This window comes from Heteronotia binoei, chromosome 15 (genome assembly GCF_032191835.1).
Source record: "Heteronotia binoei isolate CCM8104 ecotype False Entrance Well chromosome 15, APGP_CSIRO_Hbin_v1, whole genome shotgun sequence".
Lineage (NCBI taxonomy): Eukaryota > Metazoa > Chordata > Lepidosauria > Squamata > Gekkonidae > Heteronotia > Heteronotia binoei.
In genome coordinates this window covers 46,961,303-47,105,481 of record NC_083237.1, presented here as the reverse complement: position 1 = coordinate 47,105,481, position 144,179 = coordinate 46,961,303, and positions in this window count along the sequence as shown.

The following is a 144,179-nucleotide window of genomic DNA, read 5'->3' as shown; positions in this document are numbered from 1 at the left end:
CAGGTTTGATTCCCTCCTCCTCCACCACATGAAACCTGCCAGGTGATCATGGGCCACCAACTGTTTTCTCAGAACTCTCAACCCCTCCTACCTCCCAAGATTCCCGTTGTGGGGAGAGGAAGGGATGGCGATCGTAAGCCACTTTGTGATTCCTTAAGGTAGAGAAAAGCAGAGTTATAAAAACCTGCTCCTCTTCTTCATGCTGGTGAGCTGGTGCCAGCCAGAGTAGACAATATTGACCTTGATAGACCAAGAGTCTGATTCGGTATGCGGCTGCTCAGTGTGTGTTTCTTTCACAGTGGCCACAGTGGAGAGCCAGTTTGGTGTAGTGGTTAAGTATGCGGACTGGGAGAACCGGGTTTGATTCCCCACTCCTCCACTTGCACCTGCTGGAATGGCCTTGGGTCAGCCATAGCTCTGGCAGAGGTTGTCCTTGAAAGGGCAGCTGCTGTGAGAGCCTCTCAGCCCCACCCACCTCACAGGGTGTCTGTTGTGGGGGAGGAAGATAAAGGAGATTGTGAGCTGCTCTGAGACTCTGGGTGTTTTCGCACTGACCTTAATCAGCAGCGACGCCCCTCTTCACCGCGCAGGATCGGCGCGGATTTCGCACTAATTGCCGCGGAGCACCCGGAAGAGCCGGAAAGTCCCGCGGCTTTTGCGGCACAAATGGAAACTGGTTTTTGGCGGTTTCCGTTTGCGCCGCAAAAGCCGCGGGACTTTCCGGCTCTTCCGGGTGCTCCGCGGCAATTAGTGCGAAATCCGCGCCGATCCTGCGCGGTGAAGAGGGGCGTCGCTTCTGATTAAGGTCAGTGCGAAAACGCCCTCTGAGTGGAGGGTGGAATATTCATTGTCTTCTTCTTCATCTTCTTCTTCTGATATTTCAAGGAAGACTGCCAACAGGACATGAAGCCACATGGCTGCACATGCCTTCAGCAACCAGAGCCCTTGACCAGTCTTCAGGACTATCAATAAACTCCCATGTATTTGTCTATTCCTCTCCCCCTTTAATGCCAATCTCACTCCACTGTGTGATTCTGCATTTTAACTGAAAAGTAAGAGAAACATCTTCATAGTTTGACAATGAAGAGGACTTCTGGGGCACGAGGGAGCTCCTCCTTGCTTGTGGTCTTCAAGCTGAGGCTGGAGAGCCATCTATGGGGAATGCTGTAGCTTTGGCTTTTCTGCAGTGAGCAGAGAGATTATCTATAACAGGGATCTATAACACATGTGGCTCTTTCACATATAAGCCCCCACTGGCTGGATTGGAAAAGACATTTCTCTCTTTAAATCACTTCGCCAAGTCTGCTTGGAGAATGCGTTTAGATTTAAAGTTGCTCTCTTTCCACCTCTCCTCCCCATCTATTATTCTTCCTGCCTGCCTGCCTTGTCTTGCGGGTCTCAAACATCTTATGTTTATTCTATGTGCCTCTTACATTAAGCAAGTTTGGCCACCCCTGGGTCACTTCTAACTCTAGGATTCTTATCTTGCAATGTAAATGCTATACATTTAGATGAGAACATTTTTGCATTGTTGGGTGATTTTGAGGAGGAGAAGGAGATTGGATTTATACTCCACTCTTCACTCAGAGTCTCAGAGCAGTTTATAATCTCCTTTCCCTTCCCCTCCCCACAACAGGCACCCTGTGAGGTAGGCGGGGCTGAGAAAGCTCTCTGAGAGCTGCTCTTGAGCAGAACAGCTCTGAGAGAGTTACAACCGACCCAAAGTCCCTCCAGCAGCTGCATATGGAGAAGTGGGGAATTAAACCCAGTTCGCCCAGATAACAATCCATGCACTTAACCACTCTACCAAACTAGCTCTCCAGTCTGACAGAGAAATCTGACAGCAAAGGAAATGATAACGGGTGAATATTTGCCAAGTAATCCAAGTATGAACTGTGCACAGATTTAGGCCAGGGCACTGAAACAATTATGCAGGGTTGTGGTCGAAGCTGCCGTCAAGTCACAGCCAGTTTAAATCAACCCCATAGGGTTTTCACGGCAAGAGACGTTCAGAGGTGGTTTGCCACTGCCCACTTCTGCTTCATGACCCCAAACTTTCTCGGTGCTTCTCCCATCCAAGCGCGAATCAGGGTTGACCCTGCTTAGCTTCCAAGATCTGACAAGATCAGGCTAGCCTGGGCTATTCAAGTCAGGGCATGCTCTTGTGTGTATTATGCATCGTGAGACTTTGTGTGTGCCACTTTGTAAAAAAAAAAAAAAAAAAAAAGGACTCACAACAACCAGTGTTTAGGCTGTGGGAATGTTAGGGATTATTGTTAATCCACATGTCAGTGATCAGCAATGTTAAGTTGTTTCAGTAACACAAATAGAAATTCTTAGGCCAGTTCTTCGTTGATCTCATGCTCTGGATTTTGGCATAGTGTAGCTCTTTCACTGTAAAAAATTGCAGGCCCCTGCTCCAGAGAAAGCAAGCAACCCCCTTTGTTCACTGCTGCCATTACTCATAATGTATAATATTTAACATTCATACTGGACAGACTGCTCCAAAGTTAGTCAATAGATTTATTATTGGAGGTCTGTCTGCGTGCCTGCATGTGAGAAAATGCTAAAATCTCACAGCTTCCTTTTCTCCAGGATTTTAAGGTTATATGCTTCAGAGAGGCAGGTTTATGCCTTTAAAGTTTTACAGTTTTTTTATTGAAAAGGACATACAAAACCAGTTATTTGGGGCAGAACTCTTCCAGCCTGAGAAATAGATCTTGCTTACCCCTCAATTAAGATATCCTGGGCTACGTCAAAGGAGACAAAAAGCTTCCACTATTTGTACCCTTTTTTCAGGAACTGGGGAGGGGACTAGAAAGTTCCCTTTTGGAACCAACCAGAAAGCGGAATGCCAATTCAAAAAATTCCACTAAAGGAAACAATGATCTTTTACTTCAGGATCTTTCTGCACACAATTCTAAAAACTGGTAAGGTGCACCATGAGTGTGCTGGGTGAAAAGTGGAAAGGGGGACAGAGTCTTGATGGGCAGTCTTCCACCAATGCCATCACATCATGTCCAATGCAGACCTGGAGTTGAGATCACCATGTTGGTTTCAAACAAATCCTAGTTGGTGATGTCACTTACTGGTTTACACAGGAAGTGATGTGGCAGTGTTGGTGTGACACCAATTTCCCCTCAGCTGAGGAGCAGCAGAAGAAACCAGCACAGGGGTGGGAGGGCTTCCACCAGAGTGGAAGTTTTGACATATCTGGTGCCAAGGCGGAAAGGGGAGAGGTGTCAGACTAGGGTGCTACATTAATGAACTTTCTCCATGCCTGAGATGATAGGAGACTGTGAAATGATGGCCAAAATGCAACATCTGTATCTTGAACCCTACTCCCAGGATTTAAATGTGCCACCATTTATTTATTACTTTATTAAAACATATCCCACTAGGGTTGCCAATTCCCTCTGCCCCTGTAGCAGGGGACTTGTTCCTCGCGCATAGCACAATGACATCACCCAGAAGCGACATCATCATGCCAGGGACGTTGTGCTCAGGATGTTCTAGGATTCACATAGAGTTTTATCACAATTCCTAGAGCATCATACTGGAAATGGTCTAGGATTTGTGGATTACTGTGAGTCCTAGAGTGCCCCCAGTGCAATGACATCACTTCCAGGGGACATTAGCATGCCGGGGACAGTCTGTGCCAATGGGGCTCTTCAGAGGTTGGAAATTTGAGGGAGGGAGTCTGACAAGGTATGGTTTGGAGAGGGAGGGGCCTCAGCATGGTCCAATGCCATACAGTCCAACCTCCAAACCAGCCATTTTCTCCAGGGGATAGGGTGGCCAGACCGTCCCGGTCTCCCGGGACATTCCCGGTTCTGGCCACCCAATCCCGGATCCCGGGCTGCCTATACCGGGACCATTAAAGGCCGAAGCAGCCTGTCACTAATAACACAGGTCGAGATGCAGGACAGGAACCTGGAAGTGACCGACAGGCTGCTTCAGCGTGCCGCTGCACCAGCCCCCTGGGCTCCACAACGATGGGACCGATGCCACAGGGACGGGCTCGAAACACTCTATAACCCCTCAAAAGAACAGCAGTCTAGCTCGCTTCCCCCGAGCCCTGCCGCCATAAGCCTCAAGGGGGCTCATTTTGCGGCATCTCCCGGCGGGAGGGTGGCACCCGCACAGGACACATATCAAATGAAAGAGGGGGCGCAGGGCTATCAGAAACAGCCGGCGGAGGGAGTCGCGAGACCACCCCACTGGGGGATCCACACCCCGAAAGTGATGAAGGTGGCGCAGATAGAGCCAACAGAATAAACAGGACAAAATAAATAGGCTGCATTATGCAGCACAGTTGAGAAAGTGCCTTATCCCATATACTGATGAAGTATATACAGGATTTGAGAACAAAATTGTTTCCGGCAGTGATATTTGGGGGATTTTTGGGGACGTCACAGGAAGTGCTGTGAAGTCACTTCCTGTTTCCGGCAGTGGCACTTGGGGGAAATGATGTCATTTGGGGGAAGTGATGTCACAGGAAGTGATGTCACTTCCCGTTTCCGGCAGGTGACGCGGGGAAATGATGTCACAGGAAGTGATGTCACTTCCTGTTTCCAGCGGTGGCATGACGTCACCGGAAGTGACGTCACTTCCTGTTTCCGGCGGCGCGCGCACTTCGCGCACGCGCACCCCTACCTTCCCCCCCCCCAAAAGTGTCCCTGGCTGGCCTTCAGACATTATGGTCACCCTACCAGGGGAACTGGTTTCTATTGTCTGGAGATCAGTTGTAAAAGAGGGAGATCTCCAGCTACCACCTGGAAGTTTGGCAACAAAAACTAATTACTAGTTCTTCAACACTCTTTATATAGAAAATGATTCCAATAACATTCATAAATGGCAGAGGTCCGTACAAATTCTCACAGGAAGACATGGAACAAGCACAGCGAGGAACAGATGATCCCACTAATCAATTCGACAGGTAAGTATTTATGATGTGCGCCAGTCACGCTTCTCTTATCTCTGGAGGACGTCTTTTCCAACCACTGTCAATAACAACTCCACTTAGGACAGTAGTCCAGCTTGTGGCATCGGTCTCATCGTTGTGGGACCCAGGGGGCCGGCGCAGCGGCCCGCCGAAGCAGCCTGTCACTAATAACACAGGTCGAGATGCAGGACAGGAACCCGGAAGTGACCGACAGGCTGCTTCAGCAGGCCGCTGCACCGGCCCCCTGGGCCCTACAATGATGGGACCGATGCCACAGGGACGGGCTCGAAACACTCTATAACCCCTCAAAAGAACAGCAGTCTAGCTCGCTTCCCCCGAGCCCTGCCGCCATAAGCCTCAAGGGGGCTCATTTTGCGGCATCTCCCGGCGGGAGGGTGGCACCCGCACAGGACACATATCAAATGAAAGAGGGGGCGCAGGGCTATCAGAAACAGCCGGCGGAGGGAGTCGGGAGACCACCCCACTGGGGGATCCGCACCCCGAAAGTGATGAAGGTGGCGCAGATAGAGCCAACAGAGCAAACAGGACAAAATAAATAGGCTGCATTATGCAGCACAGTTGAGAAAGTGCCTTATCCCATATACTGATGAAGTAAATACAGGATCTGAGAACAAAATTGCACCAAAAGACACAAACACAAAGCTCCCTTACACTGAATCAGTGCTTGGGTCCACCAAAGTCAGTATTGTCCACTCCAGTCACAAACACAAAGCTCCCTTACACTGAATCAGTGCTTGGGTCCACCAAAGTCAGTATTGTCACATAAGAACATAAGAGAAGCCATGTTGGATCAGGCCAATGGCCCATCCAGTCCAACACTCTGCATCACATAAGAACATAACAGAAGCCCTGTTGGATCAGGCCAGTGGCCCATCCAGTCCAACACTCTGCATCACATAAGAACATAAGAGAAGCCCTGTTGGATCAGGCCAGTGGCCCATCCAGTCCAACACTCTGCGTCACATAAGAACATAAGAGAAGCCCTGTTGGATCAGGCCAGTGGCCCATCCAGTCCAACACTCTGCGTCACATAAGAACATAACAGAAGCCCTGTTGGATCAGGCCAGTGGCCCATCCAGTCCAACACTCTGAGTCACATAAGAACATAACAGAAGCCCTGTTGGATCAGGCCAGTGGCCCCTCCAGTCCAACACTCTGTGTCACATAAAAATATAAGAGAAGCCCTGTTGCATCAGGCCAGTGGCCCCTCCAGTCCAACACTCTGTGTCACATAAGAACATAACAGAAGCCCTGTTGGATCAGGCCAGTGGCCCCTCCAGTCCAACACTCTGTGTCACATAAGAACATAAGGAGGGAGGGAAGGGAAGGGAAGGGAGGAAGGGAGGAAGGAAGGAAGGAAGGGGGAGGGAGGGAGGGAGGGAAGGAAGGAAGGAAGGGGGGAGGGAGGGAGGGAAGGAAGGGAGGAGGGAGGGAAGGAAGGAAGGGAAGGGAGTGAGGGAAGGAAGGGAGGGAAGGAAGGAAGAAAGGAAGGAAGGGAGGAGGGAGGGAAGGAAGGAAGGAAGGAAGGAAGGAAGGAAGGAAGGAAGGAAGGAAGGAAGGAAGGAAGGAAGGAAGGAAGGGGGAGGGAGGGAGGGAGGGAGGGAAGGAAGGAAGGAAGGAAGAAAGGAAGGGGGAGGGAGGGAGGGAAGGAAGGAAGGAAGGGGGGAGGGAGGGAGGGAGGGAAGGAAGGAAGGGGGGAGGGAGGGAGGGAGGGAGGGAAGGAAGGAAGGAAGAAAGGAAGGAAGGGAGGAGGGAGGGAAGGAAGGAAGGGAAGGGAGTGAAGGAAGGAAGGGAAGGAAGAAAGGAAGGAAGGGAGGAGGGAGGGAAGGAAGGAAGGAAGGAAGGAAGGAAGGAAGGAAGGAAGGAAGGAAGGAAGGAAGGAAGAAAGGAAGGAAGGAAGGGAGGGAGGGAGGAGGGAGGGAAGAAAGGAAGGCTGCCCCCCGCCCCCCCCCGCTTTCGGCCCCCTTACCTGATTCCAGGGCGGCATCCAGCGGCGGCGGCGGGGAGTCCTGCGGCGGCGGCCTCGCGGCGAGGGAGGGAGGGAGCTGCCGGCGCTGGCCTCTGGAGGCCTCCAGGGACCAGCGCCGGGCCTCTCCGCTACCGGCGCTGGCCTCTGGAGGCCTCCAGGGACCAGCACCGGCTGCTCCGCGGCTTCCCTGCGGCCTCCGCTGGTCCCTGGAAGCCCGCCAGGGACCAGCGGAGGCCGCGGGGAGGCCTTCGCTGGCCGGCGCTGGTCCCGGAAGGCCTTCCAGAGGCTCCGGGTCCAGAGTCTCTGGAGGGCCTCCAGGGACCAGCGGAGGCCGCGGGGAGGCCGCGGGGCACCCGGCGCTGGTCCCGGAAGGCCTTCCAGAGCCTCTGGAAGGCCTTCCGGGACCAGCGCCGGCCAGCGAAGGCTTTAATGGTCCCGGTATAGGCAGCCCGGGAGCCGGGATTGGGTGGCCAGAACCGGGAATGTCCCGGGAGACCGGGACGGTCTGGCCACCCTACCCCTATCCATTATTTCTAATGTAGGGAAGGCATTTAAAAAGTATGTGATCCGCTTAAATGTGATGGCCAGAACTTCCTTTGGAGTTCAATTGTGCTTGCCACAACTTTGTTTACGGCTCCACTCCCAATGTCTCCTGGCTCCACCCCCCAAAGTCCCCAGATATTTCTTGAATTGGACTTGGCAACCCTAATATAAAGAGTGTTGAAGAACTGATAACTGGATAAAATACTGTACTTAACTATACATGGAGGCAAAATAGGTTACATATGGATACAAATGGCAAAATAGAAAAACCAAATGGTTTCCATGGTAAACCAGCCTCCAATGAAGATTATAAGAAATATAACATTCGTGTCATAAAGCAGGGGCATCCAATTCATTTGTGATGCGGGCATTTGTGATCTGACATAAATGGAACTTTGTGGGGCTAAGCCATGCATGTCATAAAACGTAATGCCAGGTGGCAGAGATTTAACTTTATAAAAGACACAGATAAACACAAAGGCCGTTTTCCCACTTAGCGTTTGCTCCCCTTATTCCCCGGCGCAATTATCTCCGGATCATTTTTTTCGTTTTCCCACTAGTGACTCTTTGCGGAGTCGCCTTCCCTGAAGCCCCGGCTCAAATCGTTTTCCCACTGGCATCGGCTTGAGTTCGATGCCCTGTCAATCATTTTTTTTTTAAGCGCAAGTCTGGTTGCGTAATGACGTACTAACGTACTAACGTAACATCGAGCTGTTCCCTCCCCTTCATTTCGTGGACAAACCGCATCACGTGTGCTGCTGCTGCTCATGGATTGGCTGCAGCTGTAGAGTCCTCCACAGTCCTTTATGTATTAACAGAAGCATTCCTAGCACTATATCCCCCCCCCCAAATTCTGAATTTGCGAAATATCGCAATAACGAAGAGAGAGAAATCGAGGGGTTTGTGTGTGTGTGTGTGTGGCAGCTTCTTCCCTTCGCTCCCTCCCGGGTGGCGAAGCTGGGATTTCCTCCGCTCTCTTTCTTTCCCCTCCCCGGCTGGCGCTTGCAACGGGGGACCTGACTGATTCCTGCTGCCAGAGCTCCCCCCCCCCCGCCCCATTCTCTCCTTCCCCTTCTGTGGCGGGTGTGAAGAGCGAGCTCCGTCTATTTTCTAACCGAGCGGAATGTAGCCAGGGAGAAGAATGCAGGACTCCAACTTCCCATTTTATACATGGCGATTTTGTGCAGGTCCAGAAATCCTGGTGGCACAGCTGAGGGAGGCATTCCGTTTTTAACACACACACATGAACGCTTTGGCCCGCACCGGCACTAGATTCCCCCCCCCAACAATGGAGAAGCGCCGCCGCCGCCAAATGTCTCTGGGCGGCTGGGCTCCCTTTGCCAAGGCGGCGGCGGCAGCGGGAAGCCGGCGGGGTCAAGCGGGGCGCAAATGGAAGTGAAGTGGGGGGGTTTGAGCTGGGGAGAGTCGAAGCTGCCGGGGCCCCTCCGCCGGCCCGCTGAAACCGCCTCCTTCCCGCTCGCCCTCCCCAAACTAGACCCGAAACGAACTGGCTGGAAAAGGCCTGCTGGGGGGGCTTCCGCGGTCCCCCCACCGGGGCCCCTAAAGGGAGAAGAGGCGGGGGATAACGCAACAGCGAAATAACGCAACTATTCCAGGAGGGGTTTTTTTTTTCCCTTTGTTAATTTCAAAATATCGCTATTACGCAAAACTGTGAAGTTTAAAAAAAAAAAAATGGCCGCGCCGGCACTTCGGGGAAGCGCCGCGAAAGGCTGATGATTGGCCAAGGGGGTGGATGGGGTGGGAGGACGGAAAGGGAGAGGGTGCCGCCCACAAAGCAGTCGATCCGGCGTGGATGGATTTCCCACAGCAAACTCCGCTGAGTGGATCCGGAGTGGATCCGGAGGTTTTCGGAAACTCCGGCAAAATGCTGAAAAACATACTCCGGCGTAAAATCCCTGTAGCGCCGGAGCAAACCGCAGCGCCGGAGCAAGATGTGCGAAATCCAAGAGAAGATCCGGAGGTAAATGGGGCGCTACGACGGAGCAAACGCTAGTGCGAAAACGGCCAAAGATTTTATAAAACTTAAAGTACAAACATGCTTTACAGTCTTGCAATATTTTGTTTAGAATGGAAAGGTGAGGGAATTTGGGATGTGGAAATGCAATTTTGAAAATAAAATATCAAGAAAAAACCACAAGGATCACAGAAGAAATTTAAAATATATACCCAAAATATAAAAATGCTCTGGGTTTAGGGAAACATGAAATGCACACACACACCCCCGCCTACTTAGATTGACATTGACTCTCCAGTGTAAGATGATTGTGGAGGAACGCCATCTTAGTTAATGTTGGTGCTTCGTTGGAAGGGAACATTAAACTACTAAAGCAGGCTTTGGCCTAGCCTCCCTTCATCCCCTCCTCCCTTCCAGAGTTAAGGGGGAAAGCCTCCTAGAGGGGCAGGAAGTTCTTTAGCCTTCCCCTCATTGCCTCCCCCCTTCTGGAGTTAAACCGGCAACTCTAGGGGGGAAAGCCTCCTAGAGGGGCAGGAAGTTCTTTTGTTTTATTTATTTGAGTTAGGCGGGAAAAGGCCAGTTCGTAGCTGGCCCTCAAAGAAAGAGGTTGTGAGTCTGTGGGCTCCTGACTGTGGGAGAGGCCTACTCAAGAGGAGGAGGACCCCAGGCAGTCAGACCAAGTAAGTAATTCACAAGGTAGACCAAGTTTACACCAGGGACGAGAGGATGCGTTTGAATCCACCTTTTATTTGCCCTTCTTGTTGCTGATCAGGTGCTGTGCTAAACTTTTACATGTAACTGTTTTTGTTTTTATTTTTCTTTCTCTTCTTATTAAACATTTTTACTGTTTTGAATGCTGGCAGTCAAACTCTGTACCACATAGATCCCCAACCGCTTAGACCACGCTGCTTTATGAAGGGGGCCCCAGGGAAGGGGGAAGGCATGAAGTTGGATAAGGTGCCAATCCTCCAGGGGTTCCCCGAAGAAGTGCTGTGGTCTCTGTGATACCCAAGTACAGGGTGGCAGAGGACCTTGAGGCCTGGCCTCAGAGCTGGAGAGGGGGATTGGGAGTCCTGTTCCTCTCAATCTGAACCCCTAGACTGAGCAGGTGGTGGCAGCGAGCTCAAGTGGCCGGAGGAGAAATAGCTCCCTCCAGGAGTTGGCGACTCAATAGGGAGTTGACGGGACCGGGTCTGAAGGCAGAATTGGGCCGGTTCCGTCACAATGATGATGATATTGGATTTATATCCTGCCCTCCACTCTGAATCTCAGAGCGGCTCACAATCTCCTTTTTCTTCCTTCCGCACAACAAACACCCTGTATGGTAGGAGGGGCTGAGAGAGCTCTTACAGAAGCTGCCCTTTCAAGGACAACTCTGCAAGACCTATGGCTGACCCAGGGCCATTCCAGCAGCTGCAACTGGAGAAGTAGGGAATCAAACCTGGTTCTCCCAGATAAGAGTCCATGCACTTAACCACTACACCAAACTGGCTGTGGGTTTCCAGGTTAAGTACTCTCTAAACCCCTGTTCTCAGGTCCATTGAGCAAAAACAAGTTGGTTCAAAGCATCAACCCTTTATCTGCAAGGACACAACTCCAGGAAGCAACAGTTTCAGCTGGCCATAAGAACACTGGTAACTGAAACTAAGCTCCGCTTCATTGAAACACATTGCAGCATAGACAAATTTGCAAGGAAAACATGGAATATATTTTTCCATTAAGATCTCTGGGCTCATCTATCTGGGCACAGAGGCCTTAATGGAAAATCCGTTCTGCATTTTCTTTGCAGCTTTGCAAGCCCAGAAGAGTTTCCTGCTGCAGCCTACAAAGACAAGGCAGAAGGATCTGGGAACTTTGGCATTCTCAGAGCTTCAAAGGGTGAGGACAGGAGGGGAAAGTGGGTGGAAAGTGCTGCAGGCCTTATTAAAGCCAAGGGCAGGGTGGTTTTGGCCCATGAGCCAGACATTTGACTCCTCTGCCATAAAGTCTAGGATAAATGGAAGAGTCGGTGCTCAAGAACTTCTCCACTTCCCAAATTCTGCCCTCCCTGGAGACCAAACTTAAATTTCTAGGAACTGTATGATTCCTCAGACTGCCCTTGGGCTGCTTCCATCAGCCCTTCTTTGAGTCCCCCTGTACTGTTAGGCCCCTCCCAGCTTACTAGCTGCCACTGGCCTCTTCTTTGAGCGAATCCATTCGCAGGATGCTGAACACACCACAGTGCAGGGTAAAGCCACTAGAAGTCTGCTTGCATCTGAGTATATAACACAAGTCCAGATTCTGATGGCTTGCCAGAGGGGGAGAGTGTTCAACAGCTGAGGAATTCCAGCAGTTCACCTCTTCGAATGCTTTCTCTGGCTCCATTGTCCTTTTCCACATCCAGACTGCTGAGATTATGAAATTCACTTTTCATTCTGAGTTGCAAAGTGATTGGTATTCTCCAGCTGGGCTAGTAAAAATCTCCTCCAGGCCTCAAGCTCCTTTTTTCTTAACTACTGGGAAAAAAAATGGAAACAGCTTTTTGGAGAGCACAAGGATTATAGACAGGGCTTTTCTTTCTGGGGGAATGCTGCAGAATGGAGTTCCGGAATCTCTCCATGGAAACAAAATTCTCAAAAAAAATGTTTAAAAGTTCATGGGGCGCTCCTGTGTGTTTCTCCTTCATTTCCCTCTTGAGAATTCTGACACCTTTTTCCAGAAAAAAAGGTCCTGGTTAAAGACACAAAGCATTGCTTGTGGTGTTTGCTTCAAGGAATTGGTGTGAATCATCTACACCAGGGTGACCCAACCTTGCTGAGTTTGTGGGCATATCTGGAATTTTCTGGGAAGGTAATATGCACAACCATAAAGCAACTGTCAAGGGAATTTGGGTCAACCACAAAATAGCTGCCATAGGGTTAAGGCCAATCACAAAAAGTTGAGAGGTTCTAAGCTAGGCTTGCCAATACCCAGGTCCCAGCGGGGATTCTTCAGTCAGCTGGCCGGCGGGGGGAAGCCCCGCCCCCAGAGGACCATGTGCTTTTGGAGGCTTCAGATTGAAAGGCTTCCTCTTGGGATGGTGTGTCTGTGTTACTTTGAAGAAGTTGGCAGCAACTCATGAGTAAAGACACCAATCCGTCGCTTCAGAGTTGCCAGAAACAGGGTGGGGGAGGAGGGAAACGTCTGCTGAGCACTTCATTATTCTTCATTATTCCCTATGTGGAGATTGATTCTCATAGGCTATAATGGGGAATTGATCTGGAGGTTTCGGGGGCTCTGGGGAGCTGTTTTTTGAGGTAGAGGCACCAAACTTTCAGTATTATATCTAGTGCCTCTCCCCAAAGTACCCCCCAAGTTTCTAAACGATTGGACCAGGGGGTCCAATTCTATGAGCCCCTAAAGAAGGTGCCCCTATCCTTCGTTATTTCCTATGGAAGGAAGACATTTAAAAAGGTGTGCTGTCCCTTTAAATGTGATGGCCAGAACTCCCTTGGAGTTCAATTATGCTTGTCACACCCTTGTTCCTGGCTCCACCCCAATGTCTCCTGGCTCCACCCCAAAGTCCCCAGATATTTCTTGAATTGGACTTGGCAACCCTATTCTAAGCCAAGTGTTTTCCTCTGATGGGGGCAGCTGTTTCTGGATGGAACATGGTGGGGTGTGGGGTGCTGGTGTCACTGGCATGAGGTCATTTCTGGGAAAAACCTGAAAGTGATGTCACATCTCTCCAGGAATCTCTGGAAACTGAAAGCTATAGAGCTCTGGCAATTCCTGGGGAGGACTGACATCATTTCTTGGTTTCTCCAGGAAGTGATGTCATGCCATCCTCAGCAGTGATTTTAAAAATTTTGTATTTCCCCCAGCTCCAATGGGAACTGGGGATAGGGTATCACCCTGCCTCCACAGGAGGCTGGCAAGGTTACATGCACATAAAATAGTGCCATACTGGTCCAGGTAGCAAAGTACACTGAATAGGTAGTGCGTTTCCATGGTCTACAGGTGCAGACCTTACCTGCTTGAGATCCTTTATTAATGAGATGCTAGAGACTGAATCTGGAACCTTGCTTTCATGTAAAGGCTAAGATCTGCCTCTTGCCTGCTGAATCAGTTCAGCTCACACAGCTGCAAAATGGTGTAGGAGATCCACTAGTCTTCCTGAGTGAGGCATACATGTGTTTGGATGCATGTGCATGCTTTGGATGTCAAGTTGTACATGCGTATGTACACTTGTCTGTGTGTGTACTTGGGATATAATGGCTCTATATGTATTTTTTGTGTGTACAGGCATGGAAAGGCATGCCCAGATACTGATGATGATGACTCACCAAGTTCTACTACATTCTATGCTGATTTCCCCAAATCTCATTAGCTGTCTGATTTGGCCCTGCCCCATGACCCCAATTGCCCAGGCTAGCCATAAGCTAAGCAGGGTTGACCCTGTCTAGTATTTGGATGAGGGACCTCCAAGGAATACCAGGGTTATGTCTCGGAGGCAGGCCATGGCAACCACCTCTGAACGTCTCTTGCCTTGAAAACTCTGTGGGGTCAGTGTTGTGACTTGATGGCACTTTTCCACCCCCACTTTCCCACCACCATCCACAGTCTGCCAAATTTCATAATGACTATGCCCCTGACTGTAATTCTTAGCCCCAACCAGGATACTAGGCTTACAATTAAAACTTGATCCTACTTGCCCCTCTCATTTGAATGATCAAGAAAAGCTAATAAACTCTTTTAGTAAAGATAAAGTCCCCTGTGCAAGCACCAGTTGTTTCTGCCTCTGGGGTGGCATCACATCATGAAATTTGCACAGCAGACTTTTTAGAGAGTGGTTTGCCATTGCCTTCCCCAGTCATCTACACTTTCCCCCCAGCAAGCTGGGTATTCATTTTGCTGACCTCAGAAGGATGGAAGGCTGAGGCAACCTCGAGCCAGCTACCTGAACCCAGCTTCTGCCAGAATCGAACTCAGGTCATGAGCAGAGAGCTTGGACTGTAGTACTGCTGCTTTACCACTCTGCGCCATGGGAACTCTTGGAACCTGATTACAAATAAAAACAGGACATTCAAATGCCATTTATTTAGGACCAGTACAAGCCCTGGCAATTCCATCCAGCTACGTTAGCCACCTGGGTAATTCTATGATATTCCCTTTATAGTCAGTTTATAAAGGCAAGGGTGATTTCCATTTAACTCCCCCCCCCCCCAAAAAAAAATAAACCAACAACCCTGTAATGGTTAGGAAAGCAGAAAGTGTTTGCAATGAACCCCCTCCCAACTCCACATAGAATCATTCCAGACCTGACAAAAACTGCTGGACGGAACTGGCAAACCTGTCAAAGGCAATGGCCTCCACATTTAGTTGTACCCAGATACATGTGTGTGTTTAAGCTACTATCAAGTTGCTGCTGACCTATGGCGACCCCCAGGGCTTTTTTTGTAGCAGGAACTCTTTTGTATATTATGCCACACACCTCTGATGTAGCCAATCCTCCAAGAGCTTACAGTAGGCCTTGTAAGAAGAGCCCTGCAAGCTCTTGGAGGATTGGCTACATCAGGGGGGTGCAGCCTAATATGCAAAGGAGGTCCTGCTCCAAGAAAAGCCCTGGCAGCCCCATAGGGTTTCCCAGGCAAGTGATGGAGCAGCAGTGGTTGGCCATGTACAATTGTGAAAAATACATGCAGTGCCTGTCTGTGGTCAGGCGACAAGGCAGCTGTGTATACCAGGCGAAACATTTTCCCCGTGTGTGTCATTGCCAGCCTCCCAGTATATGTGGCTATTATGTCTAAAAACAGCTTAAGCATGATCTGACTCACATACAAAAATAATCACACGGATCCTGTACAGGGATTGTAGGCATGTTCACTGCGATGCTTTCCTCCGCAAACTCTGTACATTTAGAACAACGAACATGGCAATTGCTCACCCCCATGAATTTCCCCTTTGCTCTAATGAAGCTGATTACAATATGTGTTGTTCTGTTGCATCCTTTACAAGCATTCCTTACAAAACAGACACACATACATAAATGCACCTTCGGGCTGGGATAAGAAGACACACAGATCTGCATTTCCAGTGTCAGATCAATCCCTGTGGTGGCCCCTAGGCAGCTGAAATCTTGGGGGGGGGGGGCCTGGCAAATTATCTCAGAGCACCCGCCCTGCCACCCACAGCCCCCACTGCAGCCTGCAGGCACCTTCTTAAAAGCCCCTTTTATTAAGCTGCATGGGAGAGGCAGAAAGAGGCAAACCTGTCGACAATGCTAGCAGCAGCCGCACCAAGCAAATTGGGCAATGAGCAACTTGTGCACATGCAGGCTGGGAGGGCTGCAAGCAGGGGGGAAACTGGGGTGGTGGAGTGGGAAGCTGGCTGGTGGCCCCTAAAAGTGTGGGGGCCCATAGGCCAGTGCCTACTTGGCCTAGTTGTTAATCCGGCTCTGTGCATTTCTGCTCATGTCAGACAAAGGGAACGTTGACTCTTGAAAGTTTGCACTCTGAAACTCTTGTTGGTCTCAGAGGTGTTACTGGACTCCACTCTAACTGTTCTACTGCAGATCCACTTGGTTACCCTCTGAAACTTTCTTTTACAAGATCTTCCTTGGTGGCCTCCCATCCAAGTACCATCCCTGCTTAGCTTCCCAGATCTGACAAGATTGGGCTATACTGTACCATTCCACATCCTGGATAAATGCATGCATGCGCACAAACCCTGTCCCTGCTCTACGCCTCACATACAAGCTGTCCTTCACCACTTTCTACTGAGGTGAGGGGCTGGATTTGACCCTGCGAACAAGGCTATTCTGTTTCAGGTACCATTATGATAGACCCCTGTATAGACATCACAGTGACACCCCTGTACAGTGTTCGCATGATTATTTCTGTATGTGTGTTGGATCATGCTTAAGCCGTTTTTAGACATCATAGCCACACACATGGGGAGCATGTCTTGCCTGGTATACACAGTTGCCATGCTGTCTGACCGAAGGCACTGCATGTATTTTGCATGTGTGTACATCTTCATATGTGCAATGTCCAGTGAAGCTGCACATACATACAAATAAGCAGGGGTGGAATTCTAGCAGAAGCTCCTTTGCATATTAGGCCACACACCCTTGATGTAGCCAATCCTCCAAGAGCTTAGAAGGCTTTTTTTTTTGTAAACTCTTGGAGGAGTGGCTACATCAGGAGTGTGTGGCCTAATATGCAAAGGAGCTCCTGTTAGAATTCCACCCCTGACTACACCAAATTAACCTCCCCTCCATTCTATCCTCAAAACAGAACTGCAAAGTAGGTTAGAGTGACAGTGTGGGACTGGCCTGAAGTCACCCAGAAAGCTTCTATGCCAAAGCTGGGATTTGAATTTAGGGGCGTTTTCGCACAGGGCTTACCCCGGAGCAACGTCCCTCTTCACCGCGCAGCGTCTGCGCGGATTTCGCACCAACTGCTCCGCAGAACCCGGAAGAGCAGCAAAGTCCCGCGGCTTTTGCGTCGCAAATGTAAACTGGTTTTTGGCGGTTTACATTTGCGATGCAAAAGCCACGGGACTTTGCGGCTCTTCCGGGTTCTGCGGAGCAGTTGGTGCGAAATCCGCACAGACGCTGCGCGGTGAAGAGGGACGTCGCTCCGGGGTAAGCCCTGTGCGAAAACGCCCTAGGTCTTCTACTCCACTGCAGAAGGATAAAAAGACAAGCACCATCTTGGACTTTTCTCTCGGAGGTTCTACCCTCACAGCTCGCAGAGGGAGGAAGGATGAATCGAAGGCTTGTGAAAACAGTATTTCTGACGGGGGGCGGGGTGAGAATGCTGGAAAGGCTCATGAATGGATCTTCCAGCATCTAACACGGTCATCGGTAATCCAAAAGGATCTGACCAGCGATGGAAACCCCACACATTAAACAGACTGGAAGGCCATCCTGAGTGGGCGGAGAGAGACATAAGCTCTCTACAAATTCGATGCAGCGGACGGCAGCCCTGGGGTGTGTTTATTCCCTGCAGAGAAAACTGGAGCAGATATAGGGCATCTGGGATGTGTTAGCTTGATTCCACACTGCAGACACATGGGCTGCATTAAACTGACTCTCTCTCTCTCTCCCCTCCCCACCCCCACTCTCGTGTTCTTTATTTTGTGCTAGGGAAGAAAACTGCCAGTCCCTTCATATCTCTGCACACTTTCCCGTCTTGAAGAGCAGAATGCAGTTTTCCCCAGTTTCTCGGTTTCATCCTTCCTTCCCCTCAACGTTGTGCTTGCGTAAATGCAAATTGCATCAGCAAACCATCAAGCGGGCCCAAGTTTTAAGAGATCTTTCACGAGTCTCAGCAGCAGGGGTGGAATTCTAGCAGGAGCTCCTTTGCATAGTAGGCCACAGACCCCTGATGTAGCCAATCCTCCAAGAGCTAACAAGGCTCCTTTTTGTAAGTTCTTGGAGGACTGGCTACATCGAGAAGGTTGTGGCCTAATATGCAAAGGAGCCCCTGTTAGAATTCTACCCCTGCTCAGCAGCATCCCCCTGTAGAGTTGCTGACCTCCATGTGCCACCTGGAGACCTCCTGCTATTACAAATGATCCCCTGGAGAAAATGTCTACTTCGGAGGTGTCATCATAGACCAATGAGGTACCTCCCCCACAAACCCCACCTTTCCCAGGCTCCACCCCCACAACCTCCAGGTATTTCCCAACCCAGAATAGGCAGCCCTAATTATATCAGAACTCCAGGCAACAGAGATCCGTTCCCCTGGACTAAATACAGGGTCCCCATTTCCCTGCCCCAGCCAGGGTTTCCCCCAATTTTGGGGCCTCCAACCCACCAGTGTGGAGATGACTGGTGGGGATAGCCCTGCCCCTGAAGAGTCCCATCATTGCCCAATGTGCCCGGCAGGATGATATCACCTGGAAGTGACATCATTGTGCCGGGCACGTCACATGGGGGGCACTCTAGTATTTGGGTTAAAAACTCTATGGTGCCCCCCAGTAGCCAGGTAAGATGTGACAGCCCTAAGAAAATAACAACTTTGAAGGGTGGACTTTATGGCATTACACTCCACGAAGGTCCCTCGCCTCTCCAAACCCTGGCCTCCCCAAGCTCCACCCCCAAATCTCCAGGAATTTCCCAACCCAGAGCTGGCAACCTGGAATTCTTTCACTCTGTCTTGTCCTGGCTGCAACAGTGAAAAGAGCATGGGGAAGATCCCGATGCTGGGAAAGACAGAAGGCAAAAGAAGAAGGGGAAGGCAAAAGATGAGATGGCTGGACAGCATTACTTCACTCAAGTTATTTTTATTATTCAAAACAAGTGCGATGCTGATTGGGAACTGATTGAATTAGTATACCTACCACCATTTCATAAAGTGGATGTTTTATGGAATCCTAAACTTATAGCTCAAACGAAAATTACTGATAATATCTTCTTGAAAGCTTTGTTTACTATCTGGCGGAGACAGAATGATAAGTTGGTCACAGACTTGTTTTTATTTACTTCTTTTCACAATCAATTATGGTTCCCCTTAGGCCAAGATGACAATTTTGTTAACTCCTGGCGTAAAACAGGATGCTTTTGATTGATTGATCTGCTTGATAAGAACTTATTCTTAGACAAACTAAAATTAGAAAAAAATTCAGGCTTAAACATTCACTGGTTTCAATACCTACAAATTAAACATATGTTTCATTCATCACTTTTCCAGATAATGCGTACTCGCCCTCTCACTTGTTTTGAAAAGTTGCTGAAGATCCTGAAAGGTGAGTATAAGGGACTTATATCCAAGTTGTATAAAGTCTTGCTTTGAATGGCTGAAACTAAACCAATGGGATATCAGAAAAGTTGGAATGCAGATTGTCATAGACAAATTGACTTTGCTGAATGGAGTATTATTTGGAACCCTTATGATAATAAAACTAATATTTTAAATATTAAATTTTAGTTTGTCAAAATGCTTATGAGGTGGTACTTGCCTCCCATCAGACTTCACAAATTTGTCCCTACTAGTGCACCTATGTACAAAAAAATTGTGGAGAATTAGCTACTTATATACATGCTTGGTGGAACTGTGAACACATTTATAAATGTTGGCAACAAATTCAAACCCAAATAAGACTGATTACCGGCTACCACTTGCCTTTAAAACCAGATGTTTATCTACTACACAATTGGAAAGATCTCTTGCTTAGGAAATGCACTTCCATTTTAATAACTATCCTAATTGCAGCTGCCAGACTTTCTATAGCAGCTAGCTGGGTAAACTCCTCTTCACCTTCTTCAGAAAATTGGTTTCAGAGATTATGGGAACTGTTTATAATTAACAAAATTGCATGTAACTCATTTGAATTATCTTTAGAACGCTATGAGGAGTGTGTTGCATCTGTTTGGTTTCCTTTGATTTCTTATTTAATGGAACGTAATAGTGTGCCTCAGAATTTATTTTACAAGAAACTGATTTATTTTTGATCTTGAACTAATTCTGTTTATTCTGCTATATTGACTGCAAGACTTTGTACTCGTCATTAACATTAGACTGATCATGTCTTTGTAAAACGTACGGACATGTCATCGCTTATTGATAAACATTCAATAGTTTGTTTATTTAAGGGGGAGCATTACTGATGTAACAAACACAAATTTGAGCAGACTTCAGAGGATGGTGGAAGACAGGGAGGCCTGGTGTGACTCGGTCCATGGGGTCGCAAAGAGTTGGAATCGACTGTGCGACCGAACAACATCTTCCTTGCTGGCCAGATGGTCCACAGAGGGGAGAAGCCCCCCCAAAATGGGGGATCCCCTGCTGAAACATGGGGGTGATGGGAACTTTACCGTTGAGCTCCTGCTCCTCCTCAGTCTCCAGCTTCCCCAGGCTCCATCCCCCTCCTCCAATTTCCAGGAATTTCTCAATCTGAATTGGGAACCCTACTGGTCCCAGGGCCAAGGATACAAGGGTCATGCTAACATACCTTTAGGCCCCCTTTTAAAAAAAATATTCTGTGCTTTGGTGGAATCTTCCCTGCCCCACCCCCCTTAGGATCACTTTCCAGGAAAAGAATAATGGCTGCAATGAACTGTACGGAAGTGGCAGCGCAGTCTGTCCTTTTTCTTGTCAATAGCCCTTACTCTAACAAACAAAAAACATCTGTCTCTCTAATTGTCCCTCTCTTCCAATGATTTATTCCCAAAGGCTGCCATTGCACATTCCTATGAATGCAATTAATTGGTCCATTTCAGCTCTTGCAAGAGTCTTTTGAGCCAGTCCAAAACAGGCAATGATCCACTAATTTCCTACTTCGTTCTTTCAGGCTAGGGTTGCCAATCCCTAGTTGGGGGCTGAGGATCCCACCCCCCCGGTGTGCGGGCCCTTCGCCCGCTTCAGGGTCATCAGAAAGGGGGAGGGAAGGAAAGGCACTCCATTCTGGGAACTCCATTATTCCCTGTGGAGACCGATTCCCATAGAGTATAATGAGGAATCAATCCTTGGGCTCTGGGGGGGCTGTTTTTTGAGGTAGAGGCACCAATTTTTCAGTATAGCATCCAGTGCCTTTCCTCAAAACAACTCCTGAATTTCAAAAATATTGGAGCAGGGGGTCAAATTCTATGAGCCCCAAAAGAAGGTGCCCCTATCCTTCATTATTTAAAAGGAGTGTGGTTTCTTTAAATGTGATGGCTAGAACTCCCTTTGGAGTTCAATCAGCCTTGCTCCTGGCTCCACCCCCAATGTCTCCTAGCTCCACCCCCAAAGTCCCCAGATATTTCTTGAATTGGACCTGGCAACCCTATTTCAGGCACTATTTTTACTACAATTTCCATTAAGAGCTTTAGCATATTTTCTTATATAAAGAAAAGGGGGTGGGGGGATGAAATTATCAAGGGATCATCTAAATAATGCCCCCATTCCCGCCCCCTCTCTTGCATCTCATGCTGAATGTGGCCCCACCAAGATCAATAGACTCAAAGATTGGGGATATTCTTCTGCAGACCTGGGGGATACCCCACATTTTCAGGAAATTGCAGTCTTCTTAAAATCAAGCAAGGTTAAATCCCCAGACAGAGGAACCATCTGCAATTGCTCAGTGTAACAGAGTTCCCTTTCAGGTGGTTATGGAGCAGGTGAAGGAGCAGGAGCTGCTGCAGCTAAGCAGGGCAGGTGGCAAAAGAGATGGAACCACACAGCAAGCAGGTGGACAGTCAGATGAGAAGGGAGGAGGAGGAGGAGGGGAGAGTCATAGCAGGTGGTAAGGGCGCAATAGGCAAGGGAGAGGAGGAAGAGAGGGAGACCCACTGTTTTGTGAGTCAGGCAGCTGATGACAGCGGATTTGTAGGCTAGGGTTGCCAGCTCTGGGTTTGGAAATTCCTGGAGATTTGGGGGGGGGGGTGGAGCCTGAGGGGGGTGGCATTTGGGGAGGGACTTCAACGGGGTATAATTGTTGGAGTGAGTGACTCAGCATGCCTGGACATTGCGGTGTGTGTGCTACATGATGATGATGATGATGATGATGATGATGATGATGATACTAGATTTATATCCCACTCTATACTCTGAGTCTCAGAGAGGCTCACAATCTCCTTTACCTCCCCCCCCCACAACAGACATCTTGTGAGGTAGGTGGGGCTGAGAGAGCTCTTACAGCAGCTGTCCTTTCAAGGACAACTCCTAAGAGAGCTATGGCTGACCCAAGGCCATTCCAGCAGGTGTATGTAGAGGAGTGGGGAATCAAATCCAGTTCTCCCAGATAAGAGTCCACGCACTTAACCACTACACCAAACTGGCACTCACTCTAAGCGTGTATAAGTGCTATCTCCTTGGATGGGATGCCTCTGATGCTTCCTCTTTCACTTAGTCCTCCATGGAGGTGCATGTCTCTTCAGGTCTCCCCTGTAGAAACAATGCCCTCATACGCCCATGCACATGATGGCAGACAAGCTGGCCATTAGGGAAAGTACTCTTTCTATTAGGCTTCTTTTCTTTTGACTGCAAGCTGAAGGTGAACTGGATCTACTTGAATAAATGTCTCGGGAGATTTATTTGTTGCACTCAGTATCATGCTTCTCCGACTGGGCAAACTGTGCTATATTAACCAAATATCCCAATAATGATGCCAGAGAGCCCACCTTCCAAAGCAGCCCTTTTCCCCAGGGAAACTGATCTCTGTCATCCGGGGAGAGCTCCAGCTCCCACCTGGAGGATGGCATTGACAACACTACTGTAGGCAGTGGATTGGTGAGCAGGCTGCCTAGTCAGTAGATGGCCCAACAAAAAAGGAATGGACAAAAGCGATGAGATCCTCTCCCTGCTGGACTTGTGGGTCTTCAGCTCGTGAGTGCGTGCAGCCATATAATCATAGCTTTAAAAGCTGTTTTAATTTTTTAAAAACCAAAACTGTTCACCACTAAATGTCTGCTGTACCTGGAAGTCAAGGCAACCTGTGATGATGGACCCCTACTGGGGGCCTGGAAGATATTCAGAGAGGTGGCTGAATAAAACCTGCCCCTGTCCTCCCAGTTGCTGGTATTCCAAGGAGGTCTCCCATCCACATACTTGCCAGAGTTGACCTGCTTAACTTCCAAGATCTGATGAGATCGGGCTTGCCTGGGCTACCAGGGTCAAAGAAACTGTTCACCAGGGCTTTTTTGGTAGAAAAAGCCCAGCAGGAACTCATTTGCATATTAGGTCACACCCCCTGGTGTGTTCCTGTGCGTTCCTGCTAAAAAAAAAAAAGTCCTGCTGTTTACTACCTTGAAGGCTCTGACTGGGTGGGAAGGTGGGATAAAAACATTTTAAATAAATAAAAAATACTGGTGGGGGATCCAGTGGTGGTTGTCTGGGAGGGCGGGAAGGAGATGGCATTCTGCACACACTCAGGGAATTACATGCATCTCAAAACTTGAGCTTTGGCACAGCTTTTTCTACTCTGCTCTGGTTCAGATGAAAACCTTTTCCTGCCTTTCAAGTCCTTTGCACCAGAGCAAGTCAACTGGAATTTTCTCGTTTTGTTTTTGCATATCTGCTGACTGCCTTGTTTCTTCTGAGCTGTCCCATTCAGGAGGAAGTTCGACCACAGACTGCATGCAAGACAACGCCCAGTCTATTATGGTCCCTGCTACCGGGCCACCATACAATCGATCCTCTCTCGTCCCCCTTAATTGTGGCTGGCCTGGTGATACCCAGCAATCAGCCATGCAGGGTTCAGAAGCTATTTCCAGCTCCTAATTGAAATCTTGCTTGCCAGAAGGCCGCAAGGGCCATTAACAGAGACCTAAAAGAAGGCTTTAGGGGAGCCAGGCCCAAGGGGAATGTTACCAAAAAGGACTGCAAATAGAAGGCTCTGGAAACAGGAGCATTATTGAAAGGGAAGGAAGGGGGTGTGTGGCAGAGAAGGAGGGGGGCCAAAGGGAAAAGAGGGAAGACAGATGCAACTGAGCTCAGTTGCGCTAAGTGCCACATTGGTAGGATTTGGGGAGCAAAGTAGAATGTCCAGAGCCCTGTATGGTTCCAGGAGGAGAAAGGTCCCAGTGTGATCAAATATAAGACCTGAGTCACCCACATTCCCTCTTCCTGCTCCTGCTTTTCAAGTGTCTCCAGTGTTGGGGCCAAGTGCATGATGGGAAGAGTTGACAGAGGTCTATAAAATTATGGATGGGGTGGAGAGAGATGACAATGAGAAATTTTTCTCCCTCTCCCAAAATATTAGACCTCGTGGCATCCAGTGAAGGTGATGGGCAGTAGATTCAGGAATGGACAAAGGAAATACTTTTTTACACAGAGAATGATTAACTTGTGGAATTTGCTGGCAGAAGATGTAGTGATGGCTATGGACATAGAAAGGGGATTAGACAGGCTCATGGAGGAGAGGTCTATCAGTGGCTACTAGCCATGGTGACTAAAGGGAACCTCCTAGGGTTGCCAGCTCTGAAACAACTGAAAAATTTGGGGGTAGAGCCTGGGGACACAGGGTTTGGGGAGGGGAGCCACTTCAACTGTGTATAATGCCATGGAGTCCACCTTCCAAAGTGGCCATTTTCTCCAGGTGAAATGATCCCTGTCATCTGGAAATCAGTTGTAATGGTGGAAGATCACCAGCTACCATTTGGAAGCTGGCAAGCCTAGAACTTCCACATTCAGAGGCACTGAACCTGTGAATCCCAGTGCCAGAAGGCAACAGGGGAAGGTCTCGGCCTCTGTGCCCTGTTGCTGGACCTTCAGAGGAACTGATGGGCCCCAGTGTGAGACAGGATGCTGGACTAGATGGACCACTGGTCTCATCCAGCAGGGCTTTTTATGTTCTTTTTTTCTAAGAGGCAGAAGGCTCACAAACCTGAAGCACAAAAGGGAGATTCCTTTTGATCCAGAGGTTGTACAAGGTCTCAATTCCCTGCCTCCCCTCCCCCCCCACCTCTGCCCTCAGCTGTGGATTGGGATGATCTTTATATTGGTATATTTGCAGGTGGACTAATCAATTTTATTGTGGGCTAAAAAACTTTTGTAAGTTTTCTTTTTTGCAGTGTTGGTGGTCACAGCCCCCCACCCCATACATCTCTCACTCAAAACATGGGGGTATATATCCCAAATTCATCCCTGTATTGTAGTCAGTTTCCTCTCATTCCCCAAACTTTGACTGAACTGGGGTAGCAGACATCACATCAGTCTCTGTCTTCTCACACCTATGTGTATGATTACACAACCAGCACTCACGGATCTGTTGCTGCTGTACATTCTAAGCTTGTATTTCAGATAGCTGGTTGGCGATTGGGGAACTCACACTGTAGATTACATTTTAAACTTTATGTGTGCTGTGATAGACTGTGAGCACTTCTATGCCACTCTGGGAACAAGCAGCTTTGCTTAACTGTCATTTAAAAGAGGTTTTATTACAGTCTTAACTAACTTTACTAGAAAATCAACGTGCATCAAAGATACAGGAAATGCATTAGGCATGTGCTAAGCACAACTATGAAAGATGTGCTAACAAGAGTGAGTTGAGATGTTCCAGACAGATATTACAAGACATGTAAAAAGGTGAGAAGAGGAGGTTGGACTTTTACCCTGCCCTTCACTACCAAAAGCAGCCTCAAAGCAGCTTATAATTGCCTTCCTTTCCTCCCCTCACAACAGTCACCTTGTCAGGTAGGCGGGGCTGAGAGAGTTCTGAGAGAACTGTGACTGACCCAAGGTCAACCAGCTGGTTTCCTGTGGAGGAGGAGTGGGGATCAACCCCAGTTCTCCAGATTGGAGCCTGCCATTCTTAACCACTACATGAAACTGGCTCTCAAATGAAAATGAACAGCCTTGAAACACAAGTCTTGAGTGAAAATTGTGTTGGTCTGTAATGTGGTACTGGATTCAAATCAAGCTGTTGTTGGGATTGTACTCCAAGGTGACCTTTTCGTGTTATACTGAGTTGGCCTAGTCAGCTTTTTCACTCAGTCCCATCCAAATCCCCTCCTCCTAAAGCCCCCTTTGCCCATGGCTTTTGCCCAGGCAGGTCTCATAATCCCCAGCACAGTCTTTTTGGGGTAGTCAGAAACAGGGCCAGACAAAAGGTCTTCAGCCCTCTAGGTTAGCCGCAAGTGAGGAGCTCTGCCCCACTGTGGCCAAGTCTCTGTGCCCAGAGCTGCTGCTCCTGAGCTGGGTGAGCCAGGACTCGAGCTGAAGAGAAGGCAGTTTACCAGTTGATGCTATTTACCTCCATGACCCTAAAAACACCTGCCTCCCATTTCTACACTTTAGGTCTCTGTTAAATGTACAGGACATCCATCCGCACTCTAACCACTGACAATCCTAAACGCTAATGAAATGACGGCCTTTGGTGAGAAATGTGAATGGAATCGGAGTTCATTGTGTTCGTACACAGGCTTTTGCTCAGAACCCTTTTTGATGCAGTGGAGGCCTCATTGTCATGGCAACTCCAGCTCTTCCATAGACTGACTAGGCCCCAGTGCATAGGTAAACCATCTATACAGAAAAGCAGATAAGCAAGGGGACAAGTTGAGACAGGGACCCACTCCAGAGCAGGAGACATGTTGAGGCTAGCATCATCCCAGTCAAAAAGGAAGCAGAATGTCTGAAATCTGTAAGAGAAAGCCAGGGTGTAATTTGTTTAAAAAGAACTACTAGGATTCAAGGTTGTTCAGATGCATTAATATATACAGCTGCCTTGCACCAAGTCAGAGATGGGAACCTTAATTAAACAAAAGAAGCCATTTTCTCTCATGCTGTAGGGAAATAAATCCTTCTTCTGAGATGCTGGTTATTGTGAAGTATTATCTAATGTTGGGGGTGGGGGTGTTGTTATTTATGCCAATTATATTAATTAACTCTTCAATTAAAACTCATTGGTGCAAGAGCCCTCAGATTTGTGGGGTCTGTCTTGAGTCTTGCCCCAGTGTGACTGCTGAGTGGAATCAGAGGTGCAAAAGCTGTATCAGGAGTCTGTGGTTCAGCCTCCTCCAATGCATTCTTAAGCTTCAGGTCTGGATATTCAATATGGAAAAACTGATGGGCTTTAGACAACATCTGTGGAGAACATTTTCCACTTCGGCCATATTCTCTCTCCCTCTCATTTTTTTCAAAAGCACAAAAGCCGATGAAGCTGGTGCTGTGGTGAACAGTGAAGCATTCCAAGGAAGAAAGAACAAAATAGAGAAAGATTTCTATGGCTGCCTGTAAGCGGAAAAGAAATATGTGATGAAGAGCAAAAATAGCCCTTTAGAAGAGAAGGAAGGAAAAGATTCAAATCAGCGCCTAGTTTGCTTGGAAATTACACCCGCTGTTTATGAAGTCCTGGAGACGGAGAATAGCTTTCTACTTTTCTTTCCTGAAGTGAAATTCGAAGCAAATTTTGAGGGGAGGGGTGTCCTCCTTAGGCAAAATGTCTGAGGAATTTTGAGGGAAGCCAAAAAGAGTCTAAAAAGGCTGGTAAAATTCCTCATGCTGGGGAAATGGGGGTGGTTTCCACACTTTAAAGTTGTCACTAGATTTTGCCTCTAGTAAATTTCAAAGCAAATTTGGAAGCTCCTAGTCAGTCAAAACATCTTAGGAATTTTGAGGGAAGCCAAGACTTTCAGTGCACTTTTTCAGGGATGGGAATGGTAATGGACATCCTCGAGGAGTGAAGGGACAGCACAGTAGCCCTGTTACAGTGAATGTACAAATAGTATAAAGTGTACATTTGATGCCTGGAAATCAGTTTTAAACTTATCTGTTTAAGTTATATCCTGCCCTACCCCACAAGTGGACTTAAGGCAGGTCAGGACTTTTTTTTTTTTATCAGAAACTCCTTTGCATATTAGGCTACACCCCTCTGATGTAGCCAATCCTCCAAGAGCTTACAGTAGGCCTTGTAAGAAGAGCCTTGTAAGCTCTTAGAGGATTGGCTACATTGGGGGGGGGGGTGTAGCCTAATATGCAAAGGAGTTCCTGCTATGAAAAAAGCCCTGAGGCAGCTCATGACACATTTAAAAACAACAACAACAATAAAACCAATGATACAAAGCAGTGGGAGATCTCCAGCAACCACCTGGAAACTAGCAATCCTAGAACCTCCACAATTAGTGGCACTAAACCTCTGAATCCCAGTGCCAGAAGGCAACATCAGGGGAAGGCCTTGGCCACTATGCCCTGTTGCTGGACCTTCAGAGGAACTGATGGGCTCCAGTGTGAGACAGGATGCTGGGCTAGATGGACCACTGGTCCAGCAGGATTCTTCTTATGTTCTTAAACCATAGAGTTTTAAATGAATGCTAGAGTGCTGCTGATAATATGACGACACCACTTCAAAATAACGCAGGAAATGATGTCCCCATATCACCAGGGATGTCATGACATCACTGGGAGGTGCCAACACAGATAAATCTCCCATCGGTTGCCAGGCTTAGGATGACAACTCTACTTGCATGGTCTAGTTTGCATAGCAGCAGACTATGGTATCTCTAGTATTACCATATTCTGAAAAGCAAAAAGGGGACATATTTCCCAATTGACTTCTTCAAGCAAGTAATCAGTATGACAAATCTCATTTTAAATACCTCTACTATTTAATCTGTAACCATTGCTACTCACTAGGAATATTCCTAGGCTACCAACCCCAAAAGAGGACATTTTCATCCATTTTTTTAAAAAAAGCACAAAAGGTGACATGTCCCCTAAAAAGGCAACATGCCCCCTAAAAATGGGACATCTAGTAACCCTACTAATGGGACGAACTTCTAAACATCCACAGTGAAACAAAGTACAACTATTAAAACACAATAGTCAGGTCTTATATTTTTGTGCGTGTACATGTTTGTATTTTTGTGATCAGTCAGGCCTTAACACCTTGATGTTTATTATAAGAATGTAGGCTTTCTGAAGAGTTTCTTTCCTTCTATCCAGCTCTTTTTTCCTTGCAGAGTAGTTTCCATGCTATGTTCTGTTCCCATTTCTCCCTCACATTTGAATGTAGAAGGGATGCCAGCCTCCAGGTGGTATCTGGGGATCCTCTTGAATTACAGCTTATCACTAAACTATGGACATCAGTTTCCCTGGAGAAAATGGAGGATGGAATCTATGGCATTGGATGCTTTGGAGGGTGAAATCTATGGCACGGTACCCCACTGAGGTCCATGTTCTCTCCAGGCAGTACTGCCAAATCTCCAGGAGTTTCCAAATCAGGATCTGGTAGCCCTAACCTATCTCCCACCAGTGAGCAGGAGGTACCTGGCAGCCTAGAATGCAGAGAACAGCATTTTTAGCATGCCGAGGCTCCAACTGTACACAGTCCTGCAGTTCTGCCATTGGAACTCCCAATGTGCTATCATTTGATTTTTAAAAAGCACTGATTTTAAAAATCAGTGGGGGAGCACTGATACCAACGGGGGAAGGCGGAATTAACTCTCCTCCATTTCCTGATCAAAATTGCCCCTGCTTTAGACCCTAGGAGGGGAATGAGACAAGTACAGTATAGCCCTGTTCCACTGCTACCGTGTATTAAAGCAGCTCAGAAATGTGCCAAGATAGCAAAGAAAAAGAAAAAGAAAAAATGTGTACACATGGGGCTTAAAAATTGCTCTTCCCAATTCCTGATGCCGGCCTCCAGGTGGGAGTTGGGAATTTCCCAGAATTACAGCTGATCTCCAGAATACAGAGATCAGTTCCTCTGGAGAAAATGGATGCTTTGGAGAGTAGACTCTGTGGCACTGTACCCCACTGAGGTTCCTGTCCTCCCAGCCTCCATCCCCAGTTCACCCGGAGTTTCCCAACCTGCAGCTGGCAAAGTTACATCCCCCCACCCGCCCACTGGTGGCCAGAGTGGTCCTACATGATTTTGGGTATGTCTGTTTCCTAGGGTCAAATAACATGTTAGGGATTTCAGCTATAGAACGCAGAGCCCCGAGAATCAAAAATAATAGACTTCTGTATCCAAATGAAAGAAGGCAGATTCTAGGTTTTCTATTTATTCCAAACACATAATGTTGCATTTCCTATATACAACCTGAAGTGCAGAATTCAAGACGCCCTTACTCATCCTCCCTCCCTCCCCCCACCCGACCAACCCAGCAAGGAATGGCTTGGCTTTCCCATGGGTCTAATGAAATCCACGTTGGTATTATATATACAGAGGGAATGCAGGATGGATCTTGCAATGGGGGAGGGCGAATGGCTTCACACTTGGGGTAGGAACGGAGGGGGGAAGCAGCCACATCATTAAAGGAGTCTTGGCAGAAAACGGGGTCCCTTGATTCATAGCAGCTGGGCCAGGCTTGGAGAGAAAACGAGAACTGTTCACCCAGCAGAGGAAAAGCATCAAGAGATGGAGAATGGGACCTTATATACCGTTTGCAACTAGATTTTTTTTTTTGGGGGGGGGGACTTAAAAAGAAGAGAGAGGGGAAAGGTTCACTTCCCTGATTTTTTTTTTTTTTAAAGTAGGGAGGTAACGGTAACTGGGAGAAAATGCGATCATCGGCTTTCATCTCATCACTTTGACCCCATTTCAGGCTAGGAAGAAGAGAATGGAACTCAAATGCCACGTGTCTCAAATGCTGGGAGTTGTGGTCTGGCAGAAAATTGTCAGTGCTGCTGACAGATCAAAAGAACAAGTTGAAATGAAATGAAATAAAGCAAGGCTGTTTTTTCTTCCCGGTGCCTCCCCATTCTTTGCCTTTGGTGACGTGAACTGCCCACAAGGCCATCCTTGCACACATCTGCAACTGATGTGACCATAGTCTATCAGCAAGGCACCAAAAAAAGCATTCAGGCATCTAACAACCCCCCCCCCTTTTTCCCCAGCGTCAGGGCAGTATCACTTCAGATGGCAGGCTTTACATTGACTGAATGTTCCTCCAAAACGAATAAATTCCTCTCCACCTAGAAATCTAGCATGTCAAGGAGAGCATGATTCTCCGGAGATTTAGCTTTCTACAAGCAGGGATCTGTGAGAAACTCACAAGGAAGCTGCCTCATTGCCCTGACTTTTGATACCCACCTCCAGCCACCTTTCTTCACCTTTTCCTCCTCCTTCCACCTCCTCCTCCCTTTCTACATCCTATTTCTTCTCCCTTCTTCATTCCCAGCTCTGGTCCATATGTCCCCCTTGCCTTCCCACTGCCCATTTTTTCCTCAATCTGGTCTCCCTGCCTCTCCACCCCCTCCCACACCACTTTGTCTGCCTGTTCATCCCCCTCACCACCACCCTTACTCCCTGCCACCCTCCACTGTCTATTCTGTGAGCCCTCCACTCACCAGCAAGGCTTTTTCTTCTTCAACCCTGCACACCACTCTCCCCTCCCGTGTTTCTCTGGCCTCAACACTGTGACCCCACCCCCTTCTGATTTAGTGTAGTGGTTAAGAGTGGCAGACTCTAATCTGGAGAACCAGGTTTGGTTCCCCATTTCTCCTCCACATGCAACGAGCTGGGTGACCTTGGGTCAGTCCAAGCTCTCTCAGAGCTCTCTCAGCCTCATCTATCTCATAGGGTGCCTGGAGAGGAAGAGAAAGTGATTGTAAACTGCTCTGAACCTCTAGGACCCAGTTTGGTGTAGTGGTTGTGTGCAGACTCTTATCTGGGAGAACCGGGTTTGATTCCCCACTCTTTCACCTGCATCTGCTGGAATGGCCTTGGGTCAGCCATAGGTCTCATCAGGGCTTTTTTGTAGCAGGAACTCCTTTGCATATTAGGCTACACCCCCCTGATGTAGCCAATTCTCCAAGAGCTTACAGGGCTCTTCTAACTGGGCCTCTTGGAGGACTGGCTACATCAGGGGGGTGTAGCCTAATATGCAAAGGAGTTCCTGCTACAAAAAAAGCCCTGGCTCTCGTAAGAGTTGTCCTTGAAGAAGAAGAATTAAAGATTTATACCCCACCCTTCTCTCTGAATCAGACTCAGAGCGGCTTACAATCTCCTATATCTTCTCCCCCCACAACAGACACCCTATGAGGTGGGTGGGGCTGAGAGAGCTCTCAGAGCAGCTGCCCTTTCAAGGACAACCTCTGCCAGAGCTATGGCTAACCCAAGGTTATCCCAGCAGCTGCAAGTGGAGAAAGAGCAGCTGCTGTAAGAGCTCTCTCAGCCCCACCTACCTCACAGGGTGTCTGTTGTCGGGGAAGGAGATAAAGGAAATTGTAAGCCGCTCTGAAACTCTGATTAAGAAAAAAGGTGGGGTATAAATCTGTGGTTTTCTTCTGGTAGTGAAGAGTGGGGTATAAAACCAACTCCTCCTCCTCCTTCCATTACTCACCTGTAGTGCTGTTGCCTCCATCATGAGGCAGCAGCTCCAACAGAGAAGTATTGTTTTTGAACATGCAGACAAACTCTCCTTTATATAGGGGGTTAACACCTATTTCTCTCCAGTTTTAGTTTTCTGCATATCTGGGAGGTTCCCCCATGTTTGCTGGAAAAGTTCCGCTGTCTATATGGCCCTAATCCATGGATTTAAGCATCCCCATAGATTTAAGTATCCCAGGACCGGATCGACATGTTTTTGAGGGGCAGCAAAATTAAAAAAATGACACCCCCTTAGGGGCCATTCTATCTTATGGTCCCATAGAATACAATGGACTCCATACCCAATTTGGTGTTCCCCTCCATTGGCGCCTAGGGCAAGCACCCCCCTCTGCCCCCCCCCCCCAGATCCAGCCTTGAAGTATCCCCATGTTGATTATTAGATATATTGACAAAAAGGTAAACCAAATTGTAAGTTATTTATGTATTTGGTCCAGTTTTATCCTGCCCTTCCTCTGAAGAGTTCAGGTGGAATGCATCATTCCCATCTCCTCTGATTTATCCTTACAACAATCCTGTTGGATAGGTTGGACTGAGAGTCTGGGAGTGGCCCAAGGTCACCCAGCAAGCTTCCATGGCAGAGTGGGGAACTGAACCTGGCTCTCTCAGATCCTAGTCTGATACACCACACTGGTTCTAGGAGCATCCCCTTGTCTGATTCCCCCTCCTGCAGTCTGGAATGCAGACTAATGCTCTCATGATACACAACTGTGTGTTATGTGTAACCCTATGGTCATTTTAAAGGTCTTCTCCTGTTCCAGTTTGTAGCCCTCAGAGCTGTGATCTGTATGGGGAGACCAGTGTTGGGGACAGCTCTTTAAATTCTTCCCCTTGTTATATCTTCCTTTTGAAAATTTTCTCCCTGATCTAGCTGATCTCAAAGGTTGCCCTCTACAAGGGGGGGGAATTGACCTTTAAAATGGCTGCAGAACAATACAGAAGGCATCGTTCTGCTCTCAGAATGAGGACTGCTGTGCATTCCAAAAGCCATTACTCACTGAAAACGCAGAAATGGAGGAAAATATATGCTTCCAAAAACCAGGGTTTATAAAGGAGGGTCTTCAAGAAGGGAAAGCCCCAGTTCCTTTCTTAACTGGTCTGACCTGAAAGTTCACCATTGTAAAAAAAAATAAATAATCCCAAAGTAGTCTTGCTGCTGAAATTCACAAATGAATTCTGATTGATCAGGGCCATTTGCGTCATCCTGAATCCTGTTCCAGATTTGTGTGTGGCGTGCAGTCATAGGAAAATGCATCAAGCTGTCCTTTGACAAATTCAAGGGATGAGCAAACTCCCCTAGCAGTGGAATGTGGGGAACAGGAGAAATAATCTTCCTTCTCCATTTCAGTAAATAAAAAAATATATTGGGCAACTCAAGGGGTGAGGCATGGAGAGCTGTCATTCTTGCCCACTCTGAGCTCCCCTTTATGAAAACGGTCACTCCCATAATATGGCACCTTTATTAATTCATTTAATAGATTGATATGCCTGCCTTGTTCCTGAGCATCTTGTGACCTGAGATGGGAAACAACAATGTAAAAAAAAAATTGCAAAGCAGAACATCTAAAACAACAGATTTTAAAAGGTAAAGGTGCAAGCAACAGTCATTTCTGATTCTGGGGTGACATCGCATCACGACGTCTTCATGGAAGACTTTTTACGGGGTGGTTTGCCATTGCCTTCCCCAGTCATCTACACTCCCCACCCACCCACCCCCCACCCCCAGCAAGCTGGGTACTCATTTTACCAACCTCGGAAGGATGGAAGGCTGAGTCAACCTTGAAACAGAAATATTAAAGCCAGGAGGAAATCATCTTACGCCATCCACTCATGGGCATTCCCCCTGCCCAGACTTAGATTACCCCCCAAGCTCTCCTGAACAGCTCTTTTTTGCAGTCTCACTGGAAATCCAAGAGGGTTCACTCCCTCCCCCTTCCAGGAGGCTGTTCCAGAGGAATGGGGCAGCCACTGAAAAGTCTCCGTCCTGGACTGTTGCTGAATGTATTTTGAACAAGGGCATTACCAACAGCAGACACTGCAAGGGAGACTGAAGCTGTCACATGTGAAGATGCAGGGAGGAGGAGGTCCTTCGAGTATGTGGACCTGTAATGTACTGAGAACCGAGACGGTTTAAAGGCAACATAGTTTATTCAGTAGCACATTACAAGAGAGAGAACACGTGGGCCGGGCCCCGCTTATATACAGTACCCGGAACAGCCCCCTCCTCCGACCAGGCCAATCCTGGTCAGTCAAACTTCCCGCCACAGATCTTGATGGGCGGGGCGAATGGCGAGCTCCATCCAGGGACCCAGGGGGTCGCCTTTAGTAGCGATCGCCATGCGGCCGGGTAACTTATGTTCAATACATAACACTCCTCCCCCCAAGCTCAGGACACATAGTCCCTCAAGTATGCGGGGACCATGCGCTCCCGGGTAGACAGCCTTGGGATGACTGGTGGAGTCGGGGCGGTCGCTGAAGCTGCCAGGGCCGCGGCCTCTGCTGCAGCCGGGGTGACGGTTTCCCCTCGTGGGAGCACCGCCGGTCTGGGGTTGTCTGCACCTCGCAACGCGTCTGGTGTCCCAGTTCCCTGGGAGTCGCCCTCACTACGGTTGGGCTCTACCTCCTGATTGGGTGCAGTGGTCAGCAGTGTTGGGGTAGATCTCTGTGGGGGCGTGGCTGTGAGCCCCTCTTCGCTCCGTATTGCGGCCGGTTCTTCCGGCAATGTGCGGCGACGTATTTGGTCTATATGCCTCCGCAATACATTGCCTCCCATGGTGGACACCTCGTAATGGCAGGACCCTATTACTCTCAGCAACCGGCCTTCTACCCATTCGGGGCCACACCCATAGTTCCTAGCGTAAACGGGATCCCCTGGGAAAAATCCTCGGGCTGCTTCTCTGATCTCCGGGGAATTTCGGATGTTGGTGGCTCGGTCGGGGTGCAGCCTATCTAATCTCGTGATTAGCTTTCGTCCCATTAAAAGCTCGGCTGGGCTTACCCCCATGACTGTGTAGGGAGTTATCCTATTATCGAATAGGAAGGCGGCAAGGCAGTGGTCCCAATCCCCTTGCACAATGTGGCCCAGTGCTTCCTTTGTGGTGTGCACCATCTGCTCGGCTTGGCCATTGGTGGCCGGACGGAAGGGGGCGGACCTGATGTGTTGTATCAGGTATCTCTGCATGAACTCCCGGAATTCCCGGGAGGTGAAGGCGGTCCCATTGTCTGAGACTATGGTGTCCAAAATGCTGTGTGTGCTCAGGGCCCTTCGAAGCGCCCGGATGGCCGCCGCCATTGAGGTTGAAGCGACCAGGATGACTTCTAGCCACTTGGTGTATGCGTCCACCAAGATGAAGAATATTTGGCCCTGGAAGGGCCCTGCAAAGTCTATGTGAAGTCTCGACCATGACTTCCTGTGTGTTTCCCAGCATTGCGCGGGGGCGCTGGGCGGTTCGGGTCGGGACTCCTGGCACGTTTTGCACCTCCGGACCCACCCCTCTATTTCCTCGTCCATCCCCGGCCACCATACATAGCTGCAGGCTAAGACCTTCATTCGTACCATTCCTGGATGTGTTTCATGAAGGGCCCCCAGCACTTGTTTCTGCAGCGGGGCGGGGGGGAACCACCACCCTGCTCCCCCATAACAGACATCCCTTGTGGGCTGATAGTTCTTCCTTGCGTGTTGTGTATGCCCTGAACTCTTCGCCCTGTTTTCCCTCTGGCCAGCCCCTCACCACCCAGTCGAGGACCCACACGAGTACTTTGTCACGCCCATGGCTTTCACTACCTCTGCTGCGTGTAGGGGTCTCTCCAGTAGCGTTTCGATGAGCATCACATGGTGGGCTAGAGCCGGGTTGGGGTCTGTGGAGGGCAGTGGTAGGCGACTGAGAGCGTCTGCGTGTCCCATCGCCTTGCCCGGCCAGTGGACCAGGGCATATGTGTAGGAATTGAGGAACTGGTTCCACCGCAAAACGCGTTGGGAAAGGATCTGGGGCGTTTGGCGGTCCGGGACGAGGAGGCCTAGGAGCGGTTTGTGGTCTGTGGCTATGGTGAAACGTCTCCTGTACAGGTAATCGTTAAACTTATGCACCCCTGCCACGATTGCTAAGGCCTCCTTGTCTATTTGGGCATAATTCTGCTCCGCCGGGGTCAGGGTCCTCGAGTAGTAGGCTACCGGAACCTCCCTCCCATCTGGGAGTTGGTGACCCAGGAACACGCCCACCCCGTACGGTGACACATCACATGCTAAGATCACCAGTAGGCTCTCATCAAAATGGTGGAGCACATTGTTGGATACGAGCAGCCCTTTGACTGCTTGGAACGCTGCGTCCTGCTTCTTCCCCCATACCCACGGGGCATTTTTGTCTAGGAGTCTGTGGAGGGGTTCAGCTAGGGCGGCTTTGTGGGGTAAGAACGAATGATAGAAATTTAATAACCCCAAGAAACTTTGTAGCTCTGCCTTGCTCTTGGGGGTGGGGGCTTCCACTATGGCCCGGGTTTTGTCTGGCGTTGGGTGGATTCCCGCAGCGTCCACTGCGAACCCCAAAAACTCCACCCTCGGTACCCCCAGGGAACACTTTTCACGCTTGACTTTCAGACCGGCCTCTTGGAAACAGCGGAGGACTTCTTGCAGCCGGTTGCTAAATTCCTCCGCGTCTGGTGCGGCGATCAAAACGTCGTCGAAAAACGGTTGCACCCCAGGAATCCCTTTGAGGAGAGAATCCATCAGGCTCCGAAACACCCCCGGGGCCACGCTCACCCCGAACTGCAACCGTCGCACCTTAAACGCCCCCCTGTGGGTTACTATGGTTTGCACTTCTGCCGTGGCGGTGTCCACCGGCAACTGCTGGTACGCCTGGGCCAAGTCAAGTTTCCCAAAGATTTTGGACCCTGCTAGCGCTGCCAGAACGTGGCTGATTACTGGAATGGGGTATGGGTTGTCCTGTAGCGCCTTGTTAATGGTGCACTTGTAATCGGCACATATGCACACCTCCCTGTTCGGCTTCATCGGGGTTACTATTGGGGTCTCCCACGTGGTGTAGGCCACGGGCTCCAGCACTCCCTGGGCTGTGAGGCGGTCCAGCTCTGCTTCGATTTTCGGTTTCAGAGTGAATGGAACCCACCTGGCCTTCAGCCTTACGGGTCGCACGTGGGGATCTAGGGGTAAGGAAATGGGAGGGCCCTTGTAGTACCCCAGGGCCCCGTCAAACACCTCCAGAAACTCCCAGCACACATTTTCGAATCCCCTCGTCCCCAGCTGTTGCACCCCCACGATCTTTATTCCCAGTGGCCGAAACCAGGCCAGGCCCAACAAGGTGGTGAGCTGACTCTTTTTAACCACCAAGATGTCGAGTTTATCCCTAAACCCGTTGTACTCCACCCCCCACCGTTGCCCACCCCAGGATTTCCATGGGATTTTTTTGAAAGTCCCGAAGCATGAAGCTTGCCAATCGCAGTCTAGGCAGGCCACGTGGGCACAGCTTCCTTAAGGATTCCTCCGAAATTATGGAGTTGGAGGAACCCGAGTCCAGTTTCATCAGGCAGGGGTTGCCCTCGATCCTGACCGAAACCTTGACCTTTTGGGGGGTCTCGTTGGGCAAGTTCATTACCTGCACGGAGGTTGAGGCAATCGAGTGGTCCTCGGTTGATTCCTGGTGGGTGGTCTGACGGTGGCAGGTGCTCTTGGCCCTGCAGGCCCTTGCGATGTGGCCCATCTTGCCGTAGCTTCTGCAGACCACGTTGTGGTAGGGGCAGTCCCGTCGCTTGTGTTGGTCTCCACAGCCAGCACACTTGGTGGCGGCTGGTCTGTCGGTCGCTCGGGGTCGCTGTGGTGCTCGTGGGCCCGTCCCCGTCTGGCGGCATAGCTGGAGTGCCTCTTCCTCGTCTGGTTGGCTGGGGCCCATCTCATCCTGATGAACGGCCTCGGCCCTCGTTTTGGGGAAGGTCTTCGTGGTCCGCTCGAACGCAACGGCCTCGTTGAAGGCGCTCTGGAGGGTGAACTCTTCCCTCATGAAGAGCTTCTGTTGCAGTCTTTCATTCCTCAGGCCCCAGGCGAAACAGTCCCTCAGTGTCTCTTCTAGCTTTTCGTAGCTGCAGTTGCCCACGATTTGGTGGAGGGTGCCAGGTAGTCCGCTGCCAATTCTCCCGCCTCTTGATCCCTCTTGTGGAAGAGGAACCTGCGGGCGACGAGTGAGGGTTGGGGCAGGAAGTGCCTGGTGAGGAGTCTGATTATCTCCTCGTAGGTCTTCTCCGTGATCCTCGCGGGGGCCGAGAGACCCTTTGCGATCTTGAACGTGGCCTCTCCGCAGACGCTCAGGAGGACGTCCCTCTTCAGGCTGTCCTCCGTTATCCTGTTCGCTCGCAGGTAGCACGCGACCCGCTCCGTGTAGGTCTCCCACCTCTCCGGGGTAGCGGGGTTGAATTCTCCGAGCCGGCCCGTGGTTCCGCTCTGGTTAGCCATGGTGGCTGCGGCGGCGGGCACGTCGGTCTACAACCGCTTGCCTTCGATGTCTCCGGCCAGATCTGCTAAGCCCCTCTGGAATGGGCTAGCTAGCATCCCATCCTCGTCGCCACTGTAATGTACTGAGAACCGAGACGGTTTGAAGGCAACATAGTTTATTCAGTAGCACATTACAAGAGAGAGAACACGCGGGCCGGGCCCCGCTTATATACAGTACCCGGAACAGCCCCCTCCTCCGACCAGGCCAATCCTGGTCAGTCAAACTTCCCACCACAGATCTTGATGGGCGGGGCGAATGGCGAGCTCCATCCGGGGACCCAGGGGGTCACCTTTAGTAGTGATCGCCATGCAGCCGGGTAACTTATGTTCAATACATAACAGGACCTATCAAAGAAAGACACAAAAAACAATTTCCAAAGCTGATGAATCCTTTATCATACGATTGTAGAAGACAGCAAAGCAGAGTGGGGGGAGGATTTCCCTTTCCCAAGTGCATTTACCATCCTCCTTATAAACATGCACAACTATAATGTAAACTTGTAATTTCCCAGTGAAACTGACTTCTCTCAGTCTTGTCTGCAGCTGGTGATGGGTTGATCTGGACCAGTTTGTTCCAGTTTTGAGGTCTCTCTCTCTCTCTCTGCAGATAGATCAATATGGGGAACTGTGTTAGCCTATCTGTAGCAGTAGAAAAAGAGCAAGAGCTCAGGAAAGACTAACAAAAATTTGGGCAGGGGATGATCTTCTGTGAGCCACTGCTCCCTTCTTGCAGTTACAACACTTCCTATCTACCCAACGCGACTGCATCGTAGTACACCTTGCATAGTTTCCAATATGTCTCCACTCTGGTTCATTGTTACTTCCACAGGCCCAGGTCATTCAGGGCCTCTGCACAGGTAGTGGACTGCAATTCATATAATTGTCAAGAGGGGCTCTTGCCATGATATATTTTGTAACCTTTTCACTCTGAACCTCCACCTTGCCCGGTAGTAACCTCCAGGCTTTTGCCAAGCACACTATCTTTTTCATTCTGTACTGTAACCATCATGTATCCACTATCACCCTGTGCCAGACACATTAAGGTTGAGGAGTCTGGTTTACAGAGAATTGCTTGTACCTGTGCTCAAAGGGACTGCTGGGACTGAACATGATTTTTTTTGGGGGGTATGCTTTTGGCACTTAATGCTTGAATGCCATAACATTCATCCCTAAGGTATATGTATAGGGGCTTTGCCCACCAAAATCATTTTTAGCAACTCCAGTCTAGCCTGTCATGTCATTATCCTAATAAACGGATTCTTGAACCCACTAGAGTCGTTTAATGGAGAGGAACTTGCAGGAGTTGACAATAATAGGAGATTCGGTCTTCCACTGTAGCTGTAAGCTCTAATGGGACTTTTCCTTCCCCTTAACTCCTGATCCCCCATTGCTGCCTCATGCAGCAGTGTGAAAATTGGGTCAAAAAAGTAAAACCATAGAGTTTGGGGGAATTGCTAAAGCATCCCTGATGACACATTACATGACTTTCACTTATGTGACTGGGAGAGACTCTGTGCAATGCTCAGCTCCACTCAGCAGTTCCCAGGGTTGTTAGCACTGTATCAGTTCCCCCCTACAGCATCTGTTCTTCTTAAATGATTCCTTAGGATGGAGTCAGGGTAGTAGGGAAGGTTAGGGGATTGCCAGGGCCCTGCATGCAGATCTCAGGAGATTTTGGAGGGCGGGGCCTGGGAAGGAGGAAGCATTGTGGGTGCTATGATGTCACTTCTGGGTAATAACCAAGGAGGAAGCATTGTGGGTGCTATGATGTCACTTCCAGGGATCACCCAGAAGCAGGGGTGGCCAAACTGTGGCTCGGGAGCCACATGCGGCTCTTTCACACATATTGTGTGGCTCTTGAAGCCCCCATGGCCCTGTTGGCCTACTTCAAGAAGGCATTTAAAGTTAAAGTTGCTTTCTTTCCACCTCTCTCTCCTCCACCCTCCATCTATTTTCCTTCCTTCCTTCCTTCCTTCCTTCCTTCCTTCCTTCCTTCCTTCCTTCCTTCCTTCCTTCCTTCCTTCCTTCCATCCATCCATCTTGTGGCTCTCAGCCATCTGACCTTCATGTCCTGCGGCTCTCAAACATCTGATGTTTATTCTATGTGGTTCTTCCATTAAGCCAGTTTGGCCACCCCTGCCCAGAAGTGACCTCACAGCAGCTATGATGTCATCCTGCCGATTTTTATCCTGCTCTTCACTTGATCGAGCACAGGCAACTGGGGATGAGTGGGAGCCTACCCATCATGGATGAGCCCTTGGTAAGCCTAGAGAAGGCCCACTGCCTTCACAGATGCCTTTGCAGGTCAAACTCAAAGCATACAATTGACCCACAGGAACACTTCCTAATAATCGATGGAGCCATTCAGAACCAGCTGCTTAAGGACAAGAATGGAAGAATATCCTCCTTTGGAATCTTCTCTGTATTCAAGGACCCTGTTAATCACTGAGTAGTCAGCCCCACTGGAAGAGCTGCTGTTGCTTGCAATAGAAAAAGAAAATATTCCAGGGATGAGACTGAAGACGAACCGACGTGAAGAACGGGCTCTGAGCAGAACTGTGAGGAGAAGGTCCCTAACTCATCGTTGAGGTTCTTCACCAACGTTACAGTATGGGCTGCTAGGCAGTACAGCAAATCCTGAACACATCCCATAATTGAAAGCAGATGAGTATTTGCTGCTGAAAAAGGAAACCCAAGCCATGAGGAATTTCTGTCAGCTCCAAAGCCCAGTTTGGTCCCCCCCCCCTTTTCCCTCCCCCATTCCTCCCTCCCTCACTTTAGTTCTTTCCCTGCCTCCAGTGCAAGGCTTTCTTTAATTCTGGCCACCCTCCTCAAATCCACCCCCCCTCTACCTCCTTCAAAGATCAGCTGATGTTCACTGGCTCCCACACCAAAAGCACACAAAAGAAGAAAAGGGGGTCTGCTGGTGTTTCCAGCTGGGAGGAGCAGACACGTCTGCAGGCCTCCGCTTTGGCATCTGGGCCTGGGAGACAGTTATCCACGTCGGCAACTGTGGCTAGGGGAGGGGAAAGGACATTCACAAGGCTGAGCCCAGAGGGCAGAGAATTTGTGTACAGCAGCTCTGTTCCTACAGAAACATATTACTTGGTGCTGAGCCCTGGCTTTCCTGTTGGAGTTGCCAGAATTACAACTGATCTCTAGGCGATAGAAATCAGTTCCCTTGGAGAAAATGGCTCCTTTGGAGGGAGGAGTCCATAGCATTATACCTTGCTGAGGTCTCTCCCCTTGCCAGCTCTGGGTTGGGAAATATTTTGAGATTTTGGAGGGGGAGCCTGAGAAGGGCGGGGTTTGAGGAGGGGAGGGACTTCAATGGGGTGTTAGGCCATCAAGCCCAAATTTCAAAGTGGTCGTTTTCCCCGGGTGAATTAATCTCTGTCACCTGGAGAGAAATTGTAATCTCTGGGGGTTGACAACACTGCTGAAAACCCACCCTCCCCGGGCTCCACCCCAAATCTCCAGGTATTTCCCAAACCAGATCTGGCAACCCTAAGCCTCTAATGCCACTGGACTGAGCTGTAACAACACACAAGTTGGCGATGGGGTGCTACCAGAATGTTGTCATGTCTTAGATTATTAACAATCAATGCAGTGCAACAAAGAAAACCCAATCGACATGCACAGGGAAAGTGAGGGGAAACACCTTTGCATAGTAGGGCAGAGTGTCAACATTCTCCCTGTTACGTAAAGGAGGCTAATGTAAATAGTAATATGTATGTTCCTGGCTGGTTCATTGGAGCCTTAAGGACTGAGCTTGGGGACTCAGGAACCATGGGCAGCAGGATCCAAATCCCTGCTCCAACCACAGGCCCCCTGCTTGTTTGAATGATCCAATGGCATCCTTGAGCGGTTTAGCCCCAGTTTAGCAGTCTTCTAGTTCAGCCGTTACCATGCTGCGTCCTTGCGCAGTTTGGCCCCAGTTTAGCAGTCTTCTAGTTCAGCTGTTACCATGCTGAACTAATAAAGAGAGTTTTTACCTCCCAAAATGCTAGAATGTCCGGGATAACATAGAGTTTTCCCAGAAACGCCTAGAGTGGCCAATGAGTCATGTCACGGCGTGATGACATCATTCGCGGGGGACTTGACAACCCTAATTTAGGTTAGGCATCAACTCAGAGCCATGGTCCATCCCTGACTGGCAGGGTGAGGGTGGAGGGCAGAGCATGGGCAGGACAGGTATAAATAACTTCCCAAAATGCCTCTAGTCCTTGGGGCAAAGGAATGCAAATTTAGCATCCATTGGAGCATTTAAGAGCAGTGGGAAATGATCAGACAAAGACCTTTGCCTTGTGCACAAAGTGGAAAAGGAGGATTTATAATGCAGTCCTCAACAGAGCTACACCGTTATAATTCTACTGATGTCAATGGCCTTAGAAGAATTACCTCTGCCAAGGATTGCAGTGAATGGGGCACAGAGAAGGAGGCTGTTAAAGGTACAGTCTGTTAAGACCAACGAGACATAGACTGGAGGGCTTTACTGGAACTAAAGGGTCTCTACAGAGCTTATTTCCAAAGCCCTCTCCACAAAAAGGAAATAATAGAGCATGGGGTTAGGGATTCTAGTCCCCAGTCAGGGCGGGGGTACACCCAGTTGGGGGTCTCCAATCTGCCGCAGGCCAGATGGACAGTGGGGGAAGGCTGATCCCCAAACAGCCCTCTCCTGTGTTGACGTCGTTGGCATGATGATGTCAACTGGAAGTGATCTCATCATGTTGGGCACATCATACATGTATGCTCTAGCATTTTGGTGGAGCATGCACGTGTGATGTGCCTGGTGTGATGACGTTGTTTCTGGGTATTGTAATTGTACCATGTGGGCTTTGCACACATGAGAAAACATCCTGTAATAGACCCGGAGCCCCACCCCCTCTCTGCAAGCCAGGTAAGACCTGGCAACCCTGACAGGGGTTCCCAACATAGTGCTCATGGGCAGCACCTGGACTTTTTTTTGTTGCAGGAGCTCCTTTGCATATTAGGCCACACACCCCTGATGTAGCCAATCCTCCAAGAGCTTACAATACAGGACCAGCTGTAAGCTCCAGGAGGATTGGCTACATCATGGCTGTGTGGTAAGGTTGCCAAGTCCAATTCAAGTAATATCTGGGGACTTTGGGGGTGGAGCCAGGAGACATTAGGGGTGGAGCAAAGATCAAGGCTGTGACAAGCATAATTGAACTCCAAAGGGAGTTCTGGCCGTCACATTTAAAGGGACGGCACACCTTTTAAATGCCTTCCTTCCATAGGAAATAATGAAGGATAGGGGCACCTTCTTTTGGGGCTCATAGAATTGGACCTCCTGGTCCAATCGTTTTGAAACTTGGGGGGTATTTTGGGGAGAGGCACTAGATGCTATACTGAAAATTTGGTGCCTCTACCCCAAAAAACAGCCCCCCCGAGCCCCAGATACCTATGGATCAATTCTCCATGGTTTTCTATGGGAATAAATCTCCATAGGGAATAACAGAGTTCCCAGCAGACATTTCCCTCCCCTCCCCCCGCTTTCTGACGACCCTGAAGCGGGGGGAGGGCCTCCAAACCAGGGGATCCCCTGCCCCCACCTGGGGATTGGCAACCCTACTGTGTGGCCTTATATGCAAAAGAATTCCTGCTACAAAAAAAAAAACCCTGGGCAGCACCATGGTACCCACGAACATCCTTTCCGGCATGGAAGGGCAATCCCATTTCCCCACTATCTGCCCCTCGCTATCACTACCTCTTGTTCTCTCTCCAATCCACTCACTTGATCTGACTTCTATCCCAAGATGCCTACACATGCACGGATGTCAATATTGGGGAGTTAGCCCCCACCCCCACCTTTTGTAGCAAACTGGATTTTTCTGCAATCCAGCCCCAAGTTTTCAGAACCATAAACTGTAGCTCTGGGTAACTACCTTGTGCAGCTTTTGCTCTTAAAAGAGCTTGTGATCTACCACAGGGTCTATCTGACCCAGGGGTTGAAACCCCTGGCATAGAGTACACATTGCTCTGTTTGCTGCATGCAACCCCGAGGCTTTTTTGAAACACATCTGTTCCTATGTATTTCTGTAACCCCCTTCCATCCATTAGAGCTTGGTGTCATTTGAAGCAGTTTTGTGGTCAGTGATTCAGAGACTTGTTGGGAACTGTGAGTTTCGTCAGACAGAAATGAAATTTCTGCTTGACTAACTTGAGGAGTGACCAGGGGCTAAGTAAGGGTGTGAATGTTCCACCAAGGTTCCCATCAGGATTTGGAGGAAGGAAAGAAAAATGCTCAGAAGTGGTGCTGCAGCTTGGATTTGGACACAGGCAGAGGCAAGAGAGGTGAATATCTTTGGCTGGAGTTAGTAAAAAAAAAACGGCCCTACAGCCTTGGGAGACTGCAGCACTTGGCTCTCGGGAATCTGATGCAGGGTAACCATTTGCTTCCACTTATGCACTGATCATGTTTTTGAAAAAAAGAGCAAATACTGCAAAAGCTGCACAGTGCTATTTTATGAAAGAAAGAAAGAAAGAAAGAAAGAAAGAAAGAAAGAAAGAAAGAAAGAAAGAAAGAAAGAAAGAAAGAAAGAAAGAAAGAAAGAAAGAAAGAAAGAAAGAAATTTGTGTATTGCTTGATATACTGCTATTTTATTTGTTTTAACTGTTTTAATTTTAATTTTAATTTTAAAATGATATTATCTGCCCTCAGCCCATTCTTGGGAAAGGGCAGAATACAAATTGACGGAAAGAAGGAAGGGTCACACTGCCCCAGTCTTCTGCTCATCAAGGGAAATATGCAGGACTTTTTTGTAGATAAAGCCCAGCAGGATTCATTTGCATGTTAGGCCACACCCCCTGATGCCAAGCCAACTGGACCTGCATTTCTGTGCTTTCCTGTTTTAAAAAGCCTGGGAATAGGGTAAATATATCATGCAAAGTAGTGGTCTTTAACCCTTAAGGTGGGACTCAGGTTGGTCACAGAGAGCCCGCTCCCCTCACTGGGTTGCAGGCCTCTAAAGAATTGCCATTTTTTGGATGAGAAACAGGAAGGTGGTCTAGGGATGTCACTTAGTAATGAAGCAAGTTTGATTTAAGCACAGGCAGTGCTGGCCCTGGTTTGGGAAATTCCTGGGAATTTAGAGGTGGAGCTTTTGGAGGGCAGAGTTTGGGGAGGGGAAAGAGCTCAGTGGGGATTGATTCTATAGACCCCGCCCACCAAAGCTGCCACGTCCTCCAATGGAACAGATCTTGTAGGCTGGAGTTCAGTTGTCATTTCAGGAGTATTCCAGGCTTCTGGAGGCTGGCAACCTTACAGGAAGGGCAGGGTTCCTTGTCATGTGTTTGTAGCGTAACAGGACACCGCAGCATAGTGTCCTGCTACTTTCTGTCATATGCTCGTAATTCCTTGGATCCCATGCTACTGCCTGAGGGTAAAAAGTGTGTGTGTGTGTGGGGGGGTCCACCCTAACCTGGATGGCCCAGGCTAGCTCGATATTGTCAGATCTCTGAACCTAAGCAAGGTTTCCCTTGGTTATTATTTGGGTGGGAAACCACCAAGAAAATCCAAGGGTGCTATGCAGAGACAGGCAATGGCAAACCACCTGTGAACATCTCTTGTCTTGAAAACCCTGTGGAGTCACCGTAAGTCAGCTGTGACTTCACACACACACACATCTGGAGAGACTAAAGACCACTGATTCAGAGGCCCATGAAGAACTGCTACCCTCTTTCCTCTCTGATTTTGATTTTCATCACTTGAGACTAGAGTTGCCGGTCTCTAGCTGGGGCCTGGGGATTTCCCAGAATTACAACCAATTCTCAGCCAACTGATATCAGTTCTCCTGGAGAAAATGGCTGCTTTGGAGGGTGGAGTCTATGGCATTGTATCCCACTGAGGTCCTTGTCCTCCCCAAATCCCTCCCTCCCTAGGCTTCATCCCTCAAACTCCAGGAATTTCCCAACCTATAGTTGGCATCTGTAGTGTATTGTGCTTTGGTAAAGCACCGTGCGGCCATGCAGCAGAGGCTACCAGGGGGAATCCCCTGGTCACTCGGCGCAGCGCGCAAAAGGACTCCGCCAATCAAGATCTGTGGCGGGAAGTTTGACTGGCCAGGATTGGTCTGGGCCAGCTGGGGGGCCGTTCCGGGCTGAGTGTATATAAAGCGGGTCCCGGCCCGCGTTGCCCCGTTCTGTGATGTACCTTTGAATAAAGTATATTGCCTTCTGCACATCTCATCACTGAGTACATTACACTGGCGACGAGGATGGGATCTGGCTAGGAAGGCTTTCTCAAGGGAAAACAGCTGACCTGGCTGGAGACGAGGAAGGTGCAGGACAGCAAGAAACTGGGACGCCCGCCGCAGCAATGGCAAACTCTAGTGTAACGACGGGCCATCTTGCTGAGTTCAACCCAGACCACCCCGAGAGGTGGGAGACCTATACCGAACGGGTCGAATGCTACCTGCGGGCCAACATGATCACGGACGACAACCGAATGAGGGACATCCTGTTGAGCGTCTGCAAAGAGGCAACCTTCGAGATCACACAAGGTCTCTCCGCCCCAGCGAAGCTCACCGAGAGGACATACGAGGAGGTCATCAGACTCCTCACAGGGCATTTCTCGCCCCAACCGTCCATCGTCGCCCGCAGATTCCTCTTCCACAAAAGGGACCAGAAGTCCGGGGAAATGGCTGCAGTCTACCTGGCCGCCCTCTGCCAGATCGCAGGGAACTGCGGGTTCGACAAGCAGGAGGAGGCTCTGAGGGACCGATTCGTCTGAGGCCTCTGAGACGAAAGCTGCAACAGAAGCTCTTCACTAAGAAAGAGCTCACCCTCCAACAAGCCTTCAACGAGGCGATGGCCTTCAAGAGGGCCACAAAAGCATACAGCCACCCACGTGGAGAGGCAGTCCACCAGGAAGAGATGGCGCTGGGCGACTGGGAGGACGAAGAGGCTTTCCAGCTCCGGCGGCCACAAGGAGTAGACCCAAGAGCCCCCTCGAGGCAACGAGCGACGGAGAGACCCTCCACCATCAAGTGCACCAGCTGCGGCGACCCCCATGAGAGGAGGGACTGTCCATACCGCAACATGGACTGCCGTAGTTGTGGAAAGATGGGCCACATCGCTTGGGCTTGCCGGGCCAAGAACAGCTGTCGGCAACCGACAGTGCATCACGACTCCACCGAGGCCCACATGACAGCGTCAACCAGCCTGCAGGTATTGAACTTGCCCCTCTCCGCCCCCGACAAGGTTAAAATGACGGTCCTCATCGAGGGTGCCCCATGCCTCATGGAAGTGGACTCTGGTTCCTCCATCTCCATAATTTAGGAGGAAACCCTAAAGAAACTGTGCCCCCGCCACCGCCTTCAACTGAGGCCCGGCTGACTTTGTTCTGAGGGACTTCCAAAAAAACCCGGTACACATTGTGGGCTGGGCCCGGGTACGGGTAGAGAGAGGGAAATTCAGGGGACCTCTGGACATTCTGGTGGTCAAGCGCCAGCTCACCACCTTACTGGGGCTGACCTAGTTCCAACCACTAGGGATCCAGTTAGTGGGGATAGAGCAAGTACAGGCGGGTAGCTTTGAGGACGTCTGCCGGGAGTTCCCAGCCATTTTCTATGGGTCCCTGGGGAGTTACAAAGGGCCGCCCATCACCCTGCCGCTCGATCCCCTGGTCAGACCGATCCGGCTCAAGGCGAGGTGGGTCCCGTTCGCCTTAAAACCAAAGATTGAGGCAGAGCTGGACCACCTCACAGCCCAGGGAGTCTTAGAACCAGTGTACTATGCGGCCTGGGAAACCCCCATAGTCACACCTGTGAAGCCAAATGGGGAGGTGAGAATTTGCGCTGACTACAAGTGCACTATCAACAAAGCGCTCCAGGACAACCCTTACCCCGTCCCGGTGGTCAGCCACGTACTGGCGGCCCTAGCAGGGTCCAAAATTTTTGGGAAGCTGGATTTGGCACAAGCGTACCAACAACTACCGGTTGACGCCAAGACTGCCAAGGCACAGACCATTGTCACCCACCGGGGAGCTTTTAGGGTTCGGAGGCTACAATTTGGGGTTAGCGTAGCTCCGGGGATCTTTCAGAGTATAATGGACTCTCTCCTTAAAGGGATCCCCGGAGTGCAGCCATTTTTCGATAACGTTCTAATCGCCGCCCCAGACACAGAGGAATTCAGCAGCTGCCTGAGAGAGGTCCTCCGCCGCTTCCAAGTGGCTGGGCTAAAGGTCAAAAAGGAAAAATGCTTGCTAGGGGTACCGCGGGTGGAGTTCCTGGGGTTCGCCGTGGATGCAGCGGGGATCCACCCGACGGAGGACAAAACCAGGGCTATCGTCCAAGCCCCAGCCCCCACATGCAAGGCGGAGCTCCAAAGTTTCTTGGGGTTGTTGAACTTTTACCATTCGTTCCTGCCCCACAAGGCGGCCATAGCGGAACCACTCCACTGGCTGCTTGATAAACAAGCCCCGTGGGTTTGGGGAAAGCGCCAAGCCGCAGCTTTTCAGGCAGTCAAGGACCTCCTTGTCTCCAATGCTGTGCTCCACCACTTCGACGAAGCCCTGACGCTGATCCTGGCTTGCGACGCTTCCCCGTACGGGGTGGGCACAGTTCTGGGGCACCAACTCCCGGATGGGAGGGAGGTCCCGGTGGCGTACTATTCAAGAACCCTAGCCCCCGCGGAGCGCAACTACGCTCAGATCGACAAGGAGGCTCTGGCAATCGTGGCGGGAGTGCACAAGTTCAACGACTACCTATATGGTAGGCGCTTCACCATTGCCACCGACCATAAGCTGCTCCTGGGCCTCCTCACCCCCGACTGGCAGACCCCACAAATCTTGTCCCAGCAAGTCCTGAGGTGGAACCAATTCCTCAACTCTTACTCCTACACCTTGGTGCACCTCCCGGGCAAAGCCATGGGACACGTGGACACCCTCAGCCGCCTGCTGCTCCCCTCAACGGACCCAGATCCCGCCCCGGCCCACCAGGTGATGCTCATAGAGTCTCTGCCCGAGCAGCCACTCCACGCCGCTGAGGTGGCTCGGGCTACAGGCAGGGACCGCATCTTTGCACGGGTTCTGGACTGGGTGGGGAGGGGGTGGCCCACGGGCAAGGTGGACAGTGAGTTCAGGCCATTCGCGTCACGCAGAGATGAACTATCCACTCACAAGGGTTGCTTACTCTGGGGCAGCAGGGTGGTGGTCCCCCCCCCCATGCACAAGCAAGTTTTAGATGCCCTACACGAAACCCACCCCGGGATTGTGAGAATGAAAGCCCTGGCCCACAGTTACGTATGGTGGCCAGGCATGGATGAGGAGATTGAGGGGTGGGTGAGAAGGTGCCAACCCTGCCAAGAATCCTGGCCCGATCTGCCAAGCGCCCCCGTCCACCGCTGGGAGTCCAACCGGCGGCCATGGTCCCGCCTGCATTTAGATTTTGTCGGGCCATAGCAGGGCCAAATATTCTTCGTCCTGGTCGATGCCTACACTAAATGGTTGGAGGTGATCCCGGTTGCATCCACCTCCACGGCAGCAGCCGTCAGGGCTTTGTGGAGGGTCTTTTGTATGCACGGGATCCCCGACACCCTGGTCACGGATAATGGGACTGCATTCACCTCCCGGGAATTCCGGGAGTTTATCAGTCGGTACCTCATCCAGCATATTAGATCCGCCCCATTCCATCTGGCCACCAACGGCCAGGCAGAACGCATGGTGCAGACCACCAAAGAGGCCCTGGGTCGCATAGTGCAGGGGGACTGGGACCACCACCTGGCAGCCTTCCTGTTCCACAACAGGATTACCCCCAACCCCACAACAGGGTCGAGCCCCGCGGAACTACTCATGGGGAGGAAACTGATAACCAGGCTGGACAAGTTGCACCCAGACCGGGCTACCAACGTTTGCAATTCCCCCGAAGTCAGGGAAGCGGCGCGGGGGTTCTTCCCGGGCAACCCGGTCTTTGCGAAGAACTTCGCAAGCGGACCAGAGTGGGTAGCAGGCCGGGTTCTGCGGGTGACGGGGTCCCGATAGTACGAGGTGTCGACAGAGGGGGGCCAGATCCTCCGGAGACACATCGACCAGCTGTGCCGCCGCACCATGCAGGAGGAGCCAACGGGCTGGGGAAGCAGCGAGCGGGAACGAGCCAACAACGGAACCACCTGAAGCGACCCCGCCAGCACCGACCCTGCCAACATACAATTCCCCGAGACCGGCCGACCCAGAACCGCCACCGGTGGTGGTCCGCCAGCCGCCGGAAGAGAATCGCCAAGAGGAGAGCCCCTCTGCGGGGGCTGCCCCAACGCCCCAAGCGACCCCAAGGCGATCAACCCGGGAACGCCGGGCTCCAGCCTACTTGCAGGATTATGTGACTTGAACTAGGGGGGGAGGAGCGTAGTGTATTGTGCTTTGGTAAAGCACCGCGTGGCCATGCAGCAGAGGCGACCAGGGGGAATCCCCTGGTCACTCGGTGCAGCGCGTGAAAGGACTCCGCCAATCAAGATCTGTGGCGGGAAGTTTGACTGGCCAGGATTGGTCTAGGCCAGCTGGGGGGCCGTTCCAGGCTGAGTGTATATAAAGCGGGTCCCGGCCCGCGTTGCCCCGTTCTGTGATGTACCTTTGAATAAAGTATGTTGCCTTCTGCATGTCTCGTCACTGAGTACATTACAGCAACCCTACTTGAGCCTGGGAGATTCAAGAGGCTGATTGCCATGGGACAGACTTCAGCCACATCAGATTCTCTGGCTTCCTGGCTGTACTTAAAAGCAGTACCATCAGGGGTGGAATTCTATCAGGAGCTCCTTTGCATATAAGGCCACACACCCCTGATGTAGCCAGTCCTCCAAGAGCTTATAAAAAAGAGCCTTGTAAGCTCTTGGAGGATTGGCTACATCAGGGGTGTTTGGCCTAATATGCAAAGGAGCTCCTGCTAGAATTCCACCCCTGAGTACCATTGATAGCTTTGCACAACCAGGAATGACATTGTTTAGGTCTCCATCATGGAGAAAAGTGGATATAAATTTCTAAATAGATAAATGCAATTTACATCAATAGCTCTGAGACAAAAGCAGATGCTGCCTTCCTTGTCTCTATTCACTTATCTTCCTGTATGCTTTCCACCCACAGTCTCTCTTGACCCCACTCTCAGACTCTTCTCTAAGAGAGAGAGAAAAACGAGTGAGATGGTGGAAACTCTGACTGCGGTCCTTCGAAAGCTGTAGATAATATTGTCCGGCGATGTGAGCCAACTGGAACAACAAATGCTTTGGTAGATACATCATCTTGAAGTGTTGAGGAAAAGGAGGAAGGGAATTTAACTGATGTAACCCTTTCTGTAGCACCTCCCTCCCTCCTTTTCATTCACACGCAGGCACATGAAGGTGGACACCAGGGTTCATTCCCTAGACCAGGGTATCCATTTGGGGGGGGGGGGTCTGCTCCGAGCTCCCTGTGCCTTCAGAACTGCTGTGTGGAAGCCAGAGGGAGACATGGAATGAGGAGCATTGTATCCAGTGTAGGCTGACAATATAAACAGATTCCAAAGAGTGTAAAAAGTATTCTTGTTCCTTGATTTTTGTTTGCTGATCTAGAGTTAATTTTCCCCAACAAAGCTCTATCACATAAACACATGAAAACACCCTTATACTGAATCAGACCATCAGTTCATCCAAGTCAGACACACAGGGCTTTCTGAGCAGAAATGTACAGGAGCTCAGTCCCAGCTGGCTTGGAGTCAGGGGGTGTGGCCTAATATGCAAATGAGTTCCTGCTGGGCTTTTTCTATAAAAAGCCCTGTGTGAAACAATGGTGACATCAGGGGATGTGGCCTAATATACACATGAGTTCCTGCTGGGCTTTTTCTACAAAAAAGCCCTGTGTGAAACAATGGTGATGTCAGGGGGTGTGGCCTAATATGCAGATGAGTTCCTGCTGGCTTTTCTACAGAAAAAGTCAGTGTTGACTACTCCGACTGGCAGCAGCTCCCCAAGGACTCAGGCAGAGGTCTTTCAGCTCACCTACTGGCCAGGTCCTTTAACTGGAGATGCTGGGGACTGAACCTGGGACCTTCTGCATGCCAAGCAGACGCTCTATCTCTGAGCTGCAGCCCCTCCACTTCCCATCCTCCATCGAACACTAGGAACTTATTGGAAGACATTATTTAATAAGTAATGCACATATTGTTGACAAAGCCATAAAAACATCTCCATGTAACTCTAAAACAACTATAATAATAATAGTAAACATGGTGATTTATTTTTTAATTATTTGTTTAAAAAATGGATTTGTCTTTTTTGTTTCCCCCGGCTGTCGTAATTTCTCAATGTGTGGTCCCTTGTACCAGTTATGTGACTGAATAATATAAGTATTAAATGAAATAAAAGCATTAAATAACATAAGGGGAACATTCCCACCCCCCCACAGCTTCCCAGTCAGATGTCAAGTTTCTTGCTGTTATCTGTGTTCAGCCAGTTTGGTGTAGTGCCAGTTTGGTGTGGTGGTTAAGTGTGTGGACTCTTATCTGGGAGAACTGGGTTTGATTCCCCACTCCTCCACTTGCACCTGCTGGAATGGCCTTGGGTCAGCCATAGCTCCTGTAGGAGTTGTCCTTGAAAGGGCAGCTGCTGTGAGAGTCCTCTCAGCCCCACCCACTTCACAGGGTGTCTGTTGTGGGGGAGGAAAATAAAGGCGATTGTGAGCTGCTCTGAGACTCTGAGATTCAGAGTTGAGGGTGGGATGTAAAGCCAATATCTTCTTCATTTTCTTCTTCCCTTTGATGTAGCCTGTAGAATGTATGGCTAGAATGCTTAGTCTGTTGCAGAATCGAAACTTAACTTGTTTGCCTCCTAGGAGCTGGGAGTCTACTTGGTACGAAGGTCGTAACTCCCTCCCTGGAATGTTTGTAGAAAGCTTGGTAGTGAATGTGTGTGTGTGACCTATAACCACTAAATTTGAACTGTCTTCGTGCCCTAAATTCAGGCATGATTCTAACCAGGATCGAATCTACATGTCTTTTTGAGGGGGGGCAAAATTAAAAAACGATGCCTCCTTATGGACCCATTCAATCTTATGGGCCCATAGAATAGAATGGACTCCATACCCAATTTGCCGCCCCCCCTCTGTCGGTGCCCGGGGCAAGCATCCTCCTCTGCCCCCCAGATCCGGCCCTCATTCTAACGACCATCGCAAGGATATATAACCTGAACCTGTACAGTTGTGTGTCACTTTCGACACTGACTGCAAGTCAGTGTCAATGTATCCGGCCTTAGAATAAACACTTATCCAAACGTATGGAGAGTCATCTTTACTGAAGAAGAACTGGGAACTCCTCTCTCCACAGTGTGAATATTCCATTTTCCAGGGATTCTGAGATACTTGCCATCATATGCAAATAGAGTTGCCAGGTGCAGGTTGGGAAATACCTGGGGATTTAGGGTGGAGCCTGAGGAGGGCAGGATTTGGGGCATAATGCAACTTCCAAAGAAGCCATTTTCTCAGGGTGAATTAATCTCCGTCCCCTATAGATCAGTTGTAATAGGGGGAGAGCTCCAGCCGTCACTTGGAGGCCGAAGTTCGACAGTGGCTGCACAGTTAGAAAATCAAACAAGAATCAACTGTGCCAGAAAGAACAAAAACCAAGTCTTTAGGAAATTGTACAAATTTATATCAAAAGTTCTCAATTCATGAAATAAAAGAGATCCCACACGTATACAGTCCACAGAAATTTAGAGATGCCAATCTCCAGGTGGGAACTGCCCCCCCCCCCCGCCCGGATTTATAGCTCATTCCAGACAACAGAGATCACTTCTCCCAGTGGCTGTGGGAGTCAGAGGTTTAGTGACTTGAATGTGGGGGTCCCCTTCAGTCACCATGGCTAGAAACCACTGGTAGACTTACCATGAATTTGTCTAATCCCCTTTGAAAACTGTTTGCTCATGTGGCCGTCACTACATCCTCTAGCAGCAAAGGCTGCAATTTATTTAGTCACTGTGTAAAGTAGTGTTTCCTTTCGTCCATTCTGATCGTCACAAACTGTATGTTTACACAGAGATATAACAAATGCTGAAAATGTATTAAATGTTATCAGCTGTCACAAAGCAAGTACTGTCAAAAATCCAACAGGAGTCAAATATTAGATGCCTGTCAACTGTCAAATAGTCATGAATATGCCCGTTTACAAATAAAAGCTAAATATACAACTGCTCTGCTGCTGCTGGTAAGGCTGCCAACTCCTGGTTCAGACATACCTGGATATTTTAGGGGTGGAGCCTAGGGAGGGTGGAGTTTGTAGTGGAGAGGGACCTCAGTGGGGTACAATGCCACAGAATCCACTCTCCAAAGCAGCCATTTTCTCCAGGAGAACTATTTTCTGTCATCTGCAGATCAGCTGTAATTCCATGAGATTGCCAGGTCTCACCTGAAAGTTGGTAACCCTAGCTGCTGCTGTGGCTTCTTATTCTTCTACTACTACTACTACAACTAGGAGTAGTAATAGTAGTAGTACACATTATTATTTATTATTATTATTAGGGCTTTTTTTGAGCAGGAACGCACAGGAATGAAGTTCCGGCTAACTTGACATCAGGGGATGTGGCCTAATATTCAAATGAGTTCCTGCTGGGCTTTTTCCTGCAAAAAAGCCCTGATTATTATTATTATTATTATTAAAACCACCATAGACTTTTGCTGAATGGTACGGTGGGAGATCTCTCTCTCTCTCCCTCTCTCCCCCATCCATCCATCCATCCATCCATCCATCCCTCCATCCACCCACCCACCCACCCATCTATCATCTATCATCTATCATCTCTCTCTCTCTCTCGGCTTGGCTTCGCGAACGAAGATTTAAGAAGGGTGCAATAGTCCACGACTGCTGCAGGCTCGCTGGTGGCTGACAAGACCAATGCGGGACAGGCAGGTCCGGCCACAGTGGCTGCAGGGAAAAGTCTGATTTAGGGTTGGTGCTGTAGCAGTGCGATTCTTCCTCAATCTCCTTTTGTCCTCAAGACCAGCTATGCGTGCATTCTCAAAGGAAGAGACAGCCTGGTGGATGGTGTGCCTCCATGCTTTGCGATCTGAGGCTAGGTCAGACCACTGGTGATGGTTGATGCGACAGGTGCCAAGGGATTTCTTCAAGGAGTCCTTGTACCTCTTCTTTGGTGCCCCTCTATTTCGATGGCCGGTGGAGAGTTCGCCATACAGGGCAATCTTGGGAAGGCGGTGGTTTTCCATCCTAGAAATATGCCCTGCCCAGCGCAGCTGCGTCTTCAACAGCAGTGCCTCGATGCTGGTAACCTCCGCCCGCTTGAGAACTTCAGTGTTGGTCACAAAGTCACTCCAGTGGATGTTGAGGATGGTGCGAAGGCAGCGCTGATGAAAGCGCTCAAGGAGTCGCAGGTGATGACGGTATAAAACCCATGATTCGGAGCCGTAGATGAGGGTTGTCATCACAACCGCTTTGTAAACATTGATCTTTGTGCCTTTTTTCAGATGCTTGTTGCTCCACACTCTTTTGTGCAGTCGGCCAAATGCACGGTTTGCCTTTGCCAGCCTGTTGTCAATCTCCTCGTCGATCTTGGCATCTGAGGAGATGATGCACCCCAGGTAGCTGAACTGCTGGACTGTCTTCAGAACTGATTCACCCACAGTGATGCAGGGAGGGTGATAATCTTCCTGGGGTGCAGGCTGGTGGAGAACTTCTGTCTTCTTCAGACTAACTTCTAGGCCGAATAGCTTGGCAGCCTCTGCAAAGCAGGACGTCATATGCTGCAGAGCTGATACCGAGTGGGAGACGAGTGCAGCAGCATCAGCAAACAGTAGCTCTCGGATGAGTTTTTCCATTGTCTTGGAGTGGGCCTTTAGTCACCTCAGGTTGAACAGGTTGAATCATCTATCTATCTATCTATCTATCTATCTATCTATCTATCTATCTATCTATCATCTCAACATTGCTCAGTGGAGTGTTAGCCTAGGCATAAGATCCACTCCAATATCCTCCAACGAAAAATCTCGAATGTCTCGGATCTATAGGACATAGAATGTTCTGAGCTTTTTTACTTCCAGATATCATTGCAGGGAACAGCACTGCTTCACATTCCAAAGCCAGAGGGAAGAGGGCCCAGATGCAAGCCGTGTGTCCAAGATAAAAATTTACAGTAAACAAAGTCAAGAGAAGGGGAAGAAGAGCGGGATCTCAGATAAATGAAAATGCAATCTTGCCAGCTGTTCAGCTCTGAGCTGGGGACCACTAATTGTAAAGGACAACTTCTCCCATCTCACCCTCCCTTGAGAGCTGATATCCCAATTTTGCCATCCTTCTGGTCAGGCTCAAGGGCATGTCCTGCAGAAACACCCGAGTAAACTGTTTTCACTAGCTGAAGTTGGAAGCACAAAATAAATGCACAATATAAAAACTCAGCTCATTCCCAAAGTAACATAAGTAATCCAAACTACCCAATTTTTACTTTTGAGAACACATTTTCTTTTTAAAGTAAAACAAAACAAAAACAAACAACCCCCCCCAATAATCCTGAAGTTCAAAAACTGTGATGTTAGATATTTTAGCTTTCTTAAATTTCTCTGTTGCCTCAATCATCTTAAATGCTGCAACTGTTTCAAACCACTTCATAGTGCAATTTTTACTAATCAAGTTATTCCATTCAGAATGATCCATCGCCTCTTCCTGGCATGAATTTAAGGCATATTGAAATTTAATGAACCACCAAGCTGCCAGTTATGTAATTTAAGCCAGCTATTTACATTTTAACTCTGTAAATTTAATATTTGATGTTTTAATGTGTTATGGACTTGTTCAATTATATGATATCTTGTAAGAGTATAGCGGGATGTAATTGTCAACAAATAATTAAATCCACCTGCATTTCTCAACCAAGGAATCCCCCATCTCCTATTCCAAACTGATGCCTTGCAAGCTGGAAACCTGTAAGAAAGAGAAACAATCTGGAAATAGGGTTTCTAACCTCCACATGGAGCCTAGAGATCTCCCAGAATTACAACTGATTTCCAGGCAACACAGAGTGGTTGCCCTGGAGACAATAGCTACTTTGGAAGGTGGACTTCAAAGCTTTTTTTTTTTAGTGGGAGCACACAGGAACATAGTTCCGGCTGGCTTGGTGTCAGTGGGTGTGGCCTAATATGCAAATGAGTTCCTGCTGGACATTTTCTACAAAAAGCCCTGTGTGAAACAATGGTGATGTCAGGGTGTGGTCTAATATGCAAAAGAGTTCCTTCTGGGCCTTAAAAAAAAAGCCCTGGTGGACTCTATGGGATTATACCCCTCCCCTTCCCTGCCTCTGTTTGACAGGCAGGGGGAAGGGAGTGATGGAAGGGACCATTTGGCAACCTGCTGCTGCATGACTTTAATTCTGCTGCAAAACTGAAAGTGAGATGACACCAGACTAGTTGTTCCTGATTCCCAGATTCTCCTGTGGAACTGTAACGAATTCTGATATCTTCCACTTCCTGACTAATCCCGTTTTCTGAAGTTTTCAATAAAATAGCATAAAATACATGTAAACCATGGCTTTGTAATTCTTTTTAAAATCTTTTTTATCTTCTTTTTTATGCCATCCCTAATTAATTCTCCTTCTCTGACCATACATTCCATCTTCCTTTCTCTGTGTTTTCTTTCCTTATAATTAATTCTCCAGAGCCTGCCTTCCTTCCTTCCTTCCTTCCTTCCTTCCTTCCTTCCTTCCTTCCTTCCTTCCTTCCTTCCTTCCTTCCTTCCTTCCTTCCTTCCTTCCTTCCTTCCTTCCTTCCTGTTCTCTGGAGCTATAGCAGAAAGTTATGCTCCATTCCCAGCTGCTCGCAGTCCTAACCACAATGTTAAAAAAGCCCTCCCCTCCTTTATATGAGAATGCCTCTCCTTTTAGGGACAACTCCAGATGAGTAATGATCCCAAAGGAATGTCCTGGGAGGGAAATCAGCAGCAGCTCTCTGCCAGAGCTGCAGAGAGAGGCGGGTCAGTCAGGAAGGGCTTCCCCCATGATTTATCATCGCCTGGAGGCCCAGCGGACTGCCGAAAAGGTTCTTTTGAGCAGCAGGATGCTGCTGCCTTTTTTTAAAAAATGAGAAGATCCAGCGGAGTAGTAGATGAACCTCCATCTTTTTTTGGGGGGGGGGCGATCTTCTGAACTGCTTTATTCAAGGCTTCTTCTTTTTTTTAATGATGGTGCTGCCGAATTGGGTTCCCCCCCTCTGGTGCCCAAGAGAACCGCATAGTTTGCCTCTCCCACCACCACCGTCACCACCGCCAGCCCCTCCTTTCTGCTGCTCTTCCCCTCCCCAAGCTCGCCGCGATAAGGCAGTGACACTGGATAACAGTCATAAAGGTGGTGGTGACAGGGAAAGCTCATATAGGAAAACCCAACTATCTGAAATCCCTGTCCCATTATTAGGCCACACACCCTTCTGATGTAGCCAATTTGCCAAGAGCTTACAGTAGGCCCTGTACAAAGAGCCCTGTAAGCTCTTGGAGGATTGGCTACATCAGAAGGGTGTGGCCTAATATGCAAAGGAGTTCCTGCTACAAAAAAGCTCTGCAAGTTGGGGCCACATGGGGGGAATGGGTATAATTAAATAAATACCGTATGTATCTTTATAGAGGGGAGGGAGTAAATATTAACCACTTTTCCTTGCTATTACAAATCCCCCATTCTCCATCCATATTGTACTGCTGTGGATGAGGAGGAAGAGGAGGGGTTATAGGGTTGCAAACCTCCAGGTGGTGGCTGGAGATCACCTGGGATTACAACTGATCTCCAGGCAACAGACATCTGTTCCTCTGGAGAAAATGGATGCTTTGGAAGGTGGACTGATGTCCTCCCCCTCCCCAAATCCCATCCTCCCTAGGCCCTGCTCCTCAGATCTCCAGTTATTTCCCAGTTCTGAGCTGGCAACCCTAATTGAGGCACTCTCCACCTTTTCCACTGAACTGGGAGGCATAAAACCTCTCTACAAAAATCCCTAATCCTTGGTAGAAAAGCACTGGGCAAGCAAGAGGAAATTTGGAATTGCAAGAAACATTGGGCCCACAAGAGGTCTATTATCTGTCCTTAGTGATTTCTCATTGTTGCCAAAGTTATATTTCCTTGCTAATAAAGAGGGAGGCACACTTAGAAGGGCAGACAGGTGCCCATTTGACCCCTTCCATGTCCATATTAAGCATGCTGGGAAAAGGAAACCATTTTCTTTTTCAGTCCCAATGAATTTGTATGTTTGGCTGAATTCAGACAGCCAATTTGAGCCGACATAGGCATGGCCCCCAGGTGGTTTTAAAAAGCCAGGTCAGACAGGCACAGCTGCCTCCTGTCCTGCTCTTGCACTCACCCCACCCTTTTATGTCTCTGAGACGGATCAAATAGCTACTACTTGGGAAGTGGTAGCAAATTCTTCTGCCGCACTCCATCCATCTGAACACAGGAGCAAGCTAGTGAGGGGGATTGGCGGTATGAACCCTCCAGTCCACTCTAGGTGCTCACCAGTATTCTTTTCAAAAAAAATCACTGCCCAGGGTGCACAGCTTATAAAAATGTAAGGGGGGGGGAAAGAAACCCAAACTGTACTAAGGGGATGGCGTGCAACAACCATGTGAATGCATCAAAGACCCCCCCCCCACACACACACACACACAATATACAGGTGCATTGTGTGGGCATGCCTGACTGGGATTTGGCCACTCCATTTTGGGGTGGCACAATTTGGGACACCTCCAGTGCACACAAAGCCACCCATCTGTACCAAACCTTTCTATACCCATCACTAATTTCCAGGCAATTTCTCAGTGATGCCCATTCAAATAGGTAAGTGACATGCTGTTGTTCAACTATCAAGTTACTGCATAGAGTTGCTCATTGAAAGAGCATGCAACATACACATACGCTTCATGTGCACAGTACTGAGTTGTTGCTGTCACTGTGTCCCATCTAAATAGCTAACTGGGCTGCTATTGCATTTCTTGCTGTGTTGCTGGCTGGTGGATTCTCCCCCATCCTGGGCATCTGGATTAATTGTGAAACTGTTGCTAAGTTTGGGACACCCGGAGTGATTGCAGATGACAGGCTCAGGGCAGCATCAAGCCTCCCCAAAGAGAGCCAGCTGGAAAAGGAGTGGACTGCAGCCTGCCCCCGGAACAGGGACGGGCTGCCTGCACCCTGGAGGAGCTTCCGGAGCCCTCTTGTGCCTCCTGGCCACTCCCTGGGCACTTTGTAAGTGGTGCCTTTCTGAGGTGACTTTGATCCAGCCTCAGGCGGACTGCAGCCAGGATGGGGACAGGAGGCAGATGTGTGAGTGTGGATGCACTTTTTTGGTCTGCCTGCCTCCCATCTCCGGGGCAGCTTAAACTACCCGTCTACTATCACCCCTGTTGTCAAGCACAAATCTGTAATTTTTGCTCCTGAACATCACAGATATTCAACGCATTCCGAAAGGGTGATGCTATTTTAGGAGATATTAACAGGTAGAGATGGGCACAAATGGAAATAATGCGGGGGGAAATATAAACCAAATCAAGCCCGGAAGTTCATTCACAAACCAAACCGGTTCATGGTCCTGCAAACTCAATGTTTTCGTGGGCTTTCTTGTGAGGTCCCGTTACATTTTAAAAGGACTGCACAAGAAAGCCCTATACAGCTTAATGGTGGGGAGAAGATTGCTCCTCACTGCTGAGTGGCCTTCATGAGGAACAAAAAGCAGAGGCTTGAAGGGACTTTGAGGGTGCGTTCACACTCACCATTAAATCCATCAGCAATGCGCTGCTATTACAATCCGCACAACCAATTTCCTGATCAGACAACAGCCAGGCTCCCATTCTATTCCGTGTGGGTCCCGTCGCTGGTCGATCAGAGTGCTCTACCGGATCTCATTTCATGAGACATCAATCTGCATTAGCGCAGGCACAGTGATGCCCGCTATCTGCATTATCGAGCAGATCCAGTGTCTCCTCCCTTCTCCACGAGAGACCTCGCACACCCGCCATGACCTCGTTCTCGAGGGCGGGGATGTGTGTTGCTTTTAAATGGGTCGGATCACTAACAGTTTTACTAGTCCATTGGCACTACTTTCCCAGCACAAGGACTATGCGTGCAGAAAAAACCCCAGGAATTCAAATCAGTTCACATCTAGTTTCAAAAGTGAATTTTGTTTCCGGACATAGGGGCGGGTAAATGATTTATTGAGCCAACATTCACTCGCTCATTCAATGGCGCAGTGATATCACTTGAAGGGGGCTTTGGGCGGGAAGTGGTGGTGCGCTTCCGACGAGTCGCCAACGATGGAGCGTTCAAACAGAGAAATTCCGCTCAGGAACCATCAGAAGAATTTTGTTCCTGATTTAAAGCAGTATCAAATTAGTCTGCGCCCCAGTCGTCTCAACGCGGGACTCGAATGAGCCAACCACCATTCGAAGATACTGACGTTTGGACAACCGCTTAAAATCCGACATGCTTCCAGACTCCACTCATGCCCTAGCGGGATTTTCTGAACATCTGACCTCACCCTGAATCCCTTTAAGCCCCTACTTTCCACTCTTTCCATGAACCGCCATGAACCACCACAAACTGCTTTAAAAGTTTGTGGAAATTCATGACAGTAGACCTAACACAACTTTGGTTTGCCAATCACGAACAGGGCAAAATTCATGAAGGATTTTGCTTCGTGATTCAGTTTCTGCTCATCCCCAAGGTCAAGCCCCTCCATACTGCACTAGGAAGACTGCATCTGGAGCCATACATTCAGTTCTGGTCATTCCAGTTCCAACTGAAGATGGTGCATATTTCCTGTTTGACAGGCAAACTTACTCGGTTCCGAGGTGTTGTTCACATGGGAGTAAGACACCTGATCTATTCAGCTTGGGCTGAACAGGCACAAATGCCTGCCAAACTGATTTGGATCAAGTGTTTGCAAAACTGCATCTGTGGGAAGACTCCAGATTTCAAACCAATTGATGACCATTAGTATCACTAACAACTATGTAAATGATCACCAAAGTGTAAGATGTTATTGAAACACAGTATTTATTATGTTCCCTCTAAGCTGTGGAGTCTTGTGAGCAAAAATTCTACTTTGTGAGCTACCGGCATTAAAGTTGTGAGCTACTGCATAAATTAGTGCTCTGGGGCTATTTTTCCTGAGCTAAGACAAAAATGTGTGAGCCGGAGGCTAAAAAATTGTGAGCTAGCTCATGCTAACTCAACTTAGAGGGAACATTTCCATGACTCTACATACCAACTCACTGCCCGCTTTCTCTGTATTTAGGACTGCTTGCCATTCCATTTTTGTCTAATGAAGTCTGCTTAGAGCATACGAAAGCTTACATTCTGAATAAAACTTAGTCGGTCTTAAAGGTGAAACTTGTCTACTGCTTTGTTTTAGAGGGAACACTGTTTGTGACTATATGATTTTGAGTGATCTAATTGTCTATTTAAACCATTGCTGGCTGAGCAAAGCAGTTACCATCTGGAGACCGGAAACCCTGGTAATGTGGGAATGCACATGCTCAGAGATATACTTCTTGCTCAGAGTACTTCCACCTATTTCCAAAGCCAATTCTTGCATGAAAAAAATTCCTCCTTGTATTTTGAAATGGTGCCCTCACAGTGGGAAGGTTGGCAGACTCCACCATTCGACCTGGTACAAACATTTTGACTGTCCCCCTTCAAAGACAGGACAACATCCATTATTAACACCCCATGACACCACAATGCTTCTGGATGGAAGCAAGAGAAGGATGTGAAGACGGGCTCCAGAGCTTCAGGGCTGGTCTTCTGTCTGCAAAGAAGCCGATCTTTGCTTGTTTCTGATTAGCTGCTCTTGGCGTTGTGTGTGGAAAAAATAGCTGGAAAAGTCAAAAAGCTTTTAAACAAATGTCTCAAGCAGGGAAGGGGGAGAGGAGAGGAGGAGGAGATGTGGAGAGGGGAGGAGGAGGAGGAAGAGAAGAGGTGGAGTGCAAAAAGTATATAAAATGGAGGAGGATAAGGGAGAAACAGAAAAGTAAAGAAAGGACTCTGGGGGTTCATTCACAGCTGGAACCGTGTTCTGTCTTAAAACTGGCCAATCTGTTCCCCCTTGGACAAAGCCTTCTAATCCAACACTTATGTGCCAGAAATGGGCAGAAGTTGTGAGGAAAGACAAAAATTAATATTCTTTTTAAACGTGTGCCCTTCCATATTTTTTTTAAAAAGGCAGGGGTCATTTTGTAGAAAAATATGTGGTGGAGCTCATCCAGGGATTGTTATGCAGTTGTACATACTATTCAATGGACAAGGAGATGGAATTCTCAGAAGGAGGTGGAACTCTCAGAAAGGTTCAGGAGCTGTGCTCCTGAGAGCTCCCACTGAATCTGAGGCCTGTTTAAAGGTAAGGGTGTTTTATAGTAAAATAAAGAGAAACACTTCAGCTAGTAATACTGAAAAGCAGCAAGAAAATGCATTTTGTTATCATACCATCTATAAAACCATCAATGATAAATTTGCCACCTTGACCTTCTAGGACAGTGGTTCACAATTTTTAGGCATTGTGACATACAAGTCTAAATTTACTTGGTATGGTAACCCACCCAGGGCTTACCCAAGGTTTTTTTGGTGTCGTGGGCAAACTATGACCTTGGCACCCATCTGGTTCAGAATTCCAATTACTACAGGACCTAAAGGTGTTTTTGAGAGACCAACATTGCACAAAGTGTGCAGTTGCCCCCACTATGAAACCCAAGCAAGTGGCATTCTGTAATACACAGCCATTCAAATGGAGGTTGCTTTCCAGCCTACAGTCAGCATTTCCTTCTCCATTATCCTCTCTAACTCTCAAGATTTTTACTCACGCTAGTGACCAACAGGATATTGGGATTTGAGTAGGGTAGCAGAGAGCTCAGTGGCTTAAAGCACAGCAGAACCATCTGGTCGGTGTGTGTGCCAGCAAGAAACAAAGTTACACACAGAGTCTCTTGCATCTTTCAAACTGTTATAGGAATTCCATTTCTAGATAAGATAGCAAAGAGATAGATTGTCTAATCTTGTCTAACTAGCTAGATGGATGGAAATACAGGAAAGACTTTCTGCTTTCATGGGGCCAAGATGGAGAGTCATGGCATTGTGGGTGGAGAGAGAGAGGAAGGAAGGAAGGAAGGAAGGAAGGAAGGAAGGAAGGAAGGAAGGAAGGAAGGAAGGAAGGAAGGAAGGAAGGAAGGAAGGAAGGAAGGAAGGAAGGAAGGAAGGAAGGAGGGAGGGAGGGAGGGAGGGAGGGGAATGGGTTTATACCCCACCCTTCACTTGGAGTATCAGAGCGGCTTACAAGCTCCTTTCCCTTCCTTTTATGAGGTAGGTGGGGCTGAGAGAGCTCTTTTCGAAAACTGCTCTTAAGAGGAAGAGCTCTGCAAGAACTTGTGACTGACCCAAGGTCACACCAGCAGCTGCATGTGGAAGAGTGGGGCATCAAAGTCCTTCACTTCCAACACAGGAGACATTTTACTTGATCAACAGGTATATAATAATAATAATAATAATAATAATAATAATAATAATAATAATAATAATAATAATAATAATAAATTTTATTTGTACCCCGCCCTCCCCCGCCAAAGCAGGCTCAGGGCGGCTAACAACACAATGACCATTGGTATATTAATAAATAATATATATGTATTATATATAAATAATAATATATGCAGTGAATAAAAAAAATACTAACTAATGTATGACTTGAAAGATACTATTTCCAGGTTCAGTTTTTGCTTGCAAAAGATATGAAGGAGAGCAATGGAAAGGTCAGGGGCTGCCATTACAGAGGGTGGGCCCATGACCCACTTGCAGAGGGTTTGACACTCACAGTTTGGGAAACACTGTTCTAGGGTCTAAAATCTGTTTAGCAGCAGTGTGGCCTCAATTTGTGGATTTAAATATTTGCAACTGGGGGCTACACATTGCTGTTAGATATATGAGGTAAATAAAATTGATAAAGAACTTCTATCTTTCCTATAGAACTTAGAGGTACCCAATGAAACTGATAAGCAGTAGATTTGGGACAGAAAAAGAAAACACGGGCAATGCCACTTATGAGCAGAGAGCCAAAAGTTTGGATGAGCTGTTCATTGATGTGTTCAAGACAGTTCACCAGTTTGCTTCACTGTATTCATAGAATCATAGAGTTGGAAGGGACTTCCAGGGTCATCTAGTCCAACCCCTTGCACAATGCAGGGAAATCACAAGTACCTCCCCCTGCCCTTCTTCTCATGGTCTGCCTAATTCACAGAATCTGCATTGCTGTCAGATAGCTATCTAGCCTCTGTTCGAAAGCCTCCAAAAAAGGAGAGCCCACCACCTCCCAAGGAAGTCTGTTCCACTGAAGAACGACTCTGTCAGGAAGTTCTTCCTAATGTTTAGCAGAAAACTTTTTTGATTTAATTTCAACCTGTTGGTTCTGGATTAACCTTCTGGGAAAACAGAAAACAATTCTGCACCATCCTCTAGATGACAGCCCTTCAAATACTTGAAGATGATGATTATATCACCTCTCAGTCATCTCCTCTCCATTGATTCCTCAACAGTGCAGTTCAGTACAAAGGGCTTTTTGCACATGCGCATTCTCACACAGGCTGGTTGAGTTCTGCTCCTCACCCCTTGCTGTGCCACTGCTGAGCAGGAAATTGTATAAATATGCAGTTAAATCAGGCACAAATCAGTCATAAATAAACACTGTTTTTAGTTTTTAAAAAAACTAGCATCCATTGTTCATCTAAGCTCTCTCTCTCTCTCGGCTTGGCTTCGTGAACGAAGATTTAAGAAGGGTGCAATAGTCCACGTCTGCTGCAGGTTCACTGGTGGCTGACAAGACCAATGCGGGACAGGCAGGTCCGGCCACAGTGGCTGCAGGGAAAAGTCTGATTTAGGGTTGGTGCTGTAGCAGTGCGATTCTTCCTCAATCTCCTTTTGTCCTCAAGACCAGCTATGCGTGCGTTCTCAAAAGAAGAGACAGCCTGGTGGATGGTGTGCCTCCATGCTTTGCGATCTGAGGCTAGGTCGGACCACTGGTGATGGTTGATGCGACAGGTGCCAAGGGATTTCTTCAAGGAGTCCTTGTACCTCTTCTTTGGTGCCCCTCTATTTCGATGGCCGGTGGAGAGTTCGCCATACAGGGCAATCTTGGGAAGGCGGTGGTTTTCCATCCTAGAAATATGCCCTGCCCAACGCAGCTGCGTCTTCAACAGCAGTGCCTCGATGCTGGTAACCTCCGCCCGCTTGAGAACTTCAGTGTTGGTCACAAAGTCACTCCAGTGGATGTTGAGGATGGTGCGAAGGCAGCGCTGATGAAAGCGCTCGAGGAGTCGCAGGTGATGACGGTATAAAACCCACGATTCGGAGCCGTAGATGAGGGTTATCATCACAACCGCTTTGTAAACATTGATCTTTGTGCCTTTTTTCAGATGCTTGTTGCTCCACACTCTTTTGTGCAGTTGGCCAAAGGCACGGTTTGCCTTTGCCAGCCTGTTGTCGATCTCCTTGTCTATCTTAGCATCTGAGGAGATGATGCACCCCAGGTAGCTGAACTGCTGGACTGTCTTCAGAACTGATTCACCCACAGTGATGCAGGGAGGGTGATAATCTTCCTGGGGTGCAGGCTGGTGGAGAACTTCTGTCTTCTTCAGACTAACTTCTAGGCCGAATAGCTTGGCAGCCTCTGCAAAGCAGGACGTCATATGCTGCAGAGCTGATACCGAGTGGGAGACGAGTGCAGCATCATCAGCAAACAGTAGCTCTCGGATGAGTTTTTCCATTGTCTTGGAGTGGGCCTTTAGTCGCCTCAGGTTGAACAGGCTGCCATCGGTGCGATAGCGGATGTAGACACCATCATCATCATCTAGATCTACTGCGGCTCTTTGAAGCATCATGCTAAAGAAGATCGTAAAGAGAGTTGGCGCGAGAACGCAGCCTTGCTTTACACCTGTGCCTATTGGGAAGGTCTCCGAGAGGTCGTTGCAGTGTCTGACTTGGCCTCGTTGGTCTTCGTGTAGCTGGATGATCATGCTGAGGAACCTTGGGGGACATCCTAAACGTTCCAAGATTTGCCACAGGCCTTTCCTGCTAACGGTATCGAAAGCTTTGGTAAGGTCGACAAAAGTCACATACAGAGCCTTGTTTTGTTCCCTGCGTTTCTCTTGGAGCTGCGTGAGAACAAATACCATGTCGGTGGTGCTCCTGTTAGCTCTGAAGCCGCACTGGCTCTCTGGGAGGAGTTCTTCTGCAATGGCGGGCACCAGTCTGTTCAGGAGTATTCTGGCAAGGATTTTGCCTGCGATGGAGAGCAGGGTTATCCCCTGGTAGTTGGAGCAGTCTGACTTTTCCCCTTTGTTCTTGTATAGGGTGATGATGATTGCATCGCGAAAGTCCTGTGGTAATTTGCCTTGTTCCCAGCAGGTGACAAGTACTTTGTGAAGTGAGCTATGTAGTACTGTGCCCCCATGCTTCCAGATCTCTGGTGGAATTCCATCAACTCCTGCTGCCTTGCCACTTTTCAGTTGCTTGATGGCTTTAACAGTCTCTTCTAGAGTGCGGATCTCATCCAACTCTGTTTTCACTGGTTGAAGTGGGGTGAGGTGAATTGCTGAATCTTGAACTACGCGGTTGGCACTGAAGAGAACCTGAAAATACTCCGACCACCGGTTCAATATGGATGCCTTGTCTGTGAGGAGCACTTGGCCGTCTGCACTACGCAAGGGACTCTGAGTCTGATATGATGGACCATATACTGCCTTCAGGGCTTCGTAGAACCCTCTTAAATCACCAGTGTCTGCACACAGCGCGAAAGGTTGCTTTTTTCCCAGGACAGGAGGGCTGAGCAAGATGTGCTTGGTAGGCAGATCTCTTTTTCGCCAGTAAATCTTGGATCTCTTGATTGTTCTCATCAAACCAGTCCTTGTTCTTCCTTGTGGAGAACCCGAGGACTTCTTCAGAGATCTGCAGGACGGTAGTTTTTAGGTGTTCCCAGAGTGCTTCTGGAGAAGGGTCTGTGGGGCAACTGGGGTCCTCAATTCTTGACTGGAGTTTTGCCTGGAAGGCAGCTTTAACTTCGGCTGACTGGAGACTGCCAACCTGAAACTTCCTCCGAGGGATACCTCCTCTCCTGGGTGTGGGTTTAAAGTGAAGACGGAGATTGCAGCGTACAAGACGATGATCCGTATGACATTCTGCACTGGGCATTACTCGGGTGTGTAAGACATCTCGAAGGTCTCTCTGGCGCACCAGAATGTAGTCGATAAGGTGCCAGTGCTTGGACCGTGGGTGCATCCAGGTTGTCTTCAGACTGTTCTTCTGCTGGAAGATAGTGTTGGTGATGGTGAGTTGGTGCTCCATGCAGAATTCTAGCAGGAGGCGCCCGTTGTCATTGCAGTTGCCAATGCCGTGTTTGCCAAGTACTCCTTTCCAGGCTTCCGAGTCTTTACCTACTCTGGCATTGAAGTCGCCAAGGATGATCACCTTGTCCTCTGTAGGGGTCTTCCATACGAGGTTGTGTAGATCAGCATAGAACTTGTTCTTTTCTGCAGGATCTGCTTGAAGAGTTGGGGCATACACACTGAAGAGTGTTGCATGCTGCTTGTTTTGAAGTGGGAGGCGCATGGACATGATGCGATCTGAGTGACCTGTTGGCAGGTTTTCGAGTTTGGAGGCAATGGAGTTCCTGACCATGAAGCCAACGCCAGAAAGGCGGCTCTCAGCCTTTGACTTACCTGACCAGTAGAGGGTATAGCCAGCACCGTGTTCTTGAAGACTACCTTCCTCAGGGAAACGGACCTGCAGTTCATACTTCCTCAGGGAAACGGACCTGCAGTTCATCTAAGCAGTTCATAGCAAAACTGATGGCTGTTTGGATCAGTAGTGTTTTTGCCTAAGCACAATTTTGCAAAAACCTAACGCACTCCTATTCAACGGGCTTTAGAGTTGTTTTGTGCAGAGCCAAATATACACAGTGATTATGTGTCATCTCTCTGACTGACACAAAGTAAATTGGATGGCTGAACATATTTGTCACATAATTTCTGACTTCTTTAAATGATGTATTTTTTGTGTCAACTAACATTAATACAAGAACCAATGGTCCATCTAGTCCAGCACCTAGTCTAGTCCTCGAGCATCTTACTCTGGAGTACCAACAACAGGATGTAAATGCTGAGACCTTCCCCTGATGTTGCCTTCTGGCATTGGTGTTCAGAGGTTTACTGCCTCTGTACTTGAAGGTTCCCTTTAGTCACATGGCTGTTAGAAGAAGAAGAAGATATCGGATTTATATCCCGCCCTCCACTCCGAAGAGTCTCAGAGCGGCTCACAATCTCCTTTACCTTCCTCCCCCACAACACACACCCTGTGAGGTGGGCGGGGCTGGAGAGGGCTCTCACAGCAGCTGCCCTTTCAAGGACAACCTCTGCCAGAGCTATGGCTGACCCAAGGCCATGCTAGCAGGTGCAAGTGGAGGAGTGGGGAATCAAACCCGGTTCTCCCAGATAAGAGTCCACACACTTAACCACTACACCAAAATGGTTCTCCAGTTAGCCATTGATGGATCCATCCCCTATAATTTTTTCTAATACCCTTTTAAAGTCATCTATATTTGTCACCATCACTACATACACTGCCAGTGAACTCCACAGTTATATTCCTTGTTTAGTGTTTGCAGTGATAAAGTGATACAGGGGCATGTGAGAGCCAGCCAATGAGAACGTAACCATTCAGCTTCAAAAATCCATAATAAAGTCTAGCGTGGCTCCCCTTCTCCTTATGTCGTCACGGAACTTTAAGATGTTAAAAGGAGAGAATAGCCATTCTCTGTACAGTAGGGTAAAAGAGGGGGAGGAGGAGGAGAAGAAGAAGAAGAGTTGGTTTTATACCCCACTCCTCACTACCCAGAGTCTCAGAGCAGTTTACAGTCTCCTTCCCTTCCTCTCCCCACAACAGACTCAACTGTGACTGGCCCAAGGTCACCCTGCTAGATGCATGTGGAGGAGAGGGGAATTGAATCCAGTTCTCCAGATTAGTGTCCGCTGCTCTTAACAACTATACCACACATGCATAGGAAGTCATCAGCTAGGGATGCTTCATGTCCTATTTGTACTTATCCCATCCTTCTTCTAAGAAGCTTTGGATGGGATGCATAGCTCCCCACATTGTGTCTTCACAACAACTCTAAGAGGTAGGTTAGTCTGAGACAGAGTGACTGCTCAGTGGTTGCCCAGGAAGCTTAAACGATGAGTGAGGATTTGAACCTGCATCTGGCAGGTCCTAGTGCAGCGCTCTCCAGTCCTCACATAATGGATAGGGGCAAGGTGGAGGTAGTTTAACCTCTTTTTGTTTCCAAAAATCCCTGGGCTGATATAGAAAGAAGAAAGGAGAAAGGAAAGAATCAGTTTCTCTCCAAAAACGAAATATCCACTGAAGAGACAGGCTTCCATAAATCTGGAAAGACATCTGTAGCTGTTGCAAGCAATGCTCAGCAACTGGCCATTTGCAGAAAATGAAAGACCCGGATTTCTGCAGCTATGCATCATCACACTGATTTTACTACACACTGCCTTGTTTGTATTGCTCATTCACACCCACATTTCTCAGTCTGTTCCTCACTCCCCCCCTGAATGAGAGCAAAGGCTCTCAGTGCTTGTCATCAAAATGGAGAAGAGGATGGGAACTGAGAATATGAGTCCAATGAACTCCACCTACACTGGAATCCCTGCAGAAAACATTTGGGCTTTGCATCAAGGCAAGCTTTGTGTGCAACAGGACTGTAGCCAAAGATTTTAAGAGATCTAATGCAATGTGTGTCAAAATACATAGTCCACAAGGGGTTTGCCTTCACCTGGGAATAGGAGTGTTATGAACTTCCTGGTGATCCTGTTGACTGGGTGACCACACAGTGTTTAACAACCACTATTAACTCATAGGATTCTAACTCAGATAGTCCAAACTTAGGGTTGCCAGATCCCCCATGGCCACTGGCGAGGGGTGGGGGATGGGAGTAGGGTTGCCAGATCCAGGTTAGGAAACTCCTGGAAATTTGGGTATGGAGCCTAGGGAGGGCAGAGACCTCAGTGGGGTACCCAGCCATAGAGCCCTCACTCCAAAGAATACAGTTTCTCCAGGGAAACTGATCTCTGTAGTCTGGAGATGAGTTGTAATTCTGAAGGATCCCCAGGTCCCACCTGGAGTTTGGCATCCCTATCCAGGCAAGCCTGATCTCATCGGATCTCAGAAGCGAAGCAAGGTTAGACCTGGCTAGTATTTGGATGGGAGACCTCCAAGGAATACCAGTTTCATAACATGGAGGCAGGCAATGGCAAACCACCTCCGAACATCTCTTGTCTTGAAAACCCCATGGGGTTGCCATAAGTCAACTATGAATTGAAGGCACTTTCCACCACCATTATTGATAGGGTTGCCAGGTAGGGTGGGGGGAAGGGGGGGACTATTGACCAGTGGCATGATGTCACTTCTGGGTTTACATCAGCCCTCTCTCGGAATTGTTGATGAACTACGAGCAGCTGCCAGACATACCATCGCCTCCTGCTGGAAAGATTCGGCTAAACTTACAATCAAAACATGGTATGATAGAATTTGGGAAACTTATGTCCCGAATTAATATGTCCTAAATTATTCAAAATGTATTCTTTTTAGGAGACTCTTTATTATTGACAACTAACTATATGCAGTACTATTGGGATCCAGTTATTGGTTATCTTAAATCTAACCATGTTCTACCAAATTGATCAGATTATAATATATGGTTGTTTACATAAATGTGTTTATTCTATCCCTTATCAGTATGCTAAACACTGATATTAGATTAAGGATTATTAGCTTTTCATTAACTACTCAGGAAACCTAAAATGTAAATTTGATAAAGATGGAGTCATCAATATATTAATATGTAACTTCCTTTGTAACTTTGTTTGAATGTTGGTTTATGGATACATATGTTGATCTCACATACTAATTGTTTGTAATGCTTGGAATGAAACCCCTTATGTTTGTTATGTCAGTTAAGTTTAAAAAATTCAATAAAATTTAAATTGGAGAAAAAAGAATTGTTGATGAAATGACTATATTTTATTACTAAAAGAGGTCAGTCAAAAGAATCCTCATTTGCCATGACTTCTGATAACCGGTGGAGGAGAATTGTTTTAATCTTCTCTTTCTACCTTGAGGATGAAATCCCAGGTCCTAGATTTCTCCTCCAGTTTCTTTAAAAAGCAACCCATAGCAAACAGGACTCAAACATAACATTATGGATTTGGCAGACAGCCCTCAGATGCAAGGGTCTCATTGAATGTGCAACTGAGATGTGTGGACTGTTTTCCTGACATCATAAATTTACCTCTATAAATAAAAGTGCCTTGTCTGGATAGATTTTTTAACATGCCATTTTTTACTCACAGCTTGAACATCCAGTGTTTAAGAACCACTGATCCATTCAGTAATTACTAGGATGCCCTCCTGCAAGATCTCCCTTTGGACAAAGTACAGAAGAGGGCAACTAAAAGGATTAGGGGGTTGAAGCACCCTCTCTATATGAGGAAAGGCTAAAGAGTCTGCGATCAGGGGCTTTTTCATTTAGAAAAGAGATAACAAAGGAGGTACATGATAAAATTATGCATAGGATGGAGAGAGCTAATGTAGATAATTTCCCCCCCTCCCAAAAAGCTAGAACTTGAAGATATCACACAAAGTGGATGGGCAGTAGGTTGAAAAGGAAATACTTCTTTACCCAGAGAGTGATTAAGAAGTGGAATTTACTGCCAGAGGATGTAGTGATGGCCACAGAAATAAACAGCTCTAAATGGGGGTTAAATAGATTACATAGATTCATGGAGGATAACTCTATCAGTGGCTACAAGTGGTGAGTGAGGGGAGCCTCCATGTTCAGCAGCAGTAAACCTCTGAATCCCAGAGCCAGGAAGCAATGTCAGGGGAAAGTCTCGGCCACAATGCCTTGCTGTTGACTCTCCAGAGAAACCATTTGGCCACTGTGTAAGACAGAATGCTGGACTGGATGGACCACTGGCCTGATCCACCAGGGCTCTTCTTATGTTCATATCCTTTCTCCTTTTCTTCCTCCAACAGCTTCATATCGCAGCTACCACCATCTATTTCTCTCTAGACAGAATACTGAGCGTCATCCACAAGTCCACCCCTTCCAAGTTATAGGGACCTGTTGGGCAAAATACAAATCGGACGCGTTAATTGAGCATGTCCAGTTTACCTCTTCACAGTTGACTTGACCTCTTCTTGAGAGGTTGCCCAATATTTTGAACATTGTTGCATAGCTGTCTTGATTAAGGAGCTGACCAAGGAGGTCCGCTGATTCATTCAGACACTTGAACTGGCAAGACAACACAGCTCAGATCCAACATACGAGAAGCAAGCAAATTCTTCAGGCTTCTGCACTGGAAGACAAAGCCAGTGGATCTTCCAAGGAATTCTGGAAGTCATTAATACAGAGAAACTGGAGAGGGCCTCACTAATTAGGACCATTTAAGTAATAATGGACACCCCCAGGGTTCAATTCAAAACTGGGCTTAGCAAATTACTGTGCCAAAAATCGAAAAAGCCGTTTGCTTTTTTCCAAGCTCATTTCTGAAATTTATAAAATTCCATGGAACTCTGGGTGATGCAGTCAGGAATGCTACGTCCCACGTTCTCTGTGGATGCATTGCCTCCTGAAATGGAAACAAAAAGGACCAGGCACTCCAGATCTGATAAACAAGTCCAGACCCACCCGCTCAGTTTGTGCATCTCTGTCATACTTTGCATCTATAAATATAATAATACAAGGGTTGCAATCAGAGGGGTTTCTTTCCTGGAAAAAGAGGTGCTAGAACTTTCAAGAGGGAAATGAAGGAGAAACACACGGGTGACCCTCATGAACTTTCAAAAACCTGTGGGAATCACAGTAACAATCATGCAAGAGGGAATAAGCTGTGACTGATAGCTAGAAGAGAATAAAGAACAAAATTATCAAAAATAAGTGCGTCATTAGTAAGTATAAGGGAAAGTGAAAAACCTTATGCAAACTAATTATTAAATATTCTGCACAAAGACAAGTAACTAAGGTAAAACTGCACAAAATCTCAGTCCGTATCAAGTACAAAAGTCCATGAGACCATATATTGGTCAAAAGTACAAGACCAGAAATCTTCGACTTTTAACCACTGTATGTTCTCTTGGACTTTTGTACTTGATTTGGATTGAGATTTTGGACTGAGATTTTGTGCAGTTTTACCTTACTTACATATGTGATATCTCTTGTCTTTGTGTAGAACGTTTAATAATTAGCTTGTACAAAGTTTTTCACTTTCCCTTATATTCAGGGCTTTTTTGGTAGAAAAAGCCCAGCAGGAACTCATTTGCATATTAGGCCACACCTCCTGATGCCAAGCCAGTTGGAACTGCGTTCCTCTGCATTCCTGCTCAAAAAAAGCCCTGCTTATATTTATTAATAAGACACATATTTTTGATAATTATTTGTTCTTTATTCTTCTTACACTACCAATCACAGTTAATATTTTCTTCTTGCTTCATCAGCTTTCAAACATTTTTTGAGAATTCTGTTTCTACAAAGAGGTTTTGGAACTCTGTTCCTCCATGTTCCCCCAGGGAAAGAAAGTCCTGGTTGCAATAATATAGTTGGGGCGGAGGCCCGCTTGGCAGAATTTGCCACCTTCTCTGCTCCTTACTTCTTGCAAGGCTTTCCTTTTTTGAGCAGGTAGTCATTGTGTGGATTGTATGATTAGATTTTTTTTTTTAAAAAAAATCATAATGTTAAAATTCAACACATACTTCTAAATTTTCTCTACCTTTTGCTGCTTTCCCCATCCTGGCACCAACCACTGGTTCCACAAATGAATATGCAAACATCCTTGAATGCAGTTGTTTGCATAGAGCTTGTTGTTGAATTTGAACATTTGCAAACTGGAATACTAACCTCAATGAGAGCACTGGAAGTGGTAAAGGACTGTGGATTGGATCCAGCCATTTTTTTTCACTCTGACTGATTTCCCACTAGCCTTAAGCCACTCTCAAGCTCCTCTTCTCTACGGGGGTTCCATCGGATTTCACACTATTTGCCCTGGGGCTGCAACTAGCTTCACATTTTTCATGTGGCAAACAGAAACCTCTAAAAATCGGTTGCTATTTGCCGGGCGAAAAAGGCAAAGCTAGTTGCAGAAAAGAGGCACGTGAGAGCAGTGTAAGGCTAGTGAGAAACTGGTCTCTGTCTTGTCCAATCTCCCTTCGTACTAAGCTCCAGTCCCGTGTGGTTTTTGTCCATGCAAGTCCCATAATCCCCCACCATAACTCCTTCAAAGAAAGGTGGTTGGATCCAGCAGTGTTCCCTCCAGTGTTCCCTCTAAGCCGTGTTAGCGTGAGCTAGCTCACAGTCTTTTAGCCTCCAACTCACACATTTTTGTCTTAGCTCAGGAAAAAAAGCAAACTAACTTATGCAGTGGCTCACAACTTTAATGCCAGTAGCTCACAAAGTGGAATTTTTGTTGCCAAGACTCCACAGCTTAGAGGGAGCATTGCTCCCCTCCTGAAATATTAATTGGGAAACAATAATCAGAACAAAGGCAAAAATTTCTCTTGAGTTCTTTTCTTCCCAGCCATTCCTGAAACTTCAATTTAGATCCGCAAAGTTCCTCTACCTAGACTTGTCAATTCCAGCTTGAGAAATTCCTGGAGATTTTGGGGGTGGTGCCAAGGACGGAAGGCAGCTCAGTGGGGATGTGATGTCACTCTAGAACCTCTGTTCTCCACATGGTGCTACACCATAGAGTCTGTTTTCAAAACTGCCACTTCCTCCAGGGGAGCTGATCTCTGTAGACTGGAGATCAGCTATAATTCCAGGAGAACTCCAGGCCCCACCTTGGAGTTGGTAACCTTGCTCCTCCCTGGGGACTTACACTCCATATAGGTGTTGACTGTGGCGGGATGACAATGGCATTTGTCTTGGGATGTGGAATTTTGGGTTACCCTCTCTAAAGGCATATACTTAACCCATTTTCACTATATTTTATTGTATTCTTTTTTTCCTATGGCAAACTAGAATGATGTTCACATGTTAAAAAGTAAATTAGGTGGACAAGAATATCACTATCCAATGTATTTCTCTTTTACCTGTATTGACATACTCAAACAGAGATATTGGTTGTTTATCCCTTTACATATACTGAACCCATCTCCCACTAATTTTAATGTATTTTTATCCTAATGGCAAACTATATGTATGTTACATGTTAAAAGGTAAATTAGTTGGATGGGAAATCTTCTGAGATATAGATACCTTCCTTTTGACCCAGGCTTAATACAATATAGTCATTAACAGACATTCTCACATTTTGACATATTACTGTTTTATTGCTTTTGCATGCTCATGCTACTCAGATCAAAGCTTCGCTCAATTTGTTAATTTTCCTATTCTGTCACTGAATCTTAAATTTGTACCATTTTGCATTCTAAACCACTTCCTACCAGATAATTTTACTATACTGTCATTCGATCTTAAATTTGTACCAGTTTACATTCTGAGCCACTGACTACCAGCTATGTGTGGCTTTGCTCACTGTACTGGATTCCTCGTCTGATGAAGTGTGCTTAGAGAGCACACGAAAGCTTACGTTCTGAATAAAACTAAGTTGGTCTTAAAGGTGCAACTTGTCTCCTAATTTGTTCTACTACTTCAGACCAACACGGCTGACTACTTGGACCTCTCTAAGGGAGTGAAATCCACCCCATTGGTTGAGAATCACTGGAAAATGAAGGATCAGCCCCTTGTCCTAGATCCTTCCTGTTCAGCCTTCGACTATTCTGAAGCGAGACTGACGGACTTAAATAGAGAACACATCATCACCTCCTAAAACACATTCTGTAAGCAGCAAAAATTTGCCCTGGGGTCTTGAAATTTGAGAAATTCCATATCCACCCTAATTTAACAAGCAATGGAAATGATCTTTAAGGGGGTGGGGGGGATAGCCTAGCTGCTATCCATACATCCAAAGCTTGGTGAGCCAAAGACATTATTTGAAAAGAAATAAAACCCAATGACGTGTGAGTGGGGAAAGGGGGTCCCTGTCCCTGCGTTATCTGAGGCAATTCGGTGAGGTGGCAAAGGCTGGTTTGGGGACCCGGCAACAAATTTCTGTCACTGCTGAAGAAAGGGAGGGAGAAAAATGAGCTGAGAGACTGCAGTCCTTCCCCACCCCCCACCCACCCCCGACTTTTTGTAATGTGCTGTGTTGGCAGATCCAGAAATAGAAAGCAAATGTGAGCTTGGCTGGATGACAATCAGCGAGGATCAAATCCAGTCATTCCACATTCTGAGTCACAGACTGGGAAGGGGGTGAAGGCACAGAGTGGCTGAGAAGGCTAGGCTCCTGGTCAGATGCATTGGACCAGGCTTCTGAAATCCAAATTCCTCCCTAGATGTTGGCATTCTAATCTGCTTCCCATTCTGAAACTGTTGCATTAGGATTTCTCTATTTTTTTTAATAGGACAGAGCTCCATGCATGCTCAACTTCCCTAGCCTTTCAGTGTCTTCAGACCATTTGCCGTTTCCCCCCTCTCTTCATGACAGATGTAGAATTAAAAATAAATAAATGATTGCATGTCAAATTCATTGTCATGGTCTCTGTGCAATCCCCAAAGTGCAACTGAGCACACCTGGGGTTGCCAAGCAGATTGGGGTAGAGGGTGCTGCTTTCTGGCAAGAAGAAGACGAATTGCAGATTTTTACCCTGCCCTTCTCTCTGAATAAGAGACTCAGAGCAGCTTACAATCTCCTATATCTTCTCTCCCCACAACAGACACCCTGTGAGGTAGGTGGGGTTGAGAGGGCTCTCACAGCAGCTGCCCTTTCAAGGACAACTCCTGTAAGAGCTATGGCTGACCCAAGGCCATTACAGAAGCTGCAAGTGGAGAAGTGGGGAATCAAACCTGCTTCTCCCATGTAAGAGCCCACACACTTAACCACTACACCAAACTGGCTCTCAATGGTCTCAATGGGTCACATGAAGAAGGTCAGGCTTTCCTATTTCCCTCACTTCTCACTTTGCCACTGTGAAAGAAGGAAGCCTGGCTTGCCAGTTTGGTGCAGTGGTTAAGTGCGCTGACTCTTATCTGGGAGAGCTGGGTTTGATTCCCCTCTCCTCCACGTAAAGCCAGCTGGGTGACTTTGGGTCAGCCACCATTCTCGGAGAGCTGTTATCTCAAGAGCTCTCTCAGCCCCACCTATCTCACAGGCTGTCTGTTGTGGGGAGAGGAAGGGAAGGAGCTTGTAATGGAGACTCTGAGTGAAGGGCAGCATGTAAATCCAATCTTTTCTTTTTCTTCCCATGCTTAAAAAGAATATCAAAATAGAACATAAAAAAACTAATCAATTAAATATGAGCAAAACATTGTAGGTTACGCAAAAGGCATCCACTTCAGACGCTGGAGAGCCACTTGCAGTCCAAGTAGATGTTGTTGACCATGGTAGTCCATTGGTCTGACTCAATATAAGGAAGCATCAGGTGTTCATTCTTACAAGAATGGCGCTTTGGATCGGTGGCAGAGTATCTGTTTTGCATGCAAAAGGTGCTAGGTTCTATCCTTTGTATCCCCAGTTAAACGGATTGGATAATGATGATGTGAAGGACATTAATTTCCACAAAGTACACTTCAGCAGTGAATTCAATGGGTGATCTTAGGCATGCTAGTCACAGCCTTTCACACTGAGCCCCATGCCCTCTGTTTATCAATTGATATGGCTCTCTTTTCCTATAAGGTAGGTTTGTCTGATAGCAGGCAACTGGCCCACAGTCATCTCATGGGGGAATGGAGAGTTGAACCTGGCACTCCCGGGTCCTAGTCCAGGGGTGGCCAAACTTGCTTAACATAAGAGCCATGTAGAATAAACATCAGATGTCTGAGAGCCACAAGACATGAAGTCAATGTTTCAGGGAAGGAAGGAAGGAAGGAAGGAAGGAAGGAAGGAAGGAAGGAAGGAAGGAAGGAAGGAAGGAAGGAAGGAAGGAAGGAAGGAAGGAAGGAAGGAAGGAAGGGGGGAGGGAGGGAGGGAGGGAGGGAGGGAGGGAGGGAGGGAGGGAGGGAGGGAGATATCTCCAAAACCTCTAAAGCAGAGGTGTTGAACTCATTTGTTATGAGGGCAAGATCTGACATAAATGAGATCTTGTCAGGCCAGGCCATGTCAAGCCAGGCTGTGTATGTTCCAATTTAAAATTAGGTAACAGAGATATAAACTTTATAAAGGACCCAGATTAACACAAAGATTAAAAAACAAAACTTAAAACATGTTTAAAACGCTCACTGGTCTTAAATGTGCTTTCTTTGTATTTCTCCCATGGGATCCAGGGAACTGGGTAAAGGAAGCTCTTTCCTTCCACAAAGGTCCAGGAGGGGGAGGAGCCTCAGACAATAGAAGGAAGAGAGGCTTGGCTCAGTAGCTCTGCTGTGCGATTGAGAGATTCTGGCAAAGCAAACTCTACCTCCCCACCAAGGGAGGAGCCTCAGTCAATGGAGAAAATAGAGGCTTTGCTCTGTAGCTCCTGTGTGATTGAGCCCTGCAAAGCATGCTGTTATGCAGAAGAAAGCAAGACAGAGGGAGAAGGAAGCAGATGACAGCCAGTTGCTCAGGGGCCTGATAGGAGCCCTCTGAGTTCCTGATTCAGCCCTCGAGATGCGTGTTTGACACCCTTGCTCTAAACTTTATTGTGCTCTTTCTTTCTTACCCCACTCCCTAAATACTTGCTACTGGACTCCATTGTTAAAACCCTCCTGTTAGAATTTTGCTGAACTCTAAGATTTGTCAAACTTTCTAATATTTTCTCCCGCAAAAAAAAAAATGGGGAAACAGCCAAAACATATAAAGAAAACAGATAGAAATCTTCCTCGTGCCACTGTAGCCACATAGGAGAAAGTGTTTTTAAAAACATGATGGGAGTAAGGTTTTATTATGACAATTATAATTCAAGAAGCATTTTAAGGGAAATGCTAGGGCTGCCAAACCCCCAGTCCAGGTGAGGAATCTCCCACCCAGGAGGTTCTCAACCCACTGGCCCACATTGGGCCAGCGGGGGGAACCTCCCCCTGCGTCGCTGGCATGATGACGTCACCCGGAAGTGATGTCATCAAAATGGCAGTGCCCATGGGGGGCACTCTAGACGTTAAGAGTTTTAACCTCTCAAATGGCTAGAGCATCCAGGAAAACCATAGAGTTTTCCCGGAAAAGCCTAGCGCGGGCCCCCCCACAGGTGCTGCCATTTTGATGATGTCACTTCTGGGTGACGTCATTTCGTCATGCGCGCACGAGTGCGAATGTCCGCCGCTGGGGGATGAAGAGGACTTGGCAACCCTAGGAGATGCTGAGCTGATATACACCTTTCAGTGATGTCAGGGGCGTGCAGCAAATGCAAATGAGTTGTCCTAATGAGCTCCAGCACCTATGTTTCTATGAAATAACCCCTACCCTATGTAAATCAGGTCACACATGATCATGTGCCCAAGATCACGCAATGGTGCATACACATCTGATCCTCTTACTACCACTCAATGTCCTATTTTTGTCCTCTGGCTTCTTTACTCTTCCATGACCTCATCTTCCCTCTCTGCACTTCTGTCTTTAGCCTATTCTTTTTTTTAGGAAATCCATCAAAATAACAATCCATACTCTGACGCCACAAGAGGTAAGCATACTTAAATTAAACTTGTTTTTCTTTCTCTGTGGACACTGATGAAAAGAAATCACCCATATTCAGTTTTCCACACCAATGGAAAAGCTGGTTGGATCCCACCCATAGGGCTTGTTTGCTCACCAATTTCAGCAGCAAATTAAGCTATTATTTTATTCATAGCCCTCAACTTACTGATTTTTTACCTATGGCCATCAGCATTGGAAGGCAGGAACATCCCTAAAGCCCCATATTTCCCTCCAACTTTAATAGCAGATGTCACACCCCCACCTCACCCAAGCTGCTTGAACCACTGTGGAGGGAGGGGAGGGAATCACATCTTATCTCTTTAATGCAGGGGTGTCAAACATGTGGCCCGGGAGCCGAATCAGGCCCCTGGAGGGCTCCTATCAGGCCCCTGAGCAACTGGCTCTTGTCTGCTTCCTTCTTCCTCTCTATTCATTCTGCATTGTGGCTTGCTTTGCAAGGCTTGCCCAATCACACAGGAGCTACAGAGCAAAACCTCAATTTTCTCCATTGGTTGAGGCTCCTCTCCCTCCTGGTCCCCTGGGGAGGGAGGGAAAGAGCCAGAGCTTCCTTAGCCCAGTTCCCTGGATCCCACGGGAGAAATACAAAGAAAGCACCTTTAAGACCAACAAGTTCTAATGCTTCAAGCATATTTTATTTTAAGTTAAAAAAAAAATTAGTTGTGTTTGTGTTGATATCTCTGCTACCTAATCTTAAATAGGTATGCACACGGCCTGGCCCAGCCCGGCCCAACAAGGTCTCATTTAGGTCAGATCCAGCCATCATAACAAATGAGTTTGACACCCCTGCGTTAACACCTTAAGATGTTGCTCTTCTACAAACCATATTATACCGTTTGAAGTTCTGCTTGCCCAGTCAGTCTCAAAACCAGCAGCTGAGGAAAGATCCAAACTATTGCTCCTCCTGTGACAAGCAGAAATCACTGTCAGTGTCCGCCTCTTCTCTCTGGTTTAAAGAGGAAAACCAGAGGGCTGCTTGAAAGATACGATGCTGAGACGGAGCACCTTGTTCTGCCCATTAATTCCAAATTCCTCTCTTTTACACACAAAAAAAAAAATGAGGGGAAAATTTGACCCAGGGATTCTGGTCATCTAATCAGAGCCTCGCCAGTTGTCATCTTGTGAAGGAGAGGGGAAGGACCAAAATCACAGCTTTGCTGCGAATCGTGGCTGGTTGTTTTCTTTTGTTCCAGCCTTCTTTGCCAACTTCCCCTTACAAGACTCCAACCCCATCGTTAGCAGGGTCGCGCCCAACCGTGGCTGTTTAGTCTTGTGGCGAGAAGGTAGATGGGCTAATTATAGAGAGCCCTCAAGGAACCGAATCCGCTTCAAAGGCCCTCACAGGCTGAGGAATGAGTTCACTTCCCTGTGGCAGACTGCCAGGTAAACAGCCCACAAAGACTGTTTTGGCAGAGGCATCCACCTGCCGTGCCCTGCTATTTAAGCCTTTTGGAGGGAGTTTTAATGCTAGCGTCAAGATGGACAAAGTGTAATTAGCTTCCCAAAACGGCTCTTCAGGCAAACTTGTAATCTCCCAGATGGAAGGACGTCTGTGGAATTCAAGGAAGACTGGACGGAGAAGGGACCTGGTTTTTTGTTTTTTTTAATGGAGACTTGTGGCTGCCAATTTAAATACACCCCTCCTCTCTCACTGAAGAGTGCTGTGGGCACCAGGAAAGGAAACAGTAGTGAGAAAAGGCCGCAAGGACGTGGGGTTACCGCATTAGCAAATGGAAGAATTTGCCCCCTAAAAAGCAATATGGGTCAATAAGTGTCATGGATAAAGAGGAAGAAGAGGACTGCAGATTTATACCCCGCCCTTCTCTCTGAATCAGAGACTCGGAGCGGCTTACAATCTCCTATATCTTTTCTCCCCACAACTGGCACCCTGTGAGGTGGGTGAGGCTGAGAGGGTTCTCACAGCAGCTGGCCTTTCAAGGACAACGCCTGCGAAAGCTATGGCTGACCCAAGGCCATTCCAGCAGCTGTAAGTGGAGGAGTGGTGAATCAAACCCGGTTCTCCCAGATAAAAGTCTGCACACTTAACCACTACACCAAACTGGATAAAGAAAGGTTGGCAGCCTTCAGGTGGTGGCTGAAGACAGGGCCGGCTCACCCACTAGGCAAACGCCTAGGGTGCCGACAAGGTGGGGGCGCCAAATTCGGCCTCTCCCCACCCTGCCCCCTAGGTAAATGCCTATTTGCCTCCCCAGTGTCCTCCTCCCACCCTCTCTATTTTAATGCCTGGAACCGACAGTGAAGCACTGCGTTCCTGGGGCTCTTGAAAGGCCCCCCCCACCCGTCAATCAGCTGATCACTGGGTAAAACCATGCAGGGGGCTGGTGACTTCTATGCTGAGCCTGCAGCACACTCACAATCAGTGCGGGGGCAGCAGTGGTGGGAAGGACGAGTGAGCCAGCAGATAAAGGTCTTCCCTCTATTGGTCAAATTACACAAATTATGCAGATAAAGGCAGAAATTACACAGGAGGCCCATGAATAAACATGTTTTAGATCTTTCACATCACCTGAGCCTTTACCTGGAGGCGCTGCCGAAGATTGATCCTGGGACTTTCCCCATGCATGTTTGGTGACACAGAGGCAGTTTGATATAGAAAGCCAGTTTGGTGTAGTGGTTAAAAGCATGGACTCTAATTTGGGAGAACCAGGTTTGATTCCCCACTCCTCCACAACAGCTGCTGGTGTGACCTTGAGTCAGTCACAAGTTCTCTCAGAGCAGTTCTGTCAGAGCTCTCTCAGCCCCACCTACCTCACAGGGTATCTGTTGTGGGAAGGAGGAGGAAATTGGAATTATTCTCCACCCTTCACTTGGAGTTGGAGTGGCTTACACATTCTGATTCTGAGTGAAGGGCAGGATACAAATCCAATCTCCTCTTCCTCCTCAGATGTTCTACCACTAAACCATAACCCTCCCGAAATGTGTATGTTAGTTATGAAAACGTAAAAGCTACATGCAACACTCAAGTTCTGTGGCTGGCTCTCCAAATGTGTAATTTGGCCTTAAAATGCTACCCAGCACATAATAACATGGATGTATTTATTCTTTTAAATGTCACTGATAGTCGATCTTTCTCAATGGGACTCAAGGCAGATTGCAAGTACTATTGGAATGATGGTGCTTGAGAAAAGAGGGTTGGAATGGCCTTGGGTTAGCCATAGGTCTCGCAGAGTTTCTCCTTGAAAAGGCAGCTTCGGTGAGAGCTCTCTCAGCCCCACCCACCTCACAGGGTGTCTGTTGTGGGGAAAGAAGATAAAGGATTGTAAGCCACTCCAAAACTCTGATTCAGAGAGAAGGTTGGGGTATAAATCTACGGTCTTCTTCTTCATATCTTGGAGTGAGTGGGAGGGATGTTTTTTGAGACGCAAGAGCATTAAGAGCTTGACCTGGACCGCCCAGGCTAGTCTGATCTCATCAGATCTCGGAAGCTGAGCAGGGTTGGCCCTGGCTAGTATTTGGACGGGAGACCTCCAAGGAATACCAGAGCTGTGACGTGGAGAAAGGGAATGGCAAAGCACCTTTGAACATCTCTTGCCTTGAAAACCCTGCGAGGTCACCATAAGTTGACTGTGACTTCACGGTGCTGCCCACCCCCACCAAGAACATCGTGGGGTGCCATTAGTCAGTTGATATTCCATTGAAAATCTCTCCGACCACCGCAAGCTGGATCTATTCCAACCCTGCGGTCCCCCTACATCTCTTCTTCCGTGGCTTCCCTTCCTTTTACAAAGAAACAGGGCTGTTTATTTATCTTTGTGAGCGCACACAAAATACTTGGCCTCCCTGCCTTTCCTTGGCTCTCTCGCTTGCTACATTTGGCATCCCCCCAATCCCAGCAACTACTAAATAGCCATGAGCTGACAGTTTAAAAGAGCGAGGTCTTCATACAGGCAACCGCAGCAAAGGAGCTAGAAGAGTCGCCGTGGAAATCAAAGTCGGACACGGCGAAGGCGTGTTTGGCAATGCCCTGAAGGGCAGCTGGTTCCCATTTTGGCGGCTTCTCTTGGGCAGGAAGGTCTGTTCACAAGAGCACAACAAAAATTAAGAGTTTGCAACACCTTTTTTTTCTTTTTTTCTTTGCTGTTGTTCACACAACCAGGAAACAACAGAGCAGCCCAAGGGAAGAGTTTTCCCTTATTGTTTCCAAAGGGCACGCCAAGATAAGAAAAATCCTCCAAGCTCAAATGACTGCTTGTGAAAATGCTGAGCCAGATCCAGGGCCGGATTAACAGGCAAAGTAGGCACTGGCCTATGAGCCCCCATGCCATTAGGGGCCCTGGGCCAGCTCCACCCCGCCCCGGTTTTCCCCCTGCTTGCAACCCTCCCAGCCTGCCTTGAAAAGGCAGCTTCTGTGAGAGCTCTCTCAGCCCCACCCACCTCACTGGGTGTCTGTTGTGGGGAAAGAAGATAAAGGAGATTGTAAGCCACTCCAAGACTCTGATTCAGAGAGAAGGTTGGGGTATAAATCTACGGTAAATCTACAGCTCCGCCCAGCCCCAGTTTTCCCCCTGCTTGCAGCCCTCCCAGCCTGCACGTGCAGCCAGCAACTGAGCTGCTCTTTGCCCAGCTTGCCTGGTGCGGCTGCTGCTGGCCTCATCGCCAAGTTTACCTCTCTCTGCCTCTCCCCTGCAGCTTAGTCAAAGGGGCTTTTAAAAAGGTGCCTGCAGGCTGCAGCGAGGGCCACGGGTGGTGGGGTGGGTGCTCCAACTCTGAGATCATTTGTGAGCCCCCCCCCCCCGAGATTTTGACTGCCTACGGGCCTCCACAAGGTTTAATTTGGCACTGGCCAGATTGGATAACGTAAGCAAGCAAAGGAATGCCAGTTTTCACAACCCAGGTTCGTTAATAATAATTATGGTATGGCATGGGGTGGTCAGACTTGCTTAATGTAAGAGCCACATAGGATAGATGTCAGATGTTTGAGAGCCACAAGGCATGAATGTCAGATGTTTGAGAGCTGGAACGAAGAAAGGCAGGCAGGCAAATAGATGGGGAAGGAAGGAGGGAGGGAGGGAGAGGAGGAAAGAAAGCAACTTTAAATTCATTCTCCAAGCCACTGGCTGGCTTGGAGAAGTGATTCAAAGAGACAAATACCTTCTCCAAGCTGGACAACGGGGCGGTGGGAGTTTCAAGAGCCACACAATAAGTATGAAAGAGTCACATGTGGTTCCTGAGCCACAGTCTGGCCACCCCTGATGTATAGTACAGCCAGGAGATCCTAAGATTGTCTGGCGGCCAGAGGTTCTAGCTCTTTAGTGTTAGGCACCACTAGGTGGCAAGCTAGATTTGTTTTAGGCTAGCTCCCCAGGGCTGGCGTCAGCATACCCTGAAGCGAGGCAGCTGCCAGGACTCACGGCTTCTGGTAGGGGCCACTGCTGTTGAATCCCTACTCATGTATCTCCTCTGATGCCTGCATGAGTCCCCTTGCACTTCCTGCTTCTGAGTGCTTTGTCACTTCTGCTCCCAGCTGCACGGACTGCCTAACACTGCTGGAGAAGGACATGCAGTGGCGCATGAAGCATCAGTGAGGAGGAGCCCATATCCGCCTGTTGGTTTACCCCTACATACTTTCAATTGACCGTGTCCAGAATAAAGTGACAGGTTTGGCCAGGGGTGGAATTCTAGCAGGAGCTCCTTTGCATATTAGGCCACACACCCCTGATGTAGCCAATCCTCCAAAAGTTTACAAGGCTCTTTTTTGTAAGCTCTTGGAAGTTTGGCTACATCAGGGGGTGTGGTCTAATATGCAAAGAAGCTCCTGCTAGAATTCCACCCCTGGGTTTGGCCATAGAAAAAAAAAGTGACTGACCAACTGCATAAGTGCCAGCTATTCCTTGGTAGGGATGCTTGGTCATCTGCCAGTCTTGTCTCGCTCACAGTTCTGAGCCGGAAGGAGTTTTCATCAGATGGTTCATCTGTTCGTTGACCAATTAATGGCTGTTCAACAGGTTGCTTTGGAGGAGCACAGTACAGAACAAGAGGCATTTTAGCACCTGCACATTCTCATCCAGACTGATTGAGTTCTACTCCCCTATTACTTTTTATGTTGCCACTTTGTTTGGCAGACAGTTATTGAAAGAGACAGTTTGATAAGTCATAAATGATATAAATCACAAATGTTGCAGGGGTTTTCTTAATTTAAAAAAAATACCATTGTTTGTCTGAGTAGCCAAGTTTGTCTCAGGTGGGTAGCCATGTTGGTCTGAAGCAGCAGAACAAAGTTTGAGGCCAGAGGCACCTGTACAACTAACAAAGTTTTATTCAAGATATGAGTGTCCAAGCACACTTCTTCAGATACATTGAAATGGAAGTTACCAGTCCATACATATAGGCAGTAGACTGAGTAGTCTTCAGTGATGTTAACAGATGCCAATCGGTTTGGATTAACACCATTTTGGTGTGTCTTCAGGTTTTCAAAAAAAATTGCAAATTTCTTCACCAGGTATAGGAATTATTCAGAGTTAAGCTGAAGAGACCCCATCATTGGCTCACCTGGTGAGAACTTTGACTGTCAAACGCATTCAAAATGGACGTTGTGGCCTCCCAATTTCTTGCTTCCAAGTTTGTTCCTTGACAGTGTCTGTATTCTCTCCCTGATGACTATGTTTGAACTTCTCCTCCACTACAAAAACAATCATCTCCATGTTGTTGGTGGCAGAGTGTGGAGGAAACTGCCTGATTTGTGTGTGGTGACAACAAAAACAACATACTGAGAAATGTCACATGATTGCCATGCAATCCTATGCAGTTACTCCAGTCCGTCCATCCATCCATCCCTCCATCCATCCCTCCATGCATTTCTTCCCCAGTGAGAACCTTACTAGCTTATTATGTTGTTGTCCTCGCCTCCATTTTATGTTCACAACAACCCTGTGAGGTAGGTTAGGTTGAGAGTGTTTGAATGGCTGACTTGTAGGGGTGGGTAGAAAGCGTCAGATATCCATACTGCCCAAACAGATTTCTGATTAGCTTGTTACATAGTTCAGTTTATCTTGTTGAGAGGGCTTACATTTAAAATGTTTGTGAACATCCTGTGACATCATAGCAACTAAGCGAACAGTGTCACAATATCAGGAAAGAAATCACTGAGAGCAGATGGGATGGACCCAAGACTGATTTGGCTAATGCAGTTTTTAAAATACACGCACTCATAGGGGGAGTTAAAAGAGAGGTAAGTGGAGAGAAATGTTTGTGCTAAATTAATCTGATGTTTGCCTAGGAGACCTCGCATGGTACCAATGACATGCAACCAATGTCATCTTGCTCACTTTAGGTTAGGATTTGAATACAAGATTGTTGGCTCTTGTAAGTTTGCTCTGCCTGATCTAATAACAATAACCAAGCCCCACAAGGAAGGACTACGCTAGCTATGCACAGTCCTTTCCTATGCAGTGGTGCCTAGGATTTCTTCTATCATTTAACATATTTCTCTTAATTAGATGTGGTTTTGTTTTTGGCTAAGTCTGCAGCACCCAAATTTCATGGAGACTATCTTAAATGTTAGATTGTCCATGTTCTCCTAAACTCAGATAAAACAGGAGCTGGAACAGAAGGAGGTGTGTCAGGAAATTACTGCATCTGCTTTCTAGGATTCCAGCAAGGGCACGCGTCAATCGCCCAGTTTAGCAAATAGCCACATGAGCAGTCTCCTGTGATGGGTTAAAAATCGCTTCCAGGCGATCAAGCAAGGAAGCTAGAAGGGATCTGGTCCTTTCTCCCTCTTATACTCGTCAGTGTGCCCCAACCTTATGGGGCTGCCAGATCTGGGTTAGGAAATACCTGGAGATTTTGAGGGTGAAGCCTGGGGAAGGTATGGTTTGGAGAAGAAAGGGGACTCAGGGGGATACAGTGTCCTAGAGTCCAGCCTACCAAACAGCCATTTTCTCCAGGGGAACTGATCTGTTGTCTGAAGATCAGTTGGAACAGCGAGAGATCTCCAGGTCACACTTAGAGGCTGGCAACCCTATTGGCTTGTAGAATTAAAAGATGTATGTATGCAGGGGTTTTTTCCCCCCTGGGGGAGCGGGGTGGAACAAAGTTCCAAAACCTCTTTGTGGAAACAAAATTCTCAAAAAATGTTGAAAAGTTAATGAGGGGCACTCGTGTGTTTCTTCTTTATTTCCCTCTTGAGAGTGCCACCACCTTTTTCCAGGAAAAAAAAACCCTGTACGTATGGCATAAGCACACTCATTCGCACAACAATGTGGACTAGTAACTTTGGTGGAAATTTATTTTTTTTTTCGTTTTAAACATTTTATTATAACATTTCACAACCACAAAAAGAAAAACAACAACAACAACAACAACAACAATAAACAACCAAAACAAAATTAACAAATAAACAACAGTTCAACATTCACAACAATATCAACAAAAAGGTATTATTCATAATCCTATATACATTTGTCTTCTGGAGCGAATTTGCAAGAAACTAATTATTTGTAATATTAATATCTCCATTCAAGTCCATTCAAATCCCAATTTTTTTGCCCATTCATACATTGGATACCAAGTTTTCTCACACTCTTCCATGTTCCCATCATTCAATCTACAAGTTAGCATATCCATTTCTGCAGCATTTAGAAGATTTAACATAAACTCTCTTTTAGATGGTATCTGAGACAATTTCCAATATTTAGCAAATAGGGTCCTCGCTATTGTAATGATATAAAATAATGTTTTCACTGTTTTAGATATAGGGATTAGCAAGATGAAAACGTGAAAGAAAATTGGATCAAATGGTTGCAGGATTTTGGTTATACCATCGAATTAAGCGAATGGGAGAAAATATGGAAAGAAAATTTGAGATTGACAAAATCTGCCCAGTTAAAAGAAAATCTATATAAGATGGCTCATCGATGGTATTTTACCCCAGAGACTTTCCAAAGCTTTTCCAAATGTATCGGATAAATGCTGGAAGTGTGGTAAAGTAAAAGGTTCCCTGTTCCATATGTGGTGGAAATGTGACCTTGCTAAAAGATATTGGGTGCAAGTTTCGCTTTGGTGCAAAAAGATGTTAAAGATTAATATTCCTCATGTGCCAGAATTGTACCTATTGAATATATGTAAAATCCCTATATCTAAAACTTTGGTGGAAATTTATAATGACAAAATAAGTGTTTTTCGTTCAGATCAGGGCAAGGAGACATGGACGGTATACGCTGATTCAGGAGCTCAATCCACACAAGGATGAAAAAGGAACAGAATCCCCCTCCCCACACACACACATGCAAACAACAAATATAAAACAACAACAAAGCGAGTGAAAATAGGTTCAGTGTATATGTATGCATGCTCTGCGGAAGAAGCAGTCTATCAAACTCGCAGGGATACCAGTTTCCGGGCGGGGCCGGGGATCTCCTGGAATTAGAGTTCATCTTTAGACTACAAAGCTCAGTTCCCCTGGAGAGAATGGAGGGTGCCCCACTGAGGCCCTCCCCAGGCTCCACCCCCAAACCTCCAGGAATTTCCCCACCAGGAGCTGGCAACCGTAGCCCTCCGCCCCGGTGCCCAAGAAGAACCTGGCAAGTGACAATCCTAATTCCGAAATCCTTCAAAGAAAGCCCGCCCCGCCCATCGTTCCACAAGGTTTTCTTGCTGTTCCTCCTTTCCAAACGGGACGGTCTCTTTCCATTGGCGGCGCATCTCCCCTTCCCACCCCGCCAGCTCCGCCGTCCCTCTCCCCGCACCCCCGCCCAGGCCTGAGCGCGCACCCCTCCTTTTCCTCTCAGATGGTTTCGCCCGCAGGGCTGCCTCGGGAGGCCGGCCTTCGAAGGGCTCCCAGCGCAGGAAGCAGCGGCGACCACAAGGGGCAAAGTGGAGCCACTTAAAGGGGTGTTTATTCTGGCCGAGTCGGGCCTGGCATCCGCCGCGCATCTGGAAGGACCGAGGCTGCCTCAAAGAGCGGGGGGGGGGGGGGGGGCTTGGCTTGAGAGATTCAGCAGCGGACCGGGCATCCGATGCCTCCCTGGCATTGCATGACAGGCAAGGGTGGGGCCTTGTGCAGAGCCAGGAGTTTAAAGAGACGGAGGGACCCCCAACGCTTCCCGCTGTAATTCGCAGCTACGGCGTCTTGGGTCTCAGTGGCAGGGTCCGTTTTCAAAGCCAGGATTTAGCCCTTTTGCCGTTGCGTGCAAAAGGACACGGTGCAAAGCGTCAGCCTGGAGAGCTCCCGTTTTTACAACTGATCTCCATCTGGCAGAGATCACCACCATCACTGGAGAAAATGGTTGCTTGGAAGGGTGGACTCTAGGGCATTGCACTATGCTCATGCTCCTCCCCCAGCCCCGCCCTCTCCCGAATCCACTCCCCCCCCCCCCAAGTCTCTAGGTATTTTCCAACACAGACCTGGCGAGTGGCGACCCTATCACTCTCCCACCCACCCCCATCACCTTTTAAATTAAGCCCTGATGCTTTACAGCTTGCACAGAAATAGATTTGGGCACTATTAGGCCAGGTTGTGGATGCTGCTGTATTCAGACCCCATGCCAGAGAGTCCCCTCCCCACCCTTAAGCTAGACAGTCCCCTCCCCCCCACCATCAAGTCTCAAATGACTTTGGCAACCCCCTAGGGTTTTCAAGGCAAGAGATGTTCAGGGGTGCTTTGCCATTGCCTGCCTCTGTGTAGAGACCCCTGGCATTTCTTGGTGATCTCCCCTCCAAATACTGACCAGGGCCAACCCTGCTAAGTTTGCAAGATCTGATGAGATCGGACTAGCCTGGGCCATCCAGATCAAGGCAAGTCACACAGTGCATTTGGATAAAGTAGTGGATGCACGGCACCATGAAGCCTGCATTTGCTCAGAGTTTATTTTCTGCTTCTAATTTGTCCTCTCAATCACACCAGTCTGCTAATGGGAAAAGATGGCTGGGAGATTCCTCCCTGTAGATATTCAGTGTGCATTTAATGCAGGTTGTGTTTTTTTTTTTGATACTGCGTTAGATGTTTTGTTCTCTCTGCCTTCAGTTCTTCCTCCCTTCCCATTGTGGTGCTGCCTTTGCTGTTCAGGCCAGTGAAAAGCAGCTTTCTAATCTGCTCGATCTTCAGGATGGCTTCTTTCCCAAACTGAGGAGAAGCAAGGGATTCATCCAACCTCCTCCCCTCCCCTTGTCTCATTTTTCCACACTGGTTCAGGAATCCTGGAATGGAGCTTGCTCAAGGGAAGCCCTGCAAGACCACTTAGATTCTAAACTGTTTGCAAAGAAGATTTTACTTTACACCTCAGTCCTGGATAATCAGGGCCAAGAATCCTCTCTGAGGCATCCTGACACAGCCACGATTGCTATAATCTACAAAATATCTTTGATTCTCCCCGCACCCACCCACTCACCCACCGAAGGCTTTGATTTCAGAACAGTAGCCACAAACTTTGGCTCTGATCCAGACGGCCACAGGAACAGCAGGAGGGTGTTCTCATAAGAGAACATAACATAAAAGAAGCCCTGTTGGACCAGGCCAATGGCCCATCCAGTCCAACACTGTGTCATGCAGTGGCCCAAAACCCCCAAGTGCCATCAGGAAGCCCACCAGTGGGGTCAGGACACTAGAAGCCCTCCCACTCTGCCCCTCCAAGCACCAAGAATACAGAGCATCACTGCCCAAGACAGAGTTCCAACAATCTCTCCCCCAGATGCCCCAGGGAATTGGGGTTAAGTTGGCCGGATCCAGGTTGGAAAATTGCTGGAGATTTTGGGATGGAGCCTGGAGATAACAGGGTCCTCAGTGGATCACAGTGCCGTAGAGTCCCCCCTTCCAAGGCATCCATTTCCCTTCAGGGAACTGATTTCTGTGGTCTGCAGATGAGCTGTAATTTCAGGGGATCCCCAAATCCCACCTGGAGGCAGCAGCCGCTGTGTGGAATTCCATGGGGTTCACATACATTATGGGGGTTGCTGGGTGTGATCTCCTTCCTAATCCCCCCCAAGCAGTAAGACTTTTCTGCAATGTGTATAGCTGATCCATGTGCAGAAACTTGGATCGAACGCCCACTGAATCAGAGCGTCTCTTTTTCCGAGGCCATGGAACGCCTGGATGGGAGAGATGGAAGGAGAGAGGCATTCATCTCTCCCACCCCAGCATTCCATTTTCTGGGCAGCTCCTTTGTCCCCTCCTCCTGTCTCTTCCACATTCCCACCCCTTCCCCCCACCACACACACCACCACCACCCAGAATTTCTTCTCGCCTGAAGCTCCATCTCCTGGTCCTACCGAAGCATGAGCTTCAGTGACTCAGCCAGGAGAGGGGCTCCGTTCCCTGATCCCCGACCCACATACATAGGTCTGACGTCATCTCCTCTCTTTTGCCAAAGCAAACAGAGCTGAAATGTGGCACCATATGGAAGGCTGCAAGCTCAGAGGAAAGAAAGGAGAGATGGCTCTCCTTGCTAGTCTCCCCCACACACACACACACACCCTCCATCAACCCATTCCCGACACCTACAGGGTTAACTGTAAAAAGCTGTCATCAGAGATCCTCCCACCCCTCTTCAGCATACCAAGCATACAGTTTTACTTTGCAGCCTCCAAAGCCACAGAAACTCGGCCAGCTCCGCCTTGGGATGTGGCAGCTCAGCAAAAACCGCAGAAGGGCCCGATGATGGAATCTTAGGTGTTCCCAGCCAACCAAACCTACAAAGGGAAGAATGAGGGAGGGGTAGTGGCAATGGCTTCCCAAGGAGTTGGCCTCAGATGGGAGTCTAGCGGCGGGCTAGTTCTGCAGGAAGGAGAGATGCCCAAAGTCCTGACTTCTGTCTCAGAGGAGGCCTGCATCTTTTCAGAGACGTTTTTGCAGAGCTTGAAATGCAAAAACCAGCGAGGTTCTTAAATGCCATGGAAAAATTCACGCCAGGCTGTTCCCCTGGGAGGTTTTGAAGGAGCTCTTGCAGGGGGTGGGTAAAGTGGATTTAGATTTGGACAAATGCATCTCTTCTGGTTTTGGACCAGAGTGCCAGGGGAGAGGCGCAAGGTGATTTAAGAATGGGGTGGAAATGTGCCAAAGTGCCACGGAAGCTTGCTGGGTGATCCTGGACTGGTCGCTCTCTCGCTCAGCCTAACCTACCTTGCAAGGCTGTTGTGAGGATAACATGGAGGGGGGAAGCCTCTTTGAATCTCATGGGAGAAAAGCAGTGTATAAATATCCAGGGCTTTTTTTTGCAGCAGGAACTCCTTTGCATATTGGTCCACCTCCCTCTGATGTAGCCAATCCTCCAAGAGGTTATAGTAGGCCCTTTAATAAGAGCCCTGTAAGCTCTTGGAGAATTGGCTACATCAGGGGTGTGTGGCCTAATATGCAAAGAAGCTCCTCCTGCAAAAAAAGCCCTGTAAATATCTAAACAAATAGGTTGTTGAATGTATGGCCTGCATACCCAAGTTTAAAGCCCACAGCACAGAACGCACAGGCGCAAACACCTGTTTTTGTCTACTGCCAGTCCCAAGTTTAATCCATGGTAGTTTGGGATGCCAGCCTCCAGGGGGGATCTGGGGATCCCCTGGAATTGCAGCTCCTTTCCAGCCTGGAGAGATCACTTCCCCTGGAGAAGATGGATGCTTTGGAGGGCGGATTGTATGGCATTGCACCTCACTGAAGTCCCTGTCCTCTCTAGGCTCCATAACCAAATCTCCAGGAGTTTCCCAACCAAGATCTAGCAACCCTACCTCTCCATCTCCCGCCAGTGGCCAGGGGAGACCCAGCAACTCTGCTTCCCAAGTAGTGGAGACCAAGTGCTGGGGAACAGTTTCCTCTGCCTGGAGCTCTGAAGGGCAGTAGCCAATCAGCATAGACAAGGCAGGACTGGATAGGGTCATCAGCTCTGGGTTGGGAAATGGTGGTGGAAAAAGCCATCAAGTCACAGCTGACTTCTGGTGACCCCTGTAGGGTTTTCAAGGCAAGAGACATTCAGAGGTGGTTTGCCATTGCCTGCTTCCACATAACGACCCTGGTATTCCTTAGAGGTCTCCTGTCCAAACAGTAGCCAGGGCTGACCCTGCTTAGCTTCCAAGATATGATGAGATCAGGCCGGCCTGGTCAGGGCGGGGTGGGAAATTCCTGGAGATTTTGAAGCTTGGGGATGGGAGAGATTTCAGTGGAATATAATGCCATGGAGTCCCCCTTTCAAAGCAGTTGCTTTCTCTGGGTGAACTGATCTCTGTAGCTGGGAGATCAGTTGCAATCCCAGGAGATCTTCAGCCGCCACCTGGAGGTTGGCAACTGGGTTTAGGACAGGGGTGACCTAGCTGGCTGAGGAGCCACATGTGGCTCTTTCAGGTGCCCAATATGCTACTGGGGAAGAGCGTTCAAGTAACCACAGAAAGAGTGAAGCAGCTGGGCCAAAGCTGAAAGGACACTCAGCTGTGGATGTGTCTGATGGTGAAAGAACAGTTGGATGCTGCAAAGAACAATACTGCATCGGAACGTGGAATGTAAGATCTATGAATCAAGGTAAGCTAGATGTGGTCAAAGAAGAGATGGCAAGACTGAACATCGACATCTTGGGAATCAGTGAACTAAAATGGACAGGAATGGGTGAATTTAACTCAGAGGATCACTATACCTATTATTGTGGGCAAGAGTCCCATAGAAGAAATGGTGTGGCCTTTATAGTTAACAAGAGAGTGAGGAAGGCAGTAATGGGATACAATCTCAAAAATGCCAGAATGATCTCGGTCCGTATCCAAGGCAAACCATTCAATATCACAGTAAACCAAGGCTATGCCTCAACCACTGATGCAGAAGAGGCTGAAGTGGACCAGTTCTATGAAGATCTACAATACCTTCTAGAATTAACACCAAAAAAAGATGTCCTCCTCATCATAGGGGACTGGAATGCCAAAGTAGGAAGTCAAAAGGTGACCGGAACAACTGACAAGTTTGGCCTTGGAGAACAAAATTAAGCCGGGCAAAGGCTAATAGAGTTTTGTCAAGAGAACAAGCTGGTCATAGCGAACACTCTCTTCCAACAACCTAAAAGGCAACTCTACATGTGGACATCATCTGATGGGCAACACAGAAATCAGATTGATTATATACTCTGCAGTCAAAGATGGAGAAGTTCCTTACAGTCAGCAAAAACAAGACCTGGAGCTGGCTGCGGCTCAGATCATGAGCTACTCATTGCAAAATTCAGGCTTAAACTGAAGAAAACTGGGGAAGCCATTAGGCCATTCAGGTTTGACCTTGATCACATCCCTTATGGATATACAGTGGAGGTGAAGAATAGGTTTAAGGAACTAGAGTTGATAGAGTGCCTGAAGAACTATGGACAGAGGTTCAAGACATTGTACAGAAGGCAGCAATCAGCACCATCCCAAAGAAAAAGAAATGCAAGAAAGCAAAGTGGCTGTCTGATGAGGCTTTACAAATAGCTGAGGAAAGAAGGAAAGCGAAAGGCAAAGGTGAAAAGGAAAGATTCACCCAACTGAATACGGATTTCCAGAGAACAGCAAGGAGAGATAAGGAGGCCTTCCTGAAGGAACAATGCAAAGCAATAGAGGAAAATAATAGGATGGAAAGGACAAGGGATCTCTTCAAGAACATTGGAGAAATCAAGGGAACGTTTCATGCAAAGATGGCCATGATAAAGGACAAAAATGGTAGGGACCTAACAGAAGCAGAAGAGATCCGGAAGAGGTGGCAAGAATACACAGAAGAATTATACAAAAAGGATCTCAATGTCCCGGACAACCATGACAGTGAAACCGATGACCTTGAGCCAGACATCCTGGAGAGTGAAGTCAAATGAGCTTTAGAAAGCATTACTAACAACAAAGCGAGCGGAGATGATGGTATCTCAGTTGAGCTGTTCAAAGTCCTAAAAGATGATGCTGTTAAAGTGATGCACACATTATGTCAACAAATTTGGAAAACACAACAGTGGCCACAGGATTGGAAAAGATCAGTTTATATTCTAATCCCAAAGAAGGGTAATGCCAAGGAACGTTCAAACTATCGCACCATTGCACTCATTTCACATGCCAGCAAGGTCATGTTAAAGATCCTACAGGCTAGGCTTCAGCAGTATGTAGATCGGGAACTACCAGAAGTTCAAGCTGGGTTCCGGAGAGGTAGAGGAACTAGAGATCAAATTGCCAACATTCGATGGATTATGGAGAAAGCTCGGGAGTATCAGAAAAATGTCTATTTCTGCTTCATTAACTATGCTAATGCCTTTGATTGTGTGGATCACAACAAACTGTGGCAAGTCCTTAAAGAGATGGGAGTACCAGACCACCTCACATGTCTCCTGAGAAACCTGGATAAGCGTCAAGAAGCAACTGTCAGAACGGGATATGGAACAACTGATTGGTTTAGAATAGGAAAAGGAGTTTGACAAGAATGTATATTGTCACCCTGCTTATTTAATTTATATGCAGAGTACATCATGCGGAATGCTGGCCTGGAAGAAGCACAAGCCGGAATTAAGATTGCCGGGAAAAACATCAACAACCTCAGATATGCAGATGACACTACTCTAATGGCAGAAAATGAGGAGGACCTAAAGAACCTCTTGTTGAGGGTGAAAGAGGAGAGCACAAAAGTAGGCTTGAAACTCAACATCAAAAAAACTAAGATCATGGCATCTTGCTCCATCAAACCTTGGCAAATAGAAGGGGAAGACATGGAAGTAGTGACAGACTTCACATTTCTGGGATCCAAGATCACTGCAGATGGTGACTGTAGCCATGAAATTAAAAGACGTTTGCTCCTTGGCAGGACAGCTATGGTGAACCTGGGCAGTATAATAAAAAGTAGAGACATCACCCTGCCAACAAAAGTCCTTATAGTTAAAGCGATGGTATTCCCAGTAGTAATGTATGGCTGTGAGAGCTGGACCATAAGGAAGGCCGAGCGCAGAAGAATAGATGCTTTTGAGATGTGGTGCTGGAGAAGACTCTTGAGAGTCTATTGGACTGCAAGATCAAATCAGTCAGTCCTAAGGGAAATCAACCCAGACTGTTCACTGGAAGGTCAGATGCTGAAGCTGAAGCTCAAATACTTTGGCCACCAAATGAGAAGGGAGCACTCCCTGGAGAAGATCCTGATGCTGGGAAAGTCAGAAGGCAAAAGAAGAAGGGGACGACAAAAGATGAGATGGCTGGACAGTGTTACTGATGTAACAAACACGAATTTGAGCAGACTTCGGAGGATGGTGGAAGACAGGAGGGCCTGGCGTGACTTTGTCTATGGGGTCGCAAAGAGTCAGACTCGACTGTGCGACTGAACAACAGCTGTTTTAAAATGAGAGTTATAAAGTGATATGCCATAAACCTGTAAGGTAGAGTCAGCAGCACTACTGCTCCCCTTTTGTCCAAGATGCTGGAGAAAGCAAAGTCTACCAGAGTTCATGGCTGAGGTGGGATTCAAACCAAAGTCTTTTTGATTGGTTAACTCAGTCATGATAGATGATTCCTGAGCATGTGAAGAGATTGTTTTGTTTCTAATGGCAGCTATGCTACAAATGAACGGAAAGCCTTCTGTGAAACACCCTGCATGGATGAGCCCCTGAACATATAGTGATAACACACCACATTTAATGTAGCAACATCTTATAGGGTTGCCATCCTCCAGGTGGTGGCTGGAGACCTGGGATTGCAACTGATTAGTTCACCTGGAGAAAATGGCCACTTTGACGGGGGGGGGGGGTGTCTTTATGGAGCCCCGTGGCACAGAGTGTTAAAGCTGCAGTACTGCAGTCCTAAGCACTGCTCACAACCTGAGTTCGATCCCCGTCGGAAGTTGGGTTTTCAGGTAGCCGGCTCGAGGTTGACTCAGCCTTCCATCCTTCTGAGGTCAGTAAAATGAGTGCCCAGCTTGCTGGGGGGAAAGCATAGATGACTAGGGAGGCAATGGCAAACCACCCCGTAAAAAGTCTGCTGTGAAAATGTGAAAGTCGGAAATGACTGGTGCTAACACAGGGGACCTTTCCTTTCCTCCTTTATGGCATTATATCCCATTTGGAGTCCCTCCTCTCTCCAGACCCCTCCCTCTCTAGGCTGCATCCCTAAAATCTCCAGGTATTTTCCAACCCAGAGCTGGCAACCCTATGTGAACAGCACAATTTTCTCATGTGTAAGAAAGGATAACACTCCACAGATCAGTTGGGGGTGCACTATGGGACTGAAAGTCCAAGGAGTCAACCTTTCTGTGGGTAGTGGCAATCAAGAAGATTAATGTAGGCTATAGGTAGAGATGGGTGAGTTCCACCCTGTTCACTTCTCAGTGTATTATTTTCTAGTGCATTCTAGGAATTGTAGTTCCTCAAGTGCCTGATAGGCATGAAGTCTGATGTCTAAAATTAGCTACTTATAGGCAGGAAAAAAACCGGTTTTAATTCCCTTCTGTTTCCCTAAATTATCACCGTAAGCTTTTTTATTCCCTCCAATTTGGTTGCAGGCTTCCCACATTTGTTTGTTTCATTTATGCAATTTCAAAGCCATTTGTCCACCAGGTAGACACCAAATTGAGAGTAAAAGTAACAGGAAAGATTCAGGAGGTCAGAGAAATTGACACAAAAGCAGGTTATTTCACTTGAGGAAGAAGTGCAATTGAAAGACCTGGGATCTTCGGATGCAAAAGGGGGTGGGGGTTTACAAAGATTAGCAGCAGCTAGGGTTGCTGACCTTCTGGTGGGACTGGTGAAGTCCCTGAATTACAACTGATAAGTGACAGAGATCGGATCCTGTGGAGAAAATGGCTGCTTTGGAGGCTTGACTCATAAGATCAAATCTCTGCTATGCTCACTCCCCTTCCCAAACCCTGAATCCCCCAGTTTCCCCTTCCAAAATCTCCAGGAATTCCCCAAGCTGGAGTTGGCAACCGTACTAGCAGCCTTGGCCCTTCAATGTTCCCTCTAAGCTGCAGAGTCTTGTGAACAAAAATTCTACTTTATGAGTTACTGGCATTAAAGTTGTGAGCTACTGCATAAATTAGTGTGCTCTGGGGTCATCCTTCCTGAGCTAAGACAAAAATGTGTGAGCTGGAGGCTAAAAATCTGTGAGCTAGCTCACGCTAACTCCACTTAGAGGGAACACTGCCTGTCTTATATCCAGGGGTCATTTTGTAGGGAAAAAGGTGCAGGAGCTCAGTAGCATATCTCATTTGCATATGCCCTGGGATCTATGTGCCGTGGGGGGAGAACTTCCCACTGCATGCAAACCCTGGCTGGAGATTCAGGAGCGGCACTCCTGTGAGCTTCTGCTGAATTCAAGCCCTGCTTATATCTAATCCATGATCCAGCTATTTGCCTGATTTATTTTGCTTGTACTTTGGCTCTCATTTCCCCATTACCCGTCTATTTTAATTGGCTTTAAGTACAAGCTGCAGCTCTTAAAACTGGCACCTCTATAACCACAAGCAGGAAATGGGCGCTTCTTGAGCACATCCAGGTCACTGCAGGTTATCTGGCTTGGAATCACCAAGCAGCCGGGAGCAGGTCTCCTCCCAGTTTGAACACTCTGCTCTAGCTTCTCTCTTACGTTTGTTAATTTGCTCTGTTTCTGTCCCGTGTTTCTCCCTAAGGGGGACTCAAAGTGGCTTACATCATTCTCCATTTTATCCTAACAGCAATCCAGTGAAGCTGAGATAAGGTTGCCAACCTCCCCAACACAGTGACATCACTCGAAAGTAACATCATGTCAATGATGTCGGGAGTGACACTAGTTTTTGGGCAAAGTCAATGATTTTGAAGGGAAAAAACCTCATAGAGCTTTGCCCAAAAACTAGGGCATCACCCCCTGATCTCAGTGATGTGATGACATCACTTCCTGCTGATGTCATGTGTGTGGCAGAACATCCAGGAGAGGACTCCACATGGCCATATCCCATCATCCTTCAATCTCCCCACCATCAACCAGATGCCAGGGAGGCAGAGGAGGACTTTCCTCTTTTAATGGTAAACATTGCCCTGAACTAAAGCTTCAGGCAGGCTTGCTAACCTCCAGGTAGGGCCTTTAGATCTCTCATTACAATTGTTCTCCAGATGAAAGAGGTCGGTTCCCCTGGAGAAAATGGCTGCTTCTGAGGGTGAAATCCATGGCATTGTTCCCTGCTAAGGTCCTTCCCCTCCCCAAACCCTGTACTCCCCAGGCTCCCACCCAATGTTCCCTCTAAGCTGCAGAGTCCTGTGAGCAGAAATTCTACTTTGGGAGATACTGGCATTAAAGTTGTGAGCTACTGCATAAATTATTGTGCTCTGGGGTCCTCCTTCCTGAGCTAAGACAAAAAATGTGTGAGCTGGAGGCTAAAAATCTGTGAGCTAGCTCACGCTAACTCAGCTTAAAGGGAACACTGCCTCCCACCCCCCGAATCTCCAGGTGTTTCCCTACCCAGAGTTGGTACCCCCTAGCTTCAGGGCTTAACAGCCACATAACACTCATCCCTTTTGCTATTAGCAGATATGACTGCACCCCCCCCCCCCAGTGAATTACTCTCAGCATGCCACAATTAAGAAGGGTTGGGAAACTTCTGGAGATTTGACGGGATGCCTGATGAGGACAGAAGTTGAAGATGGGAGGGAGTTCAGCAGGGGTGTGGTGCCATACACATGGGTCTCTGAAACTGCCACTTCCAGTCCAGGGAACAGATGTCGGTCTTCTGAAGATCACTTGTAATTCCAGGAGAACTTCAGTCCCCACTTGCAAGATGCTTTGTTTCCCTCTTTCTTCTAGGACTGCCAGACAGAGTGGAGATACTTCATCGTCTGCTCCTGTTGCTCGCTGCTGCTCAGAGTATACGAGGGAGGAAGAAAATACTCTGTGACGCCAGCTGTGGCATTACCTCACTTCTGGTTTTTTAAAAAAAGGAAATGACATTGGGTAGCTCTAGGAATCACTGGAAACAGTATGGTAAAGCCACAGAGTTTCTGATGATTCCTAGAGCTACCTATGTCACTTCTGGTTCTTTACTGGAAGTAATGTGTCACTTCAACTGGTGTTGTGCCCCCCCCCCCCCATATGTATGCCCAAACTTCCCTTGGCAACCTTACAAGTCTCTCCCCAAGACATGGGATGCTGTATAGTATGATGATCTATGTGATGCTGTACAGTATGACACTTTCTCACTTTCTGTATGGTATGACACTTTTTCTATGAAAGTGAAATGCTGTGGGGGCGGGGCGGGAGGAGTGCATTGAACACAGGTTTACTCCCACTTACAGGGGGCTATAGCAGCAAACCTCCCATATTCATCTCTCCTAATTCACTGCCACAACTTGAAAGGCTATTAGTGGGGGGAAATATTATGCTGAACATTAGTGTAACAGCAACAGATCACTCCCGCACCCCAGTTTCTCCCTGTCTCTTTCCACCCTAGCCCTGATTTCCTGTGCTCAATCAATTGAGCAGTAGGAGAAAGGGAGGAGTGTGGTTCACACTCTGTGACATCATTTCTGGGTTCCCCTTCCCATGTTCCGCTACCCCTCAAAGCTCCTGGTATTGGAAGATACAAAGCTGGTAATTCTAAATGATGACAAGGGCAAGGAAATCTTCCCAATTTGGTAATCCAGCCTAATTGAGATGTAGGAGAACGAAGTTTGAGTCCAGTGGTGCCTTTAAGGCCAACAGAGTTTCATTCAAGGTATGAGCTTTAGTGTGTAAGCAGTAAGCACACTTCCTCAGATACAATGAAATTGAATTTACCACTCCATACATATAGATAGAGGGTGAGCAGTAAATTAGCATGCAATATAACAAGAATGGTTAACAGATTTCAAGAATAACAAGTTTAGTTTCTAGGGTTACCATTTGTGTGGGAGTTTTTTTGACTTTCTGAAGGCTGATCCAGGGATGCAAGAGTGGAGTTCTCATACTCAGATGTGTTCTCTGCTATGCAAGAAATACTGGGGAGGGGGGGGGTGAGTAGGGGACAAAATTCCCAGGTTTCCAGTTAGAGGGAAACTTGTCATTCTTTCTCAGAGTTCGGAAGCCAGAAACACAGACAGGTTTTGCAAAAACCAAACCAAACAACCCCCCTCCCCCCCCCAAAAAAAAAATTCTGACCACATTTTGCTGAATTTGAATATTGGTCACATGTGGTCGCCATGTGAATGACTGAAGCCCTTGCAGTGGGAGACAAAAGCCAGTGATTCTCAGATGCTGGACGACATGAAGATGGAGGAGACAGCAGAGGAAGTCTTGCAAATTAGAACCACATAGGAGAATCTGGTCTGGCTTTTTTTGTTCTGCACTCTCCCCCCCCCCCCCTCCATTCTTCCTGTGCTCAAGCTGACGGACAAAACATGAAAGCGCACCCACATTTTTTATGAAAAGCCTGTTAACAACTAAAGATAAAAATGTGTTTTCTGTCCCTGCTTCCAGGTATAAAATGTGGTGATAGCCAGTGGCATGAGTCCTTGAGCATTACCCAGGGGCAAGAGTAGGGTTGCCACCTCCAGGAGCTGGAGATCTTCCAAAATTACAGCTGATTTACGGACAGCAGAAATCAGTTCCCCTGGAGAAAACGGCTGTTTTGGAGGGTGGACTCTATGGGATTTTACTGCTAAGGTTCCTTCCCAGGCTGCACTCCCAAATCTTCATGTGTTTCCCCAGTGGAAGTTGGCAACCTTAGAAGGATTGTCAGGTACCCCTTGGCAACCAGTTGGGGAGGGACTTACCAGCAGTGGGGGAGGCCTAGCCTGGCATCTCAGCAATGTCTCCAGCAACAGAACACTGAGATGCCAACGATGCAGTGATGCTCTGGTATTTGGGCAAAAACTCTATGGTAAAAGCCATTTTTATCATAGAGTTGTTGCCCAAATACCAGAGTGTCATTGTGTTGTTGACAGCATTGTTGAAATGCCATCCTAGCCCTTCCTGCTGCTGGTAAGTCCCACCACTGGCCAGCTGATCAGTGGAGGAGAGCAGTGCCTGTGGGCAGGGAATTCCCATTTGGAATTTGGCAACCCAAGATGTGAGTCATGGCCCAAGAACCCTTTGTAGGGTTGCCAAGTCCCCCTACGGCCCTGGTCAGATCCTCTCCCAATGTCACCAGTGTGATGACATCACTTGTAAGTGACATCACTGCACCGGCCACTCTAGGAGCTTCTGGGAAAACTCTATGGTTTCCCCACATGCTCTAGCAATTTGGGAGGAAAGCTCTATGGTACCAGCTTAGAGTGATGTCATTGCCATGTTGGGAGGGAATCCCCCATTAGCCCACTGCAGGCCGGCAGGCTGGGGACCCCCAAAGTGGGAGAACCCCCACCCTGCCTGGGAGCTTGGCAGCCCTGACCCTTTGGCTCTTGTCCTGAGCTGGATAGCCCAGGCAAGCCCTGGTCAGACCATGAAAGCTAGGCAGGGTGGACCCTGACAAGTGCTTGGAAGGGATTCCTCCAAGGAATACCAGGGCTGTGATGCAGAGGCAGGCAATATCAAGCCACCTCTCTGAAACATCCTAGCCCCACTAGGGGTCACCAGAAGTCAACCTTGACTTCCAGGCATACACACATGCACAAATACAAAAAAAGGGAACCCTTTGTTTCTTGTGCTCCCCAAATTTCACTCCACAGCTCCACCCCAAATCTCCAACAATTTCCCAAGCAACCCTTTCTGCATCCTGTGGCTTTGGCCCGGCAGGCCCACTGGATCCAGGATCGGTCTAGCATAAGGTATATTCCCCTCCGCCTTATTTTATTTAAATTATTTTCCCCTTCAGTTATATTTTGATTTGTTTATTATTGTTGGAAGCCTCTTTGTATTCCCTTCTGTGCAAGGCCATGAATAAATATACCAAGAAGATAAGTAAGCACACTTTGCAAGGCCTTGCAGAGCGAAACCAGGGCCTCCGCTATGGACTCCCTGCCTGTAGTCTCTGGCCACCCACTGCTGCCCCCTCTGGCAGTGGGAGCAAAATGGGGGAGAAGCACCATTGTGGCGATGCTGTGACATCACTTCCACTTATGCTAGTCCCACCCCCACACTTCCGAGGAGTGCCAACTGGAAACCCTCGTGTTGCGGCTGAAAGAACAGTCTGCTGGAGAGCACAGCATTGGAGGAGCCAAAGCCCTTTCATAATCAGAATGAGAAAATCGAGAGCTTGGAGGTCCTTTCCAAGAAGGGGGCCTGGATCAGATGCATCATCTAGAATGGCCGGGAAAGCAAGGAGACTGGATCGGCAGAAGGCAATGCTTCTTGTCTGTCTTTCAGAGCCCTCATCCTAGATTAAAACTTCCCCCTTAAACATTCAAGAAATGCACAACAAAGCCTCGCAGGATGAATCATCCAGACATCTGGAAAAGCTGTGATGCAAAGGCCAGCCAACAGCATCCCAAGCAGTGCCTCTTGCCTTACTGCTGCTGGACCAGCCCTCGTGGTCTTGGGCCCCACTCTTCATCTCCACGTCTTTCCAGTTACACCCAAAGCATCCCTGATTGGTTAAGGTTTTTCCCCAGTTCACCCAATCACTTTCCCTGACTCACAGAGGGCTGACTGAATTCTGCCTCCAGTTTTGTCATTGGACAGAAAGGTCACCCCTCCCGAGGCCTGTTTCCCCTGACCAATCGCAAGAAGTATAGCCAATAAGAAGTCCATATAAGGGGAACAAAAGAGACATTTTTGGCAAAGGGTGTGATGGAGGCAGGCTAAAAGCTGTTCTCGAGGGCTTCTGGAGGAACCATAGGGGATTTTGACATCTCCTCTAAGGGAGGAAAAGCAGTGGTCCAAAACCTTTCATTTATATGAAATCACTTTCAGCAATGGTTTGCATTTAAACTGAGGATTAATCTCAGCCAGGGGTCAGGTTCAGATCCTATTTCACAGCCAATTCTCAGACGTGGAGTATTATAGTGAAATAAACAAAACAGAGTGTCTCTGAGCTACTGGAAAGCCATAACCAGCCCTCCTAGGGAGAGCAGGTCTCCCACTATAGCAAGAGACATTCTGGCCTGGACCCCCCCCTCCCCATTGCTGAGAAAAAATGGGGCAGGGAAGTCAGTGCCAATGCCAATACATGATATAACATTTCTGGTGTAAAACTGAAAAGTGGCATCATTGTGTTGGCACAATCCTCTTGGATTCACCCAAATTTCTATAGTTAACCAAACAATTTTAAGTGAATCCAGGGCTTTTTTTTTAAAGAAAAGCCCAGGAGGATCTCATTTGCATATTAGACCACACCCCCTGAAATCACCATTGTTCCACACAGGGCTTTTTTTGTAGAGAAAGCCCAGCAGGGATTCATTTGCATATTAGGCCATACCCCCTGACACCAAGCCTGCCAGAACTGCATTCCTGTGCATTCCTGCTCAAAATAAGCCCTGAGTGAATCCTAGGTTATTGCCCTGATGTAATGATATCACTTTCAGCTTTGACCCCTGAAAGCTATAATAGGACTTCTGGTTTCTGAACTGCCCCAGACTTTTCCCATGATGGCTAGAGATCCATTCAGTGAATAGAATGAAAATCGAAATACAGACTACTCAAGGTCCTTCAAGATAGATAGCCTTGTTAGTCTGTAGCAGTAGAAAAGAGTAGAAAGAGCAGTAGAAAATTCTTTAGATATGAAGGAGTGAGTTGTTCCCTCGAAGCTGAGTTAGTGTGAGCTAGTTCACAGTTTTTTAGCCTCCAGTTCACACATTTTTGTCTTAGGTCAGGAAGAATGGTCCCAGAGCAAACTAATTTATGCAGTAGCTCACAACTTTAATGCCATTAGCTGGTGAAGAATTTTTGCTCACAGGTCTCCACAGCTTTAAGGTGCTACTGGACTCTTGCTGTTTTCTGCTACTTGAGATTCTGTGAGATCTTCTCAGTATTTTTAAGCGTCAAGTAGGTCCATGTGGCTGAAGAAAACAGATCTATAACTTTTTCACTCCTGTGTTGTTTTGCTGACTAACCTGTTCCCCCGAATATTATTAGTAGCCCTTAAAGGAAAAAAAAAACCCCTCAGTATCATGTCTTTTTGTCTTTTTTTCTTTTACAGGATAATAAAAGTGCGAGGGTCAGTTTTCACGGGCCTAACCATGAAGGTTCAACCACCTTTTCCCACCATCTCTATGTGCTCCTCATGGTAACCATTATGGGGCTTAGATTAGCCTTTTTTAAATGCTGGGAGGACCTGTCTGATGATTTCCTCGTGCATCATTTGAGGTTGATTCTGAGGTTCCATTTCCATCAGCAAATGCCACAACCAGCTAGGTTGCCAGCTTCCATCTGGGTCAGACAGCACCAGTGGGATTCAAACCCTCAAGTGATTGTGCAAGAGACTGCAGTCGCTGTGAAGAAACTGCTAGGCTACACTGACCCAATCTCCCAGAATTACAAGAGATAAATTTCCCTGGAGAAAATGGCAGCTTTGGAGAGTGGACTCTATGGCACTATACCCTGCTAAAATCTCTCCTCTCTCCACACCCTGCCTTCCCCAAGCTCCGCTCCCAAAATCTCCAGGTCTTTTTTTTTTTAGAATTGGCAACTCTCTCCCCAACAAAGCAGTCAGAGGGTGGGATCCTGCCAGGATTGTCACTCAGTGCTGTACAGTTCTCCTGTTATACAGTTATAGTCCCTGTCCCACATGACTTTTGCACACATAAGTCCCCCAAGATCCCCTGAGCCTGGATATAGCCAGCACTGATACATTATGCAGTGATCAACCCAGGCCTTAAGAGGTTTTTGCACAGGAAGATCAACAGAGCTGTTTCCCTCTCTGTCCCCCTCCTTCTTAAACACACATCATCATCTGCTTTGACCATTCCACGAAATCTCTGTGAGGGTGTGGTCAGACGAGCACTTTGATCAGTTGTCGTTGCTTCTCCCCAATGGATTTAAAGTGTCCGTCTGTACAGCCACGTCTGTTCTCCATTCCCCACTCACCCATCCTCACTCTCGACTTTCCCAACACCAGATAAAGGCCAGTGCTGTTTGCTTGAGTCAGTCTCACTGTGCACTTCCGACCTCTAATCTTCCCATAGCACACTTGAGCCCTTTGGAGAGAGCCAGTTTGATGTAGAGAGAGGCAGTTTGGTGTAGTGATTAAGTGTGAGAACTCTTATCTGGGAGAACCGGGTTTGATTCCCCACTCCTCCATTTACAGCTGCTGGAATGGCCTTGGGTCAGCCATAGCTATCGCAGGAGTTGTCCTTGAAAGGGCAGCTGCTGTGAGAGCCCTCTCAGCCCCACCCACCTCACAGGGTGTCTGTTGTGGGGGAAGAAGATATAGGAGATTGTAAGCCACTCTGAGTCTCTGATTCAGAGAGACGGGCGGGGTATATATCTGCAGTCTTCTCCTCCTCCTTCTTCTTCTAGAGGTCTGACTTCCATTCCCTAGCTGTCAGTTTTTCTGCGGTTAGTGCGCATAACTGCTGATGTGCGCATAACTGCATATTTGCCCAATGGCAAGTAAATGGTTATATGCACAGGCAAAGCAGATTTACCCTCTCTGTGGTGACTGCACAGAGATCACTGGTGACTGTGGCAGTTTGATCACTTGAACATGGGGTGAGGCGGGATTAGAGTGGTGTGCGTGATTGCATTTCTCCAGAACACATAGTTCCGGAGAAATCAGAAGTGTGGTCAAGCCTGTAGTGTGACCGCATCCTGAGACAGAAGCATGAGTTAATCAGAATGGAGGCCTTCATTCAGTAAACTGGAGAATCATTCTGGGACAGTGAGATGGACAACTGAACAGTGAAGAAGAAAAGGATAGATGCTCTCATCATTTTCTCTTACCTCACAATAGCATTTGAATCTCGGTGAAAACAGGTGGGCTGTAGTCAAAGTATGAAGGAAATAGAGTCTCTAGAAAGCCATTTTAATATTTGGCCTAAGTTGTGTATGAACTTGTGTAATCAGCGCTTTTTTTTTTATCAGGGCCTCCTTTACATATTAGGCCACATCCCCTGATGTAGCCAATCCTCCAAGAGTTTACAGGGCTCTTAGTACAGGGCCTACTGTAAGCTCTGGGAGGATTGGCTACATCAGGGGTGTGTGGCCTAATATGCAAAGGAGGTCTTGCTACAAAAAGAAAAGCCCTGATTGTAATATAGATGATATTAAAAGGGCCTTGAAGAAACAAATTTGGAAACACTTAAAAATGGCTGAAATGAAATGGTTCACAATGACAACAGAAATATATGAAAAGGGACATATCCACACATCCCTAAGCCAATGTTAGTGATGTTCAAGATGAAGAAGACATTGTGAAAGAATCTGACTCTTCTAGAAGCAGAAGTAGATGTGTTATGAGGCCTTTAAGGGCTCCTATTAAGCGGGAGACGGGGAAAATGTGGACAAAATCCTGGAAAAAACTGGAACGGAGGTGGTTTTGCAGAATTTCTGGGCAGGGAGCCACTTCCCCCTTTGCAGCAGTCTTTATGCATGAAAGTCAAGAGTGACAACTGATGGAGAGGTTTACACACAACAAGTGTAGACATGAGGAGAGGGGGAATAGAACAGGTGTTAACAAGGTCACAAGAAGGGCCAGAACACCAGGAAGGTATAGAAAAACAGACTCTGAAGGTGCCAAGTTTTGAAAGAGCGTTACTGTGTGAGGAAAAGAGAGCGAGAACAGAATTGTTTCTAGGCTGGAATATCTCTCACTGCCACATCAGCAGGAACCAAGCCCAACTCAACATGCATCAAACTTCGTTTTGTTTTGTTTTTTAAAGGGAAGGTAACCACAAGGGAATGAGAGCCAGTGTCTCAGCAGCTGCAGACCAGATGAGGTGGACAGTATAGGGAGGAAGAACAATGTAAGAAAAAAGAGAGAGATCTGCAAGTGTGTGTGTATGTGTGTGGGGGAAAGTAGGAGCAATTAGTTAGATGAGTTGTTTTTCACACATAAGATTGCCTGAAATTTGTTCCTATTTTTTTTTACATCTTGGAGGGGTATATATTAAGCAGATGACAGGGCTATGTGTGAAGGAACTGGGATTGTTGCTGCTCACCTCTGCAAGCCCACACAATACTTTTATTTAATGATTTTATTCATGGCTTTTTTCGTAGCAGGGACTCTTTTGCATATATTAGACCACACCCCCTGATGTAGCCAGTCCTCCTGTAGCTTACAGTAGGTCCTGTATTAAGAGCCCTGTAAGCTCTTGGAGGATTGGCTACGTCAGGGCTGTGTGGCCTAATATGCAAAGGAGTTCTTGCTACAAAAAAAGTCCCGATTTTATTTAATTAATTTGTACCCTGTCTTTCTCCCCAGTGGGGACCCAAGGTGGCTGACATCATTTTCATCTCCTCCATTTTATCCTCACAACAACCCTGTGAGGTAGGTTAGGCTGAGACAGTGTGGTTGGCTCAAGGTCACCCAGCGAGCTTCCATGGCACAAGTGGGGATTTGAACCCAGGTCTCCTAGATGCTAGTCTGATACTCTTAACTGCTAGACCACACAGTAGTTTGTGTTCCTTTACTTCCAGGCCTGCTACGCTTGACTTACTTAAGGTGTGTTGGGCTAAGGTTGCAAATAGATCTGAGCTGAGAATACTGATTGGGATAATGTCTGCTGATGTCACAGAGGCATTGAAGGCTCCCTGAAGCAGAGGAAAGAAAGCAGTAACCTCTCCTACACAGTTGCTTGCTAGGTATTTGAAAGACTCAGGTGAAAGGTTGCAGGCTCTCAAAACACAATATGTTACATTCCTCCCCCCCCCCCCAGTTTTCTAATAGTATCTCTTGCATCCACACCAGCAAGATGGTTCAGACAGAGACATTGATGCACAGGCAGAGAGGCTTGCAGAGATGCAGGATGATGAACATTAAAGAGTTTGGGTTACCAACCTGTATATTACGCTCAAGTCCAATGCTCCCTCTCACCTGTGGAATCTTTGAGCAAAATTTCTATTTTTATGAGGTACTGGAATTTCAAAATCGATTAACAATTCCTGGGCCCGAAGGAGGCCAAATTAAAGACCGCTAGAGAGAGGGCCTTCTTGATCGCAGCCCCCTACTGGTGGAATCAACTGTCAAAGGAAGTGAGGCCCTTGCGGGACCTTGCCCAGTTCCACAAGGCCTGTAAGACCACTCTCTTCCAGTTGGCTTTCAACTGACGCCGAGCCTTGTATCGTAGGGAAATTGCAGAAATACTGTCGCCGCTGAAATTATATAACGTCAGAGACTAGCACCAAATTATTCTGACTGTTTTAATTATTGAATGTGTAATTTTATAATATGTAGGGATTTTAATTGTTTGTTGTGGTTTTATACTGTGAGCCGCCCTGAGCCTGCTTCAGCGAGGAGGGCAGAATATAAATCGAACCAAATAAATAAAGAAAGTTGTGAACTACTGCATAAATTGGTTTGTCCTGGGGCCATTTTTCCTAAACTAAGACAAAAATATGTGAGACGAAGCGGAAAAAAACTCAGCCTAGAGGGAACACTGAGCTCAACTGGTATTAATCTGCTCCCAGTTTGGTGTAGTGGTTAAGTATGCGGACTCTTATCTGGGAGAACCGGGTTTGATTCCCCACTCCTCCACTTGCACCTGCTAGCATGGCCTTGGGTCAGCCATAGCTCTGGCAGAGGTTGTCCTTGAAAGGGCAGCTGCTATGAGAGCCCTCTCCAGCCCCACCCACCTCACAGGGTGTCTGTTGTGGGGGAGGAAGGTAAAGGAGATTGTGAGCCGCTCTGAGACTCTTCGGAATGGAGGGCGGGATTTAAATCCAATATCTTCTTCTTCTTCTTCTTCTTCCCAGGTCCCAAAATGGTCTGGTTGCCCTCAACCAGGGCCAGGACCTTTTTCAATCCTGGCCCCAGCCTGGTGGAACTCTCTTCCCAGTGATATTGGGGCCCTGAGGGACTTACCTCAGTTCCACAGAGCCTGTAAAACCGAGATGTTCCACTGGGCATATGGCTGAGGATAGCAATGGTTAGAAAAAACAGTGGCCTCCCGGGTTCTTTCTCTCCTCATTTATCCTCTCCTGTTTAAGATCCTCCCGATGGCTACAATACAGATTGTATGTGGGATTAATGTATCCAGGTGTTGGTTTGAAGCACTAAAATAAAGTTATAGTCCAGTGGCACCTTTAAGATCAACAAAGTTTTATTCTTCTGAAGAAGTGTGCTTGCAGACAAAAGCTCATACCTTGAATAAGGTTGTAATAATTCATTGGTCGTAAAGGGGCCACTGGACTCTAGCTTTATTCTGTGGGATTACTATACGGCGCCATCTAGTTGATTAATTGCCAAGCAGTGTTGGATTTTAACTGCATTTTATATATTTCATTATGTATTGTTGTCAATTACATGTTTTTGCTTGCAGGGAATGGAGAGGGATAGAAATCAAATAATGACTCGGTTTTACTACGTTCATAATGCATTGTGACCATGGAAGAGCTGATGCCAGATGTATTATGAACTGAAGTCTCATTAGCATCTATGGTTTACTCTGAGCAAAACTGAGTCGTGTGAAGTTGAGTGGAATTATCCCTGATGAAGGAGAATATTGTTCTAAAACACATTGGCTATCCAAAATACATGTAGATATTGTAGATTTTATTACATTGTTGGAATTTATATCATTCTGCAGGGCTGTCTTCATTCAATTGTACTAATACCCATTTCCGTCGACCCATTTCAGTCCAGCTTTCGCCCGGGACATGGGATGGAGACGGTGTTGGTTGCCCTAGTAGATGACCTTCAACGGCATCTGGATCGGGGCGGCTTGGCGGTGCTGATGCTGTTAGACCTGTCGGCTGCGTTCGACACGGTCGACCATCGGCTACTGAAGGGTCGCCTCGCCGACGCGGGGATTCAGGGGTTGGCCTTACAGTGGCTCTCCTCCTTCCTGGAAGGTCGGGGACAAAGGGTCGCAGTTGGGGGGGAGCTATCCCGGAGGTGCACACTCGATTGTGGTGTGCCCCAAGGGGCGGTTCTCTCCCCGATGTTATTTAACATCTATATGCGGCCTCTTGCCCAGATTGCCCGAAGGTACGGGCTAGGGTGTCACCAGTACGCTGATGACACCCAGCTCTATCTACTGATGGACGGCCAGCCGACCTGCGTCCCAGAAAATCTAGATCGGGCATTATATGCCGTGGCTGAGTGGCTCAGACTGAGCGGGCTGAAGCTTAATCCTGCGAAGACAGAGGTCCTTTGCCTGGGTCACCACGGCCCGGGAGGGGGAATCCCCCTACCAGTCTTTGATGGTGCGCCGCTGATAGCGGCGGACAGGGTCAGGAGCTTGGGGGTGCTATTGGAGCCTTCCTTAAAGATGGAGGCTCAGATAGCAGCCGCTGCCAAGTCCGCGTTTTTTCACCTTAGGCAGGCAAGGCAGTTGGCCCCCTTCCTGGAGCGCGACAACCTAGCAACAGTGATCCATGCTACGGTCACCTCGAGGTTGGACTACTGTAATGCCCTCTACATGGGGCTGCCCCTGTCCCGAACTCGGAAATTGCAGCTGGTGCAGAATGCCGCGGCCCAGCTGTTACTGGGTCTCCCAAAGTGGGGACACATTCAGCCGGGTCTTCGGACCCTGCACTGGCTTCCAGTGATATACCGAGTCCGGTACAAGGTGCTGGTTATCACCTTTAAAGCCCTATATGGCTTGGGACCTGTCTACCTGAAGGACCGTCTTTCCCCACATGTTCCCCAGAGAGTACTGAGGTCGGGAACACAAAATCTCCTTACTATCCCTGGGCCAAAAGAAGCCCGCTTGAAATCCACCAGAGAAAGGGCCTTCTCTGTTATGGCCCCTACATGGTGGAATCAGCTGCTGGAGGAGGTGAGAGCCCTGCGGGACCTTGTTCAGTTCTGCAGGGCCTGTAAGACGACCCTCTTCCGGCTAGCTTACACCTAGCTTGAGAATTTAATGCAACTTGCCAGATTTCTTTTTATATATATTTGGAATATTTATTAATTTTTAAGGTTTTATCTGTTTTAAATGTTTAATTCCTTACATGTTTAAATATTGTTTAATTTTTATGTCGGATCTATTGTTGGAAGCCGCCCTGAGCCACTTGTGGGAAGGGCGGGATATAAATTCTAAATAAATAAATAAATAAAATAGTACTGGTCATTCAGTAGTGCTTCATGATCGCAGGTTTTGCTTTGGGTTAGAGTTAGGGTCAATCCCCAGCATCTCCAGTTAAAAGATCTAGCAATAGGGGATGTGAAAATGTCTACCTGAAAGCCTGGAGAGTCACTGCCAGTAGACTGTGGCTCCGTGATAGAACATCTGCTTGGCATGCAGAAGGTCCCTGGTTCAATCCCTGGTTAAAAGATCTGGCAGTTTATGATGTGAAAGACCTCTGCTTGAGACCTTGAAGAGCTGCTGACAGTACTGACTTTGATGGATCGAGGGTCTGATTCGGTATGAGGCATGTGATGTGTTTCTTCTCTCAGTAACTTGGGCATTGCTCCATTCCAGGCTGCCATAAACAAACCCTTCCCATCCTTGTGTTTTAGGGAGAGAGCGGTTTATAAACCACCACTGATCTCTACATAATTAGTTGGATTAAGCTGTGGTGAGGGTGAACATTAGGACTCCAGCTCCACATAGTCATTAAGAATAATGAAACACCTTGCAGGCTGGAATCTCTCCTGCATGGTTCAATTAAAACCATCTCCTGTTCTTCACAAAAGAACGATAAGGCTTCTTTCCGGGTGGCCAAAATGCTGTTCAACTGAAAGGCTTTTGCTTCCGTTGATGACACAATGAAAAATAGGCTGTGAATAGCCATGCTTGTTTTCCAAGCGTGCTTGGAAACCAATATTTTCAGATTCCAAATATGTGCCTGTAGTTGCAGAGTACAAAGGCATTTTACATGAGAGGGGCCATGAACTTCATGATGAATGTTTTTGGCAGGTGATTATACTATTTTGGACATCCATAATCATTTTTAATTAGCCCAGGGCTGCCAGTCTTCAGTAGGGTTGCCAAGTCCAATTCAAGAAATATCTGGGGACTTTGGGGGTGGAGCCAGGAGACATTGGGGGTGGAGCCAGGAGCAAGGTTGTGACAAGCACAATTGAACTCCAAGGGAGTTCTGGCCATCACATTTCAAGGGACTGAACACCTTTTAAATGCCTTTCTTCCATAGGAAATAATGAAGGATAGGGGCACCTTCTTTGGGGGCTCATAGAATCGGACCCCCTGGCCCAATCTTTTTGAAACTTGGAAGGTATTTTGGGGAGAGGCACTAGATGCAATGCTGAAAATTTGGTGCCTCTATCTCAAAAAACAGCCCCCCCAGAGCCCCCGATACCCACCGATCAATTCCCCATCATTCCCTATGGGAATCGTTCATGGAGGTGCATGATGGCTCTGGGGGCAGGGCTTCCTCCGCCAGCCAGGTGGCTGGGGGAGGGGGGAAGCCTGTAAAACCGAGGGATGCCCCTCTGGGACCTGGGGATTGGGAAGCCTAGTCTTCAGGTGGTGGCTGGAGATCTCTCACTTACAACAGGTCTCCAAGCAAAAGAGATTGGTTCTCCTGGAGAAAAATGGCCACTTTTGGAATATGGACTCAATGGCATTATACCCCACCGAGGTCTCTCCCCTTCCTAGAGACAGCCAGTGTGGTGTAGTGCATAAGAGTGGTGGACTAGAACTGGGTTTGATTCCCCACTTCTCCTCCATATGAAGCCAGCTGGGTGACCTTGGGTCAGTCACTGTTCTCTCAAAGTTTCTCTCCCTTTCTCAGGGAGAGAAAGGGAAGTCAATTGTAAGCTGGTTTGAGACTCCTTAAGGTAGAGAAAAGTGGGGTATAAAAACTGGGCAGTAGTGATCATGTGATTTTGAAATTTACAATCTTAGGGAAGGGAAGAGCTATACGTAGTCAGGTTGGACTTCAGAAAGGAAAACTTCGATAAACTTAGAACTATGATGGGTAAAATCCCATGGTCAGAAATACTTAGGAGGAAGGAGGTTCAGGAGGGATGAGAGTTTCTTAAAAGCGAAATACTGAAAGCGCAATCACAGGTGATTCCTATGAAAAGAAAAAAATGGAAAAAGCCTAAAGAAGGCGAAGTGGCTCCATGGACAGCTCTCTAAAGATTTAAGAAATAAAAAAGACTCCTTTAGGAATTGGAAGGAGGGCCTTATAACCAAGAATGAATATAAACAAATCACCAGTGCTTGTAGAGAAAAAGTTAGGAAAGCTAAAGCTCAGTATGAGCTTAGGCTGGCCAAAGATGCTAAAAACAACAAAAAAGGGTTTTTTTTCTTATGTTCAGAGTAAGAAAAAGAGCAAGGACATGGTAGGCCCATTGCGAGGGCAAGAAAGTGAAATTGTAACAGGTAATGAAGAGAGGGCGGAAATGCTCAATTCCTACTTTTCCTCAGTCTTCTTTTCTGAGGGAAATGGTGCTCAACATGGCAAAAACAGAACATATAAGGCGGGTATGAAGTTCCAACCTAGGATCAGCATAGGGGTAGTACATAAACACCTAGTTTCTTTAAATGAAACTAAGTCCTCAGGGCCAGATGAATTGCATCCAAGGGTTCTAAAAGAGCTTGCGGATGTAATTTCTGAGCCGCTGGCTATTATTTTTGAGAATTCTTGGAGAACAGGGGAGGTGCGGGAAGATTGGAGGCGGGCGAATGTTGTCCCCATCTTCAAGAAGGGAAAAAAAGACAATCCAGGTAACTACCAATCCGTCAGCTTGATGTCTATACCTGGAAAAGTTTTAGAACAAATAATCAAACAGTCGGTCCTGGAATATTTAGAATGAATGGATGTGATTACTAAGAGCCAGCATGGTTTTCTCAACAAGTCATGTCAAACTAACTTGATCTCTTTTTTTGAGAAAGTGACTACCTTGCTGGATCAGGGAAATGCTGTAGACATCATTTATCTTGATTTCAGTAAGGCTTTTGATAAAGTTCCACATACAATCCTTGTTGACAAGTTGGTAAAATGTGGTTTGGATCCTGTTACCGTTAGATGGATCTGTAACTGGTTGACAGATTGCACCCAAAGAGTGTTTGTGAATGATTCCTCATCCTTTGGAGAGGAGTGACAAGTGGAGTGCCTCAAGGATCTGTCCTAGGACCTGTTTTGTTCAACATCTTTATCAATAATTTGGATGAAGGAATAGAGGGAATGCTTATTAGAATTGCAGATGATACTAAATTGGGAGGGGTTGCAAACACAGAAGAAGACAGAAACAGGATATAGGATGACCCTGACAGGCTGGAAAACTGGGCTGAAATCAATAAAATGAATTTTAACGGGGATAAATGTAAAGTTCTGCATTTAGGTAGGAAAAATCCAATGCATGGTTATAGGATGGGGGAGACTTGTCTTAGCAGTATTATGTGCAAAAAAAAATCTAGGGGTCTTAGTGGATCATACGCTGAACATGAGTCAACAGTGTGATGCGGTGGCTAAAAAGGCAAATGGAATTTTGGGCTGTATCAACAGAAGTATAGTGTCCAGATCACGTGATGTGATGGTATCGCTTTACTCTGCTCTGGTAAGACTTCACCTGGAGTATTGTGTTCAGTTTTGGGCACCACATTTTAAGAATAATATAGACAAGCTGGGACGGGTCCAGAGGAGGGTGACGAAGATGGTGAGGGGTCTGGAGACCAAGCCCTATGAGGAAAAGTTGAAGGAGCTGGGGATGGTTAGCCTGGAGAGGATCTCTCTCCTCAGGTACTTGAAGGGCTGTCATATAGAGGTTGGTGTGGAATTGTTTTCTGTGGCCCCGGGAGGTAGGACCAGAACCAATGGGTTGAAATTAAATCAAAAGAGTTTCCAGCTCAACATTAGGAAGAACTTCCTGACCGTTACAGTGATTCCTCAGTGGAACAGGCTTCCTTGGGAGGTGGTGGGTTCTCCTTCCTTGGAGGTTTTTAAACAGAGGCTAGATGGCCAGCTGACAGCAATGAAGATCCTGTGAATTTAGGGGGAAGTGTTCGTGAGTTACCTGCATTGTGCAGGGGGTTGTACTAGATGACCATAGAGGTCCCTTCCAACTCTATGATTCTATTATCCTCCTCCTCCTTACCCTCCACAGGCCCCACCCCCAATATCTCCAGGAATTTCACAATCCAGAGATGGAAACCCTATACCACTGTGCAGTAGTTGTGATATCTGAGTTTCAGTGCCTTTTGTCTTATGCTTGCTTTTATATCTAAGGAAATGGACAGGTAGGTCAGGTAATTATATGATGTGGCAGGGGAGAAATCATGACTTTCATAAGGCTGTACAGAATCATACCTGCATGAAATAAAGTTGATAACACAGATGTAGAGAAACTCCAGGCAATAAGACTTTCTAAAGATGTGTTCAGCCAGTTTGATGTAGTGGTTAAGTGTGTGGACTCTTATCTGGGAGAACCGGGTTTGATTTCCTATTCCTCCACTTGCAGCTGCTGGAATGGCCTTGGGTCAGTCATAGCTCTCATAGGAGTTGTCTTTGAAAGGGCAGCTGCTGTAAGAGCTCTCTCAGCCCCATCTACCTCACAGGGTGTCTGTTGTGGGGGAGGAAAATAAAGGAGATTTTAAGCCACTCTCTGATTCAGAGAGAAGGGCGGGGTATAAATCTATGATCTTCTTATATTTAAAGAAATCAATGGCTGGCTGACTGGTTTGCTGTTTTTTTAAATAATGGGCTGCCAAGTGGGACATAGTGATGACAGGACTGGGAAAAGTGGGGCTAGAACTCACAGAAGGCTGTGTGAGAATATATGCATGAATGCACTGCCAATTTGGTACTGTTGGAAACTGACCTATCAAGCAGATTCAAGCAGCTCACAAAAAGTCAAACTGCTTGATGAAAAGCTGTCTCTTTGCTCAAAGCTGCCAAACAGAATGTGAGTCCAATTGGCAGGTGTTTGAGCATCTCTACTATCTGCATGCCCTCACCTGGATAGCCAGGACTAGCTCGACCTTATCAGACCTCAGAAACTAAGCAGAGCAGCCCTGGTTACTTACATGCATGAGAGGCCACCAAGAAAGTCTATGTGGAGGCAGGCCATGGAAAATCTTTACCTCTGAACATCTCTTGTCTTGAAAAGCTGGGGGTCACCAAAAGTTGGCTGTGACAACAAAAAACTCTAAACCATCACCAAATGCTAAAAGTTCTTTAGAAAAAACAAACAAACAACCCCCCCAAATCACTGCTTATTTATAGTTGGTAGCTGATTGAGTAATTTGCTCACTATTTATTTATACCATTATCTGCCAAGCAGCAATGTGAAATCTTGGTGGGGATGAAGAAGAAGAAGAAGATATTGGATTTATATCCCGCCCTCCACTCTGAAGAGTCTCAGAGCGGCTCACAATCTCCTTTACCTTCCTCCCCCCACAACAGACATGCTGTGAGGTAGGTGGGGCTGAAGAGGGCTCTCACAGCAGCTGCCCTTTCCAGCCCCACCCACCTCACAGGGTGTCTGTTGTGGGGGAGGAAGGTAAAGGAGATTGTGAGCCGCTCAGATGGGGGGTAGGATGTGAGACTCCCATCAGGCTGTATGATAAAGCACATGGGGAGGGGCTGTGGCTCAGTGGCAGAGCATCTGCTTTGTAAGCAGTAGGTCCCAGATTCAGTCCCCAGCACCTCGAGTTAGAAGGACCAGACAATAGGTGATGAGAAAGACCCCTGCCTGAGACACTGGAGAGCTGCTGCCAGTCCTGACTTCAATGAGCCAAGGGCCTGATTCAATACAAGGCAGCTTCATGTGCTCATGTGTATTCACATACAACACTGTGCTGCCTCGTACTGTTTCAATTTGTGAAAAGTTACTCCAAGAGCAGGGCTGGAACTTCTTGCGAGCTGCCAAACTGCTCAACCAAACGAATGAACGAATGAACAGACAAACGAATGATTGAATAATGCTCCTTGCCTATGGCAGTGAGCAGAATGTAAGCTGAACTACTGGCCATTCAAGCATCCCATCAGCAAATGTGCCCGTTGGTATAATAAAGTCTAGAAATCAGTGGCCCTGACCTGGATTGCCCAGGCTAGCCTGACCTCATCAGATCTCAGCTAAACAAGGTCAGCCCTGATTACCAGGACCGGATCTACAATTTTTTTGAGGGGGGGGCAAAATTAAAAAATGGCTCCCCCTTTTGGGCCATTCTATCTTATGGTCCCATAGAATATAATGAACTCCATACCCAATTTGGCGCGCCCCCCCCTCCATCGGCGCCCGGGGCAAGCACCCCCCTCTGCCCCCCCCCCCTAGATCCGGCCCTGCTGATTACTACTTGGGTGGGAGAGCAAGAAGGTGAGTCCAGGGTCTTCCAGGGTCACTACACAGAGGTAGGCAATGGCAAACCACCTCTGTTTGCCTCTTGCCTTGAAAACCCTACGGAGGTCAGCAGAAGTTGGCTGCAACTTGATGACAGTTTTCCCACACACAAGAGCATCCATTTTCTCCAGTGGAACTGATCTCTGTAGTCTGGAGATGAGTTATTTTAGTGGATCCCCAGGTCCCATCTGGAGGCTGGCATCCACAAAAAACCCAGCTCCCCACAAATCTTGTCTGACCACCTCACTACAGACCCCATCCTATGTGGCTTTTAAAAATCCAGTTCCAATGCACTTTAGCAACAGTTTGCAAGTGGATTTTCCCATTTCACACTGTAAAATCCAGTTGCAAAGTACATTGGAAGTGCACTATTCAGCATGTGCGAATGTGCTCCTCTTGAACCTTTCTTCATAAGGAAGGTGTTCCATTCTCAAAATACACCAAGAGAAAGGGAGGAGTTGGGAACAACCCCCCTCCTATAGTCAAGCCCTCTTTTCCAAGGCCTTCCCTTGGAACAACAAGCTTGCCAGCGCCCACACCAGGAGGAAAAACTATTCCAGCTGCTGCGAGGGATTTGCCTGGGAAACCCATCAGCCGCCTTTCCTAGCCACTGGTTTACGTGGCAGCGGCTGCAATTGCTTCCTTCAAACTGGGACGGAGGAGATCCTTGCTGCTTGCTAGGTTCCACGTTACATTCCAAGAAGGAGAAAGGGGCAAGTCAGGCCAGACTGTGCTTTGCACTGTGAAAAAAAAAATCCCAAGAATGGGGAGAGAGAGAGAAAAAAATGCAGAGCTGTAAAAGGAACTATGCAAACGAGGGAGATTTGTCTCTGCTTGGAAACACCACACATCTGCACTTTTCTTTTTTGCACTGTCCTCCTTTGCTGTTTGATTCAAAGGATTTGAACAACTTCCCTAGACTAGAAGACTCAAATCTGGAGACTTTTTAGTAAAGACCAAAGGATGACTGATTGACAGTGTAGTCCTGAGTAGAGTTACATCCTTCTAAGCCCATTGACTTAGAAGGCAGTAACTCTGTTCAGGATTGACTGCGTGCAACTGCTTGCCTGTATGCATGTCATGCAGTCACAGATTGAGTCTGGAGTCCCCACTAGGGACCTTTCTGTTGCCTGCTGCCCCTTGGTGGGGCAGCGAGGGTAAAATTGACAAGAAAACAGCATCATGTTCAGGGCTTTCTTTGAGCAGGAACGTACAAGAACACAGTTCTGGCTGGCTTTGTGTCAGGGGGTGTGTCCTAATATGTAAATAAATTCCTGCTGGGCTTCTTCTACAAAAACCCTATGTTAAACAATGGTAACATTAGGGGGTGTGGCCTAATATGCAAATGATTCCTGCTGGGCTTTTTCTACTAAAAAAAAGCCCTGATCTTGCTGATGATCTAACGTCACTTCCAGAGAATATCCATGGAGTTACTGTAAAGTGTTGTCTGAATCCGAGAGAATCAGTTGGTATCACATTAGTGCTGTGGTGTCACTGCTGGTTATTCACTGGAAGTGGTGTTGCATACCCAGGACTTTTTTTTTCTTTTGAGCAGGAGCACAGTCCCAGCTGGCTTGGCATTGGGGGTGTGGCCTAATATGTAAATGAGTTCCTGCTTGGCTTTTTCTACCAAAAAGCCATCTGTGAAACAATGGTGGTGTCATGGGTGTGGCCTAATATGCAAATGAGTTCCTACTGGGGGGGTTTCCTACAAAGAAAGCCCTGTGCATAGCTGGCATGTCATCCTCCCATCGTTGCCCCCCCATTTCCCACTGGTTGCCAGCCAATGAATGTCAGCCTTAATCCCCACCTCGTATATCCTTTTATTTTTTATTTTTTTGTATTTTTGGTGAGTATTTTTGTGTGCCTGCATGCCTGGAAGTGATGTTTGACTTCTGGTGACCCCTAATGGGGTTTGGACGTTTCAGAGAGATAGCTTGCTATATTGCCTGCTTCCATGTCTTGGTCCTGGTATTCCTTGGAGGTCTCCCATCCAAGTACTTGCCAGGTTCAATCCTGCTTAGCTCCTGTAATCTGGACGAGACTGAGAGCCAGTTTGGTGTAGTGGTTAAATGCATGGACTCTTATCTGGGAGAACTGGGTTTGATTCCCCACTCCTCCACTTGCAGCTGCTAGAATGGCCTTCGGTCAGCCCTAACTATCGCAGGAGTTTTCAATGAAAGGGCAGCTGCTGGGAGAGGTCTCTCAGCTCCACCCACCTCACAGGGTGTCTGTTGTGGGGGAGGAAGTTAAAGGAGATTGTGAGCCACTCTGAGACTGAGTCAGAGAGAAGGGCGGGGTATAAATCTGCGGTCTTATTCTTCTTCTTGCCTGGGCTATCCACATCAGGGCTAGCATCCTGTATCCAGAGTAACAGTCAGCTGTGAATTGTGCATGGTGCCCAGGTAGGAGGAGGGCTTTAGCCTCTCCCTCCCTGCATCATATTCCAATATGGAATGTCCTCAGATGGTAATATTGGGCCCAACAGTCCAAACAGCACCCTGTAGGAAAGACTGATTAACACATGGATTCACCCAAAGAGTGATTAAGATTTGGAATTCACTGCCACAGAAGGTGGTGCCAGCTATTCATTTATTACTTTAAATTTCTATTCCGCCCTCTCCGCAAGTGGATTCAGGGCGGCTAACAACATTCATTTTTACAATTTAACCGATAAAACTACAGTTTAAAATTATTTTAAAACATTTCATTTTATGGTGCTGTATCACTACAATATAATATAGTATAAGTGGTGATCATGGTACTCTATAATGATGTAGGGTGGCAGCTCTCTCCCAGTTAGATCTCAAAGGCTTGTCGAAACATTTTGGTCTTACAGGCCCTGCGGAAAGTAGAGATCCCGCAGGGGCCTTACGGCCTCCCGGAGAGCATTCCACAATTCTGGCGCTGCCACCAAGAAGGCCCTAGCTCATGTCAGCTGCAACCTCACCTCCTTTGGTCCAGGGATGGGCAACAGATTTTTTGTCCCTGAACGCAGTGCTCTCTGGGGAACGTGTGGGGAAAGGCGGTCCCGCAGATAGACAGGCCCCTGACCATAGAGGGCTTTAAAGATCAATACCAACACCTTGGAATGGACTCGGAACACAATAGGTAGCCAGTGCAGCTCTCTCAGCACTGGCCGAATGTGCTCCCACCGGGGGAGCCCCATTAACAGCCGCGCTGCAGCGTTCTGCACTAGCTGTAGTTTCCGGGTCAGCGCCAAGGGTAGCCCCATGTAGAGAGCATTACAGTGATCTATTCTTGAGGTGACCATAGCATGGATCACCATTGCTAAGTCGTTGCGCTCCAGGAAAGGGGCCAGCTGCCGCACCCGCATAGATGGCTCCAAGAGGCCAAATGGAGCAGAGGTCCATCAGTGGCTATTAGCCACAAGGTATAGATGGAACTCTCTGTCTGGGGCAGTGATGCTCTGTATTTTTGGTGCTTGGTGGGGGGGCAACAGTGGGAAGGATTCTAGTGTTCTGACCCCACTGGTGGACCTTCTGATGGCACCTGTTTTTTATGTCACTGTGTTGAACTGGATGGCCATTGGCCTGATCCAACATGGCTTCTCTTATATTTTTATGTTCAGGACCATTTCAGCTCAGGGAAGTGGTGCCCTTCTCTTTATGCACTGCAATTGTGATCTGAACTGGGCACCAAGAGAACCCACAACTCAGGGCACCAAGAGAACCCACAACTCAGGCACAAGATCTTGGAACCAGCTTCCATACTCCATAACATGCAATAAAAGTGCTAGAGATTTAGAACACAGTCCATTTAAATAGACTTCAAACCTGTCATTAGAAAACAGTGCATGCTGAGGAAAAAGCACAAAGAAAGAATTCTCTGCCTCTCAAAATGACATGATGCAAAGTGGATACAGAAAATTTGAGAATGGTAACTTGTCTTGAAATGATAGTGCACAAATGAATGAAGGATAGAACTGCCTGTGCCTATAATCAGGGCAGGGCAGTGGAACCTTACAGAACCATAGAGTTGAAAGGGCCCTCGTGGACCAGTGCAGAAAATCCAAAGCTAGAGCATTCTTCTAGATGCCTGTCCAGCCTCCACTTGAAGACTTTCAGTGAATGACAGATCATACAGTAACATCACATTTGGTTACCCCAACAGGGCAAATGACCCCAAAGTAGCATCATTTCAGGAAAGTAAGGCAGCACTGTGAAAGGGTTAAGCCCTGTCTCCTTGTGTGCTGTTTGGCCCAACACAAGTTTCGCCCACATGTACCTGCTACTAAATTTCCCACATGGATCTCAAAATACATATTTCATCTTCCAGTCCCTGGAAAACATAATGTGTAGTCAGGCCATACTGCGTTCCATCAGTCACAAATAGCTACTTTAATTTGTGTTTATTGAGACTGGGATGTTGTGCAGGAGGTCTAGTGCCACTAGGGATGCCATTTGCCCAGAGGCGGTGGGCTATCTCCTGGTTGCACCCAGAGGTTATATCATGACGGTCTAGCAATTCCCCAGATCTATGGCTAAAACCATAGAGACTGAGGAATTCCTAGAGTGTCATCATATCACATCCTTATACAGAAGTGAAGTTGCAATGTCTTTCCCAATTTCCCGCCCTGAAAATACTCCTGCTGGTGGAAACCCTAAACACCCCACTGTTTTCTTTTTAGTCCATTTATGTCCAATCCAAGATTATAGACTAGGGTGGGCTAAGGACTGAGCAGTGCAAGATGATGATGGTGATGATTATGATTATGGTGGTGATGATGATGATAATTTCTGAATTGCCCAGTCCCTGCTACTCAAGGGCTCTGAGTGATGTAAAAAGGTAAAGGTAGTCCCCTGTGCAAGCACCAGTCATTTCTGACTCTGGAGTGACGTTGCTTTCACAACGTTTTCACGGCAGACTTTTTACGGAGTGGTTTGCCATTGCCTTCCCCAGTCATCTACACTCCCCCCCCCCCCCAGCAAGCTGGGTACTCATTTTACCGACCTCGGAAGGATGGAAGGCTGAGTCAACCTTGAGCCGGCTACCTGAACCAGCTTCCGCTGGGATCGAACTCAGGTCGTGAGCAGAGGGCTCTGACTGCAGCTTCACCACTCTGCACCATGGGGCTCTGGGTGATGTACAACAGTAGATAAAAACATAGAAAACTGTAAAAATAAAATACACAGACAGCACTAGTACAATAGATTTAAAAGAATCCAGATGGCAAGTTGCATAATACTTCCCATTTTGGACTGGCCACTTTGTGGGTGGGGGAGGGTGCCAGCCAGAATGGAAACATTGCTGTCCTCAAAAGCCTGGTGGAATTGCATAAGATCCCGCTGATGGTATTCGGCGAAGAGTTCCATCAGGTTGGGGCCAGGACTGAAAAGGCCCTGGCCCTGGTTGAGGACGGCCGGATGTCTTTGGGGCCAGGCACCACCAGCAGATTGCTGTGGAAGGAGCATAACACTCTCCTGGGGACATATCAGAGAAGATGGTTCTGCAGAAACATTGGTCCTTAACTGCTCAAGGCCTTAAAGGTCAACACCAAAACCTTGAACTTGACTCAGTTCTCCACTGGAAGCCAGTGAAGCTGATGCAGCACAGGTTTTACATGTATGTTGCATGATGTTCCCATCAGGACTCATGCCACTGCATTTTGAATCAGCTGGAGCTTTCAGGTCAATCTCAAGTCAGTCTTATGCAGAGTTGCACCAAGGGAAGCCCATTGATTTTAATGCAGTGACTCTGCAGACAATTGCGCTGGAAGTGAATGAAATGGTGACAAGTTTAGGAAGCCATGGCCTTTAGCTTGCAAGACCCATGCAAGGCTGTTAATGATCGGACATTTTGGAGGTCATTAGGATTGTCGTACTTCAGAAGCAGCTCTACTGCACCTACTCCACAGATACTTCTGCTAAATCAGACAAATGTTGCAAAACCACCCCGATGGCATTTGTATTGATCACTGACAGATTTAAATATTCGTGAGGCCATTTGGCTGATTTACTTCTGTTTCCCTTATCTTCCATGTAAGGAGGGGATTACTGGATTTGTCTATTTTGGGGTGGCAAAACTGTGGCTCTGTAGCCACATGTGGCTCTTTCATACATATTTGGTAGCTCTCGAAGCCCCCCCCCTTCCAACACACACACACACACCCTGTCAGCCAGCTTGGAGAAGGCCTTTGTCTCTTTAAACTACTTCTCCAAGCCAAACCAGCTGGCAGCTTGGAGACTACAGTCTCCAAGCCAAACCAGCTGGCATGCATTTAAAGTTAAGGTTGCTTACTTTCCACCACCACCCCCTCCCCTTCCTTCCTTCCTTTCTCAAATGTGTGACATTTATTCTATGTGGCTCTTCTGTCAAGCAAGTTTGGCCACCCCTAGTCTATTTGGTACACCGTGGCTTAGGATGTTGTCCTATTTTGATTTCTTCTTCTTTGTGTTCTTCACACTGATACTCTCGAGTGTTTTTGTGCATCATCTTGATGGATTGATTTGAAACAATGCTAATGTGTGGGGCAAAAGCCTCCAGGGTTGGTTAGTTGCTCAGTTGCTTTGCACATTTCTTCTCAAGGTTACACTTCAGACATTAGATCTCCATTGTCAGTTGCCCTAGGTATAAAGTGCAACTGCTTATTAGACTTAACGGCTGACAACAGACTGCCGACTCGGGGTGGCATGAAGCTGCCCCAAAGAGAGCCAGCCAGAAATAGAGCACCTGGGAGCCGCCCGATGGCGCTTGGAAAAGGGACAGGTTATGGGCACCCAGAGAGCATCTGGAACTCTCACATGCCCTGTCCGCAACTCCCCGGCACTCTCTGGGCGCTTTCCAGCCTTCCGGACGGCCAGGGATGTACCCCAGAGGTGTCCCAGCGAAAAGGCACCACTTTCAATGTGGTGCCTTTTCAAGCCGGCTCCTGGCAAGCTGGGGGTGAGTTAGGGGCAGGAGGAAGGTGTGTGCACGTGGATGTACTTTTTTGGTCCACCTGTCTCCCATCACTGGGGCAGCTTTAAACGCCTGTCTTTATCACCCAACATGTGTCACCCTTTTTCTAAGGAGCTCAAGGTGATATTTGCAGAGCAGTATCACAGCAGCTCTGGAAGATATGTAAAAAAGTCAGGCACAGTGAGTTTGATCTAATGACTTTTCCTGCTGGCAAAAAAGGAAGATGTCCCTCTTGGCTGCAAGAAGGCCACCTTTTCCACCCAATATTGTATGATACTTCTCATCTCACTACAGACAGATTTGGGGATGAAGCCTGAGGAGGACAGGGACCTCAATGAAGTACATAGAGCTGACCTTCCAAAACATCCATTTTCAGCAGGGCAATTGATCTCTGTAATCTGGAGATGAGCTATAATTCCGGGGGATCCCCAGGTCCCACCTGATGAAGAGAGTTATGTTTCTCAAAAGCTTATGATACGATAAAATTTGTTAGCTTTCTAGGTGCTACTGGACTCTTTACTAGGTCCCACCTGGAGGCTAGCATCCCTACTGCATGGCTTTTGGTCCCTAGAACGGCCTCCTTCAGTGGTAAGTGAAGGCACCTTCCTCACTTTTCACCATTGGAAAAGGTGGTTGAATCCAACCCAGTTCGTTTAGAGGAGCATCCTGGAAAATGGAGATAAGTTATAAATGGTCCCATCTTCAAAAAATTTGAGAACTCCTGCTGTAATAGTGGGGACCTCACGGCGGGGGGAGGCACTCTTCCTCTTTGCAGTGTTATATGGATGGATTCTCTTAAAACTGTAGGGTTGACACCCTGGAATTAGCTTCTGGGTTCAGCATTTCGTCCTGTCCCCAGCATGGTTAAAAACTACTCTGCAGCTGTCCCTTCCCTGTCTGCCTCCCAGTTGCCTATGCGAAAAAGGGGACTGCAATATTCAACCCTTGAGGAAAGTTGCCAGGAAACGAAAATTCTTTTGCTTTCTTTTTTCTTTTCTTGGCTCGCAGTCTTCCAGCCAGCGACGTTCGAGCAGTGGAATCCTGCAGACGCAAAAAGAATTAACATCCAAGCAGGAACCAATTTGGCTCCAAGGATCTCCCTTCTTGTCCACCACCCCTCCCTCTATGTAAGTTCCTGATAGGTAAATCCATCTTCAACTTAATTACCTTTGTCTCAAGCAACTTCTTCCGCACCCTGCTGCTGTCCCTTTTCACATTTCCCCACAATATACTGTTCTTGTTGCAAGCCCACCAGGACCTGGCAGAGAAACCTGTTTTGAAATAAGCAAGTTTTTTTAAAAAAAAAAATTCTAAAAAGACATCCTGAGAATGTAAGAGCAGCCCTGCTGAATCAGACCAGTAGTCCTTCTAGTTGTGCTTCAGACAGAGGCCAACAAGATAGCCTGGGGTGCTAGCATGGTGTAGTGGAGCAAGAAGAAGAAGACACTGGATTTATATCCCACCCTATACTCTGAATCTCAGCGTTTCAAAATGGTCACAATCTCCTCTACCTTCCCCCCTCCCCCTCCCACACACACTGGATTTATATCCCACCCTATACTCTGAATCTCAGCATCTCAAAATGGTCACAATCTCCTCTACCTTCCCCCCTCCCCCTCCCACACACACTGGATTTATATCCCACCCTATACTCTGAATCTCAGCATCTCAAAATGGTCACAATCTCCTCTACCTTCCCCCCTCCCCCTCCCACACACACAACAGATACCCTGTGAGGTAGGTGGGGCTGAGGGAGCTTTTTACAGCAGCTGCCCTTTCAAGGACAACTCTGTGAGAGCTATGGCCGACCCAAGGCCATTCCAGCAGGTGCAAGTGGAGGAGTGGGGAATCAAACCCAGTTCTTCCAGATAAGAATCTGCACACTTAACCACTACACAAAACCAACTCTCAAGTATTAGACTACAATCTGGGAGAGCCAGGTTTGGTCCCCATGCTACTGTGGAAGCTTGCTGGCTGATCTGGGGCCAGTCACACTCTCTCGGCCTAACCTACCTCACAGGGTGGTTATGAGGATATAATGCAAGAGATGCAAACAATATTTCTGGCTTTGGGTCCCTATTAGGGATGGGCACAAACCAGGAAAATGTGATTTGGTTCATTTTTTTTTAAAATAGATTTTATTGTATTGAATCTAATCCAATACAAAGGGAGCATAGGGAAAATAAATAATAAAAATATAAATCTAACATACAAGAATCCAATTCGGATCATTGGACGCGTATAACAAACAATTTACAAAAACAATACATAATATGCTAGGTATTAAGAATTAAGAAATAGCCTACAATTCATTCTATTAGGCAAAAAGGAAATATTCCCAACTAATTCCAGAACTGGGGCCCAAAGCAAATCATAATCTATAGCCTAATCAGTATCATTTTCAAATAAAGGGTTCTCTATTGTCTTTCCCATTGCATACTAGTCCCATAACTTATCATATCACATTTCAATCATGGGGGGATGTGGGGGGGTTTCCAATTTTTAGCAGTCGTCTTATGAGCTATCACCAGCACAAACCAAACCACAAGCTGAACGGAACCAGGTCTGTTTGTGAACGGAAACAGTTCACGGTTTGCGGCTCTGCGAATCCCTTTGAAAGGAACTGCAGTCAGTAGTAGATAGGGGGCCCCTATCATCATCAAAATGACAGCTGCCCCGCCGACACATGTGTGCACACACACAAAAAATGAACGCTGTATGTTTCCTTATGGGGGAGTGACGAAACAGTCCCCAATGGGAGGCTAGGGATCCGCTCACCCCAAGGAATGCCGGATTTTCCTAAGGGGGAAAGGAGGGTCAGCCACAGATGTAGCAGGCTTCATATTGTTTGGGGAAAGCGTGTTTTGCGACACAGACGTTATTTAGAGAATTGTGGAGATGCAATGGTTCTAAGCAGCCATAGTGTGGAGAGGAGACATACCCAACGGATAAAATGATGACTTTAAAACTGAACACGGCTAACCTTATACGTGTAACACGTCCCTTTAACATCAGGTTGCATCAGGTTGCGTGTCAATACAACTCATGCTCTTTAACTTGTTCATTAATGATCCGAAGTTGGGAGTAAGCAGCAAAGTGGCCAAGTTTGCAGATGACACTAAATTGTTCAGGGTGGTGAGAACCGGAGAGGATTGCGAGGCACTCCAAAGGGGTCTGTTGAGGCTGGGTGAGTGGGTGACAACGTGGCAGATGAGGTTCAATGTGGCCAAGTGCAAAGTAATGCACATAGGGGCCAAGAATCCCGGCTACAAATACAAGTTGATGGGGGTGTGAACCAGTAGAGACTGACCAAGAGAGAGATCTTGGGGGTCGTGGTAGATAAGTCACTGAAAAAATGTCAAGACAGTGTGCGATTGCAATAAAAAAGGCCAACGCCACTCTGGGAATTATTAGGAAGGGGATTGAAAACAAAGCAGCCAGTATCATAATGCCCCCCTGTATAAATCGATGGTGCGGACTCATTTGGAATACTGTGTACAGTTCTGGTCACCGCACCTCAAAAAGGGTATTATAGCGTTGGAAAAAAGTGTAGAAAAGGGCAACTAGAATGATTAAAGGTTTGGAACACTTTCCCTATGAAGAAAGGTTAAAACGCTTGGGGCTCTTTAGCTCGGATAAAATGCAAAAGCTGCCACATTACAGAGTTGTGCTATATTGATTTTGAATCCCATACACTGTTAAAAGTGACTCTCTCTCTCTCTCTGTTCTGTTTTTCTTTCTGTATTCTTATTCTTTTTTAAAATACACATTTTTGCTGTTTTAAGCAATAATTTTGATAAATAATGATACAGTTCAAAACTGTATAGCTGTATAGTTGTGACCAGACACACTATTCATTTTTCATTTAAAGGGGGAGAAGCCAACATTAATACAAAATTAAAAACTGAAGCTGTAATACCATTTATTATATGCAGATAGTCACAATATTCTGCAATGTTATAAGCAAATATTACTAAGTAGTGTTGTGAATGCCTAACTGCTTAATAAGTACTATATTGTGTAAAAAATAAAATTTCTTTATTGGGTGATTCATGTTGTGGCAAGCACTCTCAGACCACAGAACTAAATTTTTTTAAAAATGTCCATTGCTTTGAAGTGTGAGGGAAACTAATTACTTTAAAACATATAACAAACAGACACAGCCAATACAAACCGGGGCTGCCAACAGCGCTTATAAAAACTTTCCCTTCTCTATTTTCTGCTCATAACAACCCTGTAAGGTTAGGCTGAAAGAGAGAGTGATTAGCCCCAGGTTACGCCCTGAGTCCGTTTGCAAAGAGGGTGGGATATAAAGCCAATGCAAGTTAATAAATAAAAAACAAAATTATCACCTAGCAGAGTTTCTTAGCAGAGTGGGGATTTCAAATTTGGGTCTCCCAGATTCCAGTCTAACACTTTAACCGCTATGACACGCTGACTCTAGAAATTCTGCCAGTTGATTTCTCTGAGCTGGATATATTTGGAGATCCTTAATAAGAATTATAAGGCTTTCGCAAATATTTACTATCCTCTTTCTTAATATGCATTTCTTGTATACATACTATGTCTGAATTAGTCTTTTTAAGTTGAAGAAAGGTCTTTTTCCTTTTCCGTGGTTCATTTAGACCATTTATATTCACCGATATAATCTTCAGTCCCGATTTATTCATTGCTCAACTTGTGGGTTACTATCTAATATTGCTTTTTTCTCTTTTAACGTCTGCAATCTTGTCTTTATTCTCCCATTGTTCTTCCTCCTGATGTGTTCTTTGCAAATTCAACTTGGGTCTTCACCTCCTTCTTGTTCTTCATCCACCTCTGACTCCTGAGTGTCTATGTCCACATTATCCCTCCAAAATTCCTGTACTTTCTCCAAGGAAGTTAAATTAAACCTTTTACTTTGATACATAAAGAAGACTCCTTCCGGGACTAACCATCTAAAAGAAATGGATTGCTCACTTAGCCAAGATGTCAGTTTCTTATAATAACTCTCTCTTCTTTGCCTTATACTCCAAGGTATGTCTTTCAAAACCTTAATTTTATTTCCTTTCCACTTCAAATCGTTTTCTCTCGTTATTCTCAGAATTTTTTCACATGTGGAAACCTTCATAAATTTCACATGAACTTCTCTCGGGAGATTGGACTTTTTAGCATATGCTGTTGCCACCCACTTTATCCAGTCAATTTCTTTTACTATATCTTCCATTAACTGCTCTTCTCCCATTGTTAGAATTTCCTCAATTTTTTGGTATATATCCTCACCTTTTTCCTCTATTATATTTTGAAATCTCAATTTATACCTAGTTCTTTCCATTTCAATATTTGCCACTCTATCCTCCAGATCTGAAGTAGTTCTTTTCACTTCTCTCATACCAGCAGCCATTTTTTTCCCCTGCTCATCCAGCACCTCAACTTTTGCAGACAGATTATGAGTTTGCTGGGTATTTGCCAGTACTTGTTTCTGAAATTCATCCATCCTTTCATTTGTTTTTTTTATTTCTTCCTTGAGCTCTGCCTGAATCCCTTCGAGAGCCACCTGGTTTTGTTTAAAACCTGCTACCATTATGTTCTGGAGTTTCTCCACTGCATCTTGATTTAATGCAGAGGAAGCAGGCTTCCCCAAACCTGGGGGTGTGGCCTGAGCTAATTTTTTGGCTTTGAAATCCATTCTATAGCCCAACTAAGAAGTCCTGTCACCCTTCTTCCCCCTTAAATCTCCACTTATTCCTTCACCCCCCTTTCTCAATAGCCAGGGGATATTCTCAGCAATGTCTACACTATTATTGAATACCTTCCACACATTTAACATGCACTTATCACATATCACTTATCACATTCCTTACCAAACTATTTTACATTTCTTATTTAATTCTTATTTATATTAAGCTTCCCAAGCCTCTCAAAAATGAATACCCAGATCACAAACCAATAAGGAATCAAAAAGAAAAAGGAAGTCAATTAATTATGTAGTTCATTACAATCACTTAAATGGGATCTATGTGATTTATAAAGTCATTAGATTGTTGAATTAATTAGGTACTTCACCCTCCTTAAGAAATCTCAGTCCAAATATCCCGGCATTCCTTGCTCCTCTTCCTTCTTCCTCCTCCTTCTTCCCGGCAAGCTCTACTGCTTCAGAACCCAGTACTCACCTTCGCCATTTTCTTTCAGTTCAAAATCCAGTACAGAAATCAGCAGGGTCCAGCTTCCAAAAAATAAACTCTTAAGCAATTCAGTTCACCTACTCTGGCTGCCCTGAGCCACCTGGTGGGAAGGGCGGAATATAAATCTCAAATAAAAATAAATAAATAAATAAAATAAGGGGGAGGTGGCCGTGACGAAAAAACGCCGCTAAGAACTCCCTCCTCCTCCTTTATCCCCCGAAACTGTCTTCCGTCCTCCGTGCTCACCCCTCACACTCTGCCACGCTCTGCCATTTTCACAACGTCCCCTTTCACTTTGGCTCCAATTCTTTCTCTCTCACTCCGCACTTTCCTCCAAGTCCTCAACTTATATCTCTCTTCCCTCCACCAGCTTCCCTCTCCTACTTCCAATTTCACTCTTACTCTCTCCCAACCACTTTGCCCTTCTCAAATCCTTCTATTTAAACTTTCTTTTTCTTTCTTCCTTCACACGTCTCCGCACATTCTTTTCCTGTTTCTCTGGCTCAATTTTTCTCTCACTTAAATCTTGCTCCCTCCGTCTCAGTCTTTCAAAATCTTTAGTCTTCTCGATCCACTCCGCTCCCCTTCTCTTCCCGCATTTCACAAGAAATCTCAGCCTCCCCCGACGAAAGAAAAGGGAATGGGGAAATCCACGGTTCAACCTAATCTTTTTAATTGGGAAGAAGACTATACCTACAAAAGTTTATTAGATGTCAGACAGGAATTGAATATTGATGGAATCTCTAGAATGGACTGGTGGCTTAGAACACAAGTTAAGTCAAGGTACAAGATGGATAAGGGGTTAGGTTTAAGAAGAACATAAGAACATAAGAGAAGCCATGTTAGATCAGGCCAATGGCCCATCCAGTCCAACATTCTGTGTCACACAGCGGCCAAATATATATATATATATATATATATATATACACACACACACACACACACACACACACACACTGTGGCTAATAGCCACTGATGGACCTCTGCTCCATATTTTTATCTAACCCCTTCTTGAAGGTGGTTTTTTGGTTTCTCCAAAAAACTGAACGAATTCGACTGTATTATATTAGAGTCAGACCGAAAACTGATTTCTAGATGTTATAATTGGTTATTGGACTTGAAGATGCAAGATGAAAGTGTAAAGGAAAGTTGGATTAAATGGTTACAAGAATTTGGCTATACTATTGACTTAAATAATTGGGGGAAAATATGGAAAGAAAATCTTAAATTGTTTAAATAGTCTTCACTTAAAGAAAACTTGTACAAAATGGTTTACCGTTGGTACTATACCCCCGAAAGGCTATCTAAAGCCTTTCCAAATAGTTCGGACAAGTGTTGGAAGTGTACAAAAGTAAAAGGTTCGCTATATCACATGTGGTGGAATTGCGATTTTGCAAAAAAGTATTGGATACAAATATCTCTCTGGTGCCAAAAGATGTTAAAAATAAGAATTCCTCATGTACCAGAATTATACTTATTAAATATTTGTAAAATCACTTTATCAAAAAATATGAAAAGGTTGTTATTCCATGTTATTACTATAGCAAGGATATTGTATGCTAAATATTGGAAAAAGCCGCAAACACCAAACAAAAATGAATTTTTGTCTAAATTATTGGAAGCAGCTGAAATGGACATGTTAACGTGTAGATTGAAAGGAGGAAATGTGGAAGAATGCGAAGAGACCTGGAGTCCGATGTATTTATGGGCTAAACAATTAGGTTTTGAAGTGATAAGAAAATATTGATGATTTTGGATTCTAGCTCAGTCGCTCCATTAGATGTTAGTTGTTAGATGTTGTTGTTGATGTTGATATGTAATTAGTGTATATTTGTGCGTGTATGTTTTATTGTTATGTTAATTGTCTGTTAATAAACATTGTCTAAATGGGAAAAAAAGAATTATAAGGCCTTCCTGTTTAGGGCAATTTACAGAAATCTTTTTGTAATTTGCCAAGATTCTTATTGCTGAGCCTGCTCCTAGCTTTGGCTTCTGTTTATATGTTTGTGTGGGGGACTCAGAAAATATATGGCAACTTGACTTTGAAAACATATTGCGTGAGAACCTAAATTCCTCACTTTTCTCTGTTTATCTTGTCCGGTCTAAGCTGTGTCAGCTTTAATAATATCCGTATTTTGTCAATATTCTTGTTGAACCGCAGGTGTGTACTCTCCTACATCTGAGAGGCATACATTTCTACACTTCTCACCATAAAATCACTGGTCTGGATCAGTTGACCTTTTAGGACAGTTTGTGGGGTTAAATACTTTTGTCTCACAATTAGCAATATATAAGATCGATTGACTTAGAAGGTGGGAAACAATACCTTGGGAGAGACCAGTTTCCTAGACACAGTTCTGTGAGAACTCTTGTTTTGACAGCCAGAGCTAGATTCTCCAGCCTGGAGACTGGTAACCTCCCTGTGCTTGCAGAGGACGAGAGACAGTTTTCATGATCGTCTGAGAACAGGTTGCTGAAGCTGCTAGAAAGATAGGATTCAATGTTAATAAGAAACAGTAGGTGTTTGCAATTAATAATTAACGGGGCAGTGTTATTAGAATGGATTGCAGAACTAGTCATGAATGTCTTTGCAACAGTTTCCCCCCGTAAAACACACTGAGAACATAAGAGCATAAGAGAAGCTGTGTTGGATCAGGCCTATGGCCCATCCAATTCAACACTCTGTGTCACACAGTGCCCAATATATGTGTGTGTACATACACACACACACATATATATAAACTGTGGTTAATAGCCACTATTGGACCTCTGCTCCATATTTTTATCCAATCCCCTCTTAAAACAGGCTATCCTTGTAGCTGCCACCGCCTCCTGTGGCAGTGAATTCCATATGTTGCCAATCTTAAAAAGGGATCAAGTAAGTAACAGTGACTTTAAGCGTGCACCAAGTTGTGAAACACAAGTTCCAGATCATAATAAGAACATGAGAGAAGCTGTGTTGGATCAGGCCAACACTCTGTGTCACACAGTAGCAAAAAAAACAAAACAAAATCCATGTTCCATCAGAAGGTTCACAAGTGGTGCTAGAAGCCCTTCCACTTTGCCCCCCCAAGCACCAAGAATACAGAGCATCACTGCCCCAGACTGTTCCAATAAAATGCTATGGCTAACAGCCGCTGATGGACCTCTGCTCCATATTTTTATCCTATCCCCTCTTGAAGCTGACTATGCTTGTAGCCTCCACCACCTCCTGCGGCGGTGAATTCCATATGTTAATCACCCTTTGGGTGAAGTACTTCCTTTTATTTGTTTTAACCTGACTGATTTAACCTGACTGACTTTATTTGTTCTAACCTGACTCATTGAATGCCCACGAGTTCTTGTATTGTGAGAAAGGGAGAAAAGTACCTCTTTCTCTGCTTTCACCATCCCATGCATTATCTTGTAAACTTCTATCGTGTCACCCCACGGTCGACGTTTCTCCAAGCTAAAGAGCCGCAAGCGTTTTAACCTTTCTTCATAGGGAAAGTGTTCCAAACCTTTAATCGTTCTAGTTTCCCTTTTCTACACTTTTCTCCAATGCTATAATACCCTTTTTGAGGTGGGGTGACCAGAACTGTACACAGTATTCCAAATGAGTCCGCACCATCGATTTATACAGGGGGGCATTATGATACCGGCTGCTTTGTTTTCAATCCCCTTCCTAATAATTCCCAGCGTGGTGTTGGCCTTTTTTATTGCAATCGCACACTGTCTTGACATTTTTTCAGTGACTTATCTACCACGACCCCCAAGATCTCTCTCTTGGTCAGTCGGTTCACACCCCCATCAACTTGTTTTTGTAGCCAGGATTCTTGGCCCCTATGTGCATTACTTTGCACTTGGCCACATTGAACCTCATCTGCCACATTGTCGCCCACTCACTCAGCCTCAATAGAACCCTTTGGAGTGCCTCGCAATCCTCTCCGGTTCTTACCACCCTGAACAATTTAGTGTCATCTGCAAACTTGGCCACTTTGCTGCTTACTCCCGACTCCGGATCATTAATGAACAAGTTAAAGAGCATGAGTTGTATCGACACACAACCTAATGCAACCTGATGTTAAAGGGACGTGTTACATGTATAAGGTTAGCCGTGTTCAGTTTTAAAGCCATCATTTTATCCGTTGGGTATCTCTCCTCTCCAAACTATGGCTGCTTAGAACTGTTGCATCTCCACAATTCTCTAAATAACATCTGTGTTGCAAAACACGCTTTCCACAAACAATATGAAGCCTGCTACACCTGTGGCTGATCCTCCTTTCCCCCTTAGGAAACATCCGGCATTCCTTGGGGTGGGCGGATCCCTAGCCTCCCATCGGGGACTGTTGCGTCACTCTCCCAAAAGGAAACATATGGCGTTCTTTTTTGGTGTGTCGCGCACATGTGTCGGCGGGACAGCTGTCACTTTGATGATGATAGGGGCCCCCTATCTACTACTGCAGTCCCTTTAAATGGGGTTTGCAGCGGAGTGATAGGGAGCAGTTTGTTCCCTGCCCCTCAGCTGTCTTGGGCTTTGCTGTGCAGTCCTTTCAAACTTTGAAGGGGCTGCATAGGGGAGCCCAATACAGTTCAGCCCATGGAAAGAAGTCTCCCCGTCATGAACTTCTGCTCGCAAACCATGAATAGGGCTAAATTTGTGATGAATTTTGCTTTGTGGTTCGGTTTCTGGCTATCCCTACTGGGGAGAAAAATAGAATGTAAATGAAGCAAGCAACCACGTAAATAAATAAGTGAGCAGTGTACAGGGATATGGCCCCTCAGCACCTCGTACACACCCTCTGAACAAGAAGTCCAGTGACTCCTTAAAAGCTAACAATACATTTTCATGAGTCAGAGCTCACTACATTAGATGCATGGGGTATTAATCTGTTAGGAGGAGGCCTTTATAGTCTGCTTGCACAGTCAGCTGCAGCTTTCAGTCTCTTCAGAACGTTTGCTTCTTGCATATGTGCATACATTGAGGGGGGAAAACTGCAAAGAGAGCACACATAACCAATAGTAAAAATACCACTGTCTGGGGGGGGGGGGGGGAGGGGATCCTAAACATGAAGGTCGGTTTTTGATTGATAACATAGATGATGTATCTGATATTTCTGCCTCCGGGGAACTCAGATAGGGTTGCCATTTCCCAGCTGGGAACAGGGGTTCCCCTGGTTTGGAGGCCCTCCCCTCACTTCAGGGTTATCAGAAAGCAGAGGGGGAGGAAAATGTCCACTGGGCACTCCATTATTCCCTACGGAGACCAATCTCCATAGGGTATAATGGTGAATCAATCTGTGGATATCTGGGCTCTGGAAGGGCTGTTTTTTGGGGGGTAGAGGCACCACATTTCCAGCATAGCATCTGGTGCCTCTCCTCAATCCCACCCCCCAAGTTCAAAATGGATTGGACCGGGGGGGGGGGGGTCCAGTTCTTTGAGCCCCAAAAGAAAATGCCCCTATTATCCATTATTTCCAATGAAAGCAAGGGATTTAAAATGAGTACAGTCCCTTTAAAATATGATGGCCAGAACTCCATTTGGAGTTCAGTCATGCTTGTCCCAACCTTGTTCCTGGCTCCATCATCTAAGTCCCCAGATATTTCCTGAGTTGGACCTGGCAACCCTATCCGGTGATGGCACTTCCTGTGCAATGCCAGCGAGGAGGCCTAGGCTCTTCTCCTGGTAAGTCCCCCTAGCCCCTACTGGAACGTGTTGATGGATGAGCACTAGGGCTTTTTTCGTAGAGAAAGCCCAGCAGGAACTCATTTGCATTCTAGGCCACACACCCCTGACACCAAGCCAGCCAGAACTGCATTCCTGTGTGTTCCTGCTCAAAAAAAGCAACTCATTGAGGAACACAGAAATCTGCTGTATCAGTTCAGACCGCTGCTTTATTAAGGCCAGTCTTGTCAATGCTGGCAACACTAGGTAAGCGATGGAGAGTAGGGTTTCCAGATCCAGCTTGGGAATCTCCTGGATATTTGGGGATGGAGCCTGGGAAGGGCAGGGACATCAGAAGGGTACAATGCCAGAGAGTCCACCCTCCAAAGCATCCATTTTCTCCAAAGGAAATGATCTCTGTAGCCTGGAGATAAGTTGTAATTCTGGGACATCTTCAGGCCCCACCTGAAGGCAGGCTCCCCTTCTGAGCATTTGAAGGACAAGTGGAATAGAAGCCAGGAGAAGAAATTGAGGAGAACCTGTGGTTCCATCACTTCTGTTAGAGAAATTGCGTGTCCCTTACCAGACCCTTTGGAGGGGGTTTGCCATTGTCGGCCTCTGCACCATGACCCTGGACTTCCTTTGTGGTCCCCTACCCAAATACTAGCCAGGGCTGACCCTACTTGCTTCCATGAGATTGGGCTTCATCCTTCCTGACTGAGACCGAGCATGTGTAATTAGAAAAACCCACATGTTCTTTCCCCTATTTCCCATTATTTCTATCTCTCTGCCTGCCCTTTGCAATCTCCCCTAGGTCAAATTTTAGACTGTGAACTCTTTGGGGCAAGGAACTTGTTGATTGCTGAGCACCAAGGCTTTTTTCGTAGATAAAGTCCAGCAGGAACTCATTTGCATTCTAGGCCACACCCCCTGACACCAAGCCAGCCGGAACTGCATTCCTGTGCATTCCTGCTCAAAAAACGCCCTGTGTGGGCAACACATTGAGGAACACAGACATCTGCTGTATCAAATCAGACCGCTGCTTTATAAAGGTCAGTCTTGTCAATGCGGGCTGTCCGCAGCTCTCCAGGATCTCTGCCAGAGGGCTTCCACACTACTTCCGAACTGACTTTGAGAACATCAAATGAAGTCTATGGACAGTAGGTTCAGGATGGTGAATAGGAACTACTGCTTTACCCAGACAGTGATTAAAATGCAGAATTTGCTGGTGGAGGATGTAGTGGTGACCACAGGAATAAACAACTTTCAAAGGGGGTTAGATAGATTCATGAAGGATACATTTTTCAGTGGCTACTAAGGGAACCTCCACATTCAGAGGTACTAAGCCTCCAAATCCCAGAGCCAGGAGGCAACATCAGGGGAAGACCTCAGCCTCTGTGTCCTTTTGTTGGCTGTCCGGAGGAACTGGTTGGCCACTGTGTGAGACAGGATGCTGGACTAGATGGACTATTGGCCAGATCCAGCAGAGCTCTTCTGATGTTCTTAACCACCATCCCAAACTTAAACTAATGATCTCATGAGGCTTCCTTATCCAGAGCCAGATCATTGATCTACTAACATCAGTGTAGTATATGTACATGGATTTATGGAGCGGCTCTCCAGGATTTCAGAGCTCTTCCACATCTGCTTATCTGATCATCTTAACTGGAGATTGAATGTTCTGCAGAAACCACTCCAGCACTAAGCCACAGCCTGACCACAAACTCTATGAACAAATGCATGAATGCTGCACATCTAGAAGGTGTTCTGCTCTAGCCATTGAACTATGGTTGGAAGATATAAATATACTGCAAAGCGTACAAATGGATTATACTGTAGAAGCAGAATTTAGAATAAGTTTTGGATATAAATGTATAAGGAAGTGAATTTTGAACAAAAATATCCTTTTAGTGTATGTATGTGTGTGTGTATGTGTATACATACACACACACACACACACACACACACACACATACAAATATAGCTGGTATGTAGAAATGACAAAATATGTGATATAGACTATGTAGTAATGATGAAAGCAATAATGCAGTTGTAAAATAGATTGGCTATGAAATCTGAAATTTAAAATGTTTGAAGTAAGGATTATTATATTCTACAGAAAATGTCTTAAAATTATAATGAAGGGGATGTTGGGGAGAATTGTTTTCTGTTCTATATATCCTGTAATGTATTATAACTTATGACATGTATTAATTTGCTATATAACCTTTCTTTTCTTTGTGTATCCCTTCCACAATATATATTGGTTGGAAAGAGACATATGCAAAAGTTAAAATGCAGGTGTGTTGATAGCTCTTTAAGCATCTGGAAGGGTCCTTCAAAAGGCCACATAACTGCTTGTAGCAAAGCTTACACTGACACCTTGTGGCTTAAACGAGAAACAGCACTTGTGAAATGTTCACGTTCCTTTATTCTCCTTGGCTCCGCTCATCCTATTTACCATGGAGTTTTATCCAATCCTTCAATTTGGAGAGGTGCCAGCCAACTGCAGCAGTGATTCACTGGAGGCAACAGAAGTGTTAGGATTACAGGTCTGCACAGATGGAATGATCTATGACCCGGAGACCCTTCTGTGAATCAGCATTGGGTGAAGAGCTGTCGCTGAAGAAAAGCCCTCTGCACATGCTCAGAGGCACTCCTGGAAGACAGACTTTGGGTCTGAGCCATTGCTGCTGTATCTGGTGATCACTGGTGATCTAGTTCACAGTTTCCACATACTGTTCATGTAAGCTTCAGCTTTAAAACCCATCCTTACTGTTCTGCTCTCTTCTAACAAACAGCAAATTTAAGTATCTTTGAACAAATGAACATGCAACACTTAAAAAAAATAAGAGGCAGCACATTAAAATGAAGAGGGGGAAAGACAGACTCAAATCTCTGGCTGTCAGGAGAAACAGGACTCCAGATCAAAAGGAAAAGATTTCTGCTGGGGCTAAAAGATAAAGAATATTTTAAAAACAAATAGGGAAGAATAAGACCATGGGTATTTTAGAGAGATAATGTGGGGGAGTGGTTAGAGTTGGGTTGATCCAGGTTGAAACTGCCACTGGTCTATGAAGGTCACAAAGTGACCTTGGTCCAATCTTCTCTCAGCCTAACCTGCCTCACAGGGTTGTTGGTCAAATGGGGGGAGGGGTACCACATGTGCTGCTCTGAGCTTCTTAGATGTAGAGCAGGCTAAACATACAGCAGAGATATAGGAGAGCCAGTTTGGTGTCGTGGTTAAGTGTATGGACTCTTATCCGGGAGAACCGGGTATGATTCCCCACTCCCCCACTTGCACCTGCTGATGTGACCTTGGGTCAACCACAAGTTCTCTCAGAGCTGCTCTGCTCAAGACACCCCTGGCCTCAGTCAATGGAGAAAATAGAGGCTTTGCTCTATAACTCCTGTGTGATTGAACAAGCCTTGCAAAGCAAGCTGTTATGCGGAAGGAAGCAAGAAAGAGGGAGAAGGAAGCAAATGACAACCAGTTGCTCGGGGGTCTGATAGGAGCCCTCCAGGGGCCTGATTCAGCCCCCAGACCACATGTTTGACACCCCTGGTCTAAAGAAACATTTTCTTTTGTCTATCCTGAATTTGCTGGCAATGGAGTGTCCCTGAGCGACCCCAGTTTCTGCTCTGATCCAAGGAAAATAGACCAGTTTGAGAGCCAGTTTGGTGTAGTGGTTAAGTGTGCGGACTCTTATCTGGGAGAACCGGGTTTGATTCCCCACTCCTCCACTTGCACCTGCTAGCATGGCCTTGGGTCAGCCATAGCTCTGGCAGAGGTTGTCCTTGAAAGGGCAGCTGCTGTGAGAGCCCTCTCCAGCCCCACCCACCTCACAGGGTGTCTGTTGTGGGGGAGGAAGGTAAAGGAGATTGTGAGCCACTCTGAGACTCTTCGGAGTGGAGGGCGGGATATAAATCCAATATCTTCTTCTATCTTCTTCTATCCATTTTCTTTGCACTGTTCTTTCGTTTCAGTTTTATAACCCATTATCCCAGCCTCCCTTAATAACCTTTCCTTTCAAACACAACAGCCCCAGCATGAGTTGCTTGAGATCTTGCTAGCATTGTTCATGCTCCACTTATGGCTCACAGTCAAAGCAGTTTATTGAATCAGTTGTGAAGTGAAGGTGAATTTTCATGTTGGGCAATATGGAAGTTTGTGGAGATCGTTTGCAAGTGGCTTTTGCCATTTCGTACAATAAAATCCGGTTGTAAATGCATCAAAAGTGGATTGGAAACGTGTTATTTAGTGTGTGCGAAAGAGATCAACCAGAGCAACTGTAGTGTTAGTGATGTAAAAGTGGGAATACCATAGACTGTCATATTTCAGGAAGCAGTTCTGAAGATCTCTTTGTAAAAAAGAAGAGAAAATTAGAGTGGTCATTGTTAAGCAAAAGTTGCCCAGCGTTAAGATCTTTTTGTTTCATATTCAAATTTTCAAATACATAATTTTATAATGTTTAAGGAAGTCCTGCTGTACATTTATTTGGATAGAAAGGGGAGTTTCCATATGGGCCGTTTGCTTATCCCTGTACAACATTCTCTCTTCTACACAAACAATTAAAGATATGGGAATTGTGTTCAGCGTGGCTTCTAAGCACAGTTTGCAGCTGCAAATGCTACTGCTTCATGAACTACTTAAAGGTTGGTAACTCTGCAGTCTTCATCCATAAGCTGGAAGGCAGAAGGATGATCAACGGATTTGACCTGGTTAACTACCGGTATCTGGCGGGCTAGGAGATCCTGGAGGTCCAGGGAGCCTGAGGTTGTTCAGGAATGCAATCTCCGCCAAAGGGGCCAGGAACTCCCTACAGATAAAAACAAAAAGCACCCCCATATCAGCACTTATCACAATATCCTTGGACCCTCTGGGTTTATAAAATGCAAGAATGTGCACACGGCAAAATCA